The 144,179-nt window shown below is 41.6% G+C and overlaps 3 protein-coding genes across 6 annotated transcripts in view; 2 read left to right on the top strand and 1 right to left on the bottom strand.

Annotated features, from left to right (window-relative positions):
* LOC122554608 (procollagen galactosyltransferase 2-like) overlaps positions 1-42,907 on the top strand; it is a 181,985-nt gene extending 139,078 nt beyond the window's left edge. Inside the window, exons 6-12 of the mRNA XM_043699912.2 lie at positions 2,363-2,482; positions 10,987-11,063; positions 14,716-14,822; positions 19,135-19,267; positions 22,177-22,304; positions 31,058-31,264; positions 40,917-42,907. Of these exons, the coding sequence (XP_043555847.1) occupies positions 2,363-2,482; positions 10,987-11,063; positions 14,716-14,822; positions 19,135-19,267; positions 22,177-22,304; positions 31,058-31,264; positions 40,917-41,190 (1,046 nt within the window). The 3' untranslated portion in view covers positions 41,191-42,907. The remainder of the gene's footprint in view (positions 1-2,362; positions 2,483-10,986; positions 11,064-14,715; positions 14,823-19,134; positions 19,268-22,176; positions 22,305-31,057; positions 31,265-40,916) is intronic.
* A 25,339-nt stretch (positions 42,908-68,246) lies between these two features.
* Positions 68,247-123,470, top strand: LOC148149183 (uncharacterized). 4 transcript variants are annotated; one of them, XR_015758057.1, is made up of 7 exons: positions 91,306-92,214; positions 93,119-93,191; positions 97,223-97,270; positions 98,676-98,735; positions 99,484-99,550; positions 118,137-118,214; positions 122,747-123,470. XR_015758057.1 is itself a non-coding variant. In XM_087990284.1 (6 exons), the coding sequence occupies exons 2-6, from the start codon at positions 93,140-93,142 to the stop codon at positions 122,826-122,828; spliced, it is 339 nt and encodes a 112-aa protein (XP_087846410.1). In that variant the 5' UTR covers positions 91,306-92,214; positions 93,119-93,139; the 3' UTR covers positions 122,829-123,470. The 4 variants fall into 4 exon arrangements, 1 of the variants encoding a protein (XP_087846410.1); XR_015758059.1 differs by lacking the exons at positions 91,306-92,214; positions 93,119-93,191; positions 97,223-97,270; positions 98,676-98,735; positions 99,484-99,550 and adding exons at positions 68,247-68,428; positions 87,403-87,453; positions 88,303-88,353; positions 91,235-91,285; XM_087990284.1 differs by lacking the exon at positions 97,223-97,270.
* On the bottom strand, positions 106,606-111,316 carry LOC122554080 (putative deaminase APOBEC-4). The gene is made up of 2 exons (XM_043698533.2): positions 111,210-111,316; positions 106,606-110,088 (listed from the first exon to the last, which is right to left on the bottom strand). The coding sequence occupies exon 2, from the start codon at positions 110,063-110,065 to the stop codon at positions 108,914-108,916; it is 1,152 nt and encodes a 383-aa protein (XP_043554468.1). The 5' UTR covers positions 110,066-110,088; positions 111,210-111,316; the 3' UTR covers positions 106,606-108,913.
* Positions 123,471-144,179: the final 20,709 nt, after the last annotated feature.

Here is a 144,179-nt window from a genome sequence, read left to right as displayed (position 1 = left end):
AATTTCCTTTGCAAAATGACCCCACAATGCCTGAAATCATCTTTGTCACTTATTAACGAAGTGTCAGTAATGTCCTCCAACATTAAGTGTCCAAATTTACAAATGAACCCAAGCAAATTCATTTATCACAACAATTTAACCTCGATAAATTAATACTTTGGCAATTTTTTCTTGCTTATTAAGTTATTTGAGTGCTGCCAATCATTATCGAAGTATTTTCAGAGATTTATTCAGTAAAACCCTTACATCCTTTGTCCATTCAGCATGCTGTACCATGGAACTGATGGCAAGTTTTGTTAATGTCTCCTGATTATGTCTGGAAGTTACCAGGAATATATGAACAGTATTCACAATCTGTTTATTTACAAATAGCAGATCAGTCTAACTCTCTCATTCATTTCCAGGCAGGGTTACGCAGTTAAATTCACAGCTGTAAATAGTATTCTCTTTATTAGATCTTTTTCCAATGTGTCAAATTGGTTTTTAATATAAAAGGTATATTTATACATGTTCTGAGACTTCTGTTAAATATTTGTGTTCAGGGCACGCAACATTTGGCTTATACCTATGTGGGAACCTGGAACAAACAGCTGGTGATGAATAAAGCTCTTATTTGATCCTGGACAAAGGTATCTAAGTGAGCAAGACATTTTGCAAGCTATCTTTATATATCCCTCCAGAATATTGAAGACAGATATCTTCACATAAATGGGGAGGAAGCACTAAGACTTGGGGACAGCTCTCCATGCTGGAAGGCATTCCCATAAAACCAAGCATGAGAATATCGCCAGTGTGTTGATACATATCGTGGCAGTGTAGCAGAAAGACAAGCAGCAGCTACCAGATTGTTCCATATCCAACTGGTCAAACCATAATTTGATTGAATATAATGTATAGTAACGCCATGACAATAATGAATGCCCCTCCACCATCTTACTTGTGATGGACTTCTAATACTTGCTGTCCAGTCCAGGCGCGCACGTGCATGTTTTTCAATAAATAATCAATTGGACTGTGCTTCCTAGGGAAGGAGGAGATTAATAGGGACAAAATTTGTCCAAGATGATACTCCAGGTTAATGATTTGCACTCGGCTCTGTAATTGAATGTCAGACAGATGATGCAGCACGTCAAAGCTGTGTTACCTGAGCAGTTTTCTTAGCTCCTGAGTAGTGTTTGGAATGGAACCAATGTCATCGGCAGCTAGCACTAACTGATCGAAAGTAAAGAAGAAGTTTACACTTGTGCAGTATCTTTTACACCCTCAAGGCAACTGAAAGTTACTATCAGTCAACTGGTTACATTTTTCAGTGCACCTGTACAATTAGGAGTTCTTGGTATTTGCCAGTCAAAACTTTTTCAGAAAGCAGATCAGAGAAAACTCTGTCTGAGAGAAGTGCAAACTGATGTCAGGCTGACAATGAATGGAGATGTCTGTACGTAAATAAGAAATGTATTTGGTCGGCACTCCCACTCTTATGTCAGAAGACTGTGGTTCAATGGAAAAGCGCAGCAGGTCAGGCAGCATCAAAGGAACAGGAGAATCGACGTTTCGGGCATAAGCCTGAAGAATGGCTTATGCCCGAAACGTCGATTCTCCTGTTCCTTTGCTGCTGCCTGACCTGCTGCGCTTTTCCAGCAACACCTTTTTAAGCTCTGATCTCCAGCATCTGCAGTCTTCACTTTCTCCCACTGTGGTTCAATTCCCACTTTACAGAGACTTGAGCTGAAAATCCAAGATGTCACTTCAGGTGACATGTGAAAAAACGGTCTCATCTGCTCCTGCAAGTAGTGTTCAATACTCCAATGGCAATATTTTGAAGAAGAACATTGGAGATCACAATGGTGTCATGGTCAAATGTTATTCCTCACGCCACACTTCAAATCAAATTATCTGGAAATATTTCTCTTTGTGTAGGTTTTCTGTGCTCAACTGTGCTAACACTTTCCTTCCTTTCAAAATTAACTATACAGCATTGCTAAACTGCATAACATTCATTGTAAAGCACTCTGGGGCATTCTGAAGATGGAAAAGAAAGGATATCCATGAAAATCTTTGAATGTTTGTGTCAGAATTTCTGCATTGTAAGGATAGGCTTTGTAATTTTACAACATCAGGTCACTCCCATCAATTCTGTTTCAGTTACTTTAACAGATTAATGGAAATTCCAATCAGTTCAGTTCTACAATAGGGCCAAGAATGTCGGTCAGTCCTGTCATGAAAACCTTTTCTTTCTCGGATCGGACGATATTTGCAGCCTTGCTTTTGTGACCCACAGTCTGGGAGTAGTTTTGTTTGAAGACTGATCATTCTCCAAACAGAACAAATGCTTAACAACATTTTTGTCTTTTATTTTATTTAGAGATCCAGATGTACATTTGCAACAGAAAACGTTATGGCTACCTCCCAGTGCCCCTAAAGGCCCAGCAGTCCTTACAAGAGGATATTGAAACCTTTGTTCATGTTCTCATTGAAAGAATGAGTAAGTTTACTGACAAGGACAAAAACAAATTCTGCAATGGCCATGATATATTTTCAAACAAAATGCTGTTTAAATTGTCCAAATATTGAGCGATATTTCAGAGAAATAAATCACAAAAACACACACAGGGTGTCAAATGCTGACATTATTAGAGAAATAGAACGACATACTGTTTCATCATCTACTTTTCTTACTGAACAGAAAATCCATGAAGAATTTATTTTACTTCATGATTGCAAACTGGTTGAGTAGGAATCAATGGTTCATTAAGTTAAAAATGCAGACTTGTTTCTGTCTAGGTTCACTTAGAGTCGTAGGTTCACTTACAGCACAGAAACAGACCCTTTGGTCCAACTCGTCCAAGCCAACCAGATATCCTAAATTAATCTAGTCCCATTTTCCAGCACTTGGTCCATATCCTGCTAAACCCTTCCTATTCATATACCCATCGAGATGCTTTTTAAGTGCTGTAATTGTACCAGCCTCCACCACTTCCTCGGCCAGCTCGTTCCATACATGCACCACCCTCTGCGTGCAAAAGTTGTCCTTTATGTCCCTTTTAAATCTTTCTCCTCTCACCCTAAACCTCTGCCCTCTAGTTCTGGACTCCCCATCCCAGGGAAAAGCCCTGATGAAGGGCTTTTGCCCGAAACGTCGATTTTCCTGCTCCTTGGATGCTGCCTGAACTGCTGTGCTTTTCTAGCACCACTCTAATCTAGAATCTGGTTTCCAGCATCTACAGTCATTGTTTTTACCCAGGGAAAAGACCTTGTCTATTCACCCTATCCATGCCTGTCATGATTTTATAAACTTCTATAAGGTCACCCCTCAGCCTCCAACGCTCCAAGGAAAATAGACCCAGCCTCTTCAGCCTCTCCATACAGCTCAAACCCTCCAAACCTGGCAACATCCTTGTAAATCTTTACTGGACCTTTCAAGTTTCATAACATCCTTCCTAAACCAGGGAGACCAGAATTGCACGCAGTATTCCAAAAATGGTTTAACCAATATCCTGTACGGCCACAACATGACCTCCCAACTCCTGTAGTCAATGCACTGACCAATGAAGGCAAACATACCAAACTTGTGTTTGAAATCTCATTCAAAATTCCTATCTTTACAATGACATCACGTCTGTGGTTCCTTTGAACCTAAAATCTGATTGTTCATTTTTGAAAATAACAACACTTTAAAAGTGAGTAATCTTACATCGTGCAGTTTCATCCAGTTATCATCATACAATTATGAGTTAACAAAACAAATAAAGACAGCCTGGGTGCTCCATTCAAAATCACAGTGTGCTGAGGGAGTCCTGCACCACAGCAGGAGCTTCTGAACCAGAACCCTGCGTTTGTGCAGTGCAGCCACAGTTATGAAATGAGAATTACTCACCCAACATGTAATGCAGTGGAAGGGAATGCCTATGTTGTTTCTTCAAACTAGGTTAATGGAATTCAGAAACTATGGGGCTGTGTTAAACTTATGGGAGCTCATAGCAGACCACCTGAAGAGAACTAATGCAACGGTTTTCGTCTACTCATTACAAAGGGCATGTGGCAGCAATGTAGAAAGTGCCAAAAAGATTTACACAGGGTTTACCACAACTGGCAAGACTGAACAGGCCGGGGCTTTGTTCACTCAGTAAGGCTACACGAAGCAGTGATCTGACAAATGTCTCTAAAGTTATGTAAGCATTTGAAAGGTTTGATGCAGAGAACGTGTTTTAACTTGTGAGGGAATCCAAAATTAATGTGACAAATATTGGGCAGTTACTATTTTATTAGAAAGCGAGGATCAACTCTTTTTGTTTAATGAGTAGTTAAAATGTAGAAATAGCACTAGAGAGAGCATTGGAGGCAACTGCCATGGAGGCAGATATGACGGGTCGTGACAGGACATAGGTAAAATGACAGGACATTCTGATCAGGTGAAATGAAGTAGAGTGGGAGCAGATTAATGTGGAGCAGAGGGTCCACCAAAGATCCATTGGACTAAATATCCCTTTACAGATATTTAATGTCATGTATTTATTCAAACCCTAACATAAATTTGATTTGATTTGATTGTTATTCAAACCCATTGCCCCATTCAACCTGATCATGGGCTGATTTATACCTCAACACCTTGTAATTACATTGTCTTTGTGTCCTTTGATACTCTTAACTCACAATGTTTTATTAATCTCCCTCCCGAAGGCTTCAACTTTCCTGTTAATGTAGAGCTCGAATCCTTGGAATGTAAAACAGTGCATAATTTTAGAAGTTTTTTACATCATAAAGCCATCAATTGTGTCCAGAATCAGTTGTTAAATTTTGTTGCTCAGAATCTTTCCAAGTGAAGAATGTATTGCATTTTCTGAAGTTATTTTAATCCTATAATATCAGTGCAAAGTGGTTTGTCTTCACATCAATGATGTGCTTACATTATTAATATAGTCTGGCTGTGCAGTACATGATGATGAAAGCACCATAGTCTACGACAAGCGAACCAGGACAATGAAGAGAGACTGGGGAGAGGCAGCTCAGGATTTGTGAAAACAACACTTTTTTATTTTCGATGCTTGTTTCAGAGATCATACAGCATTATCCACTCTCACAGGTACAATTTACAGGTGTGGAAGAAGGATGGGTACTTTTGGACACTTGCTCAGAAAAACGGAAAAGCACTTTGCCCCTGTACAACAGCATGTAGTCTAACTGACCTGGTTGAACGTCATTTAGTTATAAGGAACGTGGCCAGGAAAATTAATGATTGTATTGTGAGAATTAAAATTCCACGTCTACCCTTTTGTCATATAAGTCATGCTGTGGTCATTCAATGGTAGTGTCAAAAAGTAGTTGACATGCATTTTATTTTGAAGTTAACGTGAGAAACCTCTCTAGATGGAAAGGTCTGAAAAATGTGGAAACTCCATTTGACCTCAAGTTCATTAACCCTGTCAGGTGGAGGTTTACGGATAGGCAAGAAAGTGCAGTAATGATGACAAACGGGCCTCTTCACCTGCTGGTAAGGCATTGAGGAGAAATATGCCCATAAAATTCAGTGAACCGATGGGAATAGAGCTGTGAGCAAAACACCTGGAAGCTCATGAAATCTCAATGCTGACAATCCCTCAGGCATCTTAACTTTTATGAATGATGAGAGAAACAGAAAGCAAGCGCTGAATGTGATTTGCATGGGGCTGGCATCTCAAAATAAATGCTCAGTACAGTTCACCAGAGTTAGTTCAGCATTAGCTTCCTGATGAAGATAATCCTGCACTGGCATCCACTTTCCCATTGCAAGGACACACAAATCACTCATTGTGCCTCATACTGTTGAAGAGTGACATTCAGAGTGAATTTTAACTCATGAAACACATATTAAAAGGCAGTAACAAACCTGAAAACAGGAGTCTTGGACAATTGAAACATAAACAGAAATTGCTGGAAAACCTCAGCAGATCTGGCAGTATTTGTGAAGGGAAAAACTCAGTTCTGAAAGAAAGGTCACTGGACCCGAAATGTTAACCCTGCTTTCTCTCTACAGATGCTGCCATACCTGCTGAGTTTTTCCTATAATTTCTGATTTTGTTCTTGATTTCCCGCAACTTCGGTTCTTAAGTTTTTTTTCTTGGATAATAGACTAATGTGATTGGTGTCAGAGCTAATTTCATTTCGATTGTCAACCTTTCTATCAGTGGTTACATTGTGCAGCAAGCATGGACATTGTCATTGTTCCACTCTATAATTTGGCTAATAATTTGCTGAGGCTAATTGAAGTGCTTGCATCCACTACAGCTAAGATCAGTTAACTCAGTAAAAAACACTGGAATCTAACCCAGGCATTTTTCCATCTGTATGGAGTAGCACCTTTTCAAGAGCAGTGAGGGACGAGCAATAAACGTTAGCTAAGCAGCAACGTCCACATCCCATGACTGAACCTGATAAAAATAGAACATTTTGCCGACTGAGCTCCAGGGGACAGGCTTATCAGTGATCAACTTTCCAGTTTATTGAGCACATGTTGACTCTTTGTTGTTAGCTTAATCATTAGGAATCCTTGAAGGAATTTCCTGAAGGCTTAAACCCATTATAGAGATTTAACAACTTCACCAAGTGATTGCTGGGTCTCTTGCTGAGATATTTGTATCATCAATAGTCACAGGTGAGGCGCCGGAAGACTGGAGGTTGGCTAACGTGGTGCCACTGTTTAAGAAGAGTGGTAAGGACAAGCCAGGGATCTGCAGACCAGTGAGCCTGACGTCAGTGGTGGGCAAGTTGTTGGAGGGAATCCTGAGGAAGAGAATGTACATGTATTTGGAAAGGCAGGACTGATTAGGGATACTCAACATGGCTTTGTGCGTGGGAAATCATGTCTCACAAACTTGATTGAGTTTTTTGAGGAAGTAACAAAGAGGATTGATGAGGGCAGAGTGGTAAATGTGATCTATATGGACTTCAGTAAGGTGTTTGACAAAATTCCCCATGGGAGACTGATTAGCAAGGTTAGATCTCACGGAATACAGGGAGAACTAGCCATTTGGATACAGAACTGGCTCAAAGGTAGTAGACAGAGAGTGGTGGTGGAGGGTTGTTTTTCAGACTGGAGGCCTGTGACCAATGGAGTGCCAGAAGGATCGGTGCTGGGTCCTCTACTTTTTGTCATTTACATAAATGCTTTGGATGCAAGCATAAGAGGTACAGTTAGTATGTTTGCAGATGACGCCAAAATTGGAGGTGTCGTGGACAGTGAAGAGGGTTACCTCAGTTTACAACAGGATCTGGACCAGATGGGCCAATGGGCTGAGAAGTGGCAGATGGAGTTAAATTCAGATAAATGCAAAGTGCTGCATTTTGGGAAAGCAAATCTTAGCAAGACTTATACACTTAATGGTACGGTCCTAGGGAGTGTTGCTGAACAAAGAGACCTTGGAGTGCAGGTTCATAGCTCCTTGAAAGTGGAGTCGCAGGTAGATAGGATAGTGAAGAAGGCGTTTGGTATGCTTTCCTTTATTGGTCAGAGTATTGAGTACAGGAGTTGGGAGGTCATGTTGCAGCTGTACAGTACATTGGTTAGGCCACTGTTGGAATATTACATGCGATTCTGGTCTCCTTCCTATCGGAAAGATGTTGTGAAACTTGAAAGGGTTCAGAAAAAGATTTACAAGGATGTTGCCAGGGTTGGAGGATCTGAGCTACAGGGAGAGGCTGAACAGGCAGTGGCTGTTTTCCCTGGAGCGTTGGAGGCTGAGGGGTAACCTTATAGAGGTTTACAAAATTATGGAGCATGGATAGAGTAAATAGACAATGTCTTTTCCCTGGGGTCGGGGAGTCCAGAACTAAAGGGCATAGGTTTAGGATGAGAGGGGAAAGATATAAAAGAGACCTAATGGGCAACGTTTTCACACAGAGGGTGGTACGGGTATGGAATGAGTTGCCAGAAGAAGTAGTGGAGGCTGGTACAATTGCAACATTTAAGAGGCATTTGGATGAGTATATGAATAGGAAGGGTTTGGGCCGGGTGTTGGCAGGTGGGACTAGATTGGGTTGGGATATCTGGTCGGCATGGACAGGTTGGACCGAAGGGTCGGTTTCCATGCTGTAAATCTCTATGATTCTATGACTCTATAACTCTATTTATGCTGCAAATAAGAGGTAGGGCGGCACGGTGGCTCAGTGGTTAGCACTGCTGCCTCACAGCACCAGGGCCCAGGGTTTGATTCCCGCCTCGGGTGACTGTCTGTGTGGAGTTTGCACCTTCTCCCTGTGTCTGTGTGGGTTTTCTCTGGGTGCTTTGGTTTCCTCCCACAATCCAAAGATGTGCAGGCCAGGTGAATTGGCCGTGTTAAATTGCCCTGTCATGTTAGGTGCATTAGTCAAGGGTAAATATAGGGTAGGGGAATGGGGCTGGGTGGGTTACTCTTTGGAGGGTTGGTGTGGACTTGTTGGGTTGAAGGACGTGTTTCCATACTGTGGGGAATCGAATCTAATCATGTAGCAAACTCATAACACCAGAGAAGCTCAAGTTTCAAATTTATTACAGCTTTTAGCACATCTTGATGATTAGTACAAACTACTGAGGTGGCAGTGTTTACAGTGCTAACAGTAAATTTGCATACATTCACATGATTCTTCAAGTTTAGATTTAATCATTTTCATATTAACTTTCTCTGCATCCCTCTAAACTTGAGGACACTGGTGCTTAGCAACAAAGGTCGCTAAGGGGCATAGCTACTAGGATTTCCCTCTGGTGCCTTGTTGAAGTTGTCTGTATTTTTGTGTTGGACTTGACAGTGGGTTTTACTAAGTTAGTGGACTTTGACAATAATGAAACATATGGGTAAGGCCACACAATGATTGGTAAATAAAATTCACTGACATACATTTGATTCTTTCTATTTGTTATGTATCCATCGAGGCTAGAAGTGGAAATGGGAATATCTCTGTGGAGCAAGAGCCATTCTGACATTGTAAAGTTCATCACCTTTTCCCTCAAGAAAATTTGTCTATAAACTAACGCTATCAAGCTCCCTGGTTAACTTGAAGCTTTCCCTGACCAGCCAATATTACACATCACTAATTGCTTCATTCTGCCAAATTTTCATTTCAAGATTTACCTGTGTAACGTTGTAATGGGCAGAAGTCATTTTCTTACAAGGAGTTGCCCTTCTCAACAAGATTGCAATAGGCTGCAGGTTGTTGAAGTGGAAAGGTGGAGACTTGTAGCTGGACTGGTGGCTATAAGTGCAATTCCATTTGTATTGGCATGAAATAGATAGAACACTGATCTCCTTAGGACTGGCTCTGGGATGTGGCATTGAAAGCTTGTATAAAACCAATACAGATTTACCTATATCTAGGAAGGGTTTGGAGGGATATGGGCCGGGTGCTGGCAGGTGGGACTAGATTGGGGTGGGATATCTGGTCGGGTTGGACCGAAGGGTCTGTTTCCATGCTGTACATCTCTATGACTCTATATCTGTCACAAAGAGCCACAGTGTAGTATATACATACAGCCATTTGAAATTGGATTACTTTTATGTTAAGTAATTATTTGAATTAAGCAAAGTAGGAACAGCATGGAATTTACAGCACAGTAAAAAAGCCATTCTATCCAAATGGTATGCCAATCTTGACTTGGACCAACTTAACTTCTTCATCGAACCCTCCTACTGTTTTCTCCTTCATGTACATCTCTAGCTTCCCCTTCAATCTCTCTGAACCCATTACCACTGTGACACCTTGTGGTCGAAAGTTCCACATTCCACCAAATCCAGAATTTTTTCTCAAATTCCCTACTGGATATATTTGTGACCATGATATAATTATGGCTTTTTGTTTCAGACTCTTTCCAATGTTAGAAAGAAGTGCAATTTTCAGACAATAGCGTAAACAACTTAGGGGTGTAAATGGGAAACAGGCAATTAAATGAAGTTGCTGATTACTTTTGTTTCCAGGATTTCTATCTCTTTATTCCCACATTTGTTACATTTCCCACTCCCATTCTCAGTGGAACACTGCAAAATTCCCAGCTAAAGAGTAAAGACCATTTCAACAAATTTCCCCAATTTAAAAGGAAGTTTGTTTTTTAACCATGTATTTTTCTGCGGTGTAACACAGAAGCCTTTTGCCCACAAAGATGCAAAGCACACATGCTGGCTTCATATATATAAGTATTCCAATGAATTATTTTTTTTAAATTGGCAATGGCAGTAAAAAAATACAATTTGAAAGCATTTCTGAATCAGACCTCTGAAGAAGATTATTATTTCAATGCAACTGTATGAATGAAATACCTTTTTAAATTGGAATGCAATGTACATGACATATCAAAAGTAGTAGTTACATTGGGAGTGCAGTCAGGTATGGGCTTGTTATTAGTATTTTTAAAGAGGGAACTGATCATGTGACATTTATCTCTGGATTTTTTTTGACAATTTGTTTGCATCAGATTTGTAACATGCTTCTACATGTTTTCAGGACAAGGAGCCTCATTTACTTTCCCCTCGCAGACTATATATTTGGCGACCTAACACAAAGGCTAGGTAAAGACCACAACAAAGGACCCAAAGTCAGAAATTGAACGAATGACCAGTTGCCTTGTCTTTGGTGGCTGGGATTGAAGGAGGATTTTCCCTGAGATTTTGCTTTCAAATCATTGTCATACCTGGTCAAGTCTGATTCCATTCCATAATGTCAACCTGTCCATCATTATTGCCTCAGGCATCCTCATGCACAAAAACAAAAGAGGCAATCTATCAATCAAGATATGTAGGTGTATGAAGCATTGACAGAGCTGCACCCAGGGTTGAGGCAGCTTTAATAAATATTGTCATTTGAATTCATATGCAGTTACTCTTATATTCTGCTCATTCCCTGATTTGTATTTTCTATGAATTACCACAATTATATTCAGTTTCAATCAAATCACAATGAATCCCCAATCATTTATAAAAAGGGGGGCACTAAATTTGCTTGGTAAACACAGGCATTCTACAACGTGATTTTTTTTTTGTTTTTCAGTTAATCATCCTCCCATAGAGCCTTCCAGTAATGTTTCCACACCTGTAAAACACCTGGACAAGATGGGATTTGACGAGGTGAGAGAAAGAGGCAATACGTTTCTTGGTGAACTCGTCAGGAACTACTATCAAAGTGCAAAACCTAAATACCATGAATAGTTAGAGTGAAGACTGCCAGTTTATTTAAGATTTTGATCTTTGCTGCAGCAAGTAAGAATTAAATTAGTAGGATGCATCCAAATCAGATTCAACATAATAGGCTTTTATTAAGAATTAAATTATGGGTTAACCTATCTGTTCCTCAGTTATAAGGATCTTCTAGGGTGTAATGGGATTGGAATTTTTACATTCCATTGTGTTGGTTTAACTTGATCATCCGAATTGATTTAGCAATAATAATACAGTGACGATAGTACCAAAGATAATGTTAACATAAGTGGAATGTTAATTTTGCATTTAATTGAAAATTGTGGTTATAGGAGGGGAAGGCTATCTGTAAAAGAATTGATTTTATAAATTAGCAAACATGCTGCTCTCCATTATCAGGTAATAAAGTTATGCTGGAACTGATTTAACTTTGAAATGTCCTAGAACCAATAGCAAAAAAAATAGTGGTAATTTATTGTACTAGCAAGACAGAAGTTTTCTATTGCATTATAAATGTCTACGATAACAAACCTTTTTGAAGGTTTGAGAATCACTATTAATGGATCTCTCTCTCAAAGTGGATCAGCTACTTGCTGGGGTGAAACTTTAAGATTGCTTCCAGTTATTCTGCTCTTCAGTTCAGCTGATTCTTTAATCTAGTCAATTTTTTCCATATGACATCCCTTCTGAAACACCCAAGATCACTACAGTGCATGCAATTAAAGGATAGCATTTTTATAAATCCTACTTTTACTTAGTCTGTCTCTTGGTGGTTGTACCAAATGGGTCCTGTTGATAGATGTTAAATCCCTGTTAGTTGAAGGTAACTAGGTAAGTAGATGTTGGGTGTTGATTAGCTGATTATATTTAGATGTGCCAAGAAAGTACTAGTCGGCAGTCAGGGTAGTTGGATATAAGTTCTTTGGCAAGAAATAAACATCCTCCAGAAAGGTATTCTAGCTTTTGCACATTGGCTCCATCATGACTGAGGAAGATTTGCTCCCGCTCCAGTTCAATGGATTCTAAAGATGGCTAATGAGTCAATTGCACAATGTGCAGATTTTGATGCATGCAGGACAGGGGTCACTTGAAGGGTTTAGTAGCTGGGATGTTTGCAGGGTTGTGTTCTCTCTCCGTTGCCTTGACTTCAGCTCTTGACAGTCTCTACATGTGTTCAGTAGTTTCCTGAATGAGATTTCTCTAAGCCTATGAATTGGACCACTTCAGAAATACTTTGAAGACCCCTGAAGCATTTCTGCTGTCTTCCTAGGAGTAAATGAGTTCCACGCAGTGTGGTTACTTTGGGAATCTGGTGGTGGGCTTATGAAAGACATGTCTTCCCCCAGCTGATTTAGTTTTGATTAATTATTATTTAATTAATTATTATTAATTATTGCTGGATTTGTTTGCTTGGGAGAGGATACTGCTTTTAGATTGTGTTTCCTATCACTCAATGTGGTATTATAAATAGAAAAGTGTGCAAAGAATTTAATTGGCTCCTGATAATTGTGCAAGTTGAAAATGAGTTTGATTGATTTTATAATCAGAATCAGTTCATTAATTTTAAGGGCCTAATTAATTAACTGGTTCATTTCTGAATCCAATCCAAGTTGTTTGCTTAACAGCAGTTCATTCAGATTGCATCTGGATCTGATCCTGAGCTCTTTTTAACTGTATTAACTGATGAAGCATTTTCTTTACATTGCCATCCAATCTCCCTCTAGTGAAACTGCCTTTATAAAATCAGAATGGGTGAAAGTCTATCATATTAGTCACAACTGAAAGTGTCACAAATGCAAATCATGCAAAACTCTCAAACTTAATTGCCTTGAACCTCAATGGCAACAAGTAATTGCTCAATGAGGAATGTGAGAAATAGCATCTTTAAAGTGTTTTAAAAAAAGTGCTACTAAGTTAGGCATTTTCTGCAGGATTCTCCTGATCTGGCTTCTCCCATCCTGGATTTTCTAAATATGTTGTTAACCTGCAATGATTCCGAAGTATAAACTGCTCTTGCCCCCAGGGCATGCCTTTTCACAACAGATAGCCTCTATGTCTTAAAATTACAATCTGGTTAAATCCTCTTTTTCCAACTATTGCCAAGTGGCATGAGTGTGACTCTGGGCAACTTGCTTTCTGACCTGCTGTTGTACCCTGGCAATAGCTCAGCACCTCCTACAACAACCATGATACTCAGAAAACTACAAATAAAATCCCATATCAGACTACTCTGTGGTACAGGGCCTTGGGTTTTCAACACACTGTACTGCCTTCCACTACCCTTCCTGTGGACTCTCATTCACTTGTCTGAACTAATTGAAACCTAATTGAAGTACTGTACATTCTAATCTTCACTGCATACTGTACGATGTACTGTACATTCTTTCCACTTGAATGGCCTTCCCCTGGTCACAATGTAGATGGTATTGGGATCAGAATTTAAACAGTCAGTTGCAGATCCATCGTTGCCACCCCATTCTACTCCAGAACCACACCATGCCAACATCAGTGCAGGGATAAAGCTTATCATAACTGATGACTCCTGGATGAGGATAAAATATTAGATGCCACCAGCAAATAGATGAATAACGTCAAATTAGTTTCTCAAGTTTTTGCATGATAAATTAATTTATGTTTGTCTGCATTCCATTGGAGATGGTGTGAGTGTCACTGGACTAGTAATTCAGAGACATAGATTCAAATCCCACATGGCAACTGTTGGAATTTTAAGTCCAATTAACACAACTGGAACTGAAAGGTTGTCTTAGTAATGGTGACCGTAAGGTTATCATTGGTTGCTGTAAAAATCCATCTGGTTTATTAATATTCTTTAGAAAAGGAGAGCTATCATCCCTACCTGGTCTGGCCTACGTGTGACCCCAGATCACAGTAATGTCCTTGACTCCCAACCACCCTCTGAAAAGGCTGAGCAAGCTATTCATTTTAAGGGAAAACGGCAAATGATGAATTTGACAGGAGCACAAGGATGATGAAAAGAAGGTGTACCCCATCCCATATTAGACAACTAAAAATTGCAGGGCTTAATTGGCAAGAATTGCATGATATATGCCTTAATTCATTAATTCATGCAGTATTACATTAATCCCATTTAGACAACCATTAATGGAGTATTGCAATACTTCCACCGACTCACCAATTGACAGACTATTGTGTTAATGCATTGGCACATTGATCGATGAGAATATGGATGCTGGGAAGAACCGCCCACCCTTTGAGCAGTACCTGCACCATGGAATACTTTATGTTCACCGAAAAGATGAAAATTTTATGATTCGGAATCATGATTACTTAAGCATTTGCCAGCAAGGGCTTAGTGCAAATGTGTTATGAGAACTGATGTCATTAAATGTTGACCCCCCAAATCTATTTCTGTAAGTTCGTTCTCAAAAGAAAAAGCAAAGCAGATATTGAATGTAGGTGGTTTACTTGTCTGTTTAGAAAAAACTCCAAATGTGCTTCACTGAAGAGACAAATAACCAGCAATATATAAAAGCCTTTAGACGAGCTAACAAGCAATGCCTGGTCATTGATAATAATCAAGCTAATGTGAACCTATGCTTAGATCTTCATGATAAATCTCAAGCGCAGAACGGACAGAAGACAACGAATGCTACACACACTTTATGAACAGGACATTGAAGTCAAAGTGGTGGATGCTGTGGATGGGAAGTAAGTACTGATCTTGAAGAAAATAATACATAATAACCCTGTACAGATTTTGTTTACCTATTAAAGTGTGAAATCCTATTGATTTTCTTCAGGATGCAGTTTTTTTTTGGGTAACATTTTATTTTGTGGTGAACATTGGGGTAGAAGATTCTGATGTCTGCTTCACTTGACTGGGATCCTACATTCATTTGGATGGATGTTAATGTGTCAAAGCTGTGAGCCAGCCTCCCAATGAAACCCGGGGCATGTGGGCCTGCATGCTGTGAGTTAAAGTTTCCAATACAGTCATCTAAACATGCAGAATCAACCCCGCCTTGTCGATATGCCATCCTAATTTTAAGGGCTGAACTCTCCAGCACAACCCTGTCAGAGTATTCTGAGCAGGTTTACATGAGAGGGCCCCCGAATTGGACATCTGTGTGCTCATATGGGAAGCCAGTGCGCACATCCATAGAATCCTTACAGTGTGGAAACAAGTCCACACCGACCCTCCGAACAGCATCACACCCAGATCCATCCCCCTATCTTTTTCCCTGTAACCTGCATTTCCTATGGCTAACACACCTAACTGATACACATCCCTGTATACTATGGGCAACTTAGCATCACCAATCCACCTAACGTGAAATGTGGGAGGAGACCAGGTCAACTGGCAGAAACCCACGGAGACACAGGGAGAATGTGCAAACTTCACACAGATGGTCGCCCAAGGTTGGAATCGAACCCAGGCCCTGGCACGTTGAGGAAATCAGTGCTAACCACTGAGTCACTATAGTGGGTGGCTGGATTGAGTGCAACCCCATAACCACCCTCCCCCTCCCCCCAACCCCCCCCCCACCCCCCCTCCCCTGGCAGTGGGGAACTCTAGCTGATTTCTATCCAGTGCAAAGGGAACAGCTGAACTAGGGGAAGCATGAGATCCCAGCCAGGAAGGGCATCAGCAAGGTCCAGTCTGACTCCAGCCCAACTGACAGAGGCAAGCGCTGCTGGAGAAGAGGGGAGATTTGAGGGCATCCCAAAATGGCGAGCGCTGAAAATGGCCTCCTTTTTCAGTGGTAAGGGGGATGACAAAGTGGGGACCCTGGGGTGGGAGGGTTGGAAGTTTGGCCCTCTGGGCTGGGCCTGAACTGGCCCCCTACCACCACCTCGTGGACGCCATGGTGGACGCACCCCCCCCCCCCCCTCCCTCACACTACCCCCATGCAGCCAGATACCACATTCTGGGCCCTGCTCCAATCAGACGTTGACCCCATAGAACCCGTGGTTCCCAATACAGCAGGGGGTCGCCCTCCCCCCACCCCCCACACGCTGTTTTGCAGAGTGGGGAAGAGTGGGGTTGCTTGGCTCCTCACTGGACTTCCCTTGCCTCCCATTGTGGAGCAGTTCGCATGCTGTTGCGGCACCCGGCTGCGGGCAAAGTAGTTTTTGCACTGGGGGCTCCTTTGACACGCAGTCCACGTGTTCCTGTGGCATCCGACTCAAGCGGAAAGTCATTTCAAGGAAGAAGGACAACAATCGGGGAGCAACCATTGGAGGTTTCCAACTGCCTTTCCTGTCCCCCACCTACAAACTCTGTACCATGGAGCCTGGAAAATTCTGCACCAAATCTCTGCCATGGCACGCAAAACAAAAAAAAACTTTAATGTGTAGCTTATACTCTGGTAATTCTTTGTCATGTTTATTTTCTGTGTTTATCAGGTTTCCTATGTTTATTTCCCCATTAATTTTGAAGGGTTCCAGTGATAAACAGAGAGAGGAAAAACAGGAAGTTCTGATTGGGAGGTAAAAAAGCAGGCTTTGACCAGTGAAGAACGCTGATGAAATAGTCATACAATGGTGACAACGGAGAAAGAGGCCATCAGGTCCATGCTATCTCTCTGCAGGAGCAACCTGTCTCATCCTACTCCCTACCAATATATCGTAGAATGCACTCTGTCTGTATACATTTCCTTTCCTCAGACACTTATTCATTTTTCATTTGAGAACCAAGATTAAATCCACATTGTCAGGCAATGTATTGCTGAGTCGAGAGTGGGGTGCTGGAAAAGCACAGCAGGTCACTCTGATATCAAGCATCTGCAGGCCTCACTTTCTCCTAATGTAATGCTGACCCTAAACACCTTCTTAAAACACTTCCTTTATCTGCCATCTTTTCTTTTGTCAGTCATTGTATATCAGAGTCCTATGGTCTTGACCCTTCAGCCAATGGGAACTGTTTCGCCCTATCTGGTTGACCCAGCCTTCCCCATGATTTTGAGCGAATCTTCTCTAAGAAGGACAGTCTCAGTTTCTCCACTCTATCCACCCCACTGATATTCTTCATCCCTGGAACCATTTCATTGATCTTATTTTTCTCCTCTGCGCTTTTTCTAATGCCTTCATATCACTTTAAAGTGCAGTTCCCAGAACTAGACACAGTACTTCCCTTGAAGCTGAAGCGATATTTAATACAGGTTCATCATAATTCCTTGCTCCAGATTTTCAGATGGCAAGACAATTGTTGTTCCCTGTGTAGTTGGGAATTGCACTTGGAGATCCTAATAAATCCCTAGGAATTGTTAAAGAAGATTTTGCTGAGCAATTCCCCTACCCCGAGAATCCTCTGAAACCATGCATTTAAATCAGAGAATTAAGGGCTGTTCGGAATAGTTACTCAGAAAACGTTAGTCTATTAAATACATTAGACTAACTCCTGAGTACCTGTTCACCAAATTCCCATACTTACTCAAACAACCACAAGCCTACTTTCCCCAGACCACATATAACCTTCAAACCTGACCTATCCCCCACTGACACCAAGGACCCAAACCCAACCCCCCAACTAACCAACCCATTAACTCCTCCCCCCTACTCCTCGTTCATGGTCTGACTCCTCTCAATGCCAGTGCCACCACTGCCATACTTGAAACCCATTGGACCTGAGTCTACCCAAGAATCCTGACCTATCCTAAACCCTTCATCACTTATAATGCTTGCCATCTTGTACCCTTGTATCTTGCCCAGCTGGCATACCCCCACACCATCAACCCATCTACTTGCCTTACCCCCACCCCCAGCACCCTAACATTACATTAACCTTATGTACTACCCACAGCAGCTGTCAAAATGGTCTTTAAGTTTTAGAATACATCAGCTGACTGCTTTGAAAAGGGGTTTGGTTTGTCTTTCTTTCAATATTTCCGTGCAGCGAGATGAAATAACTCCAGAGGCCAGTATCCCATCACCAAGTCACTCTTTATTCACACATGAACAGTCCTTGACTCTAGCCCTGCCTCTTCAGAGTGTCAGAATCTCTGTCCCTCCTGTTTATGTCTGTCAGTCAGTGCTCCCTAATTGGGGCTGTTAACTTGGTCCAATCAGGAAACTCATATTCTGCGATGTCCAGCTGGCTGACCTCATTGCAATCACAACACAAGAGAACTGTTGGAATAGAAGTATGATTATGCATTTCTAAAGGAGCCCAGAGCAGAATATCCTGTCAGAAAAGTGGAGCTCTCTTCTTGTCTAAACAAAAGAAGGGCTGGAAAACAATCCATGTAACATGCTAATTTCTTGGAAAATCCACTACTTCACTTTTGTGCTCTATGCTTGTAGTTAGCCCAAGATCTGTATACTTCAACTGATTTTGAAATATATTCTATCTTCAGTGACTCATGCACATGTGCCCTACTGCATGCATTATCAAGCTATGGTTTTGTCTTATTTGCTTCTCCTCTGTTTTCCTCCCAAGATGAATCTGTGCATCAAATTTCACCTTGTATGTCCACTGCCCTGTCTGTGTTCTCTTGGCATTTAACACTACCCTCCTGTCGGTTGACAGATAGTGCAAGTGTTGCATCATAGATAGGTTGTGCTCTGTACACAAGTCTAAATCATTAACATATGTCAGCAGAAGAAGTGGTCCTGACACTGACGCCCAGGGGCTCTACTGTGTACCATCCTCTGGTCTGAGATGGGAGAGATGATGCTAACCCGAGCATAGTAGCTTTGGTTCTGATGACTCCATATTGAACAAGCAGGGTTTATGCTGCAATGAATTGACAATGCTATCAACTCAGGACAAGGATTTTAAACAGTGGTCCATATGACTTCAAACCCTATATTGCAACGTAAGATTGATCAGATTAATGCCATACCTTCTGTGGAACATTATACAATGGAACTGGGACTTAATAATGAAAGGAAAACCGGCAGGCTCAGTAGTCATTCCAGGTTATTTCACACCATGAAGGGGTCATTCCACAACAGTTTTTAACCTCCCTCCAACTCAGAAATAGGACATAATAATGTGACAGATGTTTTGTATTGACAGAGCCCTCAACACAAGCCATCTGAAAGCTCTTAACATTGAAATGTTACCAGGGTATCATGACCCTTACTCAGGAAGAATACTGACACGGGGAGAGATAGGCTGCTTCCTGAGCCATTATTATATCTGGAAAGAGGTAAGAAAATTGATCCTAATGCACTTGTTCACCTATTTACAAGCGTTTGTAGGTGCATTGCTACTTGGAGTATGTTTGTCTTGCTACAACGATTTCATTACAGTTCTGAGAATGTTTCAACACTTGAGGGAAATGCAAACGGATGTCTTAGATGCAAAACACTACAGATGCTGGAAATTTAAAATTACAATTGAAACAAGGCCTGAAACTTTCAGCAGATTGGGCAGCATCTGAGGGGATAGAAACAGAGTTAGCATTTCCGATTAATGGCCCTTCAACAGATCAGAAGAGAAAGTGATGTTGAGTGTAAAATTTCTTAAATTTCTGTTTCTTTTTCATGTTGCCTGAAAGATTAACGCTGTTTCTCTCCAGTTGCCACCAGATCAGCTGATTTTTTTTCTCGCTGGTTTTTGGTCTTAATATTGGCATATTTTACACAGAACCATAATTTCAGAAATTAAATCCTTGCTTAGTATTTATTTAGTAGAGAGTGTTGCCCCTCTCCTTCGTTGTGCCTCTTGTGCCATCTCTGATGGAGAGAGGGAGTTGTCCTGCTCCAGTTATTCTGCTGTATTCAGTCACACAACAATCCACTATTCCTCCTAGAAGTAATTGGAATGATCAAAGATTAGCTATTCCCCATGGCAATCTTGTAGATTTTCTAAGGGAGTAATATCCGAGAGATGCTGGCAGAGGATTAGGCCTGGATGCTCAACCAGGCCCAGTCTGCCTCACATGGCTGTTGATATTACAGATCAGAGTGCCTCTTTTACTCATGCTTGCATTAGAAGGAAATTTCCATGAAAGGGAGCATTGCTATTGTGAATAACTTTATGCAAATAGTGATAGGGATATACCATGCCTCAAACCTACCAATTGATTATTTTTATGCTGGATTATCCTGGAATATAGTGCAGATCATTGTGTAACTGAATCCACCAGAATAAGGGGAGCAGTACAGCTCCCCATCTCTTTTATCAATCGATTAATCTGTTTCCTCTTCAGTAAAATTCTACCATCATTTTTTCCAGTCTTTTGAATAATAATTTTGCTCCCCATTGTGACAGATTGTAACTTTAAAGCTGTCGTGTGCATTGCAAGTGTTAAGTCTTTAAATCCCATCAATCAATTAACTATTAAACAGTCTTATCAGCAACCTGTCACTCCATTTGAGAGTACATCCTGGACCTCTCATAATTTTTCATAACTTCTTGGATTAATAGAAAATGAACATCAGTTGTTCACTATTTTATAAAGTGGCTACATGCATACCAATGTTTTCAATTTCAATCTGAATCGCTGAGCTAGCATCTAATGTATATTCATTTTAAATACTAGCACAATATAGTGACTAAATAAAAGCCAAAATGGAATAAGATATCATCTCTCCATATTAGAATAAAACCATTTCTTGTTTGCGATAATACGTGTCTATTAATCAGGAAATGTTGTACAGATTTACCAATCTCCCTAGCAATGACACTTGTGAGACCAGATAGTAACTCCTCGGTCATAATAACTTGCCTGATTTACAATAGTCAGTTGACAAAACACGACATGAGTTATATATCACCAGATGTGAGCAATCAGCAATTATTTTCCAGTGTCTGGTGTACAATTAGCTGTCTCTTTTGACAGTGTTGGACAAAGTATCCATCTTCACACACGTTCAAGCTTGATGTACTATGAATATCACGCTTTGCATTTTAAATAGCAGGTTTTGGCACCTAGACAAATCACCACTGATCTCGGGCATAAACATCACAGGGAATCTGTGGTGGAAAACACAAACTGTTTAACAAAGAAGATAGCGCCACCTATGCAGAGATCAACGAACTGCTTTTAACTCACAAATGTTTAGGTAGAATTTTAAATTTGATCTGCGCAAAGGTGAATTGCTCCTATAGAAAACTTAGATATATATCTGTGCTGTAACCACATTCCAGTTGACAGATGCTACTTCAGTTATTTAATTGGGAAATTAAGCATACGGTACTTTGCACATTGAAATGTTCTGGCTTTAGTAAAAATGCTTAGTTTACAGCTGATTTGCATCTCAATTTACACGTATCTTAAATCTAAGATCTTCTGCCCTTGCTATCACATGCTCAACAGCAGAGTACTGCATGTTAATAATGTGCCCATCACTAAACCAATCAATGTGTAAACCCTGTACACACACACACATTTATAAACATACTCAGATTTCTAGCACCTGAACCTGACCATTTCTGCCCCTCTCCTCTAAAAGGTGGGTGATTTTGACTGGCTAGCTACTGAGGTAGTTCTATTTCAAACCACGTCTGCCCTTATTCAATGCCCTCCTTCACTCACACTCTCCCCATCATGGACCCAGCTGCTTTTTCAACTGCAGGACAACATTGAACCCTTTTAGATCCCTCTGGAGTGGCCAAGACCTCTGAGCAGCTGCTCAATATTAATGGAGTCAGCAGCACCAGCCAGAGTGCAGTTGTGGTCTAATCCAAACATTCGTTGTTGAGGAGTCTCCACTGACTAAACTAGAATTCTGTCTAGCCACTGACAAAGGCTATTGCTTGACTCTGTAACTGGCTAACTAACTAAATAAATCAGATTTCGTTCATCCACCTTGGTTCTGTAATTCTTGTCAAGCATAAATCAGTCAATCATAATCTTGAGTTTTTTAAATGTCTCTCAGCATCAGTGGTTTTCTGAGAGAAAGTTCTAGATTTCAACAAGCTGTTGTATAAAGTAGCAATTCCTGATTTCATCACTGAGTAGCCTAGCATTGATTTTAAGGCTATGCTCCATGTTTTAGACTCTTCCACTAGCGAAAATAATTTATCTCGATCTACCCTAGAGATAAATATCTTAAACGCTTCAACTCAGTGCAACAGAACAGTTTTAAATGTTCTGTCCCTGTCATGCAGGTCATTGACCGAGGGTTGCAGACCGTCCTTGTCCTGGAGGATGACAATAGGTTTCAGCCACATTTTCGAAGAAGGATGACAAAGCTAATGGAAGATATTGAGGAGAACCAGCTGGACTGGGACCTGATGTGAGTCTGAATGTGCGACAAGTGATTAGAAGCTCAGGGTAGAATCCTATCCATCTGAGATATGGTGGGGAAGGTGGCAGAAAGGGGAGAGAAATCTGGTGTGATAGCATCGGAGAAATACCTGCCACATTCCACAGCAATTACAGAGTTGGTGGGAAGGCCCAAATTTCACCACTGGCTCACTGTCAATTGAGGATCTGAACTGGTTCAGTTCTGACCACTGCACTGCATTGCTATGGGTAATTCCATTCCCACTGAATGAGAACAGTATCAGCCTGTCCAAATGGCAAACAGTTTGGAGGGGTGTGGGAGCAATCCCTTGATCTGGCGCTATCTAGGGATAATCAGGGGTCATGGATGGGGAGCAAGGGTGTCATCGCTGTGAAACATCACATTGCCCTTGCGCCTTTGACCCCTACATTCTTTGACCCTCCTTTCAGCCCACATTCCATGATGCCCTGCTCTCATCTCCATCCCATTATTTCTTGTTTGCAGTGTGGCGGGGGATGGTGAGGAGAGGCACTTGGCATGTCACATGTATTGTGGCACCTGTCACCACACAAAAAAAAATGATATATTTCCAATCTTAAAATTGAACATTGCAGAATCCTTCTGTTTCCTGAATTAGATTTCCACAAGAACCTGCAATGTGAGAACTCGGACTCAATTTGCTGATTTAAACGGGGAATAGAACAATTTTCAACCTGCAGCTTCTGGGGTCGCTGTGAGGCAGCAAGCTGGACATTAGTCTCTCAGTCCTTAAAGCGCTGATCCCAATAGAGCCTTGACTGATAAGATTTTCTGGTGTCTGTAATGGTCTGGAAGGAAGTCAGTGCAAACTTTCAGTTTAGCTCAGAGGGAATAGCCTTACAATGGAAAATCTCTTTCTTAAATCACTGCTGGTTTCAGGATGACACGGCGGGTTAGACCATAGGATGGTGCAGCATATGTTGCCTTTCTTATTTGGGTCTGATGCACTTTAGGTCATTATTCTGCATCCAGCCATGTTCCTGGGAACAGTTGATGATAATACTGGCCTTCAGGACTAAGGCTAAATTAAGCCATCTCTGCAAAGTATTTGTATCTCTCTCACAATCTGCCTTTCTATCTATTTTAGTGTACAGTTGGTTCTGTAATACAATAGTCCCATTCTCGTGCAATCTCATATTATAAGAAAATTGTGCAATAGCAGTGCTATTTAAATAATGAAGCTGGAATCACATTATATTGGCTATAAAGAAAGTTCACATTCTACAAATAACGGTCTAAATTCTTCAATCATGTTAAAGCCCATTCGAGTTGAACTTTCAAAGAACGATGAACCTGCACTCCAAGGTCTCGTTGTTCAGCAACACTCCCTAGGACCTTACCATTAAGTGTGTAAGTCCTGCTAAGATTTGCTTTCCCAAAATACAGCACCTCGCATCTATCTAAATTAAACCCCATCTGCCACTCCTTAGCTGATTAAGAACTCATTGTAATCTGAGGTAACCTTCTTGGCTGTCCACCACACCTCCAATTTTGGTGTAATCAGCAAACTTAACTAACTATACCTCTTATGTTCACATCCAAATCATTTATATAAATGATGAAAAGTAGTGGACCTAGCACTGATCCTTGTGGCACTCCACTGGTCACAGGCCTCCAGTCTGAAAAACAACCCGCTGCCACCACCACCCTCTGTCAGTTCTGTTATAACACGTTACTTCAACGCGAATTGGCTTTAATGTGATTGAAAAATTTTGACCAGTATTTGTAGAACAAGAACTTTCCTTATAGCCAATTTAACGTGATTCCAGCCCCATTAGTGTAAATGGCGTTGCTCTTGCACAATTTTCTTATAATGCGAGGTCGCATGAGAATGGGACTATCGTGTTACATCAGAACCAACCTGTACACTAAAATAGATGGAAAGTCAGATTGTGAGAGGGATACAAATAGTTTGCAGAGATGTATTGATAAGCTAAGTAGGTGGACAAAAAAAATTCGCCATTGAGGTATAATGTGTGACAATGTGAAATTTTTCATTTTGGAAGAAAGAACAAATGAACAGAATGTTATTTAGCTGCAGAGAAATAACAGAAAACTACAACACAGGGACTTGGAGATACTTGTGTACGTAACACAAAAAGCTAGCACACAGGTCAGCAAAAAAATTAGGAAGACTAATAGAATGTTGATCCTTCAAGAGCTTTGGAATTTAAGAGTTTGGAAGTCTTGCTACAACTGCATAAGGTGCTGGTGAGACCCCATCTGGAGTATAAGAACAAAGAAAAGAATAAAGAACAATACAGTACAGGAACAGGCCCTTCAGCCCTCCAAGACAGTGCTGACACTTTTTTGCCCTTCTGTACTAAAACTGTCTTCACTTACAGGATCGTTATCCCTCTTTTCCCCTCCTATCTATTCCTTCATCCAGGTGCTTCTTGAATAGTTTTATTACATCTGCTTCCACCACCTCCTCTGGCAGTACGTTTCAGGCACTTACCACCCTTTGCATGGAAACACTTGCCTTGCACATCTCTTTTAAACCTCCCTAAGCTATGCATCTTGAACCTGTGTACCCTAGTAATTGACCCCTTCACTCTGGGTAAACATCCTGATAAACTTCTTATGTACCCTCTCCAATGCATCCACATCCTTCTGGTAGTATGGTGACCAGAACTGTATGCAAAATTCCAAATGTAGCCTAACTAAACTTCTGTAAAGCTGCAGCATAACTTGCCTAACCTTATGATCAATGCCCCTTCCAGTGAAGGTAAGCGTGCCATAGGCCTTTTTACTACATTATCTATCTGTGCTGCCACCTTTCATGATCCATCTACCTATCAATACTCCTCAATGGTTCTGCCATTCACTGTAAAGTTTCCACCCATACTTGACCTGCAAAATGCATCAACTCCATCTGCTATTTTTTCTGCCTGTGCCTCCAACTGATTTGTATCCTCTGACAATCCTCCTCGCTATCTGCAACTCTACCAATCTTAGTATCATCCACAAACTTACTAATTAGACCAGCCATGTTTTCCTTCAAATCATTTATGTGGACCACGAACAGCAAAGGTCCCCGCATTGATACCTGTGGAACACCAGTCGTCACAACCCTCCATTCCGAAAAGCATCCTTCCACCGTTTCCTTCTGTCTTCTATGACTAAGTCAATTCTGTATCCACCTTGCCAGCCCAGCCCGATACCACCCCTGGTACCTTTTGTACCAGTCTGTCATGAGGGACTTTGTCAAAGACTTTACTGAAGTCCATGTAGACAACGTCAACTGCTTTTCCCTCATCAGTCATCTTTGTCACCTTCTCAAAAAAACTTGACCGAGTTAGTGAGGCATGACCTCCCTACACAAAACCACGCTGTCCATCGCTAATTAGTCCATTTGCCTCTAAATGCTTATCAATGTTATCATTTTCTAATAATTCCCTACCATCAATATGAGGCTGACAGGCCTGTAATTTCCTGGATTATCCCTGCTACCCTTCTTAAACATTGGCTGTTCTCCAGTCCTCTGGCACATCACCTGTGGCCAAAGAGAAGACAAAGATGTCTGTAAGTGCTCCAGCAATTTGTTCTTTTGCCTCCCTCAGTATTCTGGGATAGATCCCATCATGACTCAGGGACTTATCTAACTTAATACTTTTTAAGATACACAACACCACTTTATTAATAGCAACTTGGCTTAGAAATTTGACACTCCCTTCTCTGAGATCATCCTCCATCAATTCCTTTTCTTTGGTGAATACTGACACAAAGTATTCATTGAGGACCTACCCTACCTCCCCTGGCTCCACACATAGATTCCATCCTTTGAGTGGGCCACCTCTTTTCATAGCTACCCTCTTGCTTTTTATATGTGTATAAAAAGTCTTAAGATTTTCCTTATTCCTGTTTGCTAATGACTTTTCATAGCTCCTTCTAATTCCTTGTTTAAATTCTTTCCTACTTATGTACTTTCAGGGCTTCATCAGTTCCCATCATCCTGGTCCTTGCATATGCTTCCTTTTTCCTTTTGACTAAGGTCATAACATCCCTGGTCATCCAAGGTTCATGTAACTTTCCATACCTATGCTTCATTCTCGCAGAAACATGCCGCTCCTGAACTCTTATCAACTGCCATTTGGAATCTGATGTGGATTTACCCTCAAACAGCAGCCTCTAATCAAAATTCTCCATTTCCTGCCTAATTTCATTGTAGTTCACCTAACCCCAATTTAACACCTCCACCCGAGGACTGCGTTATGTCCATCCATGGGTATCTTAAAACCCACGGTTTTATGGTCACTACTCCTGAAATGCTCTCCACTGAAACTTCACTAACCTGGATGAGCTCATTTCTCAAAGCCAGGTCCAGTATAACCCCTTCCCTGATTGGGCTATTTAAATACTGTGCCAAGAAACCCCCCTGAATGGTTCTTACAAATTCTGCCCCATCCAAGGCCCTTGCACAAAGTGAGTTCGAGTCAATGTAGGGGAAGTTAAAATCACCCACCACAACAACTCTGCTGTTTTTATGTCTTTCCAAAATCTATCTACTTATTCTCTCCTCTGTCCCTCTCTGGCTGTTGAGAGGCCTGTAGTATGTATCCCCAGCATTGTGATTTCATCTTTCCTATTCCTGAATTCTACCCATATTGTGTCTCTGCATCAGTCTGCTGACATATCGTCCCTCAGTACAGCTGTGAGATACTCCTTTACCAGGAATGCAACTCCCCCACCCCACTTACATCCCTATCACACCTGAAACATCTAAGAGCTAAGAAACGCCCTGTACCTCTTTGAGCCAAGTCTCTGCGATTGCAATAAAGTTATGGTTCTCTGTTCATCTATCTTGCCTATTAGACTTCTCGCATTGAAACGCGTGCATTTCTGATCACATCTCCTGCTCTTTTCAGCGGATTTCCCTGCCTGTTCTTGTTCTTAGTCCTGTTTGCCTTGGTTTCTACCTCTTCCTCAATTTCTACAGCTACTGCCCTCCTCCCCTTCTGCTTCCTCGCCTTGCCACACTAGTTCAAACCAAATCATCCGCCACCTCCAAACCGACCCCACCACCAGGGATATATTTCCCTCCCCACCCCTTTCTGCCTTCTGCAAAGACTGTTCCCTCCGTGATTACCTGGTCAAGTCCACGCCCCCCAACAACCCACCCTCCCATCCTGGCACCTTCCCCTGCCACCGCAGGAATTGTAAAACCTGCGCCCACACCTCCTCCCTCACCTCCATCCAAGCCCGTAAAGGAGCCTTACACATCCATCAAAGTTTTACCTGCACATCTACCAATATCATTTATTGTATCCGTTTCTCCTGATGCGGTCTCCTCTACATTGGGGAGACTGGACGCCTCCTAGCAGAGCGCTTTAGGGAACATCTCCAGGACACTCGCATCAATCAACCCCACCGCCCTGTGGCCCAACATTTCAACTCCCCCTCCCACTCTGCCGAGGACATGGAGGTCCTGGGCCTCCTTCACTGCCGCTCCCTCACCACCCGACGCCTGGAGGAAGAACGCCTCATCTTCCGCCTCGGAACACTTCAACCCCAGGGCATCAATGTGGACTTCAACAGTTTCCTCATTTCCCCTTCCCCCACCTCACCCCAGTTCCAAACTTCCAGCTCAGCACTGTCCCCATGACCTGTCCTACCTGCCTATCTTCCTTTCCACCTATCCACTCCACCTTCCTCTCTGACCTATCACCTTCATCCCACCCCCATCCTCCCATTGTACTCTTTGCTACCTTCCCCCACCCCCACTCACCAATTGTACTCTATGCTACTTTCTCCCCACCCCCACCCCTCTCTCATTTATCTCTCCACCCTTCAGGCACTCTGCCTGTATTCCTAATGAAGGGCTTTTGCCCGAAACGTCGATTTTACCGCTCCTCGGATGCTGCCTGAACTGCTGTGCTTTTCCAGCACCACTAATCCACACTAGTTTAAACCCTCCCTAACCACTCTACCAAGTTAACCCCTCCCTTCGCAAGGACATGAGTTCCAGTTCTGCCCAGGTGTAATCCGTCCAGTTTGTACAGGTCCCACCTCCCCCAGAAGTGGTCCCAAAGCCCCACACATCTGAAACCCTCCCCCTTATACCATCTTTTCAGCCACGACTTCATCCTATATATCCTGCTGTCTCCACCTGACTAACTCATGGCACTGGTAGTAATCCTGAGATAACTCCCATTGAAGTCCTACATTTTAACCTCCTTCCTCGTTCTCTATATTCTGCTTTTAGGACCTGATCCCTTTTTTTTAACCTATGACGTTAGTACCAATGTGTACCATGACCACTGGCTGTATGACCTCCCCTTCCAGAATGACCTACAACCACTCCAAGACAGCCAAAACACTACCAGGGAGGCAACACACCATCCTGGACACTCAATTGTGGTCACAGAAACACTTATCTATTCCCCTTACAATTGAACCCCCTGTGACTGACATTTTTATGAAGGAAGTGAGGATTGCAGATGCTGGAGATCAGAGTCGAGAGTGTGGTACTGGAAAAGCACAGCAGGTCAGGCTTGACTGTGACATTTCTTTGCCTATTTCTCCCTCCCTCTGCAGCAGAGCCAATGATGGTGCCATGAATTTGGCTGCTCTTGTTATCCCCTGAAAGGCCATTCCTCTCAACAGTATCTAAAATATTAAAGCAAGGGAATAGCCAAAGGAGATTCCTGCCCTCCCTGCGTACCCTTCTGCTCTGCCTGGTGGTCACCCATTCCCTTCCTGCCTGTAGAGTCTGAATCTGCAGTGTGACCACCTCTCCATCTGTGCTATCACGATATTGTCTGGTTTGCGAGTGCTCCACAGTGACCCAGACATCACTCAATCCCTGAATCCCAGGCTTCCAGGAGCTGCAACTGGAGACACTTGTTACATGCATGCAGTTCTCAGGCACTGGACATGTGCCCAGCTTCCCATATCGAGCGAGAGGAGCAGAGTACCATTTGGAGCTCTCCTGCTGTGACTTACCCCATTAACTTAATTAACCTTACAATGTCAAATGCTTTTAATACTGAATTGAAGCTGCTGATGATCTCTGCTCCGATAATAATTTCTCAAAGCTTACCTGCTGCTCACCAACAACCGTTTTGCATTCCTTTGCTGCTCCAACCTTCCTCTCACAATGTTCTGTCTCTTTTTGTCTGAACCTTGCCTCCTTTTTGTTTTGGTTAGAGGAGGAAGGGTGCTGACCGTTCCTTAACACCAAGTTCTTTCACGATGTCCTTCACACCCATACTGACTGCAAAATCCACTCCCAGACTGCTTTTATTAATTTCAAAAGTATACTTTATTCGTAATAAATCTCTATGTGTATATATACATTGTCACAAATGCAGTTCGGTTCAGAACAGTTACATATCAAATAAACAAACGAAATATTGGACTTTGCATCCAAACAAGCTAAAGACCTCTCTTGTGCATAACAATACTATTATTTACGTATACTTGAGACACTAATAGGGTTTGATAGCTGAAAGGACCCCCATTTACCTTCACTAGGATGACATCAGACAGTGGTCTTTCTCCTTGGCAGTAGCTGCCCCAGGCTTTAGTGCATCCCTTAGCACATAGTCCTGGACCTTGGACTGTGCCAGTCTGCAACTTTTTTATTTATTTCAAAATTATCCTTTATTCATAAAAAAGCTCTTAGTCACAAATTAAGATTGGTTCTGTAAAGTTGCATATCAGGTAAACAATCAGAACATTGGACTTTGGGGAAGGTCGTTGGTTTGATTTTGGATTGAATTAAAGTCCAAACTTTTGTTTGTTTATTTATTTATTTGACACACAACTGTACAGTCCACTCCCACACTGCAAGCAAGTGTTGTCTCAGCACCCTCTGGTTGGATGCTCTTCCTCCTGCTGGTGACCAGGGATGGTCTTCCACAGTGCCTTTCACATCCATGTTGACTGCAAAGTCCACTCCCAGAATGCAAACAAGCAATGTCCCTGCACCCTTGGATGTGAGTAGTTTTGGTTCCATTATTTAAGGAAAGGTATAATTTCATTGGACGCAGTCCAGAACATTAATTAGTCTGATCCATGATCTGGAGGAAAGGCTAACCAGGCTGGGACTCTATTCATTGGAGTTTAGAAGAAGGTGATATGATCTCCTTGAAACATATAGGGTTCTTAAGGGGCTTGACAGAGTAAATACCGAGAGGATGTTATCCCTCAGGGGAGAATCTAGGATCAGAGGGCATACTCTCACAATAAAGGGGTGCCAATTTAAGACTGAGATGAGGAGGAATGTGTTCCTAGGTTTGAGTGTCTTTGGAACGCCTTGTCACAGATAGCTGTGGGAGCAATGTCCTTGTGTATATTTAAGGCTGAGGTAGATTCTTGATCAGTGGGGGGAATTTAGGTAACTGGGAAAATGCAGGAAAGCAAATGGTAGAAATGTCGGTACAGCAATGATCGTATTGAACAGTGGAGCAGGCTCACGGGGCTGAATGGCCTGCTCCTGTTCCTATTTCTTATGGTTTAACACCTGGAGCTGTAGATAAGATTAGATTCCCTACAGTGCGGAAACAGGTCCTTCTGACCAACCAGTCCACACCGACCCTCTGAAGAGTAACCCACCCAGACCCATTTCCCTCTGAAGAATGCACCTCACACTATGGGCAATTTACCATGGCCAATTCACCTGACCTGCACATCTTTGGACTGTGGGAGGAATTAACCTGTGTCAGTTTTCTTCTTTCCCCTGAAGTCACTCATATTTTCATTTGCTGTTTTTAACTCAGCTACGTTGGTCGAAAGCGGATGCAAGTGGACCATCCAGAAAAGTCGGTGCCTGGCATTAGGAACCTTGTAGAAGCAGATTATTCCTACTGGACACTGGCCTACGTTTTATCTCAGCAGGGGGCCAAGAAGCTGGTGGCAGCTGAACCTTTTGGGAAGATGTTGCCGGTGGACGAATTTCTACCCATCATGTACAATAAACATCCGGTGTAAGTCACTCGTGCGTTCTGGGTGCTTGGGGTTGGAGAGTGAGGGAGGGCCCTGGTCCAACAATGAAGAGAATGGCAAAAGGCATCTTAGCCTCTTCCCCATAACTAGCATCTGTCAAGAAAAAATGCTAGAGATGGATTTGTCTGGCAGTTTACACAGTAGAGATGTTTCCTGATGGGTAGTTGTCTTGATACAATCTACAAAAATAGCAGGTAACTAGATTTTCATAGATAAGGTGTAAATGAACAACATTGGACCTATTAGTTACCCTTTATTGACTGATTTTCTGTCAATCTCACTAGATTTCCCTTCCCATCATGGACTTAAGTCAGGTCCCAGCAATGACTGTCTCTTTGAGGGGAATGTGGAACATTCTTTCTTCTACTCCTACTCAGATCCCCATCTATAATTCTTTCTCAGGTACCTCGACTATACCAGCTTACACACCAATTCACACAGGGATTCCACTTCATTCCCCAGTTTTTCTGTCTCCATCATATGTGTTCTGAAGATGCCAACTTCCACTGGACTGCCTGCAACATCACCTCCTTTTTGCCTCTAACATGGATCCATCCCTACACTTTTCAGTTGAGTTCGATCCATCTCCTACACTTCTGCCCTCTTCCTTTTCCGACCCTCCTAGAACAGCAATAGGATTCCCATTTCCTTGCTTTCCATCCTGCCAGTTTCCACATGCAAAGGATCATTCTCTGACATTTCCATCAATTGCAGCAGGATGCCACACTAAACACATCATCCCTTCGCTCCGTTGTCAAGTGTTCTGGAGGAAGCACTCCTTTATTGGAACCATGATCTACTCCTCCATCACTCCTTACATTTCGTCCTTCCCCCATGACACCTTCCTGTATAATCAGAGTGTTACACTTTCTATTCCCACCTTCTTCCTCACTGTACAAAAAACTAAGTCCATTTTACAGGTAAAGCAGATTTTCACTTGTGCTTCTTTCTAAGTAGGAGAAAGTGAGGATTGCAGATGCTGGAGATCAGTATCGAAATGTGTGCTACTGGAAAAACACAGCAGGTCAGGCAGCATCCGAGGAGCAGGAGAGTTGGCATTTCAGGCATGAGCCCTTTGACAGGAATGTTTATGCCCTAAACGTCGATTCTCCTGCTCCTCGGATGCTGCCTGACCTGCTGCGCTTTTCCAGCACCACAATTGACTCTGATCTCCAGCATCTGCAGTCTTCACTTTCACTCCTGCTGGGTGTCTCTACCATTTTCTTTGTTTTAGATTTCTGGCTTCATGGGACGGTGGCACAGTGGTTAACACTGCTGCCTCACAGCGCCAGAGACCCAGGTTCAATTCCCGCCTCAGGCAACTCTCTGTGTGGAGTTTGCACATTCTCCCCGTGTCTGTGTGGGTTTCCTCCGGGTGCTCCAGTTTCCTCCCACAATCCAAAAATGTGCAGGTTAGGTGAACTGGCCATGCTAAATTGCCCGTAGTGTTAGGTGAAGGGATAAATGTAGGGGAATAGGTCTGGGTGGGTTGCGCTTCGGCGGGTCGGTGTGGACTTGTTGGGCCGAAGGGCCTGTTTCCACACTGTAAGTAATCTAAACTACGATGCTGAAGACCTGAAACAAAAACAGAAATTACTGGAGAAACTCAGTAGGTCTGGCAGCATCTGTGGCAAGAAAGTAGAGTTAATGTTTTGAGTCCAGTGACTCAAAACTCTAATTCTGATGAAAGGTCATCAACTTCCCACAAATGCTGCCGACCTGCTGAGTTTCTCCAGTAACTTCTGATTGTGTTTCCAGCTCCATTATTTTGATCTATTTGAGAACATAAATTAAAGGAGATCATTCACAAGATCTTGTACCCCCCCCCCCCGTTACGATATCAATTTGGCCTGGATTAAGCCTCTGGTAGATGCTATCCCACCACCAGTAGATCTCTAGCAGTTCAAACATATAACTGATTATAGAACTTAACCCATGAACAGTAAGAGAGGATGTGCATTCAGGGCAAGAGGAAATTTGGAGGTATCTCCTTCCAAAAATTTAATGAAATTGAAGGAGAATTGAAATGCAGTTCTGTTCTCCGTTCAAGTGGGCCAACCTCAATGACTGAGTGAATAAATACCTCAATGTGACTGAAATAACCCGATAGAGGCTGGTATACCATCACCAGGTCACCCTTAATTTACACGTGCAAACACTGATCCAGCTCCCTCAGAACCAGCTCTCAGAGTGAACAGGATGTCTGACACTCCTGAGCTCAGGGCTCCTTGATTGGACCAGATTAACAGCCCCACTCAGGGAACTTGTAACTATAATGTACACCTGGCTGACCCTCTTACCGTCACTAAAGGTTTAGCCACTGGGTGAAGTTCCTCCAACTCTGCTTCTGGTACCAGTGGCATGTAATGGACAGTAGCTTGCCTTTTATGCTGAGCATCTCGGAAGAAATTCTCCTTTTCAGGCAGCAGCAGCATCGAAGTCTGCTATGTCCATCTCAGATTCTGAGGTATCTTAAACGGGGAAGGAAAGCCCACAGTTTCCGGAACAGTTGAAAAAACAGTCAAGGAGCCAGGCACGTTTTGCTACCGTTTGCAAGTTTGCAGCTTTCATATGTTGCTTGTTCAGGACTGTCACACTATATAACGTTGGATATTTGGACTTGACCTTGCGTCACACAGCCGTTCCCATGTTTCCTGCGTCAAACTTGGTCCCTGGAAGTAAATCATCTCTCTCATTCAGCAGAGTCTGTGTCAGGTATTGGCATTCTCGATGTCGTTTCACCTTCCACCCACCTAGCCCCAGGTCCAAGATGATCAGGTTTAACCTGGTGTGGAGTCTTCCCCCCATTAGCGACTCTGCTGGAGAAATTCTTGTAGTTACATGAAGAGTGGTTCTAGAATCAAATAGGAATGGAACAGTTCCTGCTGCGAAGCTGTTGGCTGTTTCTTTAAGCTTGCCTTCAAAATTTGGACTGCTCTTTCTGCTTGGCCATTGGAAGTTGAGTAGTATGGAGCTATCATTATATATGTATGTTTATTTATTTGTTTTGTGGGACGTGGGTGTTGCTGGCTGGCCAGCATTTATTGCCTGGCCCTAGTTACCTTTGAGAAGATGTTGGTGAGCTGCCTTCTTAAACTGCTGCAGTCCACGTGCTCTGGATTGACCCACGATGCCATTAAGGAGGGAATTCCAGGATTTAACCCAGCAACAGTGAAGGAATAGCGATATATTTCCAGTTCAGGATGGGAATTGGCTTGTTGTGGAACTTGAAGGTGGTGGTATTCCCATACTTCTGCTGCCCTTGGACTTCTGGGTGGAAGTGGTCATCAGTTTGGAAGGTGCTGTCTCAGGATCTTTGGTAAATTTCTGCAGTGAGTGTAGATGGTACTCACTGCTGCTACTGAACATCGGTAGTGGAGGCAGTGGATGCTTGTCCATCAAGCGGGCTACTTTGTCCTGGATGGTGTCAAGTTTCTTGCGAGTTGTTGGAGCTTCACTCATCCAGGCAGTTGAGGAGTATTCGAGGTGGTGAACAGTTTTGGGGAGTCAGGAGAGGAGTTACTCGCTGGAGTATTCCTAGCCTCTGACCTGTTCTTGTAGCCATTGTGTTTATATGGTGAGTCCAGTTGAATTTCTGATCAATGATGACGCTCAGGATGTTGATAGTGGGGAATTCAATGATGTTAACATTGTTGAATGTAAAGGGGCGGTATTGGATTGTCTCTTATTGGTGTTGGTCATAGCTTGGCATTTGCATGCCGTGAATTTTTCTTGCCACTTGTCAGCCCACGCATGGGTATTGTCCAGTTCTTGTTGCTTTTGGACACAGACTGCTTCAGTATCTGAGGAGTCGCAAATGGTGCTGAAAATTGTGCAATCATTGGCAAAAATCCCCATTTCTGATTTTATGATGGAGGCAAGGTCATTGATGAAGCAGCTGAAGATGTTTGGGCCTAGGACACTGCCCTGAGGAACTTCTGCAGAGTGTCCTGGAGCTGAGATGACTGACCTCCAACAACCACAACCATCTTCCTGTATGTCAGGTATGACTCTAACCACCAGAGAGTTTGCCCCCGATACCCATTGATTCCAGTTTTGCTCGGGATCCTTGATGTCACACTTGGTCAAATGCAGACTTGATGCTGACAGCTGTCATTCTCACCTCACCTCTGGAATTCAGCTCTTCTGTCCATGTTTGAACCAAGGCTGTAATGAAATCAGGAGCTGAGCGGCCCTGGCAGGACCTGAACTGGGCATTAGATTGTTACTGAGCAGGTGCTGCTGGTAATACTGTTAACACCTTCCAAGCCTTTGTTGATGATGATTACCATTTGACTTTTGGAAATGCTCAAATTCCCTGTTGGTAACTGATGGTGCATTATCTGTGCTGGAAATGTGTTGCTGGAAAAGCGCAGCAGGTCAGGCAGCATCCAGGGAACAGGAGAATCGACGTTTCGGGCATAAGCCCTTCTTCAGGAATGGGGAAAGTTTGTCCAGCAGGCTAAGATAAAAGGTAGGGAGGAGGGACTTGGGAGAGGGGCGTCGGAAATGTGATAGGTGGAAAGAGGTCAAGGTGAGGGTGATAGGTCAGACTGGGGTGGGGGCGGAGAGGTCGGGAAGAAGATCTCAGGTTAGGAAGGCGGTGCTGAATTTGATGGATTTGACTGAGACAGGGTGGGGGGAGGGGAAATGAGGAAACTGGTGAAATCCGAGTTCATCCCTTGTGGTTGGAGGGTTCCTAGCCGGATGATGAGGCGTTCTTCCTCCAACCGTCGTTTTGTTGTGGTCTGACGATGGAGGAGTCCAAAGACCTGCATATCCTTGGTGGAGTGGGAGGGGGAATTGAAATGTTGAGCTACAGGGTGGTTGGGTTGGTTGGTCCGGGTGTCCCAGAGGTGTTCTCTGAAACGCTCCGCAAGTAGCCGGCCTGTCTCCCCAATATAGAGGAGGCCACATCGGGTGCAGAGGATGCAATAGATGATATGTGTGGAGGTGCAGGTGAATCTGTGGCGGATATGGAAGTTTCCTTTGGGGCCTTGGAGGGAGGTGAGGGGGGAGGTGTGGGCGCAAGTCTTGCACCTCCTGCGGTTGCAGGGGAAGGTGCCGGGAGTGGAGGTTGGGTTGGTGGGGGGTGTGGATCTGACGAGGGAGTCACGGAGGGAGTGGTCTTTACGGAATGCTGATAGGGGAGGGGAGGGAAATATATCCTTGGTGGTGGGGTCCGTTTGGAGGTAGCGGAAATGACGGCGGATGATGCGCTGTACATGGAGATTGGTGGGGTGGTAGGTGAGGACCAGAGGGGTTCTGTCCTGGTGGCGGTTGGAGGGGCGGGGTTCAAGGGCGGAGGAGCGGGAAGTGGAAGAGATGCGGTGGAGGGCATCGTCGACCACGTCGGGGGGGAAATTGCGGTCCTTGAAGAAGGAGGCCATCTGGGTTGTGCGTTTTTGGAACTGGTCCTCCTGGGAGCAGATGCGGCGGAGTTGAAGGAATTGGGAGAATGGGATGGCGTTTTTACAGGGGGCAGGATGGGAGGAGGTGTAGTCCAGGTAGCTGTGGGAGTCGGTCGGTTTGTAGTAGATGTCCGTGTTGATTCGGTCGCCTGAGATGGAAATAGAAAGGTCGAGGAAGGGGAGGGAGGAATCTGAGACTGTCCAGGTGAATTTGAGGTCGGGGTGGAAGGTGTTGGTGAAGTGGATGAACTGTTCAACTTCCTCGTGGGAGCACGAGGCGGCGCCGATACAGTCATCGATGTAGCGGAGGAAAAGGTGGGGGGTGGGGCCAGTGTAGTTGCGGAAGATGGATTGTTCCACATATCCTACGAAGAGGCAGGCATAGCTGGGGCCCATGCGGGTGCCCATGGCTACTCCTTTCGTTTGGAGGAAGTGGGAGGATTGGAAGGAGAAGTTGTTCAGGGTGAGGACCAGTTCAGTCAGTCGAAGGAGGGTGTCAGTGGAAGGGTACTGGTCGGTACGGCGGGAAAGAAAGAAGCAGAGGGCTTTGAGTCCTTCATGATGGGGGATGGAGGTGTACAGGGACTGGATGTCCATGGTGACAATAAGGCGTTGGGGACCGGGGAAGTGAAAATCATGGAGCAGGTGGAGGGCATGGGTGGTGTCCCGAACGGAGGTGGGGAGTTCTTGGACTAAGGGGGACAGGACCGTGTCGAGGTATGCAGAGATGAGTTCGGTGGGGCAGGAGCAGGCGGAGACAATGGGTCGGCCGGGGCAGTCAGGTTTGTGGATTTTGGGCAGGAGGTAGAAGCGGGAGGTGCGGGGTTGTGGGACTATGAGGTTGGAGGCGGTGGATGGGAGATCACCCGAGGTGATGAGGTTATGGACGGTCTGGGAGATGATGGTTTGGTGGTGGGGGTTGGGGTCCTGGTCAAGGGGGCAGTAGGAGGAGGTATCTGCGAGCTGGCGTTTGGCCTCAGCGGTGTAGAGGTCGGTGCGCCAAACTACTACCGCGCCTCCCTGTGACAAACACTTCCAGGAGTCTGGGCATTGCCAAAGATGTGCACAGTTTTTCTATCGTTACCCCCATGTTTGACAAATGAACTCTATCCACACCCAGCCATTTTGGGTGTCTGCAGTGACTAAGAACATTGAACCCTTGAAAGGAAATGTGTAGTTAACGAGTAACTGAATCCAAGGTTTACCTGGCCATTCCCCTGAAAGTGGGAGAGCTGCTGGTGATAGTTTTCGACGTCGGCACTCTGTGCATTGCCCCATCAATGCAGCTATGTCTGCATCCAATCCTGCCATCAGACACAATGTCCCACCAACATCATCATTTTGGAAATTCCTGGATGACCCTGATAGAATTCACCCAGTACCTAGCGATGACCTTTACTCAGGAAACTCACTCTTGCTCCCTATAATATTGTGCTGTCCCCTACTGTCATCCAGTCTCTGAATCCAAAAGGGTTTCAATTCCGATTGTGATGGCCCTTTGGTTTTCCCCATCGCCACCAGCTGGTTTAGTTTTTCCCGGTCCAAATGTTTCTGTGCCCAAAGTCTGATATTGTTAGCTATGACTGGAAGTGTGTCCAGAAAATGTACAACCAATATGAATTCTTCCAGCGACTGTACCACCGGCAGTGTTTCTGACAGTGGGAGGGATCTCAACACGTTTGTTACATGGCCTCCCAGACAGTGTTCCAACTTGTAATTATGTGCACTTCGTATTCGAGCCCACTGCTGAATTTAGCCTGAAGCTGTGGGTGGCACTGCCTTGTGCTCTGTAAGTAGACCTAGCAGGGGCTTGTGGTCCATTTATTATTATAAATTATTACGTAAATGTATTGACAGAACTTCCTGACTCCAAATATGACCACTAAACCTTCCTTCTCAAAGTGTGTGTATTGACACTTTGCATTAGCCAAAGTCTGAGGTGCATACGCAATTATTTGTTATACTCCATTAGTCCAACAATGAGCTGATACTAAACTGATATTGTACAGGGAGGTATTGCATGTCAATATCTGATCTCGCTTGGAATCATAGTGTACCAACACCTTCAAGGATGATAACTGTTTATTCATTTCCCTGAAACTTATGGGTTGGCTACACAAATAGTCCCAAGGCTGACCCTTTTTTTAAGAGTTGATGCAAAGGAGCCAGGATGGAGGCCAAGTTATGTATGAACTTTCCGTAATTGTTCACTAACTCAAGGAAAGACCTCAGCTCAGGTACAGACGTAGGTTCTGGACCAGGCCAGACCCCCCTCAATATATTTTAAGAAGGTAGCTTAGACCATAAATTTTTCTTATTTTAAAAGTGGATGTACCAGGTGTGATGCAACTGGTCAAAGCACTCAGTAATTTATTTAAACACTATAGGAAAAAACACAAAAAAAAGAAAGCAGAATTTAGAATAACTTAACTGTTGGAAAACTTATCTGAATATTTGATATAGTAACTTAACTGTTCCAATACAGTAATATCCCCAAACACACCTCCTGGGCAAAGGTAAATTAAAACACAGATTCTTACAGGCAGAAAGGAACAACATCCAGAGAAGGTCAGTTAAAAATAATTTACTGAGGCTAGCAACCCTTCTGGACTCCAACATCTTGTGACTGCTACATCTAAAACCTAGAAAGCCTGAACTGGGAGAACTGGCCACTCCCTTCCATTGTACAACTGTTTTAAAAATAACCTAAAAGCCTCCTCTGATTGTTGACTTACAGTCTTTTGTAGCCATTTCAGCACCTCCGCCTTTACAACCTCTCCTCAAAAGAAAAAGTCCCAGGACCTCTTTAAAGTGACAGATCATCACAAATGTAAACGGGAGCACCTTTGATCGCCCTCACTTTATCTTCCAACATCACTCATATTGATAGCCACCTTGAATGGCTCAGCATAATTAGGTTTGGCTAACACTGGGGCAGTGGTTAAAACAGCTTTCAGGCTGCCAAGTGCCTTCTGACAATCCTCTGCTGAAATTTTCCGTATTTCAATATGTCAGTGGAGCACCACATTGAAAATTTGGTCTAAACTTCCAATAAAACATACTCAGTCCCAGGAATTGTAGTACTGCCCTGTTCATCGAGGGAATGGGAACTTACCAATAATTTTTGTTTTCACGTCCATGGGCCCATCTATCCATGCCAAATGATGTGGCCCAGGAATGTGATTTGAGCTTTCTTGTACTCTTAGTCAGGTTCATAATCAAGCCTGCCTCCCAAATTCAATTGAACAATGCCAAAAGATACTTCGAATGTACCTTCTTTGTGTGACTAAAAATCACCAGGTCGTCGATGTACACCATTCAACTGCATAATCCAGAAATGACTTTATTGGTTAGTCTTTGGAATGTGACTGGTGTATTTTTAAGACCAAATTAAACTAGTACAGTGACTGAGAGAAAGTGAGGACTGCAGATGATGGAGAGTGAGAGTCAATAAGTGTGGTGCTGGTCAGGCAGCATCCGAGGAGCAGGAGATTCGATGAAGAATGAAGAGAAGAGTCCAGCATGCACCAGTGATTAACATCAGGAAAACTGTTCTTCAGATTTAGTGTAGATGTGTCGTAGAATACACTAAAACGATGGAACTAGAGAAGCTGCTGTGGGATATTGTCATCTAAATGTTTTATAAGCTTATTAAAATCAGATAAGCTATGATCGTATTGAACGACAGAGCAGACTCGAAGAGCCAAGTGGCCTACTCTCATTCTTTGTTCATACCTCTAAACAATATTATTTACTTGTGCAGTGATATTCAACATACATTTTAAACTATTACATGCAGACACGCTAACATTTCTGTCTGTGATTCCCAGGCTTTGGTAGTATGTGGTTAACAGTGGCCCCAGGAGTTCTGCAGTTTTTCAGAGATCTTGAAATGGATGTTTAGAATACTCTAAGATTACATATAGATATTATATACATGCCCAACCTTTCTACTTGTCTTTCTGATAGGGGAGAGAGAGCTTTGCTCTCTATCAAACTTGTGCACCATTTGACTTCAATCTGCATTCCTTTGTTGCATTATTGTATGGAGTTTATTCTGTTAAGTCAATAGCCCAGCCAAGAGCTTTATCCATGGTTTAAGAGGGTTTTACTGACATTGGTGAGTTTGTATGTGTCAGGAGGTAGATTCATTGCACTCAGTAATGGAAAATATAGCAGATCAAATATAATTTTGTTAATTATTTATTACATCTTTTAACAGGGAAGATTATATGAAGTTCTATGAACCTCGGGATTTAAAAGCCTTTTCAGTGGAGCCATTGCTGATTTACCCGACGCATTACACTGGGGAACCAGGCTATGTTAGTGATACCGAAACCTCCATAATCTGGGACAATGATGAAATACAAACGGACTGGAACCGCAACTTATCCAGAAAAACTAGGGAACAGGGAGAGATTGGGGCCGAAGCTCAGAATACAGAGGCACTGCAACCCCAAACGCCCATTGGCACAGCTTCTCGAGATGAATTATGATGTGGTTCTGCACTATTCGGCTCTGATCTGTGATCAGAGCCAATGTTTCTCTGTCAAACCTATGTGGTTTGGGGAAAAGAATATCATGTCTGCTGGAAGGCAATTACAAAATCTCTTGGAATAATGTGACATAGAATCAAGTGAAAGCTGTAGTATCTCTTCATTGGGCTTCTTGCATCTTTTCAAAAGGTGACCACCGATTTTAGCAATCAGGTATCAATTACTATTGGATTAGTTGAAATCTTCAATGTGGTTCCTTTCTTTCTATTTCCTTATCTCTTGTATTGGCTTTCACCTGTTATATATCGCTCCACTATTTTAATAAAGAGCCAATGGGTGTGGGATCTCCTTAGTGCTGTCCAGAGGATAGCCCTTTTTCTGCTACTGTGCAACTTCATGCTGATATCTGCCTCTCAAAAGAATCTATGGTCACATACTGGTATAGGAACTGAGCAGGGCTCAAAATAGTATGACTAACTCTTCAACTGCTGCAAACCAATGAGGGCTAGATTTTCAAAACTGCTGTTATCACAAGGGTGCTTTTGGTGCCACATTCAATATTCAGAATAACACTTAGTATTTCTGCGAGTCCAGAATTTCTCTAAGTGGTACTAGTTTTACCAGCTTTGTTACTTTAAATAATTGTGTGTTGTATGTATGTGCATGTGGTTTGTTTCTATTTATTTCTGTTCCTCAGTGGCTTGCAATTCTTGCTGTATTGAATCAGAGGCAAAATAATGCCATTCTTCTCTCTCCAGAAGGACATTATCGTTGGTTTTCCTCCAAGATCAGTGCAAAACTCTACAAGTTAATTTTAGACCTTTACGTCATGGTTGAGTTTCACCCCTACGAGCTGGTACAACATGGAAATTTGAGTAATGATGAGAAATAAACATTTATTTGAAGTCTTTACTCATCACGACACTCTCAAAAGTACCAACATAAAGGGAGAAAACATTCAAACTGTATGGGCAGTGAGTGCTGATTGGTACAGGATTAGAGAATGGACCCGAACTGCCTAGCCTTGTGGCTTGTTTTGATTCAACAACATCGGAGATTGCCATTCCCTGATTCATTTAGCAGGGCAATGCCTTGACTAATCAGTCAACCTGCCAATTTAGAATTTAGCAAAGTTTAGCTGTCAACTGTCCATCATCATCTAACCAGTCCATTTTCTATTAGTAACGTCTCTATCAAGCATAATGCACTTTCCAACCCATCAAAACTCTTTTCTTGTGCAGTGTAAAGTGTTGTTTCCCTTTATGTCGATATTCTTGCAGCTATCCTGATGAATGTAAAACTTGAAAAATACATGTCCTATTTTACAGCAATACCCAAGTTCTGTATTTGAATATGGGAACTCTTTGCTAATGGAGGTATCCGACATACAGCTGATATGATTAAAATGGAATCTAGTTTTCGGACTTGAAATGATTTAACCCCCTGATGAGCCCATTCTGTTCTTGCAAATCGTTTTTGAATGTTGTATTAGTCTGGCTGTTGGAAGATAATTTTGGAAAATTGATCATTTCTGTTAACTGCTATTTAATAAATTGTTGAAAGTGTGGAAAATGCATTCTGTTCCATGCATAAAAATATATTTTGTGAAATCAGGAGATATGCACAGTACAAATAGAAATCTCATTTAATGCTGCCTGGACAAGACTAAAGTTAAAAATCACACCACACCAGGTCATAGTCCAACAGGTTTAATTGGAAGCACACTAGCTTTCGGAGCGTCGCTCCTTCATCAGGTGATAGTGGAGGACTCAATCCTAACACACAGAATTTATAGCAAATATTTACAGTGTGATGTAACTGAAATTATACATTGAAACATTGATTGTCTGTTAAGCCTTTCATCTGTTAGAATACCATGATAGTTTCACTTCTTGCATGTGTAAATCACAAAATCTTTTAAAAAGTTGCATTCTCAGGTTAGCTGTTAACAATGGTGATAGCTAGACAATATGTTGAAGGTGTTAGTCCCCTGTGTTCTCTTTCTGTGCCATGATGTTTAGATTGATTCTAATCCAAAAAGTGATATAATGGAGTTTTACATGAATTCATGCAGTTTTTGAACTCAGAGTTCTACATGAATGCATGCAGTTTTTCAGCAAAGTACAATGTAACCCTGCAAGTACAAATTCACCCCACAAAATATATGTGTGCATGATGCTCAACTCATCGACCACCAGTTCCAAAGTGCCACAGCAAGGAACCGTAATGACCTCCTCAGGAGACAGACACGTGCTGCAACCGACAGGGTACCCTTCGTTGTTCAGTACTTCCCAGGAGCTGAAAAACTACGCCATGTTCTTTGTGACCTGCAACACATTATCAATGAGAATGAGCACCTCACCAAGACCTTCCCCACACCTCCACTACTTGTCTTTAAACAACCACCAAACCAAACAGATCATTGTTCGTAGCAAGCTGCCCGGCTCTCAGGACAACTCCATACAACCCTGTCACGGTAGGCACTGCAAGACGTGTCAGAGTGTGGACATAGATACCACCATTACGCGTGGGGACACCTCCCACCGTGTACATGGCAGGTACTCACGTGACTCAGCCAACGTTGTCTATCTTATACGTTGCAGGCAGGGATGCCCTGAGGCATGGTACATTGGGGAAACCAAGCAAAGGCTACGACAATAGATAAATGGGCACCGCACAACACTCAACAGACAGGAGTGTTCCCTCCCAGTTGGGGAACACTTAGTGGTTCAGGATATTCGACCTCGGACCTTCGGGTGACCATCCTCCAAGGTGGACTTCGGGACAGGCAGCAGCGAAAAGTGGCTGAGCAGAGGTTGATAGCTAAGTTCGGTACCCATAGGGAGGGCCTTAACCGGGACCTTGGGTTCATGTCATATTACAGGTGACCACCATTGCACTATACACACACACACACACACACTCCTACACACACACTCATACACACACACACAGGCACTCCTATACACACATACACACAGACACACAGATACCCACACAGACACCCACACACACCCTTACAGACACACACTCACACATGCACCCCCTCACAGACTTAAGACACTCTGCACTCACTACACAAACATACATACGTTTTCTCACACTCACAACCCCCAACCCAGACAGACACACACACACAGACAGACAAAGACCCACATGCATACATATATTTTGTGGGGTGAATTTGTACTTGCAGGGTTACATTGTACTTTGCTCAAAAACTGGATGCATTCATGTTGAACTCTGAGCTGAAAAACTGCATGAATTCATGTAAAACTCCATTATATCACTTCTTAGATTAGAATCAATCTAAACAGCATGGCATAGACAGAGAACACAGGGGGCTAACACCTTGAACATATTGTCTAGCTATCACCATTGTTAACAGCTAACCTGAGAATGCAACTTTTTAAAAGAAGGTTTTGTGATTTACACATGAAAGAAGTGAAACTATCATGGTATTCTAACAGATGAAAGTCTTAACAGACAATCAATGTTTCAATGTATAATTTCAGTTACCTCACACTGTAAATTTTTGCTATAAATTCTGTGTTAGGATTGAGCCCTCCACTATCACCTGATGAAGGAGCGACGCTCCGAAAGCTAATGTGCTTCCAATTAACCTGTTGGACTATAACCTGGTTTTGTGTGATTTTTAACTTTGTACATCCCAGTCCAACACCGGCATCTCCAAATCATGGACAAGACTAGTAAACACAAATTTGTGTTTATAGGGAAAGAACTGAGATCTTAACTGGCTCACTGTCATCGAATATATTGAATTTAAACTTACGTCTTTCTTCAGATTCTTTGTGGCCTTGATCCATGCTTTCTTTTGTACCATGTTGATATGGATTCTGTTCTTTGGTTCTCTGATTGCTGTTTGTCTTCCTTTTGTCCATGTCTATGATCGAGCCACCTTAATTGGCTGTACTCTATTGATAAACGTGCTAAGATGCCCTCTGGCACTCATTCTGTCTCTTTGAAAGCTTGCTTAAAGTCCCGTTTCATGATTCTGGTCATCGTTCCTAACTCTTCTGATACATGCCAATAACTTTCTCCTGTTTGGCATTCAGTACATCCTTTCCAGTCAAAGCGCCTCATAACTATGAGTATTTAATGTCCACTTTGACAGATTTATTTGATGCTAATTGGAATGCATCTGCCAAACCTCGAGCAAAATTGAAGTAGGAAACAGCTTCAAACTGTGCGCATGTCTGACACAAAACATTGCTGCTTCTCATTAACTTTTCAAATGCACTGATGCATTCCAAATAGTGGACAATACGTTACCGTTCAGGGAAAATTGTTTCTGATGGATGAAAGTAGTTGGTTCTGTACTTCTGCCATTTTTATTGAACTCAGCCCAAGTCACAGTTCTGAATTTCAGTCAGGTCAATACTGTTTTTGATGAACTTTATCAGTTTTGACCAGTTTTCCATCCCTTCATGTCTTGAATATTGGAACCAGATTTACACTAATGGGACTGGGTTCAATCAGCTCTAGGGACAGGCTGTAAGGTTATTAGGTGGATAATAGGGTGTGAGATGACAGGGAAAAGTGCCTCTCATATTTCCACCTCCATGGTATTTTATTGATCTCAAAATAGGGAAAGAACGGCCACTCAGGTGGCCAATGTAGAGTCTGATCCCACCATAGCTGGAATTTTATTAGCAGTAGGTAGGTCCTCCATTATGTGGGAGACCACCTCCTGAATCCTAGAGGCACACCTGCAGACTCAGAATGTCCCTCCTAAGCAAGTATCATATGGCTCACTGCAGGATATCCCATCTCCATACTGGAACAGTCTGCTGTGCACGGTGGCAATCATTACTGGAACTGGAAATCAAAGTAAGTGAGTGGAAGAGATTGTGGAAAGTGGAGTGTACTCAATGTTGCCAGGCCCAGGTTGGCAGGTCCTACTGAGGCCATTAATGAGTCACTTAAGATTTCCCCAATTGGTGCATGACAATGGATTACTCCAAATCCCGGTAGGAGTATTATGAATACTGCTGTTTCAGTGCTATCAAACAAATATTGAAGAGTTTCCATTTGCTAAATAATTTAAATTCATTGCTATACATTTGAATTTTTTGTGAAAAACTTTACAGTTCCACTTGGTGTTGTCAATATTCCATTTGTTTCATACAATGGTGATTTTCTGCATAGGATTACAGAGGACATACAGAACAGATACAGACCATTTGGCACAATCAGTTCATGCCAGTGCTTATGTTTCACTCAAGCTGTTGCACATCTTCCCTCATCTAAATTGACCATTGTAATTCTCTATTCCCATCCCTTCCATATGCTTGCCTAGTTTCCTTGAAATATATCTAAATTATTCACTTCAACCATTCTGTGCGGTCACATGTTCCCTGTTCTCATCACTCATTCTTTAGATTAGATTCCCTACAGTATGGATACAGGCCCTTCAGCCCAACAAATCCACATTAACCCTCTGAAGAGTAACCCACCCAAATCCATTCCCCTACCCTATATTTACCCCAGACTAATGCGCCTAACACTAACACATATTCACCCGACCCGCACATCTTTGGATTGTGGGAGGAAACCGGAGCACCCAAGGGAAGCTCACACAGACACAGGGAGAATGAGCAAACTCCACATAGACAGTCACCCGAGGCTGAAATCAAACCTGGGTCCTTGGCACTGTGAGGCAGCAGTGCTAACCACTGAGCCACCACGCTGCCCATCAGCGAAGAGGTTTCTTCTGAATTCCCTTTTAGATTTCTTGGAGGCTGTCTTACATTGACAGCCCCTAATTACGTTCTACCCCATAGAGGATTGTTTCTCTGTACCTGCTCTTATCAAAACCTTTCATAATTTTAGATCCCTCAGCCTTCTTTTCTTTTCAAGACAGAAGTGAACAGCACGACGATTCTTCTCTGTTCTGCATACCCATGTATTTGTGAATCATTCTTGTAAATCTTCTCTTCATCCTCTCTTGTGCATTTATATCCTTTCTATAACATGGCAACAGGAACTGCTGGAAATACTCTTGATTATAGTCCAACTGAATTTTTATAGGGAGTTAACAAAATATCCCAACTTTGAAATCTATCCCTTTAGAGATAAAGTTTAGAGGTTTGTTTGCATTTTTATGGCTTACATACCCGGTGGCGAAATACTTAGTGACTGATGTAATTGTCTGAGATCCTTTTCATTTCTCCCACTTAGATGTGCATCTTCAAATAAGCAACCTGCATATATATCCTATCAAGATGTATCACCTTACATTTATCTGTGTCGAACTTCATTTGCCAATTATTTGACAATACTATAAATTTAATAATTACCTCATGCAACTTCTTGCAGTCCTCAAAGTTGACTATCTTAGCGCATTCCCCTTCCAATTTGATGTCATTGAAATACTGAATATTCTCCATTTTGTAATAATTAGAAATATTTGATTTTCAGTTTTATTTCATTTTGTTTTAAATTTTTGCTTAAGTACTTAAGTGCAGTAATCCACATGGTAACTCTAACAACTGAATGTAGAATGATAGATTGATGAAAACGATACAAACACAGGACTAATTAATAGGCTTTATTAATTGCAAGGTCAAAGCAGGAAGTTAATTTTTACATGAATCATATGGTGAGATTATTCTTAATGCAATTACTCTTGGCCATTTCTTCTTTGTTGCTGTTTATTTCTCCATGTCTTTCCATGCTACTGGTATCAAATTGAGAAGCGCCGCCCCTCCCCCCGCATCCTTGATTTTAAATCAACTGATATTTAAAAATGGCAACATTTATATAAAACACAGCGTGACTTATGAAGGCCTCCCTTTAGGGTTACAGCCATGTGCAGTATACTATTGTGTATATACTATTTATAAATTTAATAATTTATTCATCGTGCCAGCAATTATTTCACAGTTCAATACTTGAATAGTTTGACATTAAATGCAGAAGTGTAGCCCATGATTGGTCTCCAGTTAGGTGGTTTAACTAGGCACAATAAATAACCGAGCAGAAAGGTAATTTTTTAAAGTAATAAGCAATTTAAATAATAAAGCGAAATATCATGACAAAGTCACACTTTAGGGAAGTTAATCACTTGCATCATTTCAACAGAACATTAAAGACAGCAACATTAGCCTGTCTTAGTTAAAACATTCCTGATCTGTACCTCCATTTAACTACCTTCAATCCACATCCCATGATATCTTTACGGACCCAAAATCAATTTAAGCTTGAAGCTTTGAAAGTTCTCCTTGTCTCAGCGTCCACAGTTTTTTTGTGGGGGGCGGGGGAGGGTGGGTAGAGGATTCTGATTTCCATTACCTTGTATGGGAAATGTTCTTCCTGATATTGTTCATGCCTTTCTTTGCATTTAAGATTGTGTCCCACTGTTCTGGATGTTGCTGCCCCAGGAGATAGATGAAATCAAGATATCGAATTCCTCTCTCTGATCAGTTACATCTGAACAATAATTACAGCAACATTTGACTTATTGCGCACTCGACCAACTTGATTTCTCCAGTTCCCAGAATTTTTAACTTTTTCTTTTAAAAGCCACAAGTTTAAGTCTTTGGCCTTCAAATCACTCCAAACACAAATAGTAATTCTAACCCTAAGCAAAACACTAACGTCATTCCTGCTCACACCCTATTATTTATTAGTTTTCCCATGATGGGAAACTCCCATAACTCCCACCTGTACCCAGTCTGTGCCCAATAATACAAATTTCCTGAAACGTTTGCACTGCCAAATTACATACCATTTTAAAAGTGTAGCACACACTTTCTTCTCTAAACCTTAATTCTACAGGAGATAACTTTATTCTCTTTGAGGCAGTACTAAATATGCCAAAATGTGATAATTATACTACTTTGCACCGTGAAATCAAAGTCCACCATTCCTTCCTCAGTAATTTGTAAATGCACTCAGAAGGAGAAATTGAATTTTGTTTTGAATGTTCTGGAGCTGGATTTTCAAAGGTTTATGAGCTTGGGACTGGTATATTCAGGAATTAAAAATTGTGGTCCTGGACCCTGATATCTCCAGGATGGTTTTAAGTTTTCAAAGGGTAAATGCAGGGGTCTGTCGCTAGGCAGGCAGCTTCCACTTCATTGTGAAACTCAGCGATGCCATGCTTTGGGCACCAAGGCTGACCTGCCCTATTAGTCCATTTACATTTAAATGATGCATGTCTGGTGTGGGGATGAGATGTGAAGTGTATCTGGGTGTTGGACTGCATACAAACATAGCCCTGAATGTCTCAGTCAGTTACATAGCCCCTCAATTTCTACACTTTCAAATCCCTGTGCGTCATTCTGTAATGATTACATTGTCCATTTGGGATGTACACAATTTCTGCAATGATATGGGCGGCACGGTGGTTCAGTGGTTAGCACTGCTGCCTCACAGCGCCGGGTACCCGGATTTGATTCTAGCCTCGGGTGACTGTCAATGTGGAGTTTGCACGTTCTCCCCGTGTCTGCGTGGGTTTCCTCCAGGTGCTCCGGTTTCCTCCTACAATCCAAAGATGTTCAAGTTAGATGAATTGGCAATGTTAAGTTGCCCATAGTGTTCAGGGATGTGTAGGTTAGGAGTAAATGTAGAGTAATAGGGGAATGGATGAGGTGGGTTACTCTTTGGAGGGTCGGTGTGGACTTGTTGAGCCAAATGCCCTGTTTCCACACTGTAGGGATTCTATACAATGAAAGCAGGCAAACCTCCATTTCTGATACAAGAAATCATATTCATCGGGTCATTGTCGTTGCATATAGGCATTGGTCATTATGATCACCAGGTCCATCTTTGCAGGTGATCCATTATCCTAAAAACTAATCATATTTACTGAGCGAAAAAACAACTTTCAGTTCCATTCAGGAGAGGTAACTGTGTTCCTGTTGATTTGATGGGGTAACTGGGATGGTTATATTCGATGTGTGCTCTGACTGAGGCAGGTCCTTGGCTCATTGTTTGCTGACACTTTCTCCTGCACACTTTCCTTGGCAAATTTTGCTATTTGTTTTTCATTATCTCCCAATCTCAGGGGTAGCGCAAGGAAGCAAGCCTGCTCCAGCTGGAGACAGGAATTTGACCTGCTCTGTGAGCACTGTTCTGAACCACATGCTAACTGACTGAGCCATCCAGTTCCTCACCATATTAATATTAGTCTATCTAAAATATTAACTGACATTTATAAAGTACCATTGACATGATATGCAACAAAATTTGACACTACATCACATAAAACATGTTCAATAAAGTAGACCTTGTGGTAAATTTGGCTCTCAAACTTATCAAATGTACGGAAGATAAAAGAAACTGAAAGTATTGGCAGCTGTTTTACATCTCTCCAATTTCTATTTCAGGTGAAAAAAAATAAGAGATGAGATATAAGATAGGCTGCCCATTTTACTCTATCACACAAAGTCAAAGTTATCCCCACACAGACTGCAAGGGGTTTGTTAAGTGAAAGTGAGGAAGGGGTGGACTTTTAATAGTGTCTGATCCAGTCATTTGTGCTTGGTGCTTTGAAGACGTAACTGTTGGGAGAATAATAGGCTCTGCAGTAGCTCTGCGAATTGTAGTATCATCTTTTCTGGAATGAAATAACTGCACAAACAATACTTGGTGGTACTGGCTTACCAAACCCTGAACAGTTTACAATTTTGTATGAGCACAAAATGCTGAATTGTACTGAACTAGTTTCCAGGATTTCATCATGTTTCACAGAAAACTGAGTTGATCATGCTACCCATTAGATGTGAAGTAAGAAAATGTTATTGTAAAATACTGTTCAGGGGTATCAAAATACAAGGTATTAAGAAAATGATGTCAAGCAATTTAAAGCAGCTTGATGTCAAACACTGAAATCTATAGACTTTTTTCAATTGTGAAAGTAAGAGCATTCCAAAGGAACGTGCATCAGAGTTGGTGAAATCAAACAGCTTTGGTCATTGTTTAGCATAATTGAAATAATTTTACCATTTCTGTCTGCAATTGGTAATGTGTCAACCTGGGAAGATACCAGAATATGGGAGAAAATATTCAAATACTGATATTTCAGGCAGCCCTGAGTTAATTGCTGTTTTAGTTTTCTGTATCTCAGTATTTTAGCTGAGTTTTATCTTTAAAATTTCAAATGCTATTTAAGTGAGTTTTCTCAGAATCTTTGTGTCACAGGAAAATATTATCTACCTCTTCCATTCCCAATCTGCAATCTTCTCAATCTTGCTTAGATTGTGCACTGTTTAGCAGTGAAATGAATGCATTTTTAGTATTAAACTATTAATATATTGTGCTACTTTTTCATTGATTAATTTATAAAAGCAGCACATTTACCTGTATGAAAAAGCAATTTTAAGTTATTTTAGGTGAAGATGTAAATACGAAAAATTGTCCATGTAATGTCAAAGGGTTGTTAGTTCCTTTGTTCTGAACGCTGGGATGCTCTTACTTCTGTGTGCCATCTTTTAACTGTTTCTGAAAGATAAACAGGCTTTCACTTTCTGTCTGATATGATTAAGACATTTATTAAGGATAAAATTTTAAAAACTATTGTTCTCATGCTCAGCTAAAATGCTATCTCAAGTTTTTGAAATCTTGTCGAGATTTTTAAAATCCTGCTTAACACGTTCAGTGGAAATGGAATGTTCATTCTTTTTACAGTGCATTTTCTGTGTAGTCTTATTTTTCTGTATTAACTTTCTTTGAAACCTGTGTTTCTTAAAATACAAAAATACACACACACACAAACTGCAATCTATATCAAGACTGTCAGCAAAGTAAACAAAAGAGCAAGCCATTTCACTTCTCTTTAAGTATGTACGGAAATTCTCAAAGCTCAAACCTCAGGTCTCGACTATGACATTGTTTCCAGTGAGTGACAGGATCATTCAGACTGGTTCTGCTTCAAATCTGCAATTCTTTCTGTCTGTGATTGTTCCTAAAAGAAAAATAAAATTTATTCAGAATTAAGGCCTCGCTGTGTTATTGGAAATGAGAATTTACTCTGAATAATTTGATGCATGTTGAAAGCATTCTTTTCAATCCATCGTCCGTAACTCTCATACGGTATTAGTTGTACAATCCCTTAGTCCTTTAAAAGTGTCTGAAAAATATCCATTTGATCGTGCCTTCTGTTCCATTTCTTCCCATTCATTTTCATCTTTTCTTCAGGGCTATTGTCTTCCCTTGTAAATTGTTTGTGGTATGACTTTTGAATGCAAGTTATTGTTTGACTGTGCTAGGTTCTTCAATAAATAGTTATGGCCATCTTTTTAGTCATATCATAAAATTGTTTGTGGCATTCTTCCAACCTATATTCAAATATACAATTTTTGATCCCTGAAGTAGTTCATCTTACCTATTCATATTAGCAATGCAAAACCAATGCTTATAGGTGAACCATACTGTGTAAGGAAAAAACAGAGAATGCTTGAAGTACAGAGGAAGTCAATCAGCACCTGAAAGAAGGCTATAAGTTCTTGCAATAGCTTTGTAACTCATTTTAGAATAGAGTGAAGTTGCATTCAAAAATCTCAAAAATTATTTCCGTTGCAATTTGATTACATATTTCCATTAAATTTTCTGTTTTTGCTTCCAATTTCTGAGACTTACTCTTCCCCAAAATAAAACAAACTATTGTGAATGCTGGAGATCTGAAACAAAAACAATGTGCTGGAGAAACTCAGCAGGTCTGATATCTTCGAGAGAGAAACAGAGTTTACATTTTGAGTCCAGTGACCCTACATCAGAACTTTGTCAATTCTTCTCTAGTCAGGTAGGATTTGCTCAGAGTGAACCAGCAGCACCATACCCTATTTGCTTTCTCAATGTAGTCAGTGTAAAATGGGTTGCCATGAGTGTAGTTGCCAGTGTTGGACTGGGGTGGACCAAGTTAAAAATCACACAACACAAGGTTATAGTCCAACAGGTTTATTTGAAAGTACTAGCTTTTGGAGCACTGTTCCTTCATCAGGTAGCTGTGGAGCAGGATCATAAGACACAGAATTTACAGCAAAAGATCACAGTGTCATGCATGCAACTGATAAGATATCTTGAACAAACCTAGATTGTTATGTCTTTCTCTGGAGTGCATTTGCATTTGCAGAATTGTAACTGCAGATACATTCTATTTTGTTCAAAAAGCACACAATCTGCAGGCATTCAATGCAGCCAATCAATCCATGTAACATTTTATAAATTCCTACTTTGGAAACAGAACCAGTCTTACTGAAGATTGTGATACAGACAGACTCTAACCTCACATCTTTAATGCATTGTCTGAGCTGAGATGTCACTTCTTTCTATAAAACCTCAAGTCATCTCGAGAATGTGATTTGAAAGAGGTTCTGGGCTTTACATTTTAATGAACTGAAACCCGCAACCCATTCTAAAAGATGAAAGACTTAACAGCAATCTAGATTTGTACAATATATTGTTTTAATTGCATGACAATGTAATCTTTGCTATAAATTCTGCGTCTTATGATCTTGCTTCGCAGTTACCTGATGAAGGAGGTAGCTCCGAAAGCTAGTACTTCCAAATGAAAATAAACCTGTTGGACTATAACTTGGTGTGGTGTGATTTTTAAAATGGTGAAGACCAATTTAGTCCCTTACCAGTACATGTGACATGACCTTCTCCCTCCCTCTCACCCCATTGTTATGACCACCCTGTAGACAAGGTTCTCCAAGTCATTATGGGTTCCAAACATGAAGGTCAAAACTTTTAAGTTCCTCGGTGATGAGGAATGAAGTGGCTCCACTTGAGTCTCAAACCTCCTTGAGTGGTTGCAGCAAAATTAATTTTAAAAGAATCACTGCCCTTATGAATACTTTTCTCCCAGATCCAAATGTACCAATATTTTATAAGGAGTCAATTTAACTAAGCTTTCTTTAATTAACAAAATGAGCACATTAATTGCTACATATAAGTAGAAATGGCAATGCAACACATATACACAGATGATAAAAATAAATGGTGAGTCCACAAAGATACAAGTTGAAAAAGTAGATAAACAGACCAATCTCTGGATCGTGACTGCATAAGTTTTTGAAATTTTTGGTTTGGTAGGCTGATTGATGTTCCTTTGTCCTGATTGTTTTTTAAATGGTTTGCCTAATTTGTATTGAGAAAGACCCCTCCTTTACCTGCAACACAGTGATTTGTAGGAGGTAGTTCTTTGGCTGTGATCTTCACAGCATGCCAGTTCTCAAGCCCAGGATGATAGAAATGGGAGCATTCAGTCCCACTAGACCACTCCAGTAGAGTTGAAACTCTGTCCTTAGGTATTATTAAAAGAGAAAAATATGAAATATATCTGCAGGTTGGAACATGATCCAAAGAGGATGGCTTGCTGTTGAGCAAGGGATCATTGGCTCTTCATTATCTTTGTAGTCACAAGAGATCACAGTCCAGTCTGAAGTGTTTTGATACCTTTAGGTATTACATCACTCCCACACATTTTTGTTTTCACACCTACAGTTACATTTTCTCTACAGCAGAACTCCTTTCAGCCCTTAATTCCAAAATGTATTTTTTATAAGCACACATGATATTTTGGGGTTCAGACTCATCATCAAAATGCTGTCCCACCGCCAGGCAGTCTGCACCTTATTTCTTTCATGTCGCCAGTATATCTCATTGGAGCAATAGGAGTGAAGAAGGAAAGAGCTATCTCAGTCAGACTTGATGGATTGACTCGCAAGGGACCTTATGACGCCGCCTGATGATTTTTTTTACATCTTTTTTACAGTTGACTACAGTATATTCAATTTGAAGCAACTGTTGTTTTCTTTTCAATTAATGAAGAAAAGCAGTCTTCATGAATTTCCTTTCATTACCTCAACAGAATAATTGCAGTAATTTCATTCATACAAACGTAAGTAGTGAGAACTGTTGGAGACATCTCTGTCGGTCATTTTTTTAAAAACTGGTGGATCTTTCAGCTCAGCTACTTCTTCCTGCAACATTTTCATTTGGCTTGGGGTTTCCTTGGTTTCCAAAAATCATCTTAACCCTGTCCTAAATATTTAATAATTGAGACAAAAACCAAAATCACTGGAAAAACCCAGCAGGCCTGACAGCACCTGTGAAGAGAAAGCAGAGTTAATATTTCAAATCCAGTGACTCTTCTTCATAATTGGTTCTTTCTGCCTTCCATTTTCTGGTTAAGAGTTCTTTTGGGAAGGTGATGGGCGATGTTCCTTGTCTCATCTATGTCGTCAATCTGTTTGTCTCCTTATTTTCCATTATTAATTACCAGACTCACTTTATAGGGTCAATGGAAACCTTTTTGGGTCTGTTCCTTTTTAAGTATTGAAAGAAACCTAATATCTGTTTTGTACTTACAGATAACTTTCATGCTTTATTTTTCCCTCCTCATTATCTTTTAGTCCATCTTTGCTGTTTTAATAATTCTGTATAATGTTCTGAGCTGCTATTCAACATTTTGCAATTAAATGCCTTTTCTTTAAGTTTAATTTCATCTTTAATCTTTTTAGTTAACCATCAATGGTGAGTCTTCAACCAAAAGAGAAAATGCTGGAAAATCTGTAAGGAGAGAAAAGGGCTGACGTTTCGAGTCTAACTGACCCTTTGTCTTCCCCTTGTTAATTGTCTTTCTTATTGAAGTGTACCTATTCTGTGTAATCTAAAATATGCTCTTAATTGTCTGACACTGCATCTCTATTGATCTACCCCGTAACCTAATTTGTCAGTTCACTTTAATGAACTCTGTTTTCTTCCCTTTATTACTACACTTATTTAAGTTTATAATACTAGACTTGCCCCTGCTACTCCCTCCTTCAAACTGAAGATCTACGACCCCTCAAGAGGGTCCTCTTGGTTCGAGATCGGTCAAAAGAATCGACAAATGCGGTCTATTCAAAAAGCAAGGGTCATTAGTTAATTGAGTTAAGGTCCCTTGGTGCAATTCTATCCAGCACCACAGAGATTGAAGCTTCTGCGTTCCGTGGTGAAGTTGCGCAATTACATTTGAAAATTACACATTATTTATATGTTTTTTAAGAAATAGTACAGCCTTAATTACAAGAAAGACCAATCATATATAATAAGGTGACATGATTTACAGAAAGTTAATCCAATGATATTTCCTGGGAAAGGGTTCTTAATTACAAGAAAAGTCCAATCAACCATAGTAAGGTGACATGATTGAAAACAGGTTAATCTAATGGTATTGTATGCTAAAAGATATCTTATTTACGTAAATTGTCATGCCATGTACTGGTTCAAGGTTAGTTCAAATGGTCAATTAATGTGTCAGTATTCAGCTTTTGAAAATTCTATTGTCCTCTTATCTTTGAATTTCAGCTTAGTTCTGCAAATCAGCAGTGCAGGTTCACAGGCCATTTTATAGTATTCTTTTAAATCGAGAAACCATTTTGAGTAAATAAAAATCTACATATAACTGTTGCCTAAATTCAAATTTTAGATCCTCATTCCCCCATTTGGTCATTCTATGACCACACCATAAAGGCACGCATCAAATTAATCCAATTCAATGACAGCAAAAGACGGCCATACTTCCTCTTCCTCTGAAGGGAACCAAGGGCAGCCAATGATGTTTCCTCATCATGATTTAAGTAAAGAAGAAGCAATTTCTGGATGGAACCAATATTGTCAATAGAAGTTAATATTTTAGCAATAATACGCTTAACTATAGCAATACTAACAAAAAGACCAATTAAAACAATAGCACCAAAGACATATTAATTAATCAGTTGTACCATGAGCCAAAACCCCAATCTTCCCATCCCGCACCTTCGCTCATTTGGTTGACAAAAGTGCAAATATTATCAATATGTCTAGTAATGTTTCAAAAAGATCAGTGACTCTCAGAATGCATTTTCCTTTAACTATAGCGCAAAATCCACCTTCCTTCGCAAGTTTGTAATCAGTTTTGTTGGGCAAATAGGCGAAATTCTGAAAGCATGTCCCTAATTTCTATTAAGGCAGCAGTTGTCTCATTTCCCAAAATTGTGAGTCCACAAATGAGATAATTATGGTTTTGATGACTAATAATTCTTAAGGACTCTCCTAATGAAAGAACACTAGGAGCTGCTTATGCCAATGAGTGTGTTTTACTTCTTGATGTGATCTTTGGATTCTTCCATTCTGCACAGGAGTCAGGAGAAACTGTATGTTTAAAAGGGGAATTATGATTTTATTGCCAGGTAATTGGACAGGGAACAGAAGTTGGAAATAGTGTTCCTAGAGCTATGGCATGCAGACTACTTGCACTATTCAGGACAGGGTAGTTAGCTGCCTTATTATAACTGAAAAAAAATAATATCCAGGTTTAGCATAGGCAATAGAGGGACCTTTCCAGTAAGATGTGACTTCCTAGGGTATGTGGATATCCCATGATTACATAATTTGGCCCTGGGTGCTGAGGGTGAAAATCATCCAGTACTAATGAGGTGAGTTTCTTGATAAGAAACATGGTCAACATCCCAAAATGGTTCTTCCCCTCCAATAACTGGGAAAGTATTAGTGCCGTTAGGGGTATCATAATGAAGGTGGGTGTTGTTACCGTCTCCACATAGAGTTTGAATTCCAGTGATAATAGGGATACATTTTTCGTGAAGGCATACAAATGAGATATGAGGTCCTTCAAAAAAGCAGTGGCGACCAATACATTTAATCATAGCACAGGAAAAAAAAATTAGGCACTCTTACCCTTGTAGTAATTTAGATAGGATATTGTGGATTTATTGGAGGAAGTCCATAAACAAATAGCAGGTGGGGATAGGTAATAACTAAAAAGGTATTACATCCTGTAAATACTTTAGTACTATTCCATACCCCCATGTTAGGATTTGGAAGGATAAAAGGGGTCAGGGAGTCTGTTACTGAAGTAAGGGCATAACAAATCGCTTCATCCTCTCCAAAAATTTTATTATGGGTTTCTCAAAACATCCCCCCTTTGTCTCTTTTACTATGTGATCTATCTGAAAGGTGATAAGGCTTATCAAGGATGCCCATAGTACAACAGTTTGACATGGTAAAGATCATTTAGACTTGTTCTTAAATGAACTGTTAATTTTTTATTCAGTTGACTACTGCAAAAGATATTTTTGGCAACGTTCAGTCTTTCAGCACACAAGGACATCTTCCCTGCGTAGTTGGTACACAGTCTCTGTTTACTCAGGATCGCACAGGTAAACTGTCCCTTCTTGTGCACCAATGCTGGCAATGGCAAGTCCACACAGCAGGTAAAGTTCGATCTTTGTCATCTCCCCCCTTGCAAGGTTGGAAACCACCAAGTGTCCATTGTAATAAAGTATAAACCATTTCCTCCTTGTATATACATATAATCGATTAAAATAGGCACCAGCAAAAAGAATAACGCCAACTAATCTTGTAGGGGTCACCCATATTCTGGTTTGAGTATTGTGGGAGTACCTTATTTGAGGCCATAATTTATGCTCTTCAGCAGGCTACAAGCCCTAAGAGCAATTTTGAAGTAAATAATTCTCAAATTAGTCAAACTCAAATAGCCCACTGGAGTTAATATATTGCCCATACTGGCAAAAAGCTCGTTCATTTTAAACTATGCACTATAGATTCCCTTCCTACTCATTATTTTCTTATTTTATATGGAAAAGCCCAGGATGGACGAATTAAACAAACCTATTCTTATAAATCCAGCGTTGTTAGGATGTAATCCTTCTTGAAGTTTTCCTACTAAAAACATCCATATTATCTAACATTTAGATTAGTTCTGCAATATATTGTATTCTCTTTCTAAAAAAAAATTAACCTTGTGCCCAATTAAATGTCCTGATCTACAGATTTAGTTAACAGTAATTAGAATTAAGTGTAGTAACCTGATGGTGATTTTGAGCAGAAAAGTTGGTGATGAATATTGGCTAGAGGGCAATGCTGTCCCAAATTATGGTAACATGACACAAAGTTTTCAAACCACACTGAAATTTTTCTAACATTGAGCTCACCCTAGATATTAGATATTGGTACAATCTTAAAATTATAAACCATCACTGTTCAGTATTAAATATCTGAGTGAAAATAATAACTCAGCCAGACACTCCTTCTTAGATCTAACAGCCCAATCCAAAAATAAATCAAATCAACCAGTGTGTATTCTTACAAGCTCTATACACAAAGCAAAGATATTTAGGCTTTGCGTCCATGTATGAAATCAAATCACTTGATAATTCAGTCAGTTGTATATTGTAGTATAAAGTGCCTGTAAATATTTCAGAAATGGAAATTTGCAAATTACTTCCAAATTTCAAAACAATATTGAAAACAATCCAAACACTAAACCTGTATGATTACAATCAGTAAGCAATAGAGAAATCAACCTCTACATTGTGAATTGGCATTGAACAGATAGTATCATTCGCCCGTGATTTTTGTACCTTACCCAGGTCTGGCATACCCGTCCTTATACTGTGTCTAAATGAGTTTTGCTGGGGGCCCAATGGGATCAGAAGTTTGGGGTGTAAGGCTGCCTGCTTGGCAGCTGCATATACTTCGAGGAGAAAGTGAGGTCTGCAGATGCTGGAGATCAAAGTTGAAACTTTATTGCTGGAACAGCACAGCAGGTCAGGCAGCATCCAGGGAACAGGAGATTCGACGTTTCGGGCACAGCCCTTCTTCAGGAATGAGCAGAGAGTGTTCAGCAGGAGAAGATAAAAGGTAGGGAGGAGGGACTTGGAGGAGGGGCGTTGGAAATGTGATAGGTGGAAAGAGGTCAAGGTGAGGGTGATAGGTCGGAGTAGGATGGAGGCGGAGAGGTCAAGAAGAAGACTGCAGGTCTGGAAGGCGGTGCCGGGCTGGAGGGATTCGGCTGAGACAAGGTGGGGGGAGGGGGGCTGAAGAAACTGGTGAAGTCCAAGTTCATCCCCTGTGGTTGGAGGGTTCCCAGTCGGAAGATAAGACGCTCCTCCTCCGACCGTCGCGTTGTTGTGGTTTGGCGGTGGATGAGTCCAATGACCTGCATATCCTCGGTGGAGTGGGAGGGGGAGTTGAAATGCTGTGCTACAGGGTGGTTGGGTTGGTTCGTCCGGGTGGCCCAGAGGTGCTCTCTGAATCGCTCCGCAAGTAGGCGGCCTGTCTCCCCAATATAGAGGAGGCCACACCGGCTGCAGCGGATGCAGTAGATGATGTGGGTGGAGGTGCAGGTGAATCTGTGGCGGATATGGAAGTTTCCTTTGGGGCCTTGGAGAGAAGTGAGGGGGGAGGTGTGGGCGCAAGTGTTGCACCTCCTGCCGTTGCAAGGGAAGGTGCCGGGAGTGGAGGTTGGGTCGGTGGGGGGTGTGGATCTGACAAGGGAGTCGCGGAGGGAGTGGTCTCTACGGAAAGCTGATAGGGGAGGGGAGGGAAATATATCCTTGGTGCTGGGGTCTGTTTGGAGGTGGCGGAAGTGACGGCGGATGATGCACTGTACATGGAGATTGGTGGGGTGGTAGGTGAGGACCAGTGGGGTTCTGGGTGGTAGGTGAGGACCAGTGGGGTTCACCTGGACAGTCTCGGACTCCTCCCTCCCCTTCCTAGACCTTTCTGTTTCTATCTCAGGCGACCGAATCAACACGGACATCTACTACAAACCAACCGACTCCCACAGCTACCTGGACTACACTTCCTCCCATCCTGCCCCCTGTAAAAACGCCATCCCATTCTCCCAATTCCTTCGTCTCCGCCGCATCTGCTCCCAGGAGGACCAGTTCAAAATACGTACAACACAGATGGCCTCCTTCTTCAAGGACCGCAATTTCCCCCCCGACGTGGTCGACGGTGCCCTCCACCGCATCTCCTCCACTTCCCGCTCCTCCGCCCTTGAGCCCCGCCCCTCCAACCGCCACCAGGACAGAACCCCACTGGTCCTCACCTACCACCCCACCAATCTCCATGTACAGCGCATCATCCGCCGTCACTTCCGCCACCTCCAAACAGACCCCAGCACCAAGGATATATTTCCCTTCCCTCCCCTATCAGCTTTCCGTAGAGACCACTCCCTCCGCAACTCCCTTGTCAGATCCACACCCCCCACCGACCCAACCTCCACTCCCGGCACCTTCCCTTGCAACGGCAGGAGGTGCAACACTTGCGCCCACACCTCCCCCCTCACTTCTCTCCAAGGCCCCAAAGGAAACTTCCATATCCGCCACAGATTCACCTGCACCTCCACCCACATCATCTACTGCATCCGCTGCAGCCGGTGTGGCCTCCTCTATATTGGGGAGACAGGCCGCCTACTTGCGGAGCGATTCAGAGAGCACCTCTGGGCCACCCGGACGAACCAACCCAACCACCCTGTAGCACAGCATTTCAACTCCCCCTCCCACTCCACCGAGGATATGCAGGTCATTGGACTCATCCACCGCCAAACCACAACAACGCGACGGTCGGAGGAGGAGCGTCTTATCTTCCGACTGGGAACCCTCCAACCACAGGGGATGAACTTGGACTTCACCAGTTTCTTCATCCCCCCTCCCCCCACCTTGTCTCAGCCGAATCCCTCCAGCCCGGCACCGCCTTCCTGACCTGCAGTCTTCTTCTTGACCTCTCCGCCTCCATCCTACTCCGACCTATCACCCTCACCTTGACCTCTTTCCACCTATCACATTTCCAACGCCCCTCCTCCAAGTCCCTCCTCCCTACCTTTTATCTTCTCCTGCTGAACACTCTCTGCTCATTCCTGAAGAAGGGCCTGTGCCCGAAACGTCGAATCTCCTGTTCCCTGGATGCTGCCTGACCTGCTGTGCTGTTCCAGCAATAAAGTTTCAGCTGCATATACTTGGCCACTACTTTAGAAACAGTAACAGTTTCATCAGCATGAGCCAGATATTTTGATAACTGTCAGATTGATTGGACAAAATAGCATTACTATAACGCTGCCCCCTTTGGGAGTTAAAAGTCTTCAATGTTCCCATAAGGCTCCAAAATCGTGGATCATATTAAAAGCACAATGAAGAGTGACTGCATATTAGTAGATTTTCCTTTTGATAGGATGAAAGTCTGTTGATTCCCAACGTCAGCTCTGAGTTAACATTAAAGACACATTACTCCCCATTGGCCACATTTCAACAGTTAAAGCAAGGGCCAGTCATTTGCCCCTGGGTTTTTTTTTGATGTCTTGTTGCCAGTCTCAAAGGTGAAATGCTGGGGCCTGTCTGTCCCCATTTTCAGGATCCCCCCGGGAAAAGATTGTCCAGCAGTGGTCATCGGGTAGGTACAGGAGGTAGGTTCCACCCCCAGTTGGTATCCTGGTTCCAGTCAATCCTATCAGGACTGGCATACGGCACTTGGGATCACGAGGGCGCTGAATATAATTTGTTTTATCTGTAACTTGCGTCATGGTTCAGTCTGGTTCTGGCCATCCCAATAGAAAACCACCGCTCACCTCATTTGCAACTGGAAATTCCTGAACTGGTTTGTACTGTTGGTCTGGATCATGTCAGTGACTCCAACCAGAAAACATTGCAAAAGCATAGGGTTAAATAAAGGTAATTGAGCTTCTTGATTATTGTTCAATTGTTTGTCACTTCCATCAGACAGATAGGCGCATCTTTCAGTTTTGTAACACAAGTCATTCGTATTCAGGCTACTCCTAGAATTTTACTGCATTTGCATCCGTATCACACTTGGACTACTGAGCAAGTTTGGCTGGTTTGGTTTTGCAGTCAGGGGCATGCTTCATTAACATTACTCTAGTCCCCAGGTTTAGGATGGCGCAAGTCACTCAACCCCATGATATTGACTATGAAGAGTGAATGTTTCATTTTCAAAAGAAGGAAAAGTTTCAACAAGTGGATGCTTTAAATTAAGGCTGGGGACAATCAGGAGATGATTCAATTCCCTGCAGTATGGAAACAGGCCCAACAAGTCCACACTGATCCTACGAAGAATAAACCACCTAGACCCATTTCCCTTTGACTAATGCACCTAACACTATGGGCAGTTTAGCATGGCCAATTCACCTGACATGCACATCTTTGGACTGTGGGAAGAAACCGGAGCACCCGGAGGAAACCCACACAGACACGGGGAGAATGTGCAAACTCCACATAGACAGCCATCCAAGGCTGGCATTAAACCTGGGACCCTGGCACCACGAGGCAGCAGTGCCAACCACATAGCCACAGGGCACAGCATGTATACAGGAACAAAATCCTAATTCTCAAAAAGGGTCGGTATGCCAGACATAAGCTTGGGATTCCAAGTATAATCTAAGTTATTTTAATTTTACAGTATTGTTGCTTTAACCTTGTTTATATATTCCTCAACCTTAGTGGCCTTACATTGTTTTCTCATGTTATTTCTATTTTTTATATACATATATATAAAACCATTCACAGTCACCTCCCCAACTTTTGGGAGTTTCATCTGCCATATATATATATCTATCCCTATCCCCCAATCATATGCAAAATTTCTTCAACTGGCCAGTAATGTAGCTTTCCATTGTTTAATTAACAATGAATTAATGTAGTCATGTTTTAAATTAGCCATGAATCAATATGACAGGTCACTGAGAATGTGTGAAGGAATCCTGCCAATTAATATTGATTCAGGCTAATACAATTGATTTATTATAAATATTAATAATATAAATAATAATATATAATTAATAATAAATATTTATAATAATAAATAAAATAATCATTATCTGTAATTCAGGGTGGAAATTCAACAAGTGAATAAAACATTTAAAAAACTGTACTCTGCTGCTTTATCCTTCTTATTACATCATTCTCTTCCTTTCTGTAGTTGATCTCCTTGCCTCTGTTTTCATTTTAACCTAATTTTAGGATTTGAATTTTCAGCTAATCAAAAATTGCAAAAGGAGAATAACTAAATAGGTGATTTGTCTTATTCACTTGTCCTAGTCATTGTATCACATAGCTGTGACATTATGGAGCTTGCCAACTCCATGAAATGGGGCAGTGATGCTACAAAAGAAATAAAAGAACATAGAACATAGAACAATACAGCACAGAACAGGCCCTTCGGCCCACGATGTTGTGCCGAACTTCTAACCTAGATTAAGTACCCATCCATGTACCTATCCAAATGCCGCTTAAAGGTCGCCAATGATTCCGACTCCACCACTCCCACGGGCAGCGCATTCCATGCCCCCACCACTCTCTGGGTAAAGAACCCACCCCTGACATCTCCCCTATACCTTCCACCCTTCACCTTAAATTTATGTCCCCTTGTAACACTCTGTTGTACCTGGGGAAAAAGTTTCTGACTGTCTACTCTATCTATTCCTCTGATCATCTTATAAACCTCTATCAAGTCACCCCTCATCCTTCGCCGTTCCAACGAGAAAAGGCCGAGAACTCTCAACCTATCCTCGTACGACTTCCTCTCCATTCCAGGCAACATCCTGGTAAATCTTCTCTGCACCCTCTCCAAAGCTTCCACATCTTTCCTATAGTGAGGCGACCAGAAACTGCACACAGTACTCCAACTGTGGCCTAACCAAAGTCCTGTACAGCTGCAACATCACTTCACGACTCTTGAATTCAATCCCTCTGCTAATGAACGATAATACTCCATAGGCCTTCTTACAAACTCTATCCACCTGAGTGGCAACCTTCAAAGATCTATGTACATAGACCCCAAGATCCCTCTGTTCCTCCACCTGACTAAGAACCCTACCATTAACCCTGTATTCCGCATTCTTATTTGTTCTTCCAAAATGGACAACCTCACACTTGGCAGGGTTGAACTCCATCTGCCACTCCTCAGCCCAGCTCTGCATCATATCTAAGTCCCTCTGCAGCCGACAACAGCCCTCCTCACTGTCCACAACTCCACCTATCTTCGTATCATCTGCAAATTTACTGACCCACCCTTCGACTCCCTCATCTAAGTCATTAATAAAAATTACAAACAGCAGAGGACCCAGAACTGATCCCTGCGGAACTCCACTTGTAACTGGGCTCCAGGCTGAGTATTTACCATCTACCACCACTCTCTGCCTTCGACCGGTTAGCCAGTTTTCTATCCAATTGGCCAAATTTCCCTCTATCCCATGCCTCCTGACTTTCCGCATAAGCCTACCATGGGGAACCTTATCAAATGCCTTACTAAAATCCATGTACACTACATCCACTGCTCTTCCCTCATCCACATGCTTGGTCACCTCCTCGAAGAATTCAATAAGACTTGTAAGGCAAGACCTACCCTTCACAAATCCGTGCTGGCTGTCCCTAATCAAGCAGTGTCTTTCCAGATACTCATAAATCCTATCCCTCAGTACCCTTTCCATTACTTTGCCTACCACAGAAGTAAGACTAACAGGCCTGTAATTCCCGGGGTTATCCCTATTCCCTTTTTTGAACAGGGGCACAACATTCGCTACTCTCCAGTCCCCTGGTACCACCCCCTTTGCCAGTGAAGACGAGAAGATCATTGCCAACGGTACTGCAATTTCCTCTCTTGCTTCCCACATAATCCTAGGATATATCCCGTCAGGCCCGGGGGACTTGTCTATCCTCAAGTTGTTCAAAATGTCCAACACATCTTCCTTTCTAACAGGTATCTCTTCTAGCTTACCAGTCCATTTCACACTCTCCTCTTCTACAATACGGTCCCTCTCGTTCGTAAATACTGAAGAGAAGTACTTGTTCAAGACCTCTCCTATCTCTTCCGACTCAATACACAGTCTCCCACTACTGTCCTTGATCGGACCTACCCTCGTTCTCGTCATTCTCTGGTTTCTCACATACGCATAAAATGCCTTGGGGTTATCCTTGATCCTATCCGCCAACAATTTTTCATGCCCTCTCTTAGCTCTCCTAATCCCTTTCTTCAGGTCCCTTCTGGCTATCCTGTATCCCTCCACTGCTCTGTCTGAATCCTGTTTCCTCAACCTTATGTAAGCCTCCTTCTTCCTCTTTACCAGACATTCAACCTCTCTCGTCAACCAAGGCTCCTTCACACGACCATTTCTTTCCTGCCTGATAGGTACATACATATCATGGACACGTCGTATCTGCTCTTTGAAAAAGTTCCACATTTCCACCACATCCTTCCCTGACAGCCTATGCTCCCAACGTATGCTCCTCAAATCCTGCCTTACAGCATCGTAATTTCCCTTCCCCCAATTATAAAATCTACCTTGTTGTGCGCACCTATCTCTCTCCATAACCAAGGTGAAAGTCACAGAATTGTGGTCACCATCACCAAAATGTTCACCCACAAACAAGCCCACCACTTGTCCCGGTTCATTACCGAGTACCAAATCTAATATGGCCTCCCCTCTGGTTGGACAATCTACATACTGCGTTAGAAAAGCTTCCTGGACACACTGCACAAACACTGCCCCATCCAATCTACTTGATCTAAAGAGCTTCCAATCAATATTTGGGAAGTTGAAGTCGCCCATGACTACGACCCTGTGGCTTCTGCACCTTTCCAAAATCTGTTTCCCAATCTGTTTCTCCACATCTCTGCTGCTATTGGGGGGCCTATAGTAAACACCCAACAAGGTGACTGCACCTTTCCTATTTCTGACTTCAGCCCATACTACCTCCAGAGGCAGATCCCCCTCAAACTTCCTTTCTGCAGCCGTTATACCATTTCTAATTAGCAATGCCACCCCCCCTCCTTTTTTCCCACCCTCCCTAATCTTACTGAAACACCTGTAACCAGGAACCTCCAACAGCCATTCCTGTCCCACATCTATCCACGTTTCCGTGATGGCCACAACATCGTAGTCCCAGGTACCGATCCACGCCTTAAGTTCACCCACCTTATTTCTGATACTCCTTGCGTTGATGTATACGCACTTGAGCCCATCAATAATGATTGATATACCACCCCATTTCTCGATATGTTTGGTTGTCCCTATTTTCCAAAGGTTGGAATGCTGGGTGACAGCAGTGCCTGCTTAAGTCAGGCAGTAGTCCTTTTTCATTGTCAGGGACACCTAATGATATGGATAGAATTCAGCTTGAATTTTGGAGAGAGCACTGAGTGGAGTAGTACCAAGCGTACTTTATGCATTACTGAGTGTGGATACATATGAAGAAGATTATAGAAAATAAGTAAGTTTTCAATTATTCTTGTGGACATTGGAGGATCAACAGAGCTTAGTTCTCATTGTTTTGTTTTGAGAGCAGATCTCCTCTGTGGTAATATCTCAATGGTCTTTTTTTTACAAAATATCTGAGTAACATACAACATTTTATTTTCTTATATAATTTGTAAATATATATTTATATATTATATATAAATTGGAAATTCATTTATTCAGTATTTAATATTTAAAATGTAAAATGCATACAGTTCCCAACTTTGAAATCCATTATAATTACCCGGTTTTACTCCCTTAATTTAAATCCAAAATTAATTTTCTTAAGTAGTCCTGACCAGTCATTGCTCAATTACAATGCTATAGGTTGTGAAATAACTGGAGCTACCTTAAAAGGATTTGTCTATTCAAGTTAAAAAAAACCTACTAACGCATGAATAATGGCCAAATTCAAGGTCACAGATGTTAACCATAGGATTTTTTTTGACTTAACTGAAACATCAACTGTCATTGAGGGAGGGGACTTTCTGAATAAAGCTACAGCTGGCACATCATAATCACCAATGAAACACATCAATCTTAAAATTAAGTGGAAACAAATGAGTCTAAAACACAAAAAAAAGTTATGATGTTGTTTTCCTCCGTATTAAGCTGATTTGAAATTGAATAAGGTTGGCTTTTATGTAAGGATAAAAGAGATTAGTTAGAAACTGATAGTAAGGCAGTCATGACCTGTAAAAAGAACAGGAGTTAATATTTTGTTTCATAATCACTGTAAAATCCTTAACCTTAAAAGAAATCATGTTAAATTTCCATAATAGAAATCAGATTCAAAACAGTCCTGGATCTCAAGCTCCACAGAACAAAGCACAAACATTCAATCATCAACAAACAAATGTGCATTCAAACCAAATCACAAAGGGTTAAACTTTCTATTAGCTGTACAGCTCTTTTTTCTTTCTCTCTCTCTCTCTCACACACACACACACACCATATCTCAGTTTTTAGCTTGAGAGTTTAGACTGATAAATCCTGGCTGTGGCATCATCGCTTAACCAAGTGTGGAAGAATTGTTACCACTGGCCAGCCTTATCTTTTAACACCCCAAGAAAGAATAACGGCCAACCTCCATATTCCATAAACAAAGAACAATGACCAAAATGAACAAAAAAGCAACAAAGCAAGACAAGAAAAGCTGAACAGATGCAACAGGTACGATAATAATAATAGTGGGAGGCATGATGGTACAGTAGTTAGCACTGCTGCCTCATAGTGTCAGAGACTTGGGTTCAATTCCCACCTCAGGTTACTGACTGTGTGGAGTTTGTACATTCTCCCTGTGTCTGTGTGGGTTTGCTCCAGTTTCCTCCCACAGTCCAAAAATGTGCAGTTTAGGTGAATTGGAAATGCTAACTTGCCAATAGTGTTAGGTGGAGGGGTAATACAGGGGAATGAGTCTGGGTGGGTTGTGCTTTGGCGGCCCAAAGGGCCTGTTTCCACATGGTAAGTAAGTAATCTGATACATCAGTGAGATTGTTATCTTGTCAATGTTGTTCCTGGACTACAGCAGTAAAGTTATTGAGAGTTAAGTGAAACAGCTGTACATTCCAAAGACTGATCAGCCTGTAAGGAAGAGTCTGAAATGCGAGCTGCAAAAAAATTATATAATAATATGAAAAACAGAGCACCACTCATCTAAATCCGAATTATCATTGTCCTACTCATTAAAACTAAGGCCAACCATTGAATTGCGCAGTTCTGTTTGTTTACCAGTCACTTGTGACTTCTCCTTTTGTTTCTGTAATTGTTTTGCTTGAGCACATTCACTTTCAAGAACCTCAACAGACTTCATAGCACCATTTGTAGTTAATTCAATCCCCAATTTGGTGGCAGTATCCTGCCATGAACGCAAAACTGATTCTTTGTGCCTCTCATCACAAAACTGTTGGCCCACAGTCCAATTAACTCTTTCATTTCTGCTCCCATGTTACGTTGCCAAATCAATTGCTGAGCTGATTTGACCAATTGAACAGATTTAGGGACACCGAATGATAACCTTCATTACCCAATGTTTTGTTTAGACCTCCATACAAATTTCTAAAGGCCTCAGTCCTTTCGGGAAAATTTTCACATAATTTCACTAACGTTGATGATGAATCAAAAGTTCTCTCTGTGTAATTACCCATTTTAAAATTACTTTAGTTTTATAGCAACTACTTTACAAAGAAAATGACTCACTGATCAAACTTCCACAAACGTTAATCAATTTCACAAACATTTTTAATGAAAAAAAGGTTTTATTATAAAATGTCACGATATTTCTTTACTTTTTTGAAAAAAATCAATCTAAGTGTTGATTTTTATTTTTAATTTATTATTATTAGTTATTAACTTATTAAATATACTTCATTATGTTAATAACAACCTATAATTAAATGCCAGGGGCCTCTTGCTCCTTATAACTTTAAATACCAGGGGCCTCTTGCTCCCTATAACATCAAATACCAGGAGTCTCTTGCTCCCTTTAACTTCAAATACCAGGAGCCTCTTGCTCCCTATAACTTCAAATATCAGGAGCCTCTTGCTCCCTATAAACTTAAAATACCGGGAGCCTCTAGCTCCCTATAACTTCAAATACCAGGGGCCTCTTGCACCCTATAACTTCAAATACCAGGAGCCTCTAGCTCCCTATAACTTCAAGTACCAGGAGCCTCTTGCTCCCTATAACTTCAAATACCAGGGGCCTCTTGCACCCTATAACTTCAAATACCAGGGGCCTCTTGCACCCTATAACTTCAAATACCAGGGGCCTCTTGCACCCTATAACTTCAAATACCAGGGGCCTCTTGCACCCTATAACTTCAAATACCAGGGGCCTCTTGCACCCTATAACTTCAAATACCAGGAGCCTCTAGCTCCCTATAACTTCAAGTACCAGGAGCCTCTTGCACCCTATAACTTCAAATACCAGGGGCCTCTTGCACCCTATAACTTCAAATACCAGGAGCCTCTAGCTCCCTATAACTTCAAGTACCAGGAGCCTCTTGCACCCTATAACTTCAAATACCAGGAGCCTCTAGCTCCCTATAACTTCAAATACCAGGAGCCTCTTGCACCCTATAACTTCAAATACCAGGAGCCTCTAGCTCCCTATAACTTCAAATACCAGGGGCCTCTTGCACCCTATAACTTCAAATACCAGGGGCCTCTTGCACCCTATAACTTCAAATACCAGGGGCCTCTTGCACCCTATAACTTCAAATACCAGGGGCCTCTTGCACCCTATAACTTCAAATACCAGGGGCCTCTTGCACCCTATAACTTCAAATACCAGGAGCCTCTAGCTCCCTATAACTTCAAGTACCAGGAGCCTCTTGCACCCTATAACTTCAAATACCAGGGGCCTCTTGCACCCTATAACTTCAAATACCAGGAGCCTCTAGCTCCCTATAACTTCAAGTACCAGGAGCCTCTTGCACCCTATAACTTCAAATACCAGGGGCCTCTTGCACCCTATAACTTCAAATACCAGGAGCCTCTAGCTCCCTATAACTTCAAGTACCAGGAGCCTCTTGCACCCTATAACTTCAAATACCAGGAGCCTCTAGCTCCCTATAACTTCAAATACCAGGAGCCTCTTGCACCCTATAACTTCAAATACCAGGAGCCTCTAGCTCCCTATAACTTCAAATACCAGGGGCCTCTTGCACCCTATAACTTCAAATACCAGGGGCCTCTTGCACCCTATAACTTCAAATACCAGGGGCCTCTTGCACCCTATAACTTCAAATACCAGGAGCCTCTAGCTCCCTATAACTTCAAATACCAGGGGCCTCTTGCACCCTATAACTTCAAATACCAGGAGCCTCTTGCACCCTATAACTTCAAGTACCAGGAGCCTCTTGCACCCTATAACTTCAAATACCAGGGGCCTCTTGCACCCTATAACTTCAAATACCAGGGGCCTCTTGCACCCTATAACTTCAAATACCAGGAGCCTCTAGCTCCCTATAACTTCAAGTACCAGGAGCCTCTTGCACCCTATAACTTCAAATACCAGGGGCCTCTTGCTACCTATAACTTCAAATACCAGAAGACTCTTGTTCCCAATAAATTTCAAATACCAGGAGTCTCTTGCTCCCTATAACTTCAAATACCAGGAGCCTCTTGTTCCCTATAACTTCAAATACCAGAAGACTCTTGTTCCCAATAAATTTCAAATACCAGGAGTCTCTTGCTCCCTATAACTTCAAATACCAGGAGCCTCTTGCTCGCTATAACTTCAAATACCAGGATACCCGTGCTCCCTATAACTTCAAATACCAAGAACCTCTTGCTCCCTATAAACTTCAAATACAAGGAGCCTTTTGCTCTATATAAACTTCAAATACCAGGGGCCTCTAGCTCCCTATAAACTTCAAATACCAGGAGCCTCTTGCTCCCTATAACTTCAAATACCTGGAGCCTCTTGCTACCTATAACTTCAAATACCTGGAGCATCATGGAGCCTTTGTTCCCTATAACTAGAAATACCAGGAGCTTCATGCTCCCTATAACCTTCAAATACCGGGAGCCTCTTGCTCCCTATAACTGCAAATACCAGGAGCTTCATGCTCCCTATAACATCAAGTACCAGGAGCCTCTTGCTCCCTATAAACTTCAAATACCAGGAGCCTCTTGTCCCTATAACTTCAAATACCAGGAGCCTCTTGCTCCCTATAACTTCAAATATCATGAGCCTCCTGCTTCCTATCACTTCAAATACCAGGGGCATCTTGCTCCCTATAAACTTCAAATACCAGGAGCCTCCTGCTTCCTATCACTTCAAATACCTGGAGCCTCTTGCTCCCTATAACCTCAAATACCAGGAGCCTCTTGTTCCCTATAACATCAAATACCAGGAGCCTCTTGCTCCCTATGAACTTCAAATACCAGGGGCCTCTTGCTCCCTATAACTTCAAATACCCAGCAAATTTGATCATACAATGATTGTTGCTACCTCAGGGCACATTTACTATTAATCCCATCTCGTTGCACGATACCAAGAATAGAGCTGTCTGCACTCTGATTAGCTCCAGAGTGTGCTGTCCTAAGAAATCGTCCTAAAAAACATTCCATATACTCCACCCAGGCTACCCCAACCCATCTGATTTTCCAGTCTATGTTTGCATTAAAATCCCCTATGATTACCAATTTAGCTTTTTGATGAGCTCTGATTATTTTCTAAAATAAAACAACAAACTGCAGTGTTGAAAATCTTAAACAAAAACAAAAGTTATGGGTGAAACTCAACAGGTCTGGCAGCATCTGTAGAGAGATTAGACCCAAAATGTTAACTGCTTTCTTTCCACTGATGATGACAGGCCTGCTGAGCTTCTCCAGCGATTTCTGTTTTTGTTTCTAATTATTTCTTCCTTTATACTTCATTCTACAGCTTTCAGGCCAGTATAATACTCTAACAAGTGATTTCCTATCTTTATAATTTCCAAGCTGTATCAAATTGTTTCTTCATCTTGTTTCCTGAACTTGTATCATCCTCCCTGCTGTGCTAATAGCATCACTAGCAGAGCCACTGCTCCACCTTTTCCCAGCTTCCCGTCATTACTAAACTCCCCTTACTTTTCAATATTCATACACAGCTATCTCTGAAGTCTTGGCAGACACAGCTTGCTCAGGACCAACTTTGAGAAATTTCTGCGATTACTTTTTCAGAACAAGTTTCACTCTGAACTCACATATACAGCTATTTTCATAAATGGGAGAGATTAGCTGGACAGACTTACTACATAACTTCTTGTCCCCAACTCCTTCCAAAATACCAAAGTACTCACCACTCACTGTCTAAACAGCAGAATTTACAGCAGAACACGTTGTTATCACTGATAGTGTGGCTTTTAGGAAATCTTATTAAAATACTTCAATAAAATCCCTACAATGTGGAAACAGGCCATTTGACCCAACAAGTCCACACTGACCTCCTGAAGAATAACCCACCCAGACCCATTCTCCTACCTTATTAATCAACATTTACCCCTGACTAAGGCATCTAACTTACACATCCATGAATACTGTGGGCAATTTAGCATGGCCAGCAGTTCACCTAACCTGCACCACCAATGTCCATAGCCACCTTTCAATGGCCTCTTTAAAAAAACACGATGTATATTTCCAAAAAAATTGAAATAAAGCAATTTTTCCACAGTTCTTCAAAATCCAATTCCTCCGAGGAATATTAAATGTAAAGCCTCCTTGTAATGCTACACATCAGGGAGCTCAGGTTTGCTGCTACAATAAATAGTATTCATTACTCCCACAATCAGGCATCATTAAATTTTAATGAAACCCCAATCATTAAAAGTCAGTGTCAGACTTTAGGGGTACCAACAACATGATCATTCAACAGACATGAATAAAATGCTGAAATCTATAAATTTGTATAAAAACCTACCACCTCACAGAATGTTTGAATAACTAAGCCACCAGATGGTTTTCAGTTTACTTTTCTTAACACTACATCTTCGTGTAATCTCAACATCTGCAGCCAAAGTGCAGGGACACTGCTAATTGCAACGACTTAGCCTGAGGACTTAGTTTGACATAATGTACAACTCTATTTCAGAGCACAGTGTCACATGTCTCTGTTAGATCATTCTTGTCATCTGATTGGAGTCACTCACTGTCTCTTTACGTACCAGCCTTACTGTTTACAACTCTATTTTTGCCCTGCTGTCTGATCAGTTCAACCATATCCTCCTCTTCAAAAGTCAATATTAATACAGCACCAATTATTTAATTCACTCAAAATTCACTGACTTCCACATCATAAAACCTGGTCCCTTAAAATCTGATTAGGTTTCAGGTAGAGGATTAATTATAATTTTTAATTAATAGGAGGTTAATAATCCACTACACCACCAACCACATCCAAACCCATCACATTTAAAATTGGAAGTTGACCTCCTCATGGGTCTGCTCCTGAGCCTGGCCAAACTGGCCATAAACAGGTCCAGGCAGCGGGCCGTGGAGGGGGTCATTAGGGCCGACTGCCTGCCTCTTTTCCGTGGTTATGTTAGAACCCGGGTGTCTCTGGAGAAGGAGCACGCGGTGTCCACCAACACCCTTGAGCTGTTCAGGGAGAGGTGGGCACCGCAGGAAGTGGAGTGTGTTAATTCCCCCTCCAGTTTGATTTAATCCCTGCCCTCCCCTTCACTGTTTGATCACGCAGTGCTGCCCTTTGATGTGAAGGGCACTGCTTGTCACTGGCCACTTGGATGTTTCTTTTCTTCCTGGTGGTGGAAATTGAATAAGGATTTGTACACCTTGTGTCTTTCACTATGTCTTGCAATATAAAAAGAAAAAAAGAAAAAAAAAAGAAATAAACAGGAGTGTCAGAGGTTCTGTTTACTCTAACAAAGAAAATAAAATATGAACAGGGGAATCACGCAGCATTGCCCATTGATTTAAAAAAATGTTGGAAGTTGAAGCATTCAGGGTGAATTGGGTCAGGATTGGATTTTTCTTTGCACATCCTATCACCCCTCTTCTATCATTATGGGTGGGGGATAAGGAGGTATCATGACTCCCTTCCCACTGATATTAACTTTGATCCATTGCAATGAACTCAGGTTAAGTACAAGTCATTCTGCTATAATACACATTTTGTTATCGCAAATACACTGTAACGCAATTGACAAATTGGGGACACTGTTTCTAAAATGCAAACTTTAAGGAATGTGTTGATTGTAATGCAATTACATCGGCAACACTTTAAGCGCTGTTTCTAAAGTGTGATTTTTCTATAATGCAGAGTTGCGCATGCCCGCAACCACTGCATTATAGAAGAACTACCTGTATAGCAAAGGTGCAGTGTCTGGTCACACAGAACTGCTGTTACTTTTGATTCAGTCAGTTTATGATTCCATTTTTAACAAAATCATTTCTGACATGATCACTCATGGCAAAAAGCAGCACTTAGTAGCCTTATCTAATTGCTCTGAAGAAGATGGTGGTAATTTGCCTTTCTGAATTGCTGAAGTCCATGTTGCGATAGTACCATCAAAATGCTCTTAACTAGGGAGTCCCAGGACTTGGATGATGAACTTTGTACCATATGATATTTAATTTACCTCTATCCCTCATCCTTCTTTTCCTCTGGGAACGTATTCTTTTAAAAAAATTTTACACTTCACAAATCTTCCCTTACCTGCCTGACCTCTTCCCTCAGGGGCGAAATATTTTCTGCAGATGTATTCCCTTATGCTTGCACAGGAACTGTTTTGTGTTTTCTTACTCAGTAGGCCTGAAGAGTGAATGAAGAGTTAAGTTGATTGATAAGTTCCCTCCTTATCCCACTGTGAGTGAAAGAATTTTGAGTGAACTCTCTTCATTTGCCATGTATGAAAACTAAAGTCCTTAGAGTTCTGGATAAACAATATAACAGCATTCAGAGTCAGATTTGAGGTCATTCTGCATAATGATTGACAGATTGTTGGACTAATTTGATGTGTGGTTGATTGCAAGAAATCCCATATAATTCCTAATTGTATGTTGTAAAAGAAAATTAAGCAAAGCTGCACAAAGATTTCGAAGTGTAGATCATTACCCATATATCTTCAGAATTCCTCATACAACTGCTTCTATATCAATGTGTTTAGTAATGGATATAGGTTAATCATTTGGTTACATTACAAATGGGCATTTCATTATTCTGCTAAATTTCAGTGAACAGTATGTGTATTCTTGTGATGATTAACAAAGGATTCCCTTAGGATATCCCAACCACCTCACGGTGGATTGAAGTACTTTTGAAATGAAGTCAGCCTAGAGACATTTGGAAGTCCATGAGTAACATCTGGCCATCTAGCCCCTTGGTGTTGTCAATCATTTATTCTATTCTGAATAGTCTTTTGAAACTAGGAGTGCACTTTTGGCAAGTGGTTGGAGATCCACTCCAAATGGGGTTTGGGTAGCCAAAACACCAAGGACAGAAGTGGCACCTCCCTGGGATATTGCCAGGAGGGCTTTGGTGGCCAATTGAGGACAGTGAGTTGGCATTCCACAGCGCTAACCCTGTCAGAGGGCCAGCAGCTACAGAGTCTCAATGGTGCCACTGCTGAGGCAGCAAGGAGTACATGAGGGCCTAGCAGACAAGATCTCAAGAACAGAGCTGGGAATGGTGGGAGAGGGAGTATTCCCCCGTTGAGTGGCAATGTTGAGCTGCCGAGTATGTAATTTTCTGTTCACAACCTCCTCTCTGCACCATGGAGCCCTTAGAGTAGCTAGAGGCCTCCCCACATGGCATTAGGGTAGAGTGTTTTTTTTTCCACTGCTTGCTAAATGACATGGGAAAATTGCCCTTAAATTATTCACTATTCACCATTGTTATTGCTTGATCATTTTTGTTGGTATGAGTAGCACTTATATCACTGCAATCTTAAATCTATTGGATGTTTTATGTCATTTTCTAACACAGTGCTAGCTGAGGGAAAGGTGTTTTGCGATATATCTGTCTATAGATTATGAATAACTAAAACTGTTGTTATGACTGTACTGCTATTCATTTGTTAATTTTAATAACCTTGTACTTTTACATTTGTTAATAGCTGATTAGTTTAAAAGTGTTCTTTGTTTCTACAAAGAGAAATGCTATAATTTCAGAATGACTAATTGTGTGTGTGTTTTTGAGTAAGTGAGTGAGAAAAGAAGGTTAAGGTTGAACCTCATACTCACTCTACCAGCTGAGGGTCTTTTTAATTGTTTGAAAGATTTTATCTGATTTACAAACATGAGAGGGCAAAGAACAAAGGGGAAGATATGGCAGGGATGCTGTGAGTATCCAGGTAATCTCAGAGTGACCGAGTGCGCTGACAGTGAGTGAACATCCCAGAGATTCCTGAAGAAGGGCTCATACCCGAAACGTCGATTCTCCTGCTCCTTGGATGCTGCCTGACCTGCTGCGCTTTTCCAGCAACACATTTTCATCCCAGAGATTCAGCCTGGTCCAGTCCCTGAGCTGGGTGTGTCCCCATGAGTGCACAGTGCCGTCACTGCAGTGTTACAGTGATACTTGCTGGTATAACCCGAGGTGCAGCAATGTATTATGGACCAGGCCAGAACCCTCAAAACATTTCAAAAAGGTAGCCCAGAACCTAACTTTACTAGTTGATTTAAGCAAGTGTAAGGCGAATGTTCCCGAAGTGGTGCAACTGGTCAGCCCACCTAGTTTTAAACAAAACAGAATTTATTTACAAGATTACCAAATGAAACACAAACAAAAGAGAACAGAATACCGACTAATGTAACCTGCCCGAAAACCCAACAAACTATCCCAACTTAACGATGCTGTTCCAAATACTTGCAACAATCCCCATAAACACCCCATGGCACAAAAGGTAAAATCAAACATAGGTTCTTACAAGATAGAAGGCAGAGAGAGTGTACCAGCCTGGACCTGCATCTTTGAGTCCAACAGCTTTTTTCCACACTACTGCCAAACCAGTGAAAAGCTGAGCTGGGAGAACTGGCCACTCCCCTTTCATTGTACAAGTGCTTTTCTTTTAAAACTTGAAAGCCCTCTGCCTGAGGCAGTGTCTGTTAGCTATTATTAAATTGGCCCTAAAACCCCTTAACCCCAGACTTTTCAGAGTCTGTGTTGTTTACGATCTCTGAAGAAAAAGCCAAGAACAGCAAAACCTTGTTAAAGGAGCAGCTTCATCACAAATGAAATGCAAATATGTCCTGTAATTAGATGGAAGATAGGTCATGAAGATTCTTCAAGGCTGGCACATATTGGATGTGCATGGGTAAGGGGTGCATGTGGCTGATGCCCATGGAGTTTGTCTTGAGATGTTAGTGCTAGTGACCAACATGGGCATTGATTTGAGCAAGCAATGAGCTGAATTTGTCAGATTCATATCGTTTTTGCTCAACATTTGCCTTGTTTGGCGAATTTGGTAAGATAGGAAGCGAAATATTAATGAGGCAAGTTGAGGTATTAATAAGACATTTCATAAATGATCAACTATTTAAATGGCAACTGAGTGCTGTTTAGTCAGAAACTAGCTGGGCCACTTGTCAAAAGCATAACCCACATCACTCAGATTCCAATGAGATCTGCCCCTTGTATTGATATAGATATTTCTGTGAAAACAACTCTGAAGCCTACATAAATTATTTTCAAGTGGAATGACTGTTACATCGCCAGACTCAAAAGTTATTTTACAGTAGCCTCAACTCACAAATATCAGTGTGATGATGACCATCTGTTGCATGTTCACCCGACTACAGAAAACGCCAAATGGTGCCATTTTAACATTCAGTTGAGGCTTAATGTCATGTGCAAATGAAAGTGCCTCTATCAAAGCAGTATTCATTCAGTACTATCAGACGCTTCTGATGAAGAATCACTGGATACTGAGTGCTAATATTTGAGCCCTATCACCATGGCAATGCTGTAGAATTAAACTACCCCCTCTGTAACTTTTCAATGTTAAACATATTGCCATATCTCTGACAATATAATGAACGCACAGCATATTTACAGTGTCCACCGACTTTCCCACTCTCCTGTGATTTGTCAGAGTCAGGCAGTCAAAAGGTGGAGGTGAGCAATATGAGTGACTCCGTCTCCACAAGAAATAGGTCAATGAGTGGAAAGTGTATGGGAAAAGAAAATAATTAACTTTAAAAAGTTGCGTCACCCAGCAGGGGAGGCAGCATCTGTACAAAGTGCAGGGTCACCAATACTCCGGGATTACCCTGAAATCTCCAAAAACTGAAGATTAATCTCTTAGAAGCACTCCAGCGAAATTATCGGAGAATGAGGAGATGGCAAAGACATTGAACAAACACCTTATGCCTGTCTTTATGGTTGAAAATGCTGCATACCAAAAAGAGAGGGTAACTTAGGCATCAAAAGGAATAAAGAATATCAGTGGAGAAAAGAACAGAAATAACTTAAAGGGTTAGAATCTGACAAATCGCAAAGGTCTCATGGTCTCTGCACGATGGTTGTAAAAGAGATGGCAGGTGGAATTTTGCCAGAAATCAATTCAGTCATTTTCCCCCCTCTGTGGAATGATAACTGATTTGCTTTGTCCCATCTCTATGCAGATTGAAGTCACCTGATTCTTGAAGTCAGTGACTCTTGATCATAATTAGGGCTGTCTCGAATTGCCTGTTTAGTGCCTTCCCCTAAAATTCCCATTACCGTTTAGTCGGGTCTGTACACATGGACTGTCAATTTCTGTCCCTTGGTTTTCCTAAACTCTACCCAAATAGACTCCACTTCACCAGAACTAATATCTGTTTTCATTATCATATTAACTTTTCTCTGTAACCAGCAATGCTAATCCACCTCCTTCTTCTTATTGTCTATCCTTCCAGGAAACTGAATATCCCTGGAGCCCAGCTTCAAACAGAATGGATGTGTTGGTTTCTAATTTACCAAAATACCCTGGATTCTGGAAAGGTCTGAGTGGAGTGGAAGTAGCAATGTAACGCTGCTAGTCAGGGAAGAAGGGAGAGTGAAAATAAGGAACTGAGGCCAGTTATCATGACATCAATTAATTGGGAAAGAGATCAATAAAGTTCCTTAATTAAGTATGTTTCAACAATGTGCTTTAAAAAAAAAACCCCATGGTTTCATCCAATATAATCAACATGGTTTTAGAAAAGGGAAATCATGTTTGACAAATTTACTCCTTTATGAGGGTCAAATGAGTGAGGTAGTTAAGAGGGAACTAATAGCTGCATTATATCTGGATTCCCAAAAGGCATTCTGTATGGTGCTACACTGATGGCTAATAGGTAAGGTAAGGGCTGTGCAACTGAAGGTAATGTATGAGCATGAATAAAGGATTGGCTAACATACAGGAGATAATAACTAAGTACTGTTGTGACTGTGACTAGAGGAGTGCACTGATAATCAAGCCCCACTATTCTACCAGTTACACTGCTAATATAATATTAATTTGCTAATTCAATTACCATGATGATCAATTGCTTTTCTATGATCATATTATCCAGCATAAAATAAATATTCATCAGGCTTCCTTAATGAAGTCAAAGGAATTCATTTATTGGGAACAGACATGTTTAAAGCTCTGAAGAAGGGCCACTGGACTTGAAACGTTAACTCTCCTTTTGCTCCAGCGATGCTGCCAGATCTGTTAAGTATCTCCAGTAATTTCTGTGTATTATCAGATTTCTTTTTGTCATAGTCCTTTTTGATTTTTGTTTTAAGGCAAGTAGCAAACATTGATTAACAGTAAAGATATGATATAGAATTAAAACTATATTCATCTGATAGACACATGCACACACTACAAAAAGATACATCTCAACAGAGTTTATTTTCCAAATGACAAATTAGTAAATACAATTGTTTGGAAACAAAGGATAACATGAGCTCACAAACTCATTCGATATTCTAATTTAAATGTACTATGTTAATAGGTTTTGGTTCCACTCACCCACTTAATCTGGCATTTGGAATTGTGTCAAAAATATTAGGAGTATGGTATATCATATCTAGTAAAACATGGGACTAGATTTTTAGGGATGGGGTAAGTTGTACCGATCTTTGGGCAGCTTGCCCTCCACAGCTGAATATCTACAAGGACATAAGGCACTCTTTTGCACCATTAGGGAGAAAAACTAGTCTTCTACATGTGCCAGTCAGTCTAATAGCTGGCCAATACCTGGTCCCGGCAGTGCTACCAGGAAAGGTAGCCATGCCTGGTGCTGCAGTCAATCCAGAAGAAGATATTCCATGATGGAAGCAGGACAGCTGTGGGTAAGTCCAAGGTCGCCCTGGCCTCAGGCTGGCAGAACCCAGCAAGGGAAGAGTGAGGGGAGATGAGGTTGGACAGGATTCAGAATGGGTGGGGAAATACAAAATTGGTGGCGGCGAGATGGCAGGGGTTCTAATGGACAGAAGGGGTGATAGCTGACCAGCCTGCCCAACCACAAAAACAATTAATGGGCATTTTGATCACGTATGGACAGACCTCCAGGCACCTTCATTCTCATTGGCAAGATTGAAAGGAATGGTGTTGGGGAAAGTGCAAATCTGCGTCCATGTTACCAATAGACCCTCCCCACAGGGCGACCATGTAAACAGTGATGAAGTGGAACGCAACAGGTAACTGCTTGAGCAAACTTTGTGTCCAGTCTCTCAAGGTTTACATTTAACAACAATAAAGTCCAATAATCTCATAATGGTCTATGACCGTATGAATCAGTAACCATGGAAACTGTTTTGACAATATTGACAACCAGAAAGGATAGCTGCTGTGTCCCATTTCATATTGATACAACGTGAAGTAAACTTTTAGTTCTGCATTTTCAAGTGTTTTTTTCAAGAGTTTTTTTTTCTCTCCCTTGCTGGTGTAAGTAGAACTAACACCAATTGAAGCAGAGAGAAAGGAGCTATACCTTTGTGGTAACACCCTCGGTTGTGAGAAGAGTTTTGAGATAATTTCACATCAGTTTGTAGAATTTGTAAAGAAATGGGATTTTAGTCCACATTTCAAGAGGCAGGAGAATTGGAAATATGGGGATAACCTTATTGAATTGATGTCTGTATACAGCACTTGGCAATGATGCCAACTCTTGCCCCAGCCAAAATGAAGTTGACCAATTTTTATGTGTCTACTCTTTAAACTAAAAGGAAGCTGAAAGTTAGTAAGTTTGCAGATGGCACCAAAATTAGAGGTACAGAGAGCGAAGAAGGTAACCTCAGAGTACGAACAGGATTTTGATCAGACGGGCCAATGGGCCGAAGAGTGGCAAATGGATTTTAATTTTGGTAAGGCAAATCAGGGGAGGACTTAGACACTTAATGGTAAGGTCCTGGGGAGTGTTACTGAACGAAGAGACCTTGGAGTGCGAGTTCATAGTTCCTAGAAACTGGAGTCGCAGATAGATAGGATGGTGAAGAAGGCGTTTTGTATGCTTTCCTTCTTTGGTCAGAACATTGAGTATAGATGTTTGGGCGGTCATGTGGTGGCTGTACAGGATGATGGTTGGGCCACTTTTGGAATATTGTGTGCAATTCTGGTTTCCCTCTTACAGGAAGCATGTTGTGAAATTTGAAAGGGTTCAGAAAAGATTTACAAAGATTTGCCAGGATTGGAGGATTTGAGCTATAGGGAGAGGTTGAATAGGCTGGGGTTGTTTTCCCTGGAGCTTCTGAGGCTGAGGGGTGACCTTATAAAGGTTTATAAAATCATGAGGGGCACGGATAGGGTAAATAGACAAAGTCTTTTCCCTGGGGTCGGGGAGTCCAGAACTAGAGGGTATAGGTTTAGGGTGAGAGGGGAAAGATATAAAAGAGACCTAAGGGACAACCTTTTCACACTGTGTGTAGTGTATGTATGGAATGGGCTGCCAAAGGAAGTTGTGGAGCTGGTAAAATTACATTTAAAATGTATCTGGATGGGTATATGAATAGGAAGGGTTTAGAGGGATATGGGCCAAGTGCTGGCAAATGGGACTAGATTAATTTAGAATATCTGGTTTTCCAAGAAAGGGCAAGGAGATATTGAAGGGGCAAAAAGATAATGGAAGGATGTAATTACACTGCAGTCTTTCTTTTTTTGTGTTTAAGTTTGACATGAATGCTATTTTCATTTATCTTTTAGGTTTTTTGGGTATATTGTCATAGCCATCTTGAAGAAACAACTCAATGTCTGTAGTGCAGTTTTGAGGCAGAAAGATATATGTATCCTCAGTTTCTTTCCACAGAGCAAACTCCAATCAGTTGATAACTTGTTCCCCAAATCTCTACATCCAATCACCCATTTATTCTTTAACTCACAGAGAGATTTTGCCAGGACCTTCATTCCATTTGGGGAGAAAGTGAGGTCTGCAGATGCTGGAGATCAGAGCTGGAAATGTGTTGCTGGAAAAGCGCAGCAGGTCAGGCAGCCTCCAGGGAACAGGAGAATCGATGTTTCGGGCATAAGCCCTTCTTCAGGAATGAGGAAAGTTTGTCCAGCAGGCTAAGATAAAAGGTAGGGAGGAGGGACTTGGGGGAGGGGCGTCGGAAATGTGATAGGTGGAAAGAGGTCAAGGTGAGGGTGATAGGTCAGACTGGGGTGGGGGCGGAGAGGTCGGGAAGAAGATTGCAGGTTAGGAAGGCGGTGCTGAATTTGATGGATTTGACTGAGACAGGGTGGGGGGAGGGGAAATGAGGAAACTGGTGAAATCCGAGTTCATCCCTTGTGGTTGGAGCGTTCCTAGCCGGAAGATGAGGCGTTCTTCCTCCAATCGTTTTGTTGTGGTCTGACGATGGAGGAGTCCAAAGACCTGCATATCCTTGGTGGAGTGGGAGGGGGAATTGAAATGTTGAGCTACAGGGTGGTTGGGTTGGTTGGTCCGGGTGTCCCAGAGGTGTTCTCTGAAACGCTCCGCAAGTAGCCGGCCTGTCTCCCCAATATAGAGGAGGCCACATCGGGTGCAGAGGATGCAATAGATGATATGTGTGGAGGTGCAGGTGAATCTGTGGTGGATATGGAAGTTTCCTTTGGGGCCTTGGAGAGAGGTGAGGGGGGAGGTGTGGGCGCAAGTCTTGCACCTCCTGCGGTTGCAGGGGAAGGTGCCGGGAGTGGAGGTTGGGTTGGTGGGGGGTGTGGATCTGACGAGGGAGTCACGGAGGGAGTGGTCTTTACGGAATGCTGATAGGGGAGGGGAGGGAAATATATCCTTGGTGGTGGGGTCCGTTTGGAGGTAGAGGAAATGACGGCGGATGATGCGCTGTACATGGAGATTGGTGGGGTGGTAGGTGAGGACCAGTGGGGTTCTGTCCTGGTGCCGGTTGGAGGGGCGGGGTTCAAGGGCGGAGGAGCGGGAAGTGGAAGAGATGCTGTGGAGGGCATCGTCGACCACGTCGGGGGGGAAATTGCGGTCCTTGAAGAAGGAGGCCATCTGGGTTGTGCGTTTTTGGAACTGGTCCTCCTGGGAGCAGATGCAGCAGAGTCGAAGGAATTGGGAGAATGGGATGGCGTTTTTACAGGGGGCAGGATGGGAGGAGGTGTAGTCCAGGTAGCTGTGGGAGTCGGTCGGTTTGTAGTAGATGTCCGTGTTGATTCTGTCGCCATGAAGAATGATTCTTCATTCCATTTGGTCACATATACATCTGATATAATCTATGAGGTGGTAGCAGCATTGTTACATTCCAGCAGTGAAAAGTAGTTACTGTCAAGTTTGCACCAATGGCAGCAGTCTCACCTGAGAGTCAGACATTTATCAGTTGTAATGATACTGAGAATGGCTGGCAAATATTGTCCAGTATTGAGCAGGTATTGCACTGTCAGAGCTGTCAGCTGTCAGAGGATGCCAAACTGAGCTCCTGGTTTGCCTACTCTACTTAGATGTTGTGGCCTTCTGTAAAGAGGAATGGTGGATGTCTGCCTAGCTCCTAGCTAAAACATGCAAGTCCAAAAAAAATTCATGATAACAGTGAACAATATCTGGTCATTATCATTCAGCAGTTTGTTGAAGTTTGCTGTGTGAAAATGGTCAGCCATATTTCTTATAATGCAGCTGCTAAAGATTCTTTAGAAAGAGGTTCTTTGAGCAGTCTCCTCAGTTGCGAAAGGTGCAATTTAAGTCAACGTTTCCTTGTGTTCCACTTGGTGTGGCCTACTGAGGTTTCTGAAGGATTAGTTCTATTGCACACTGATTTGGTATGCTTTCCTTTCTTGTGACATTTTAATTACTATTTCAAATCACAAAGGAATGGCACAAAGATAGGATTATCACACAGTCTATACTAAATGGTTCAGTGAAAAACTGCAAGGAAAGAGAAAGAAGTTGTCTTATATTATCACCAATGAAAAGAGCTTCGTCCCAGATCTCCTTTTCACAACCAATTACATTACAATTACCTCCACACAGATCAGACACCATAGAATGAATGACAAAGATTGTGAACACCAACCCCAGAGTCAGTTGTCTACTTTTGTTCTCAGCATATAAACCAGTGTTGGTGGAGTCTTTTGAGACTCCAAAGGTCAGTGTCTGTGCTGAGTTAAATGGTAGAGGGTTGTAGATTTATCTGTTTTTAAAGGAGTTTGAGGACTGATGTGGCCACCCATCCACTTGACAGCTGACCAGCCAGCCCAACCTCAAAACCAATTCATCAAGTTTTTATTCAGATGTGGGTGTGCCTCCTGGTACTTTCAAGATTGCAGGGAGGGTGTTGGTGGAGATGGGGAACTGTACCCAAGACATGGTGCCCAATTTTACCAACAGACCCACACCACATGACAACCATGTAAAAAGTCATGAAGTGGAAAACAATAGATAACTGCCGAAGCAGTCTTTGTGTTCCCTCATGGAAAGTTTTCTTTTGAAAAGGGTGGGTTCGGTGACTTCATGATGGTTTGACTATGATGTCATAAATCAGTAACCATGGAAATGTTTGTCAACAAAAAACAATAAACAATAACTGCTATGTGTCCCCATTTCATGTTGAGACAACGTGAAGTGAACACTGCCAGAGTTTTAGTTCTGCATTTTCAGGTGGGTATTTTGTTTCCCTCTCCCTCGTTGTCTGATTAGAACTAACACTGGTTGAAAGAGAGGGAAATGTTACTATTGTGGTATTACTTTCAGTTCTGAGAAATGTTTTGATGTAATTTGAAATCATTTCTATTGGGCAGAATTTGTACCGAAATTGGATTTTAATTCATGTTTCACAGAAAGGAAAATTGGAAACATGAATGCAAATATGGGGATAACTCTATTGAATTCATGTGTGAATGTTACAGTTGGCAATGGCTCCCATCCTTGCCACAATAAAAATTAAATTGGCCGCTTTTTATGTGTCTACTGTTTGAAAGTAAATTTCCATTGACATTGACTCCAGCAAAACATTTCTGTGTTAGGGACAGCTAAATGTTCAATCATTCGAGGCACAGTGCATTCACCATTGCACCACTCTGCTGTGGCATTACTGTGTTTAAACTAAACTAATTTTAAGAGATTAGTGTCAGACATCCTTTTCAGAATCACATGGGAGCAATGGAGCACTGCTACATAGAGGAAATTGGATTGAGTTTGGGTGGAGAGATTGGAGTTATTGATTATGAAAATATGCATGGATAAGCAATAATGGTTTAGTGGACATTGAGTAGGCAGATGAATAGTGGCAGAAGAGAAAGAAATGTTTGATATTTATTGATCTAGTATTAAAATTTGACTGCAGTATTCCACCTTTTGGGTTTAACTGGGGTTTGACTCAAATTATCTCCTCACTTGTATTACAAATTTGACTGCACCTTATATTAGAAGACAACTTGTGGCAGAAAGTTGATTACCTATCCCCATTGTTGCCTCACAGTTTTGTCATAGATAAAAAACACCTGTAGATCATGTTGAACTGGAACAAGGTGACGCCATGTTTTAATCTGCGAAATGTGTTTCTGCTTGTATACTTTATGGATAAGCCAACGCCCCCATGCAGCAAAGGCATTCTGTACTCACATTAGTAGTCAGCCAATATTTCTGATCCCACAAATGGAGTTTTGCTTAATTTTACCTAATGAGTGAGTACAAGAGACCAAGCCAGAAATACAGTATGAGCTATGTTGTAATGTTTTGTGGGCTTTTAAGAAACATTCACACAGATCAGACATCACAGGATGATTGACAAAGATTGTGAGCACTATACCCAGAGCTAGTCACCCACTTTTATTCTCATGTACAAATCAAACAGTGTTAATGTTGTCTTTTGAGGCATCAAAGGTCAATGTATGAGCTGACCTCAACAGTAAAGATTTATCTGGTTTTTGATGGACTTTGAGGACAGATGTGACCATCCATCCTCTTGAGAGCTAACCAGCCAGCCCAACCACAATACAATACCAATGATTTGATATTTTAGTCACGTGTGGCAGGGAATCCTGGTGCCTTCACCCAACTGGCAAAGGCAGGGTGGGGGCACTGTATCCATGGCATGATGGCCAATTTTACCAACAGACCCTCCCTCTCCACATGACCATGTAAACGGAGATGAAGTAGAAAACAACAGATAACTGCTCAAGCAGACTTTGTGTTCATTTTTGAAAATAATGAGTCCAGTGACTTCACAATGTTTTGACTGTGATGTCATAAATGAGTAACCATGGAAACATTTGAAAACACAATAAAAAATAACTGCTGTGTTGTCCCCATTTCAGGTTGAGACAACGTGGAGTGAACACTGTAGAGTTTTAGTTCTGCATTTTCAGGTGCGTATTGTTTTTTATTCCCCTCTCCCTCATTATTTTGGTTAGAAATAACACTAGTTGAAGCAGAGAGAAAGGATCCTTTTGTGGAATTACTCTCGGTTGTGAGAAATGTTTTGATGTAATTTGAAATCATTTGTCCTGGGCAGAATTTAGAACAAACTTGGATTTTAATCCATGTTTCACAGAAAGGAAAATTGGAAACATGAATGTGAATATGGGGATAACTCTATTGAATTCATGTGTGAATGTTACAGTTGGCAATGGCTCCCATCCTTGCCAAAATAAAAATTAAATTGGCCGCTTTTTATGTGTCTACTGTTTGAAAGAAAAGGAAACTGAAAGCAAAGTTCTGTTGACATTGTCCCCAGCAAAACAATCCAGGGACAGGGACAGTTAAACTTTAAATCCTTTGAGGCATTGAAGATTTATCTGGTTTTTAAGGGACTTTGGGGACTGATGTGACCAACCCATCCCTTTGAGAGCTAACCAGCCAGCCTAAACCACAATACCAATAACTTGATGTTTTAGTCACATGTGGCAGGGCATCCTGGTGATTTCAACCTGACTGGCAAGGTGAAGGTGGGGGGTACTGTTATCCATGACATGATGGCCAAATTTATCAACATCGACCCTCCCTCTCAACATGACCATGTAAACGGCGATGAAGTAGAAAACAACAGATAACTGCTCAAGCAGACTTTGTGTTCCTTTTTAGAAGGTTTTCTTTTGAAAATAATGAATCCAGTGACTTCACAATGTTTTTACTATGATGTCATAAATCAGTAACCATGGAAACATTTGAAAACACAATAAACAATGAACAATAACTGCTCTGCCTCCCCATTTCAGGTTGAGACAACGTGGAGTGAACACTCGAGAGGTTTAGTTCTGCGTTTTCAGGTGCGTATTGTTTATTTTCCCTCTCCCTCAATAGCCTGATTAGAAATAACACTACTTGAAGCAGAGAGAAAGGATACTTATGTGGAATTACTCTCAGTTGTGAGAAATGTTTTGATGTAATTTGAAATCATTTGTACTAGGTAGAATTTATAATAAAATTGAAATTAAATTGGCCACTTTTTATATTTCTTATAATGCAGCTGCTAAAGATTCTTTAGTATGAGGTTTTTTGAGCAGTCTCCTCAGTTGCGAAAGGTGCAATTTAAGTCAACGTTTCCTTGTGTTCCACTTGGTGCGGCCTGCTGAGGTTTCTGAAGGATTAGTTCTGATGCACGCTGAGTTGGTATGCTTTCCTTTCTTGTGACATTTTAATTACTATTTCAAATCACAAAGGATTGGCACAAAGATAAGATTATCACACAGTCTATACTAAATGGTTCAGTGAAAAACTGCAAGAAAAGAGAAAGAAGTTGTCTTATATTATCACCAATGAAAAGAGATTCGTCCCAGATCTCCTTTTCGCAACCAATTACATTACAATTACCTCCACACAGATCAGACACCATAGAATGAATGACAAAGATTGTGAACACCAACCCCAGAGTCAGTTGTCTACTTTTGTTCTCAGCATATAAACCAGTGTTGTTGGAGTCTTTTGAGACTCCAAAGGTCAGTGTCTGTGCTGAGTTAAATGGTAGAGGGTTGTAGATTTATCTGTTTTTAAAGGAGTTTGAGGACTGATGTGGCCACCCATCCACTTGACAGCTGACCAGCCAGCCCAACCTCAAAACCAATTCATCAAGTTTTTATTTAGATGTGGGTGTGCCTCCTGGTACTTTCAAGATTGCAGGGAGAGGGTGTTGGTGGAGATGGGGAACTGTACCCAGGGCATGGTGCCCAATTTTACCAACAGACCCACACCACATGACAACCATGTAAAAAGTCATGAAGTGGAAAACAATAGATAACTGCCGAAGCAGTCTTTGTGTTCCCTCATGGAAAGTTTTCTTTTGAAAAGGGTGGGTTCGGTGACTTCATGATGGTTTGACTATGATGTCATAAATCAGTAACCACGGAAATGTTTGACAACAAAAAACATAAACAATAACTGCTATCTGTCCCCATTTCATGTTGAGACAACGTGAAGTGAACACTGCCAGAGTTTTAATTCTGCATTTTCAGGTGTGTATTGATTTTTTTTCCCTCTCCCTCGTTAGTCTAATTAGAACTAACACTAGTTGAAACAAAGGGAAAGGATACCTTTGTGGTATTACTCTTGGTTGTGAGAAATGTTTTGATGTAATTTGAAATCATTTCTATTGGGCAGAATTTGTAACGAAATTGGATTTTGACTCATGTTTCAGAGAAAGGAAATTTGGAAACATGAATGCAAATATGGGGATAACTCTATTGAATTCATGAGTGAATGTTACAGTTGGCAATGGTCTCATCCTTGCCACAATAAAAATTAAATTAGCCACTTTTTATGTGTCTACTGTTTGAAAGAAAAGGAAACTGAAAGCAAAGTTCTATTGACATTGTCCCCAGCAAAACAATCCAGGGACAGGGACAGTTAAACTTTAAATCCTTCGAGGCACAGTGCATTCACCATAGCACCACTCTGCTGTGCCATTACTGTGTTTAAACTAGACTAATTTTAAGAGATTAGTGTCAGACACATTTTCAGAATCACATGGGAGCAATGGAGCACTGCTACATAGAGGAAATTGGATTGAGTTTGGGTGGAGAGATTGGAGTTATTGATTACGAAAATATGCATGGATAAGCATTAATGGTTTAGAGGACATTGAGTAGGTAAGATGAATAGTGGCAGAAGAAAAAGAAATGTTTGATATTTATTGATCTAATATTAAAATTTGACTGCAGTATTCCACCTTTTGGGTTTAACTGGGGTTTGACTCAAATTATCTCCTCACTTGTATTACAAATTTGACTGCACCTCATATTAGAAGACAACTTGTGGCAGAAAGTTGATTACCTATCCCCATTGTTGGCTCACTATTTTGTCATAGATAAAAAACACCTGTAGATCATGTTGAACTGGAACAAGGTGACGCCATGTTTTAATCTGCGAAATCGTGTTTCTGCTTGTATACTTTATGGATAAGCCAATGCCCCCATGCAGCAAAGGCATTCTGTACTCACATTAGTAGTCAGCCAATATTTCTGATCCCACAAATAGAGTATTGCTTAATTTTACCTAATGAGTGAGCACAAGAGACCAAGCCAGAAATACAGTCTGGGCTATGTGGTGATGTTTTATGGGCTTTTAAGAAACTTCCACACAGATCAGACATCACAGGATGATTGACAAAGATTGTGAACACCATCCCCAGAGCCAGTCGCCCACTTTTATCCTCACGTACAAATCAAACAGTGTTAACGGTGTCTTTTGAGGCATCAAAGGTCAATGTATGAGCTGACCTCAACAGTAAAGTTTTATCTGGTTTTTGAGGGACTTTGAGGACTGATGTGACCACCTATCCTCTTGCGAGCTAACCAGCAAGCCCAACCACAATGCCAATAACTTGATGTTTTTAGTCATGTGTGGCAGGGCATCCTGGTGATTTCAACCTGACTGGCAAGGTGGAGGTGTGGGGGTATTGTATCCATGACATGATGGCCAAATTTACCAACAGACCCTCCCTCTCCACATGACCATGTAAACAGCGATGAAGTAGAAAACAACAGATAACTGCTCAAGCAGACTTTGTGTTCCTTTTTAGAGGGTTTTCTTTTGAAAATAATGAGTCCAGTGACTTCACAATGTTTGGACTATGATGTCATAAATCAGTAACCATGGAAACATTTGAAAACACAATAAACAATGAACAATAACTGCTCTGCCTCCCCATTTCAGGTTGAGACAACGTGGAGTGAACACTCGAGAGGTTTAGTTCTGTATTTTCAGGTGCGTATTGTTTTCTTCCCCCTCCCTCTTATTAGTGTGATTAGAAATAACACTAGTTGAAGCAGAGAGAAAGGAGGAATACCTTCATGGTATCATTCGATACCATGATGTAATTTGAAATCATTTGTACAAAGAAATTAGATTTTAGTCCACATTTCACAGAAAGGAAAACTGGAAATGTGAACGCAAATATGGGGGTAACCCTACTGAATTCATGTGTGTATGTTGCAGTTGACAATGGCTTCAACTCTTGTCAGTACTAAAATTAAATTGGCCACATTATTGGGTCAGCTTTTTGACTGGATGGAAATGTTTGTTCTTGTCTTTGCTGGAGGGAATATCATCATTCAAAAATGTTAATCTCGGATGACCATAAGATCCCATTATCTCAAGAATTTGAAGAAAATCAGTGGAACTCTCCCTTGCACATTGTCGAATATTTGTCCCTCAATCTTAAATAGAGGAACTAGTTATTAATACCTGGTTATTCATGAAACATTACTGTGTGCGCACTATTCAGTGCCTTTCCTACTTTACAGCACAGTCAAGAACAACTGGATATAGAAAGCCTTAAGGAAATCCTTCCAGATGTGGAAGGTGGTCTATTAGAGTGAAGCTTTATTGAGTTTCATTTTGACCTGAAGTATCTGAAGGATAATGCCCTAGGCTGGTCAGTTGACAAATTAAACTTTTAATTTTTCTAAGGAATGGCAGGTAGATATTGAAGGGGCAAATGAATAATAGACAGATGTAATTGCACTGATGTCAGCATATCATATGTTTTGGTCTGATATTTAAGTTTGATGCCAGTCTTTGTATTTTTGTGTTGAATTTCGTTTTGACTCATGATGTTTTCACTTTTCTTTTCGAACTCACTACATTTCAATGAGTGATCTCGCAGCGTCGCACTTATATTTTGATTCGGAAAGGTAAGAACTATCCTTCATGCACATCAAACTCCAATCCAGTGGTATCTTGTTCACCGTGTCCAGACATTCTTTAACATATTCATTTTAAAATGATTTTAATTTACATATTACTTTGCATGCTACTTTGAGCCATTTTCTGACACTCATCTCTGCCATATCCGACTGGATAATAACATCAATGTTGCAAGACACCTGTGAAAAGGAATAGTTGTCGGCCTTGCATCACTGGCAGCAGTGCGTCCACAGTGTCAGACATTTCTCAGTTGTAACAATGAGGACTGATATGGCCACCCCTTTGAACAATCTATACAGACAGGGTGAACAATGAATGACCGGGCATCCAACTGTTGTCTCTACAGTTTCCCAGCTGTGTTCTCCCAACTCCCCAGGCTGGTTTCAGTCATCAACTTGACTGACCATGACCCAGTAAACGGTCCTGCAGAGGTATGGATTCCAAGAACCTGACTGCCTCTGATGGCCAAATGTCAGTGCAACCCCGCCCCTGAATTACTGCTCTTGACTAACCTATCCTGAATGTACGTTGTCTCCCTACTTCACCTGTAGGTTACCCTCTTTAGAAGTTGGGATAGTGCTTCCAGGATGTGCAAGATTTATATATTTATTCACAAATATGTCAAAGTGAAAGCTTTGTGAATTTTAATTTTGAATGACCTGAAATATCTCAATGCTGAAGTCATAGTTTGCTTAGTTAGCATTTTAAAGTTTTAGACATTTTTAAGGAAGAGCAAAATGATATTGAAAGACCAATATAATCATGGATACATGTAATTACTTTGAAGTTAGCAGTTGATAATTATTGGTCCAGTATTCCAGTTTAATGGCGTTTTCTCTTTTCATGTTGAATTTTGTTTTGACTGTCATGATGTTTTCATTTTACTTGTAGAACTCACTTTCGATCATCTGAATGATCTCACTGAGTCACTCTGATTTCTATACTTCTATTTTGATTCGGAAAGGTAAGAGTTATCCTTAGTTCTTCACATACCACAAACTCCAATCCATTGATATCTTGTTCCTCATATCCCTCATTTGGTCACACACTTAGGCAATTATATTTTAATTCACATATAACTTTTGCCTGCTCTTTTGATCTATTTGCTGACACTCATCTCTGCCATATCCGACTAGAAATTACACTAGTGTTGCATGACATCTGTGAAAAGGAGTAGTTGTTGGACTTGCAGCAGTGGCAGAACTTTGCCCCTCCCCAGAGTCAGACATTTCTTAGTTGTAATAATGCTGAGCACAATGAGGACTGATAATGAAAGGTTTGTTGAGTTTCATTTTGAGGGACCTCAAGTGTCTGAGGTTCTGGTCTGCTCAGTTGGCCTGTTACACTTTCCATTTTTCTCAGCAAGAGCAAGTTGATATTGAAAGTGTAAGCAAACATTTGTGTTTACCACGGACGATTGTCCTTCTCAATCTCTGCCCTCGCCTGACCCTCAGGTTAAACAACCACCAGTTGGCGACATTGGCGAATTTATATTTGAGAAATGTTGGTCATTTTGGCATAGACACGCTGGATTTTTTTTGATAATAACTTTAGATCAGGAAATAGCTGTAGCTGAATGTTTCAAATTCGAGCTATGTCAGTTAGGTGAAATCCCATGATAGATATTTTAGCAAAACTTTTGTCAACTGCAACTTCTAAAGACTATCATTCAAAATTTCAAAACTGCCATTTTAGTTGTGTCAGTGTATTAATGGTAAATGAATAAAAGATGAGTAATTGGAGTTGAGATAGAAATGGGTCATGATATGATTCAATGGAACAGTCTCAAGTGGCCTTATTCGTATGAATTCAAAAAATAGTTTGTGTGCTAAGATTTTAGCAAGCAAAATATAAGACATACTGAGTAACAAATGTATACCATGTACTAGGGTAGAGATCCATTAAAATGTTCCCATTTAGTATTAATTAAATAACTGGTGTATGTATTGTTTTATTTTTGATTGAAGACTGATATAGAATAATGATCTAATTTTTATCCACGATGAATGCAAAACGGCTATATAATCATCAAAAGGAATTGGGTCCCTTGATGTAACATAGTGGATGTGGTGAAGATAACTGTCAGGTCTTTAGTAAATTTTTAATAATCACCATGACTGGGAACGAGCTTGTAACCACAAAGTGCAATGTTTTAATCAGGTTTAACAGTGGACCTTAGATGGTGTTTCATTCACTAGCCAAATTTTGCTGCTCTCCCACATGCAATGCCTGACAACCTTCAGTCAACAAAATCCAAATTTGAATCAGATTTGCAAACCAATTCCTAAACTCAAAACAAGAAAAGAACCTGTCATCTGTCAGGCAATCCTTCTGTTCACTGCCAGCATGTTGTAGTATTATGACTACTAAAGGAAAACCAAACAAGTTCATGTGGAACTCTACTTAATTTTTGAAACCTGAATGTGTACACTTTAATTGATTTTCTCCACTGTGTAATTAACTTTAGCACCTCCATTCTGCTTTATTTGAAATATTAATATCACCTTGAAATATTTCCTCCATCCCTGTTGATTGCTTACTTATTCCAACTGTTTAATATGGTGGAAAGCACATGAGTTTTGATTTATCACCACACATGCTGTGCATTGAGCGACTATGATTTATTGCGTTTGATTATGTGTTTTTCATTTTTCTGGCATTGTAACAACTTAGAAATACTGGAGGGCAGATCCTTCCATAGCCTATCCTTCCCTGTCCTCTGTTGCACCATGCAATGCATGGGAAGGAAAGGCTTGGGAAGAAGTCTAGAGGAATGAGGGGAAGAGTATGATGAAGCTCAGGGAGGGAAGACATCCAGAATGTCCATTGTGTGACCCTTAGATATACAGCACAGCACTAGATTTCTGAACAGCTCTTTTGAGAACCTAGGATCGTTAAGGTGGAAGGCTACTATGTTAAGTTACCTGGAAAGCTAAAAATTTATACGACACAAATTGACTTGATGGAATTAAGGGAGTGAGTATGACAAGTCAGGGATTCAACAGCCTAGTTCTTCCATGGCAGAACAGATGGAAAGAACCATAAATAGTGTGAGAGAGGAAGGAACAGAGATTTCATGCATTCAAAGCAATGTATTCACAGCTGGTTGCCTTTATTTTAGTAATGTAATAGTTTTACTTTAATAGTTTTACTTTTTTATTGTTTAAGCATGGACATTACATAATTTTTCTTACTGAGCTTGTCAATATGGTTGTAAAATATCAATTTATTTTTATGTTATTTGTCTTATTAGAATAAAATGTGATATATATATACACAAGTAGAGCATTAGTGCTTTTACTGAACAAGGAAGTGAGTGAAAACTGGGGACAGGATTGAGGTGGTAAAGCAATACAGCACAGACAAAAGTTAAAGGCAATAATTATGGATTTAAGTCACCATGATAACATTATGTTTGGAGGCTGACTTAGGATAGGATGCCAGAAAGAACATGGCCTAATTTCTGCTGAAACCAATTAAAATACAAGCACATAGTTTGTGGTTTTCTGTGACATGCAATTGTGCCATATCTGGACACTCATTGAGATTTAAATTGATCATGGGCATTTATTTAATCTTAGGTACAGTATGAATTAAATACATTAGTACACATAATTTTGGGAGTTCAGTTTCTCCAACAGAGAAATAATTCTTTACTTGCCTCTTAAAATCATGCATCAGAAAACTGTCTCAGAACATTCTACTGGCACAATGTATGGCAGATTTTCCAAATGCATTAAAGGTTTAAAAGTGATGATATTTTAAATCTGGTCAATATTGATTCATAAAGATGAGAAAAACACAAAGGTCTGCACATACAATTGAATAAAACAAAATAAAGAAATGCAATTAAAGAATTACTATTTCAGAAGTCAGGAATACTTAACTCCTGATTATTCGGGTAAAAAATTATTACCAGACTGAGAGTTTAAGTGAATTTTGTTTTTAGCAATCCACCAGACACAAACACACTGAGGAATGCCAACTTGCTTTTACAGCACTGGGTGGTGGTACTAGTGAATCATTTGAGTGTATGAATTGCGGGCAAGTTGCCATGCTAGTGACCGCATCAAACCAACAATGAGTAGATTGTAGATTGGTGCATTCATTGAAAGCAGGGAGATGTCTTTAGTATAAAGTACACAAATAAAGTACATCAAGTCATGCACTTATTGCATGCTTACTAGGAGACTCAAATTCTCATTATTACAGTACTGGCCCAACTATAAAGAATCTGGCCGTTGAGTCAGTGGGAGATGAATCCATTTTATTGTTGTAAATGACTTCTTCCCACAATGTTCCTCCAAGGAAGTCTGTTGCCTGTAGTTAGTGTCCAGCCATTTGATAGACTGCACTGATATTGCCTTTCAGCCAGATTCTCTTCTGGGAATAGATGGGCATAAGCTGGCTGCCACTTTCTTAAATATTATGACTACACATCAAAATGCACATCATTGGCTGTGAAAAACATTGTAATGTCCGCATGTTACAAATGACAATTTTACAAATACTGGAACCTTTCTCAATTTAAAAGGCAATGTTAGAGGGTTTCCACTGCCGTTTAAGGGTTATCCAGTGACCTGCAAAATGTATTAACAACTTTTTAATGCAGCAACATGTCCCAAATGTTTCAGAGTTGTAAAGTAAGGTGAGGGTGAGAAGTTGTTCAGACTAAAAAGGCTTATATCTGCTGAGTTAACTGCTGTCTACACAAATGACAATAAAATATTAGAATTTCCCTTGGTGTCTCTACATAAGGGAGCAGGATATTGGTCAGGAAACACACTCATTTGACATTCCATAGACCACCTGCTTGACTTACTAACGTCTTCTGTTCAAGGTAATCCAGGCAATTTGATTGATATTAATGGCTGTTCCCAGAAGACCCGTGTTACACAAAAGAAAAATGATATGGGATTTAGATATTTCACTTGAATATATTACCTCATTGACTAAGTTACATACCTAATTTTCAATCTTAATTTTCCTTTATAGACAATGCAAAACATGTGTAAATTGGATGCTAAAGTTAAATCAAATCAGGTATTTTGTTACACTTATCATGAAGCTTTCTGATTTAACAATTAAGTGTAGTTCAATTTGTCTTTGTTGCTGTAATAGCAGACTCTTATTAAATTACTATAGTCATCTGAACTGTCTATTTGAGGAGACATGGGAGCCTTTGTGATGTGAATTATTCATGACAAGTGACCAAATTGTCAAAGACACTCCCAAAACAATTTTTAATCTAAATGCTTGCTTAGGGAGCAACCATCACTGCTGCTTTGATCAAACTCCAGAAAAATTCATTATTTTTGATTCAGCATTTCAGTTGTGAAGTGTCATGTGTTTGCCTGCCATTGTCTCCTCAATAATTTTCAATGTGTTTCATTGTCAATCATGCTAGGTAAATAGATGGCATTCTACCAACCTTGTTGCACAAGGGCACAGATACGTGCCAATGTAACTACTGTAGATGAGTAATCTAGACATATGAGCCTATTGTTTGAGTGACACAAATTCAAATCCCAGAACAGCAGCTAAGGGTATTTAAATTCAATTAATTAGTATATTCAGAATAAAAAATGGTCCCAATAATAGTGGCTACAAGCTACTCAATTGCTGTGAAAACCTAGGAGAAAAGCTATCTATTGCACAAATGTCCTTCAAAGTAAGAAATATACTATCCTCTCATTTTGTTGAATCTGCAGTGGTCCAGAATCACGACAATATGGTTAGCTCTTAACTGCCCACTGAAATAACTGAGAACCACATAAATGTTAATAGGAGTAAAATTGGATTGACCACCTGGTATGTATCTGGGCATCAGATACCACAATGGCACATCATGACAATTCCGTCCTTTCAGTTCTGACTTCCTGTTATCCTGGATTTACATCAACATTAGAGGAGCAATAGTCCGATATAGTCATGTTCACTGAATCATATCTTACAGATTCCAGACTCCCACCTCACTACCCTGCTTATGTTCCTCCCCACCAGCAGGACAGTTCCACCAGAGGTGGTGGCACGTGGATGTGCAGTCACAAAAGAATGGTCCAATAGTTCGCAGCACTAACTCTGACCTCGAATCAGTCTCATGGTATCAGGTCAAATATGGAAAAGGAAACATTCTACCAATTTCTCTCAACTGGTAGCTCCAAAGTTCAGTGAATCTTTAAGAAATATACAATTACAAATTAGGAACAAAAAGAAGATATTCACCTCTTTGAATCTACTCCAACATTCAATAAGATCATGGCTGAACTATTTGTGTTCTGACTTGTAACTTGCCCTCACCCTCTACCCCTAATAGCCATTGATTCCATTGACCAACAGGAATCTACTTATCTCCATCTTAACAAGAGTCAAGTAATTATTAATCACAATTTATTACTCCGGTCATGTTATACAATGCCAATTCTAATACAAACTATTCTCTGGTTAGTTCCAGAATGTGCTGTTCTGAACAACTATTTTGAAAATATTTTATTTGTTCGCCATCAAGGTAAGTAACTCCTGTTACCAATCCAATGTTTTCAGTTTATGTGTAGGTTAAAATTATCCATGCTTATTCCTGTCCCTTTATCATAAGCGTTGAATATTTTATTGCATATATGTCCCCCTACATCATGGATATTGTTCAGGGACCTGTAGATCATTCCCATGTGAGTTCTGTAGGTCTGCCAAACTGAACAGGTAGTGATGATAACAAGGGTAGCAGGTGCATGGGAACACCACTGTCTGCTTATTCACCTCCAAGATACCACTGCCCTGTCTATGAAGTACATTTTCATCCTTTCACTCTGTCAAAATTCTGGAACTCTATCTCTCCCAGCTCCGTGAGTGCACCTCTACCACAAAATTAACTTCTGGCATGCTCCAATGTACCCCTCACTTAAGCTGCAGGATGGGGGTTACAGGCTGTTGTTGAATTCAGTTCCACATATGCTGATGGCCCACTGGGCCTTATCAGTCCCCAACTTTTATACTATTGAGCTACTTGATGAGGGACATTGAAGATCCCATCCAAAGTACCTTTAACCCTGAATGCTTCATCTATGTGGTATTCAACATAGAGATAAACTGACTTCTCAGTTGAAAACAGGGTAGGAGGAGGAAAGGTGGTAATCAGCAGGAGGTTTCCATGCTCATGTTTGACCTGATGCCGTGAAACATCAGATTGTTCAAAGTCAAAGTAGAGGAATCTCAGGACTCTCACAACCTCCTGACTGTATACCTTTGATCCTCCTCAGCTCTGTTGTGTCTACTCGCCAGTGAGACAGGGATGTTGATGGAGGAGGCTGAAGCATTGGCTGTCAGGTATGATTTATGATATGACTAAGCCAGGCAGTTTCTTGAGTTGTTTGTTGGACAGCTCTGCCAATTTTGGCACAATTCCCAGTTGATGTTTAGGAGGATATTGCAGGGTCAACTGAGCAAGATATACTTTTGTTATTTCCATTTCCTGATTTGATTTTGGATGGTCCATCAACTTTATTCTTTATCTTTTTATAACAATGACATACCGGCCATTACAGAAGGTAGTTAATAAAGAATTCATAACATTGCTGTGGATCTGGAGCCATATTTAGGCCACAGTAAGTAATGATGTCAGATTCCCTCCCCTGAAGGCCATATGGGGATGAAATGGTTTTCCATTTGTCCAACTCTTTGTCCTGCTTGTTCCATTATGAATATTAGCGTCTAAAATTCTAGTCCAAATTTATTAGTTAATTACATTGAAATTCCTTTAGCATTGTGATGGTATTTGAAATAATGCTTCCAGAGCTTCAATTCTGAACTTCAGAATTTCATTTGCTGGTACCATTAGCACAATGTCACCATTCACAATTTTACCAGAAAACAATAGTGTGACATGAATAATTTAGGATGGTAATGAAAACAAATAATGCAGTTGGAAGTGTGACTAGTATGAGTGAAGAGTTCTGAAAAAGAGCCATGCAGGACTCGAAACATTCACTCCATTCACAGATGCTGCCAAACCCAGCACTTTCTGTTGGTTTAATTTGTGGGGGAGGGGTAAAGTATTGGGGGAATAACCAGCAGTAGAGTCATAGAGTCATAGAGATGTACAGCACAGAAACAGATCCTTCGCGCAGACTCATCCACGCAGACCAGATATCCCAACCCAATCTAGTCCCACCTGCCAGCATCCAGCTCATATCCCTCCAAACCTTTCCTATTCGTATACCCATCCAGATGTCTGCTAAACGTTGCAATTGTACCAGCCTCCACCACATCCTCTGGCAGCTCATTCCATACACGTACCACCCTCTGCGTGAAAAAGTTCCCCTTAGGTCTCTTTTATAACTTTCCCTTCTCACCTAAACCTATGCCCTCTAGTTCTGGACTCCCCGACCCCAGGGAAGAGACTTTGTCTATTTATCCTATCCATGCACTTAAAGAATGCATTCAGGTTTTGTTTGTGTTTGGAAACCAGTTTGGTTTTCAAATATGTAACTTAAAATGCTGGTAAGAAGTGGTGAGAATTTCATACAAGTGCAATGTGTAGACTAATTCTTATAGAAGACTAACCTGGACCTAAATTGCCATGGTGATGAAATTCCCTTTCAAGTGAAGTCTTCATTCCTTTGTGGACTTCATTATACTTGCTGTCTATATCTTAGTTAAATGTTACATAATACAAATAAACACATTTTCTTCTTTTTAGCCAAATGCACATATCTTTTGAGGGATGGGCATTCATACTTAACACGGGCAAATGCTGTGCAAAAATGCACTTTTTAATATAATATGTTTATATAAGATAAAAGAATGGCTGTTGAAGTTTGTAGATAGGCAAATTGTTCAACTTGAGGCAATTTATTTGCGGTCTGCAGTCTGGTGATTTTTTATGGTGGGAAATCCACTTCTGTCTGTTAGGTTTCCTTACTGCTGTCAAGGAATTGGTGTGAGCTAACCATGTTCTCTTGCATTAACATCATACACAGTGAACATAGTGTATCACTAGGAGGTGTGAGGGCTGCTTATTTTATCAACTGCAACCCCCTTTTCCACTGTAAAAAGCTGGGGCTCTGTAAGACTGATCCAGTGTAGTGTGGAGAGACACCCAATCTGTAGCAAGTGGGATTCTGTGTCCTCGGAAACTGAAACATCCTGATCTCAGCAGAAAGCTCACAACAGGAGAGAAGACCAAATATATAGTCAAATCTGCAGCCAAGTGCCCACATATAGTCATAGAGTCATAGAGATGTACAGCATGGAAACAGATCCTTCGGTCCAACTCGTCCATGCTGACCAGATATCCTAACCCAATCTAGTCCCATTTGCCAGCACTTAACCACATCCCTCTCAACCCTTCCTATTCATATACCCATCCACATGCCTTTTAAATGTGGTAATTGCACCAGCCTCCACCATTTCCTCTGGCAGCACATTCCATACACACACCACCCTCTGTATGAAAAAGTTGCCTTTTAGGTCCCTTTTAATTATTTTCCATCTCACCCTAAATCTATGCCCTCTAGTTCTGAACTCCCCCACCCAGGGAGGAAAACACCTTGTCTATTTACCCTATCTGTGCCTCTCATGATTTTACGAATCTCTGTAAGGTCACCCCTCAGCCGCCAACGCTGCAGGGAAAACAGCCCCAGCCTGTTCAGCCTCTCCCTATAGCTCAAACCCTCCAACCCTGGCAACATCCTTGTAAATCTTTACTGAACCCTTTCAAGTTTCACAACATCTTTCCAATAGGATTGAGACCAGAATTCAACACAATATTCCAAAAGTGGCCGAAACAATGTCCAGTACAGCTGCAACATGACCTCCCAACTCCTATACTGAATGCTCTGTCCAATAAAGGAAAGCATACCAAACGCTTTCTTCACTATCCTTTCTACCTGTGACTCTACTTTCAAGGAACTATGAACCTGTACTACAAGGTCTCTTTGTTCAGCAACACTCCTCAAGACCTTACCATTAAGTGTATAAGTCCTGCTCTGATGTGCTTTTCCAAAATGCAGCACCTCACATTTATCTAAATTAAACTCCATCTGACATTCCTCAGCCCATTGGCCCAACTGATCAAGATCCCATTGTACTCTGAGGTACTTTTCTTCGCTGTCCACTACACCTCCAATTTTGGTGTCATATGCAAATTTACCTCATATGTTCACATCCAAATCATTTTATATGAAGGATTAAAAGCAGTGGACTCAGCACCAACCCTTGTGGCACACCACTGGTCACAGGTCCAGTCTGAAAAGCAACCCTCCACCACCACCCTTTGTCTTCCACCTTCACACCAGTTCTGTATCCTCCATCAATATTCATTTACATTTTTACCCAAAATGTTTGTTTCCTGATTTCCCTTTTTCATCCATGATTCAGATATTTTCTACTCAAATTGTTCAGCAATGGTATTACACATATATTTGGAGCAGGTGGGCATTGAAACCAGGTCTATTGGCACAGAGCTAGGGATACTACCATTGCAACTCGAGAGCACTCTTTCGTTTATGTTTTTAATCTATTAAAACTAAGAGCCACCAGCTGCTGCTTTGTGGTTGGTAAAACATTTGAACATTGATCTGTGCAAATATTATTTCAGCTCAGTGAGGTTTTATAGTTTCTCCTAGTATCCATGCAGAAGAGGGCAAAAGCAGCACAAAATAGTCACAAAAATTCCCATGTTAAAATGATGGTAGCAGCAACTTTCTTTTCACTTGAATTCCTGCATGCATTTGCTCTGTTATATTTTTGTGCTGCTCATAATATACTGTCAACAGGGCTAAATGAATGTGGAAACACCAGGCCTGGTGTGCCACATTGAATAAAACAGCATATGCTCTGATTTGCAATTTGTAACTGCATGAGTAATCCTTGTGTGTTCATTGGAATAAAACTTTTTTTTAAAGTGATATCCTAAGGACAACTAGTTAGAGTCATGGAGCCATATGGCGTGGAAACAGACCCTTCGGTCCAACCGGACCATGCTGAACATAATCCCAAACTGAACTAGTCCCACTTGCCTCCTCCTGGCCCATATCCTTCCAAACCTTTCCTAGTCCTGTATCTGTCCAAGTGTCATTTAAATATTGTAATTGTACCCGCAGCCACCACTTCCTCAGGAAGTTCATTCCACAGGTGAACAACCCTCCTTAAAAAAAATGGCCTCTTATTCAAAAGGAAATTCTGAGATAAAAGATTTGCAGTTGTAGGATTGAAAATACTTTTGATCCTTCGTGGAAACATTTCTCAGCTATTCTTAGGGAACTGATCCATTTAAGTGAAAATTGACAACATTTCAAGGTTTCTTTTATGAAAGGAAACAATCCACATTTTCATGCCCATCTTTCCCACAATATTTAAGACCCACAATTAGATTTCCAGCCCCTACACAGCACTGAAATAGCCCATAGTGATAAGTCACAAACAACATCCTTTGACCTGAGCCCTGCTGTATTATCCAGCTCTTTCCAATACTCCAACACACCATCCTCTTCTCTGTGGTCCAGTTCGGTGGAATGATCATTTACTTGTTCTTGGAACAGCAGCATAACTATAAAGATTACAATTTTTAAAAAACTGCTTAAACAAGAGCTGAATGGCTATTCCACAAGATTATGCCCATAGCTAAACTGAAATCTAGGGATTGAATAATTTCTCTGAGTAACTAGTTACATTGCTCAAGCCAGTCTTATAGACAGTGGAATAAATCAAAAATGTTGGACTGTTAGACCTGCCAAATGTACTGAAACAGTCATTTCCTTGTAGGTTTAAATGTTGGCTGTGTTTGTTGTATGCCAGTCTTAAATTTAACGGGTCCAAAGTCACTCATGCACAACAAACGTGTCAGGTTTTAGCATTTGTCAAAGGGACAACACTACTGTTATTACAATGATCAACTTCAACACCTTCCTCTCTGTTACCAATGAAATTAATGTCTCAAGGGATTACTCTACAGAGCAGAAATTTACACACTACAAGAAATGAGGCAGCAAAAATTCATATCAACAGTTCGACGGAATAAAATTAGCCCCAACAGGTCAAGCCACTAAATTTGTTCCTGAGTGTTCCTTTGTAATATAAACAGAGGACACCAGTGATGGTCGCTGAAACCAAGTCCTCAAACTGAATTATTGTCTAGGCCTCATGAATTCTAATCCAGTTGCTTAATCGCAACGTAACGCCTTGTCATGTTTTGAGCAGTTTAAAATGCTTCACAAAGAACTGCATTGGTTAAAGTGTAGTCAACATTACTTTTTACACAAGACCACAGCCAATTTGGTTGTAGTTGGTAAAACATTTGAACATTGATCTGTGCAAGAATTATTTCAGCTCAGTGAGGTTTTTTAGTTTTTCCTAGTATCCGTGCAGAAGAGGGCAAAAGCGGCACAAAATAGTCACAGATATTCCAATGTTAAAATGATGGTGGCAGCAACTTTTTTTTTCACTTGAATTCCTGCATTCATTTGCTCTGTTATATTTTTGTGCTGCTCATAACATACCATCAACAGAGCCAAACTAGTGCAGAAACACCAGGCCTGATGTGCCACATTGAATAAAACAGTGTATGCTCTGATTTTTGCAATAGGTATCTGCATGCTTAATCCTTGTGTGTTCATCGGAATAAAACCTTTCTGAAAGTGATATCCAAAATACGACTAATTAGATTCATAGTCATACGGCGTGAGCAGTTTAAAATGCTTTACAAAGAACTACTGTACATTGGTTAAAGTGTAGTCAACATTACCTTTTACATAATACCACAGTCAATTTGTTTGTAACCTTTTTTATTATTATCTTTATTGGATTTCTTTGAGGGATAGATGTTGGCCGCAGAAAGAGCAGAGTTTCTTCATTTTTATTCAAAAGTGCCATTGAATCTGATGTCCAACTATGCAGGCAGTTTAAAGTCTTGTGCAATGCAAATTTTGTAACTGTAATTGGGTAGTTTGGGTGAAAGTTTGAACCAAGGCTCAATCTGATTTTGAGATGTGTGTACAAAGGATCCCATGGTACTATTTCAACTGTCCTTGACATATTACCTTTGGCAAAGAGCATTATTCAAAGGAAATAATAGATTATCCGGTAACTATCACATAGTTTTGCATTTCAACAGTAAATACACTGAATTAATTAGAAAGTGCATTGGAATTTCTTGAGTTTGAACGTGCTATCTAATGGCAGGTGTGGTGTGTCTCTGTTGTTGTAAAAGACAACACCTGAAAGAATTTGCTGATCTTAGGAAATAAGCTCTACCTATCAATATCTAAAGGAGTGCTCCTGGTCGTTGTGAACCAGTGAGTTGAAGTTGCTCAGTTGTCTCTAAGTTGCATACTAGAATGTTGCAGTAGGAAAAATGTGTAATTATTCATAAATAAAGCCTGAAGTCTTACAAAAAACAAAGTCGAAAAAGGTAGCGCTGTAAAAGCACAGCAGGTCAGGCAGCATCAGGAATACGATGAAGGGCTTATGCCCAAAACGTCGACTCTCCTGCTCCTCGGATGCTGCCTGACCTGCTGTACTTTTCCAGCGCCACCCATTTCGACTAGAATTGTGTAAGACAGTTAATGAAACTAAATATTGTTCTTCCACTTTAGAATCCAAGCTTTCGAACACTAAAAAAAACTATGAGTCTTAATCACAGAATGAAGCAAGTCTCCTCTTTTTAAATAAATAATTTGGGCTGCAGCAAATATTTTGAATTTTTTTAGTCTTTAGCTAGTCCTACCCCAATAACAATAACATGTACTAGTTAAACAGGATGGAACATGGTACCAATTATAAGCAAGTGTCTTTCACTTTAGGCTTTTATTAAACTCTATTTATTACATAATTTCAAACCATACATAATAATCTGAGATTGACTAGGTTCTGAATTTATTGTTACAATGTTAAGAGACAGTCGTCTATATGTCCATCTGTCTTCAATTGGTCTGTTTAGTTCCACCCATGCTTTGCTATTTATGCCATGTGGGAAGTTGCTCAGTGATGTCATAAAAAGGTTACTCCAAGGTCATAAAGCCCTCGTTCAGTAAGGTGCTCTTTTGAGATTGAATTTAAAGTGGTTTCTCTGCAACTAGCCATACTCAAAGTGATCAGAGCAGATTCGGGCTTCACTTCACAGCAAGTTATCATCTACTTTTAATGGAAATATAAAGTCATCTTAAAGCCAAGGAAATAATTCTGACATTAAATAGATATTTCCAATAACTTAAATAATCTAATAAATAATAGATATCTTTCACAATTTTAAGTGGAACTCTCAAGCTAAGACTATTATAAAGTTGTTTAAAACACAGGGAATTGCAATTACATTAATATGGGAACTGCAATTACATTAACATGACTAAAAAATGTCCAAATTGGAGGAGGAAGGGGGCTGAGAGATAAATAGAGGGGTGGGATGGGGTGCTGGTGGGGAGAAAGTGGGTGGGAAAGCGATAAGTGCATGCTGGTGGGAGGTAATTGTGATTGTTCAGTGGGGAGGGTAGAGTGGATAGGTGCAAATGGAGACAGACAGGTAGGACAGGTCATGAGAGTGGTGCAGAGTTGGAGGGTTGGATCTGAGATGAGGTGGGGGAGGGGAAATTTGAAAATGAGTGAAGTTGATATTGATGCCGTGTGGTTGACGGGTTCCAAGGCAGAAGTCAGCGTTCTTCCTCTAGGTGGTGGTGGCTTTGATTTGGCAGTAGAAGAGGCTCAGGACTTGCATGTCCCTGGGAGAATGGGAAGAGAAGTTGAAGTTATCGAGCACAGTTTGGTACGTGTGTCCTAGAGATATTCCCTGAAATACTCTGCGAGTTGGCGTTCTGACTCCCCGATGTAGAGGAGACCACATCGAGTGCAATGAACGCAGTAGGGGTGAGGTGGGTGGATGTCCAGAAAAATCTCTGTTGGATGTGAAATTATCCTTTAGGACTTTGGACAGAGGTGAGTGGGGGAGGTGTGGGAGCAGGTTTTATCACTGACCTATCACAATGCACTTTTTAAAAAAAATGTACTGTTTATTTCTTGTCTAGTATCTCTGTTGCAGTCCAGTGCTTAGATCATTGAACCAACTGTATAATGTTGTTTGGTACTTAAGATATGATTTCTGTTGTTTATTTGTAAATTTCCTCTGCTATCCAGGAAAGTAGTGTAGTGCTGGCCATAGGCCAAGATAGAACCTTTAATAATTTCCTCAAATGTATTCAAATGGAATTATTTGCATATAGCTAGAGGAAAGAAGGGATGGAAGATAAACTAGACAGAGCTGGGTTCAGCAGCAGGGCAATGGGATCTGCAGAGAGGTTTGACTTGATGGGTGAGGAGAAGGCAAGGGGAGTAGCTGAAAAGATATGAACTGGAAGGTTCTCAGACTTTATTAAGGACTGTTTTATGTTAGTAACAGCGCACTAATGTCAATTTTATTTGTTCAATGCAGACCATTGGTATAATTGATATTAGTAGAGAAGATTTAATTCCACTACTGAAAATGATAGTTAAAACTCCAAAGAATTAGGTATATAAAAATGAAAGCTTTTTTTATTCTGCCTATCAATCTTTAAACTATCTATTCAGTAGTCTCATGGCTACAGACCTTCAGATTAGTGCTACCGTTCTGCATAGGTAAGGTACAATCATTTCCAAATATCTCCTCCTGGTATGGTAGAGTGTGTACTTCATGACTGCTTGTCTCTCTTGAGTCCACAAGACACAATGTAGTGGAAAAGATATCACATTGCTGAGGCATGTTAGTGCAGGATAAAGAGAGCAACAACTTGAACAGCAAACACTATTGTACTGTGCTTGGTGTGAGTTCAAACCATTATGGTTGTTCTCCTAAAAACTGATCATAAATTATAGAATTTTGCTGCATCACACCAAGAATGTGTAACCTTAAAAAAAACACAATATAGGCAATATAATGAAGCATGAAAAATGAAGTCAGTAATGTGAAATAGATTTGTGTGAGGAATAGAGGTGTGTGCATTTGGAAAAAGGAGTAGGTAACAACCTGTATTGACAGGTGCTGAAACAAAGTGATAACTCATTGCAATACCTCTAACCTTAATAAGCTTACTTTGTTGACATGATATTTCAATTATTGTCAGAAGCTGTGATAAACTGCACGTAGCTGAATGAGATTGAACAAATAAAACAATGATCACATTGAATATGACTAACAACTGAATTCTAAATGTTGTGAGCACAAATTGATTGCACTAGTATATTGCCTGCAGCAAGTCTAGTAAACCAATCAGTCTGGATTAGCTATCCTCCATCTATCTCCCGAATAACTAACTACACTCAAATAATCAAGACCTTGCAGCTTGAGTGTTTGCTGACTTCATGAGCAGATTAAGGTTAGATTTGGCAAGAGTTCAGGTTAAAGCTACTATCTGGAATCAGAGACAATGGGACTGCACCAAAAAACAATTCAGACCTTTTTTCGCCGTTGCCATGTTAATGTAATTGCAATTTCCCTGTCTTTTAAACAACTTTATAATAGTCTTAATTTGACAGTTCCACTAAAAATAGTTGAACAAGGTTGACAAATTTTATCATACATTCCATTGTACTTCCTGCGCAGAGCTTATGAAAAAGCAATGACAGTGGAATTTATTGAAACAATTAGTAGACCTTACTCCTGTTTAAAAGGGATTTCATTTTCATTCAGAAACTCAACCAGTTTGGAAGAGCTGTTTTTGTCAGCTATTTCCTTCTTGTACGTTTTGTTCTCTTCCCTGTCTTCCTCTGTTGCTTTGATTTGCTCGTTCTTTTACCCATTGGAGATTCCAAAATTTTAACTGTTTCGGTTACTTGAATGTCACGTGGTGTTGATCTTGTTGATGTTTCCCCTTTGGATATGTTAGGCATGTTGAGATGTCTCACAACATTCTTTGGTTTAGTGTCCTGTTGTTGATGTGTCTGTACATACAAAGGTGATGGTAGCTTATTAGTAAGATTCATGTATGGCTGAAATAGTTGGTATGGAGCCATTAATGTCATTTGATTCACAGCTGGAGATGGTACTTGTGAAATAGGATACACGTCCATCTCTGGTGGCTTAAGATGTTGCATTCGATATTGCTTTGCTTGGGGTACTGCATCTATGTAAGAAGGATGAACACCAGTAATGGCAGCTATCTGATGGGCATTGCTGAGGTCTGCAAAAGCTCTTTCAGGCAAAATTGTGTTGTAAAGAGTTAGCCGTGGCACACCATTCACAAACCTGTGAAGAATTGTCAGCCATGTTTCACTGCTGATGGGATTGAGGGTCACTCTTGGCCAAAGTGAAGCCAAGTTATGGAGAGCTTCTCTATTCCACCCAGATTCAGAAAAGTGATCATCCGTATGGTAGAGTGCAGAGAAATATATGTCCAACCTTGTGCTGGGAAAATCGAACAAGAAATCATTTATTTTGGTTATGCAGCAGTGAGCTCTTTCATTACACGGGGTGTAGTTGGAATAAATGGTAATGTAAGCAATGTCTTCATAGGAGTACAACAGTGCATCCAGGTAGCCATCCATGTCAAAGAAGATAGATTCTGGATGAAGTTGATATAAAGTGCAGTTGGTTACTTGTCCTTTTTGCACTATAGTACCAGATGATAATTTCAGTTCATAGAAGATCAGATGCCTGTCAGACTGTGGTTGAGCATAGGGAAATCCAAATGTTTCATAAAACTCAATATAGGAAACTCGTGCTTCTTCTCCAGTTTTGATGTGATAGGGACATTTTGGGCATCTTTCAGTGGAATACAGCCAGTAGTAAGGTTTCACCAGTGTTCCTTGAGGAGCAATATATTCTTCATAAGTCATTGTTATGATGGTTGCTTCACTTTGATTTTGTTGCAAAATCATAATCACTTAAGGATAATATATTCCTGAAAGAGAAAATAAAATGGGTGTTGACTATAAGCAGAAGAGGAGTCTCTGTATGAAGGAAAAACTATACATTTTCCAAATTTGGGGTATGAACAGATCAGATCTTCTTTCAGCATATCTTTATTTCATTATTTCAGATTTTTTTATATATCAGATTTCCAGCATCATTTTATATTGACTATAAATAGAAGATAGAGATAATTGCAGTGGGGAACTTAGAAATTGCTTTCGTGGTTAGAATCTGAAAAATATTTCTGCAGTAAGTGTAAATAGCTTGGATGCTTTCAAAATGAAAGCAGCAAATTGGAAAAGAATACGGAGTATACTGGTAAAAAGGGATGAGGGCAATGGAATTAGAGGGGGCATACCAGACAGAAAGATTACAACTGGTTGTGCTGAATGGCCTGCTATGATACTGGAACAGGGGGCAAAGCACCAGAAACAAACCTATAATTGCACAAAGTTTCTGAAGTAAAAACAACACAAAATGGCATGAGTACAGTTAATAAACTCATAATATTCTTTGCACTTTGTACATGATTAGATTGGGATAGTTGTGCTTGTGTCGTTCCTCAGTATGAACTTTTCCAGACATTTTCAGGGCAGTGAAGAGGTTGAGAAGCTGTTTGATGGTTGAAAGTAGGCATTTCTGTGGTGAAATCTTCCTGAATATATGCATACAGAGTTGGCAAACCTTTATCTTCATCCCCATTGAGAAGCGAATTAAGTGATCAGTGGCTATGCCGTTTTTAAATGCAAGACTTGCACTCTCAGCTACATAAATTTTTACATGCAGCTGCAAGAGGAAGTATTTTATTCAACTGGAATTTCTGATACAAGGTTCCAACATTGAACTACAAAATTCACTAAACAAATATTGGAAGCAAACTATTATAATTACATTGTTGCTAGAATTCAGATCAGTTGTGCTCCATAAATATTACTCAATGTGCTCAAACTCATGTATAATTATAAAGCCTAGAGTCATAATAAGCACATTCCTATGAAAACATTGTGATTGAATATAAAACTATTGGATACGGAGTAAGAATAATAAGATTAGGCATTCAGGTGTAAATGTACATTCTCCACACATGTAGTATATATTGTAAGTGTTTACCTGTAACCAGGAGGCCCGGCTAAGGTGGTTCATCATTGTTTTTCCAGCATTTGTTGTATTTTTGATTAATCTGAACTATGGAATTTATTCCAAATGTTGGTGCAAATCTACAGTAGATCACACAAACATATTTTTCTTCCACTGCTGATTCTGGTCATGTGCTTGATAACTTGTTTGTTGCAGAGGGTGGGGCAGTTTTGTTTATAGGCAAAGTGAATGGATACAGACTCCATGGCAATAGTGTTGAGACTTTGTGCTGGGCTACTGTTCCTCACTAGACTATAGGTATTCCCCATACTTCTGGCAAGTTTTCTGAATGTAATTTAATCATCATCATAAAACCATAGTGCTGCATTTACTATATAATCACTGAGTTTTTCAAAGCCAGAATGGCAACATTGTATTCAACAAAGATCATGGAATAATGTGTGTTAGATATTGTCAGGCTGATCCGTCAGTTACAAAAGACTGACAGGCAAGTGAAAGGATATTGAGAAATAGTGAGGACAAATGATTGAGTGGGTTACATCTATTACTGAATATGAAGATTCGGATTCATCCTTTCTTTTTCTGCTGAAGGTTTTGTCTTCTGCCTTAAAAGATCCGAAGTTACATGATACCAGGTCATAGTCCTACAATTTTATTTGAAATCACAAGCTTTCAGTGCATAACCCCTTCGTCAGCTGAAGTGAAGAGAGAAGCACACAGACACAGAAATTTATAGGCAGAGAGATCAAATGATCATACAAATAGTGTGAGTAGAGTGTTGAATAATAAAACTCTGCAGGTGATCAAAAGTATCAAGTGAAGAGATGATCTATAATATGATTAAATGAGGCAGAGAGAGGTTTACAAAAAATTAAAAATAAAGTTGTGCTGGAGACAACCCAAATGACTGGAATAACAAGATAGGTATAAGAGTAATAAATTCGTAAGTAATCCAAAATTGTACAAATTAACTAAGGTAGAGAGATCATAACAATTTAGATTAGATTAGATTAGATTAGATTAGATTACAGTGTGGAAACAGGCCCTTCGGCCCAACAAGTCCACACCGACCCGCCGAAGCGAAACCCACCCATACCCCTACATTTACCCCTTACCTAACACTATGGGCAATTTAGTATGGCCAATTCACCTGACCCTGCACATCTTTGGACTGTGGGAGGAAACCGGAGCACCCGGAGGAAACCCATGCAGACACGGGGAGAACGTGCAAACTCCACACAGTCAGTCGCCTGAGGCGGGAATTGAACCCGGGTCTCTGGCGCTGTGAGGCAGCAGTGCTAACCACTGTGCCACCGTGCCGCCCACAAATTTAACAAGGTGATGGTGTCAAAACAGGACAGTAAGGAAGATTTTCCAGACCAGAACTGTGTGGTAGGGTCACATGTAGTGCGACATGAACCCAAGAGCATCTTAAAAGGTGGCAACACTCACGCTGAGTCAAAGGATTTAATAAAGTGTGATAGGAAGTGAAGTACTTATAAGAACTATGTGCCTTCTGCGGAAAGGTTATTTCAGATACATTACTATCATTTCTGTTTTTGAATTGGCTACTGTAAAAGCTGTCGCTTTTTGGACGGCATTGTTCAATCACTTGTAATTAGTGCAATGCTGAATCTGAATGATTGGTATTGGGCAAAGATAAATCCAATAATCTTACTAAGCTTTAGTAAATTATGGGGTAGTATTGGCATAGTATATGAAGGTACAGATATTCAATTTTATTTCAACTTATAATCTACATTGACTCTTGAAAGTAGAGTTGTAGGAAATGTAATAGCCAATCGTCCATGGTCCCATCAACTGAAATGAGCAGATAGTCTTTGAGGTTGGGATAATTATTCATCTGCAGAACTACCCTTCTCTTTTCAATCAGAGACAGGGACTTTATTTAATGCATTGTTTGAAATATTGCACACTTGATAGTGCAGTACAGGTTGGCACAGTAATGTCAGCTGAGATTATGTGCTGAAGTCTCTGAAGTAGGACTGCAAATTTGAAAGTCAGGCAAAAATGTTATCCACTAAGCCAAATCTTGTAACAGACAGATGTTTGCATGACTTTTGATGAATTCAATATTGTGCAAATGTTATAAAGGTCACCAGTGGTGGAATGTTAAAATTAGCTGCTTTTCACTCAGAAAATTTGTATGCCTTGGTCACAACACTAAGTAAACATGCAAAATGTTTGAATTGGGATGGCAAAGGTGTTTCAGCATTTTTGCCTTCAGTAGTTCTTTGATACTCATTGGCTGTGGGGGTGCTGCTCAATTGTAAACTGATTTAATTCATGTGCTGGCTTTTGGCCTTTTGGAGATTTCAGTTGGAGCACAGCTATGTTAATACACAGTTTATCAGCCTGCTGCTTTGATAATTTATCTGAACTCAACATTAATTTTAAATCCCGGCATTGATCTGTGACAAAGTGGTGAGATACAAGTGGAGCACAGTGACCTTTTGCATAAACAAATACTGGGAAATTGGCCAACTAATGTAAAAAAAGACTCACTGGTTTCCCCTATCAATAAGAGTGACGTTCTATTTGTTACAAATCACACAACACCAGGTTATAGTCCAACAGGTTTAATTGAAAGCACACTAGCTTTCGGAGCGACGCACCTTCATTGGGTGATACCAATTCACCACCTGATGAAGGAGTGTCGCTCCAAAAGCTAGTGTGCTTCCAATTAAACCTGTTGGACTATAACCTGGTGTTGTGTGATTTGTAACTTTGTACACCCCAGTTCTATTTGTTGGATACCATTCAGAAAAGTGTGTGTGTCATTCACATTTCATATTCTAGATGCTTGCAAAATTAAAAGTTAAAACCAGCTCACTTTAATAATGGACCTTACTGGTTTCTAAGGAATTGGATCGCCTTCAATCATGTGCAAGACAGAGAACTAAGTGTTCCAGCTGGTATTTATTAGAGACAGAATCTTTTACAGCAATCTATAAGTTAATTAGGCTGGTATATGATTGTGAGTAACAGAAGAAAAATGCAGTTCTGTAATCTTATTCCGTCAACAATTTGTGATCTGCAGGATTAAAATATTAACATTTACAGGAATCAAAGCTGAGATGAAATAGTAAGGATATTTGAGGGTTAGTAAGTTCAATTTCAGATGATACAGCAGAAGAAATATTTTCATGCCTAGAGCAAACCTAAGAAATATTTAATGCTATTTAGAAGCAACAAGCTAACTGCCATTTAGAAAATTAATGCATGTAAGTATTCTGCTCTGTGGATGTCACATTTTGATGTGGGGCCTTCGACTGGCGCAAATAATAATTATTTAGCTTTCTCTCTTTTTTTTGACTTTGGCTGGTGAAACTGCTACCCTGTCAGAAGAGGTGGATAATATTTATTATTTGACTATCCAGGTTGATTTTATATGGTAGATTTGATGTTTTTTGGAAGCAATGTTAAGTGTTAGTGTGTTGCCTTACCAGATTGACTATTAATGGGTTTTTCTCACTGTAATGTTGCTCATTTCTTGAATGAAGTTGGGTCAATGTGTTGCAGTTGTTCCTCTCCCTTCCCCTGCTGTTCTAACCTTTTCCTTCAGTCACTAACTGTGGCAATATCGGAAGCCTCAGGCCTTTCCAAACATCGTGCTTTGTTTTTGCACAAGATCCCTGCTGCATCCCCATGGCACTGCCCTGACTATTTAGAGTCATCTTGACTGGTATGAATGTAATCAGTTAACTGGGAGTCAACCCATCCTGCTGCATCTTCATACCAAACAGTCCTTCAAAAATACAGGCACATGGTGGACAAATTCACTGCAGGAAATGATATTATTGATCCCTGAAGATTGCAGGGCAGTTATATGGTAGGTGTTTGGGATACTTACCTTTATTAGCAGAGGCATAGAGTACAAGAGCAAGATGGTTATACTGAGGTTGTATAAAATGCTGGTTAGATACCAACTGGAAAACTTGGTGCAATTCTGGTCACCACATTATACAAAGGATGTATTTGTACTAGAGAGGGTGCACAAGAGATTTACAAGAATGCTATCTGGTCTGCAGGGTCTGAGCTATGAAACTTTGGAGAGGTTGGATCTGTTTTTCTATAAGCAGCAAATTTTGAGAGGGGTATTAATAGAGGTGGAAAAGGTTTTGAGCGGCATAGATAGGGTGGGTAGGAAGGGACCTTATCCATTAATAGAGGGGTCAACTATGAGGGACAATGGCTTAAAGTGAGAGGGAGAAAGCTGAGAGGAGAGTTGAAGAGAAATGCTTTAACTCAAGAGGGTGATGCAAGTCTGGAAGTCACTGCCTGAAAAGGTGATTGAGACACAAAGGCTCATCCCAGTTGTGCAGCACTTGTATATTCACTTGAATTGCCATAATTTACAGGGCTAAAAATAGAAAATGGGATTAGTGCAAACAGATCATTGATGACGAGTGTGACACAACTGGTACCCTTCTGTGTTGTAATGTCTTTGAGTCTATGAGTCAAAATAGTGGTGAAGGAGTTGACACAATTCTTCATCCTGTATCATCTGCCAACATAGATCCAGTCAGATGACGATGCAAGTTTCAAGTCCAGCATGTTTCAGGAAGTCATTATTAAGATGGGTGTTCACAATATTCCCACTAAGTTCCTTTTTTTGGTGTGACCAAGTTTTTGATCGTCAGACCTAATATTTCTGATTGTGTCTCAGTGTCATGTCTTGCTTCTAATTCTCCTAGGAAGTGCCTTGGGATTTTTGTTTGTCACTTTAAGGCATTACATCACAATAGTTGTTGATTATTTAGACTGGGTGGCATGGTGGCTCAGCGGTTAGCACGGCTGCCTCATAGTGCTAGGAACCTGAGTTCGATTCCAGTCTTGGGCAACTGTTTGTGTGGAGTTTGCATATTCTCCCTGTGTCTGCATGGGTCTCCTCTGAGTGCTCTCGTTTCCTCCCACAATCCAAAGATGTGCAGGTTAAGTGAATTGGTCATGCTAAATTGCCCACAGTGTTAGGTGCATTAGTTAGGGGAATGGATCTGGGTGGGTTACTCTTAAGAGGGTTGGTGTGGACTTGTTGGGCCAAATGGCCTGTTTCCATACTGTAGGGGATCTAAACTAGTACAGATCATATTACTAAGTTATAAGTGGAGAGCAACTGAGCAGAACTTTACAGCGTGGAGTTTTATAGCACAGAAGAAAAACTTTAGCCGATTATGTCTGTGGCAGTCATCAAGTACCTATCAACATCGAAACCCATTTTCCAGCACTTGGTCTTGTATGCTAAGCCATTTCAATTGTTCATCTAAATGTTCCCAGCTCAATTACTCTGAGGCAGTGAGCCCCCTCTGAGTGAAAAAACAACTTATTCCTCTAAAACTCCTGTCTCTTTCCTTAAATCTACAGTCCCTGGTGATTTACCCTGGTTATTGAAATTGCAAAGTCTAAACTGTTGGGAACTTGAAAGCTCAAGTCCCAGTGGTGTTGATGAGGCTGTATCTGGAGTATGGTGTACTGTTTTGGTGCCCATGTTTAAGAAAGGATGTACAGTACTGGCATTGGGGGCAGTTCAAAAGAGATCCACTAGGCTGATTCCAGGGACAAAGGGGTTGGTTTATCAAGGACAGCTAAACAGCTTAGACTATTTGCTGTCAATTCACTTCCTGATTTTTGGTCACTTCTATGAAACCTATGCCCCGCCTGGTCTGCGTTCAGTTTTGTAAACTTCCATTCTGTTGCCTGCACTTTGAAAAGCATGAACCCATTGCAACTGTGTGGTAGATACAGACTAAACCATAGAAATAAAAAATCTTGTCCATTTTCATCTTGGTATCTTTTCTAAGGGTATACCAGGAAGGATACCTGCGTGGGCCGAAGGGCCTGTTCTGTGCTGTATTGTTCTATGTTCTCACAAGAACTCCCAGGGGTGTCATGATTGTCGTGGTCACTTTAAGAAAGCCAAGTTCCAGTCGCCCATTTGAAATCTCCATCCAGTTTTTTTTGTGTGGAGCTGGATATTGGGGACGGGATGTGTGTATACCTTGAATATGTGGGTAGATGTTGTGGGGAGTAGGCACAGTGTGGAAGTGAGGGTGAGGCAGGGAGGGAAGTAAGGTGCGGATCCAGGAGCCGGTGGCTGAGGAGCAGAGTAGGAAGCGAGGAAGGTGGTGGCAGCAAGGGAGAAGGATAACCTAGCAGTATCTGGCCAGCAGCTGCTGCTCCTTGGTGATCCGAGGCTACCAGGCAATGAGAGACAACTGGAGAGCTGGGCGAAAGTCGCTGCAGGAGTTCACTTGTTATTTAAAAAAAAGTTTTGTGATTTACATATGAAAGAACTGATACATGGTCATTCTAAAAGATGAGAGATGTAACAAACAATCGGGTCTTTTTTCAATATATCATTTCAGTTACTTCACACTGGAAACTTTTGCTGTAAATTCTGAGTCTTGCAATCTTATACTCCACAACCACCTGATGAAGGAGCAGTGCTCTAAAAGCTAGTGCTTCCAAATAAACCTGTTGGACTATAACCGGGTGTTGTGTGATTTTTAACTTTTTAAGTGAAAGCACTGGACCATGATTAAGTAAAGCTCGTGGATTATTTCTCTCTCCTCTATCTGCCCACACCTCCTTTCTTCCCTCAGATTCTTTTTTCTCTCTCCTTCCTCTTTTGGCAGCTTCTCCCCTTCCCCCACACCTCCCATTGATATCTCTGGACTATGCTGCAAAGAAAAATCCTCCTTTTCTCCACTACGTTCTCGGCCCCTTCTCCTAACAGTGCTCTGCTTTCTTGAAAACCAACTGTGTTAGTTTGACAAACAAAAACATCTATTGCAGTCTGAACATGAGCTGCAATACCGAATCCAAAGCCTTCGGCCATTTAGACAGCTGGCACACAATTGCAGATGGAGGCAAATACAAGTATGAATGACTAAATTTATCTTGTCTGATCAATTACAGGCCTGGAAAACTTGATTGTCCAGACTGCGAAGGAGATCGAGAACTCTGCGCTGCAAAATCTGAGGTGGCCATGAAAAAGTAAGTTTGACACGATGTGACTATCTATGATTTTGTTTCATTCAGTGTATGAGAAAACCAAAGGAAATTGTTCATGAGCTGGCAGTTATTGTATGATAACCTAGGGACCCTATCATGCAAGGGTGTAGTGAATAGCATTCCAGACCACAGTAGTTTCCTTTTCACCTTTTCGCCCTTATCACCAGGTATAGTGACCTTCAAACCGATGAGAGGTTTTTAAGAAACAAAAATCACTATCTATTTTTCAAATGTTTGCAAGTTGTTTGTGGATGGAAGTGCTTCATTTAATTTGTGCTCCATGACCATTTGCCAGTGCAGACATTTAGGCAGTCCACATTGACAGGAGGATGGGAATCAAAGTTTGCCACACATGAGTGCAACCATTAGGAAGCACTGTGATGTGATTTTGATGTGGTTTAATGCCGCATTCCAAAGGAATCATAAACATGAAAATGAAATGTTGGAGAACCATTGATTCCTTCAATTTTTTTTTTGTGCAATGCAACAAATACCACTCCAGACTCCAGCATTCCCATTAAAGAGGCTGCTGGACTACCTCCCTCAAATTAGAGAGAGTTGACTTAAATAATAGTCTAAATATTGAAGCATCCAAAACACTTCAAATGTAAAGAAGGCGTTTGGTATGCTTTCCTTTATTGGTCAGAGTACTGAGTACAGGAGTTGGGGAGGTCATGTTGCGGCTGCACAAGACATCGGTTAGGCTACTGTTGGAATATTGCGTGCAATTCTGGTCTCCTTCCTATTGGAAAGATGTTGTGAAACTTGAAAGGGTTCAGAAAAGATTTACAAGGATGTTGCCAGGGTTGGAGGATCTGAGCTATAGGGAGAGGCTGAACAGGCTGGGGCTGTTTTCCTTGGAGCGTCGGAGGCTGAGGGGTGACCTTATAGAGGTTTACAAAATTATGAGGTGCATGGATAGGGTAAATAGACAAAGTCTTTTCCTTGGGGCAGGGGAGTCCAGAACTAGAGGGCATAGGTTTAGGGTGAGAGGGGGAAGACTTAAAAGTGACCTACAGGGCAACTTTTTCATGTAGAGGGTGGTACGTGTATGGAATGAACTGCCAGAGGAAGTGGTGGAGGTTGGTACAATTGCAACATTTAAAAGGCATTTAGATGGGTATATGAATAGGAAGAGTTTGGAGGGATATGGGCCGGGCGCTGGCAGGTGGGACTAGATTGGGTTGGGATGTCTGGTCGGCATGGACAGGTTGGACTGAAGTGTCTGTTTCCGTGCTGTGCATCTCTATGACTTTGATGGGAAATTGCTTGCTGATCAATTTATATTTCTGAACAATGTGGCTATAACGAAAATACTAAAGAAATGGGTTCCTCTCCTCCACCCCACCTAATCGCTTCTCTTCCTCTTTCCTGCTTGTGTGCATCTTCTCCACATCCCTCCCTCTGGAACCACCACTACCACCCAAACTTCCTCCAAGTTTATTGCTGTGTCATAGAGTCCGACAGCATGAAGATAGACCCTTTGGCCCAAACTGGTCCATGCCGACTAAAATGTCCATCCATGCTAACCCCATTTCCCTGCACTTGGCCCATATCTTTCTAATTTTTTTCCTATCCATGTATTTGTTAAAATGCCTTTTAAATGTTGTTAATGTACCCGCCTCAACCACTTCCGGAGGCAGCTCATTTCATACGTGTACCGTACCATCTGTGTAAAAAAAGTTGCCATTCAGGTTCCCTTTTATTCTTTCCCCTCTAACTTTAAACTGATGTCCTCTAGTCCTCAATTCCCCAACCCTGGTAAAAAGACTTGAGTGTATTCAACCCTATCCATACCTCTCATGATCTTATATACACTTCTATAAGATTCCCTCTCAGTCTTCCAAGCTCTAAAGTAAAAAGTCCTAGCTTGTCGAACATCTCCCTATAACTCAGACTATTGAAGTCCAGGCAACATCCTTGTAAATTTCTTCTGCACTCTTTCTAGTTTAATAACATTCTTCCTATAGCAAGGTGACCAAAAGTGAACACAATACTAAAATGCGGCATCACCAATGTCCCGTACAACTGCAACATAACTTCCCAACTTCTCAATACTCAATACCCTGACTGATGAAGGCTACTGTGCCAAAAGCCTTCTTCAATCCTCTGTCTACCTGTGACTCCACTTTCAGAGAATTGTGAACCTGAACTCCAAGGTCCCTCTGTTCCACTACATTCCTTTAAGGTTCTTACCATTCACCATGAAACTCCTACCTTGGTTTGACTTTCCAAATGCAGCACCTCACATTTATCTATATTAAACTTCATTTCTTTGCCCACTTTCCCAGCTGATCAAGATCCTGCTACAATTTCTGAGAACCTTCCTCACTGTCCACGATACCTCCTATTTTAGTGTCATCTGCAAATGTACTAATCATGCCTTGTACATCTCATCCTAATCATTGATGTAGATAACAAACAGTAATGGGCCCAGCACCGACCCCTGAGGCACTCCACTTGTTACAGGCCTCCAGTCTTACAAGTATCCTTCCACTATTACCCTCATCCTCTTACCATTAAGCCAAATGTGTATCCAATTTGCCAGCTCTCCCGGATTCTATGTCCTCCAAATATCTGTGACGTTTGAAGAAATATGACTACAATTAAAACCTGATCCTGGTGTCCTAACCTTGGTATATCTCGCATACAGTGTTGCCATTGAATGCTTTGCATTTTTAAAAAGAATTTTACAGAATGTTCTGGCTCTCCAGCAATTCTGCTCACATTGTTAAATTCCAAGTTAAAAATGCAATTTAACCAGACGTCAGACCAAACTTACTTCTGTATCATTGCTGTCTTTTCTAAATGATCGACACTACCGTTGCTGCGAATGTTCGATCTTTTAAAGTGCATGTTTCTGCAAAATTGATCATAAACCACAAAATTAAAATGGTTTTTGGGTCTATAATTTGTTATCAGACATTTAAAAAATAACTTGAGTCTCAAAATTCAGCATTTCAGGCCCCAATCGGCTAATTTTATGAAATAAGGTCCTACTCCAAATGTAAAATTGTACAAGAGGATAAACCAAACAGTCACTGCAAATAGAGAGGCAGGAAACAGCCCCCGTGGGGGTCTACCCAGATGTGAAGGGACTGGGTAGACCCCTACCCTACAGAAATGAAGAGGCTACGAAGCAGTGTCCTGTGACAAAGGGAACAGTAGAGACAGAGATACAGTTAAAATGGGAAAGGACTGAAGAAGACGAGATTAAACAGAGGGAAAAAAGAGACAAAGAAAGAAAGGGAAGGCTGGAGGAAATAGAAGCTATACAATGTGAGCAGGAGGAGCTGAAGCATGCTGAATTCACTAAGAGGAATACCGGGAGTACAGGAAGAGGATTGAGCAGGAAAAAAGTGGGAGTAGGAAAGGTAGATAAATGAGGAAAAAGAGAAGCCCCGGGGGGGGGTTAGTGGGCATGGGATGGAAATAGAAACAGAATCAGAGTCCGATGGGGAATTATTGAGTGGTGGCCTCAGTAGGGAAAAAGATCCCAACAGGACAAGATGTTACCATTACTCATAAAAGGGGGGGGGGAGGCACCCATAATATGTTCCTTGGGGAAGTCAGGCTCTGAAAGGGCTGAGAAATGCGCTGCCCAGCTTACATGAGGAAGCGGGAAAGTGGATCAGGAAGTTTGAAGATGGAACCACAGGATGATTGTTGGCTATGAGAGACTTGAAGGCACTGCTGGTGAGGCTGATAGGGCTCCCAAAGTTAGGGGAAATAATGGACCAAGCTGGTTTGAAAAATGTGATGGACAATCCGATGAATGATGGGGCCGGGTTTGATCAAGTGAGACAGGCAGGCCCTTAAACGACTGTTATCCAAACGAGATGGACCACAAATTCTGAGAGGGGACCCATTGGGAGACAACAAGAACCTGACCGCCTATTTTGAAAGACAGTTAAAAAAGTGGATGCTGGAAACAGGGCAAGGCAATCAGTTGCTGACCACAATGTTCCGAAATACTATCATTGCGGCAATGTCCTCCCAAGTCAGGTCATCAAGACTGGAGGAGGTGGTAGGACTGACATCATCAATGAGCCACTAGGAATTTAGAGACCACGTAGCTCATGCAGTCAAAAGTTCCGAAAAGAGAAATTGTCTGAAAACAGGAGGAGGTGCAAAGGAAACTGATCGGCTTTCATTCAAAAAGTTGTTAAGTTGGTGTTGCAGACGTTGAGAATCAGGGGTTTGGGTGTATGTATCATCCCCAATCGCAAGGTATGGTGGAAAGGATCAATGGGACATTGAAGGTCAAATTAAGTAAAATCTGTGTGAGCACCAACCCTGATTGGGTTGATGTGCTGCTGCTAGCACTAATGAGTTGTTACATGCAGACTAACCACATGACCAATTTAACACCACATGAGATCCTCACAGGCAGACCCATGCCAGTGCCCAAGTGGAGGGGCCCATACGAAGGGCCCAGTTTGGAGCAATTAAGCTTAGAGCTTAAGCAATAGATGTGGCAGCCAACCATGATACATGACACTATCCACATGCAGGAAACACAAAGGGAACCAGAACCTGACAACGAGGAAGGACCTATTACAACTGGGGATTGTGCGGGTCTTCCAAAGACGCTGAGATGAGCCGAGGAGGGAGGGATCTTTCATAATGACCAAGCCATCACCTACCGCCATCCAAGTGGAAGGACGACACGTATGGTACCACCTTAATCATTGTACTAAAGCTTTCCCACTGGCACAAACTGACTCTGAAGCTGAGGTAAGTGGAGCTGAGGCCGAGGAACTTGGATATGGGCAGGACATGCAGGAAGCTAGTACCCCACAACAGGGTTCCGAAAAAGGTATAGGTGCAGCTCTTGGGGACACTGATCATTCTGGAAGTGATAGTGATGGAGATGTGGAGGATAGCCCTTTTCCTGGCAACAGGGCTAGGGGAGGAGTGAGGGAAGCCCCTGATGCCCCCCCCCCCCCACCGATGCCCAGCCTGTATACTCTTACTTTGAAACCATTAACCTGGCAGACCAGGCCTGGGGATGCCAGGGCTACTCAGGCTGGGAGACGTAGAAGTGTCAGGAGTGCAGCTTTGACTTGGATATGCACCCATAACAATCACTGGTACCAATGGGCAAATTATACAGCCGTAATGATGGCTAGACAAGACTGCTTCTTGTTCACAAAGACGACCCACTCATACTACATTGTCCCTATGCCCTATAAGGAGAAAGTGAGGACTGCAGATGCTGGAGATCAGAAAATGTGTTGCTGGAAAAGTGCAGCAGGTCAGGCAGCATCCAGGGAACAGGAGAATTCTAAAGGCAGCCACGGGGAACATATAATTAGTCTTGCTGGTGAACCATGGGGTACTAAAGCTGCAAGACCACTGGAGTTGCTGCCTTCCCACGCCATCCTGCTGATAAAACATGGAGCCTGGAGAAGTAGGCACCAGGAGGAGCAGTGGGATTGCGTATAAGTTAATGAATCATTCGGATCAAGGGTTCGGCTACAGTGTCGCAAATGCCATTGAGTACAAGTAGTTGAGTTATAGGGCATAGGTGAAAATATATTGCTGGAAAAGCGCAGCAGGTCAGGCAGCATCCAGGGAACAGGAGAATCGACGTTTCGGGCATAAGCCCTTCTTCGGGCATAAGCCCGATTCCTGAAGAAGGACTTATGCCCGAAATGTCGATTCTCCTGTTCCCTGGATGCTGCCTGACCTGCTGCGCTTTTCCAGCAACACATTTTCACCTATGCCCTATAACTCAACTACTTGTACTCAATGGCATTTGCGACACTCTAGCTGAACCCTTGATCCGAATGATTCATTAACTTATACGCAATCCCACTGCTCCTCCTGGTGCATACTTCTCCAGGCTGCATGTTCTATCAGCAGGATGGCGTGGGAAGGCAGCAACTCCAGTAGTCTTGCAGCTTTAGTACCCCATGGTCCACCAGCAAGACTAATTATATGTTCCCCGTGGCTGCCTTTAGAATATGGGAGGAATTGAGTTTTGAGTGGTTTAAACAAAATGGTTCCAAGCCAGTGGGCTATGTTAAGGGTCTCTGTGGGAACATGACTGAACTTGAGGTGGACACCACGTTTGGAACTATCCTGAACTCTCATCGCATCCCACTGGCGGACACTTGGTGGCACCCGAGTCTGCCCACTGACTGGAGTGACAGCTGTGCCCGTGTTGTAATGCTCCTGCATGAGGTCGTTATATAGTCACACGCGCAGCTTGGTGCTCCGTCACAGTCAGCTATGCGCCGCACTAAGCGACGGTATGAGACAGCCGAGAGATATCCCTAATGAGTTTAAGGCCCGCAACAAAATTGCCGCGGACTGGAAAGCTCTCTTACCACTGACAGGGGTTAGCAACAAATGTTGTATGGATCAATTACATCTGCTACAACCAGCAGAGATTTATCAACTATACTGATGGTGCCCTTGAGGCTTTAGGAGAACAATCGGACGCTACCACCAAAATGACATGGCAAAACAGACAGGCCTTAGACTGGATACTGGCAGAGAAAGGCGGAGTTTGCATGATGTTTAGGGGGGATCTTTGCTGCACCTTCATACACAACAACACTAGCCCTGGGGGATCTTTTACTAATGTCCTGAATGGGAGATTTGCTCGTTTGATTCTAGAGGGTTTAAACTAGTTTGGCAGGGGGGTGGGAATCAAAGCCATATATCTGAGAGGGGGGCAGTTGCAGATGGGGCAGTGACAGGATGTATTGAATCTATCGGGAAGGTTTCTCATGCATTGAAACAAAGGGATCAGTTAAAATGTGTCTGCTTTAACACAAGGAGTGTCAGAAATAAGAGTGACGAACTTAGAGCATGGATCAGTACTTGGGGCTATGATGTTGTGGCCATAACGGAGACCTGAGTTTCACAGGGGCAGGAACGGTTGCTTGATGTTCCAGGGTTTAGAACGTTTGAGAAAAACAGGGAGGGTGGAAAAAGAGGAGGGGCTGTAGCATTGTTAATCAGAGAGTGCATCACAGCTACAGAAATGAAGGTCGTTGAGGAAGGTTTGTCTACTGAGTCAGTTTGAGTGGAAGTTAGGAACAGCAAGGGAACAGCCACCTCATTGTGGGGGGGCTCATAGGCCAAAATGCAGATGTACCAGGATTGTTGCTATGGGTGATTTCAACTTTCCCAATAGCAACTGGAACCTTCTAAGTGCAGATGGTTTGGATGGAGCCATTTTTGTCAGATGTGTTCAGGAGGGTTTCCTTACTCAGTATGTAGATAGTGTGTTGCTGGAAAAGCGCAGCAGGTCAGGCAGCATCCAGGGAACAGGAGAATCGACGTTTCAGGCATAAGCCCTTCTTCAGGAATTCTTGAAGAAGGGCTTATGCCCGAAACGTCAATTCTCCTGTTCCCTGGATGCTGCCTGACCTGCTGCGCTTTTCCAGCAACACATTTTCAGCTCTGATCTCCAGAATCTGCAGACCTCACTTTCTCCTCAGTATGTAGATAGACTGACAAGAGGAGAGGCCATTTTGGATTTGGTGCTCGGCAATGAGCCAGGACAGGTGTCAGATCTCGCGGTGGGAAAACACTTTGGTGATAGGGATCACAACTGCCTCACATTTACCATAGCCTTGGAGAGGGTAAGGAGCAGTTACTGAGGGAAGATATTTAATGGGGGAAAGGGAAATTATGACGCTATCAGACAGGAGTTGGGAAGTACAGACTGGGAGCAATTGTTCCACAGAAAGGGCACAACAGACATGTGGAGACTATTTAAGGAGCAGTTGTTGAGACAGGTAAGAAGGGGTATGATTAAGGAATCTTGGATGATGTGAACAAAAGAGCTTCTCATCAAAAGGAAGAAGGCAGCTTGTGTAAGGTGGAAGAAGCAAGGATTTAGCACAGCTTTGGAGGATTACAGGCTTACTAGAAAAGAGCTCAGAAATGGACTGAGGAGAGAGCCAGGAGGGAGCACAATAAAGGCTTGGCAGGAAGGATTACGGCGAACCCAAAGGCATTTTACTCATATGTGAGGAATAAGAGAATGATCAGGGAGAAGTTAGGGCCGATCAGGGATAGTGTAGGAAACTTGTGTGTGGAGTCTGAGCAAATAGGGGAAGCCCTAAATGAATTTTTTGCTTCGGTTTCTACCAAGGAAAGGGACCTTGTTGTGAATGAGAATTTTGAGGAGCTGGGATACAGGCTTGACCAGATCAAGATTGAGGAAGATGATGTGCTGGAAAGTTTGGCAAACATTAAGATTGCTAAGTCCCCAGGGCCAGACCAGATTTATCCTAGGCTGCTCCAGGAAGCAAGAAAGGAGGTTGCTAAGCAAGCCCCTGGCGAAAATCTTTGCCTCCTCACTCTCCACGGGAGTTGTACCGGAGGATTGGAAGGAGGCGAATGTTGTTCCACTTTTCAATAAGGAGAATAGGGAAATCCCTGGCAATTACAGACCAGTCAGTTTTACGTTTGTGGTCGGCAAAGTTTTGGAAAGAATTCTGAGGGATAGGATTTATGAGTATTTGGCAAAGCATAGCATGATTATAGGCAGTCAGCATGGCTTTGTGAGGGGCAGGTCATACCTCACAAATCTTACTGAGTTCTTTGAGGAGGTGACAAGACAGGTTGACTAAGGTTGAGCAGTGGATGTGGTGTATATGGACTTCAGCAAGGCATTTGATAAGGTTCCCCATGGTAGACTCATTCATAAAGTCAGGAGGAATGGGATACAGGGAGATTTGGCTATCTAGATTCAGAATTGGTTGGCTGTCAGAAGGCAGAGAGTTGTTGTAGATGGAAAGTATTCTGCCTGGAGGTCAGTGTTGAGTGGGGTCCCACTGGGCTTTGTTCATGAGTCTCTGCTCTTTGTAGTTTTTGTAAATGGCTTTGATGAGGAGCTTGAGGGGTGGGTTAGTAAATTTGCAGATGACACAAAGGTTGGAGGTGCCGTTGATAATATCGAGGGCTATTGCAGGCTGCAATGCGACATAGATAGGATGCAGAGCTGGGCTGAGAAATGGCAGATGGAGTTCAATCTGGATAAATGCAAAGTGATGCATTTTGGAAGGTTGAACTCGAAAACTGAATTGAATATAGGATTAAAGACAGGATTCTTGGCAGTATGATGAGGAGAGGGATCTTGGTGTTCAAGTGTATAGATCCCTCAAAGTTGCCTCCCAAGTTGATAGGGTTGTTAAGAAAGCATATGGTGTTTTGGCTTTCATTAACAGGGGGATCGAGTTTAAGAGCCGCAAGGTTCTTCTACAGCTCTACAAGTTCCTGGTGAGACTACACTTGGAATGTTGTGTCCTGTCCTGGTCACCCTACTATAGGAAAGATACAGAGGTTTTAAAGAGGCTTGCAAGGAAGGTTTACCAGGATGCTGCCTGGATTGGAGGGCTTGCCTTATGTGGAGAGGCTGAATAAGCTTGGACTTTTCTCTCTGGAGAGAAGGAGGAAGAGAGGTGACCTGATCTGATCGAGAGGTATACAAGATAATGAGAGGAATAGATAGAGTCAATAGCCAGAGGCTTTTCCCCAGGGCAGGATTGACTGGTACGAGGGGTCATAGTTTTAAGACATTGGGAGAAAGATATAGAGGAGACATCAGAGGTAGGTTCTTTACATAGAGAGTTGTGAATGCATGGAATACGTTGCCAGTGGTGGTGGTGGTGGAAGCAGAGACATAATGGACATTTAGGCACCTGCTGGACATGCACATGGACAGCAGTGAGTTGAGGGGTGCATAGGTAAAGTTGTTTTATTTTATGTTAGGATTAACCCTCGGCACAACATCATAGGCCAAAGGGTCTGTTCTGTGCTGTACTTTTCTATGTTCTATGTTCTAAAGCAATGGAAAAACTAAAGGATCTGAGGCAGGAATTAAAGGACAATGCAGGATTTGGACATCAGGCTTTTGATTGGTTGAATAATATGTTGGGGTCTTGCGGAGCATGATTCATCAAGGTTGGTCTTATTATCGGTGCTGTGTTACTTGTCATTGCCTTTGTCTTTTGTTGTGCCTTACCTTTTTTTAAGTCTTTTCTAGTTTGCATCACTACACGGCCACTTGTAGTCGCTTCAACAACCCCCAGACGTACTTACTCTTCTGATGGAGCCTCACCGCTCTATTGTTACAATCTGACAACCGCCTCGGTGCAAGGAACATGTCCACATGAGAACATCGATGTTACTTCTGAAGAACGCGCGTGCTCTAGATTGTGAGGGACCTTGGGTCTTTTTTCCCTGTTCTGGTTACTGGAGGACAGGTTTTTGGCCCAAGGGATCCCAGGAATGGAGGAAGAACCCTTTAAGAATCAGACCCCGAAATTCTTTGTGTCTGTTTTGGGACCTACAATGTTTTTATTGGGCATCAGGAGGTCTGCACTTATTGTCTTCTTTCTCTAAAGTGAGACCAGTAGGTCTCAAAGGGGGAAATATGGAAAACAAAGAGCATAAGGGCATATGTGACAGGTTAAAGCATACAGAGACCACTGGTGGAATGTTTCAAGAGGTCTGTGAAATGTTACATTAATCAAAATACTACATTGAAGGATTGATGGAATGCCACATTGAAGTGCTACATCAATTAGTAGAGTCAGCCTGGGGTTGAAGACCATTGTGACAGCAGATGTGATAGTAAGGGGAACCTCGATTATCCAAATACCATTATACGAAAATCGGATTATCCGAAGGAGATCTTGAGGTCCTGACAGAAACAGTACATCAAAGACATGTGACCAACACTGATCGCATCTTTTGTTTACAATGATTACAAGTGCTGCCGAGAACAGTCCTGGACTGATGGGAGCGCAGGCATCGTCCCTAAATGACTGACCTCCCCACCCCCTCCCTCTCTCTCTTCCCACATTTTCCCTGGAATTCTACACATGCTTGTGCCCTAGAAACCCCCCCCCCCCGACACCCCCCCCCCCCCCCCCCCCACTCCGATAATCTCTCTAACATTGTCCTGTACAGGGCAAAAGTGGAACCTGTCAAAACGTTGCAGTAAAACATTGTGTGTCTGGCTTGTGTGTGTGTGTGTGCGCTGTTTAGAGGCTCACCCCTCAAAGGCAGCAGCAATCTTGTTGCTGGTGTCCAGTCCAGCTGCCCCATACAGTGGGCGGGGATGGACGGGGTTGGGGGGGGGGGGGGGGGGAGGGGAGGCGGGAAACACAGGGGTTGCGCGGAGGGTGAGGGTGGACGGGGTGGGGTGGCAGTGTTGGACAGGGTTTGGGGGGGTGGGTGCGTGGGGGGCGGGGTTGGACAAGTTTTGGGGGCGCGCGCGGTGGGGGCGGGGCGCCAAAGTTGGACAGGGTTTGGGGGGCGTGTGGGTCGTGGTGTTTAATAGAGTTTGGGGTCGGGTGGAGGGCAGGGTTTGGGAGGCAGGCGGGAAGCGATGTTTGATGGGGTTGGGGCAGGTGGGGGGAGCGGAGCGATGCTTGACGGAGTTAGGGGCAGGTGGGGGGAGGGGGTGGGTGGTGGCAAGGGCTCAAGCGCGGTGTGCTGCTGCCTCGTCTCCTGAATGAGGGGCAGACTTAACAGAAAACTCCGAGCCCCAGAGGAAAGGCATTGAATCGATTAACCGAATAATCAATTAGCTGAACGAACTAGTCCCCACCCATCTCGTTCAGATAATCAAGGCTTCTCTGTAGTAGAGTAAAAAAGTTCGATGTAGGAAATACCATAGTGGCAGAAGTAGAGAGATAACATGAACTAATATCATTCGCTTGTGACATGCCTGTAGTAAGGTAGTCTTCACTAACACAGTCAGACATATTGATAAGCCTGAAGAATGCATGATAACAAAAAGGTATAAAAAACAATGGACCCTGAGGTTCGGGGGCAGCCAGGAATTTGTATACTGATTGTCATGGTTTTTGTTTGCAAATAAAAGATCATTTTCTTGAAGAACTCTCTGCGTCTCCTAGTAATTCTCTACAACACTGTCAGACTGAAATCCTTAATTTGAACGCAGCTCCACCAAGCATTCTCATAATTGGCCACTGCCAGCAATTTTCTAAACCAGGTCCCAGTTTTGTCCAAAGTTGGGTTACTTCCTTTCAGAACGAAGGCCAAGAAAGTTGCCATTCCCAACAAAACTCAACCCTGGTGTAGGTGACTGAAGCATCTGATTCCAGGAAAAATATTATTCACTCATGGAGTTAAAACTGACTCTTTTTTGAGCAATGCAAGTTTGCCTTATTTTGATGAGATATTTTATATAACTTTTTTTAAAAAGTACAAAGGAAGCTATGCATTTGATTTTTTTTAAAGATCATTGCACTCATAACCAAAATATTTTATCTTTAATTTCTAACAACATTTTAATTACAACATGGTAACTTTTAGTGCATGAGGCATGTCTGTAGCAGCTTGAAATGCACAGTCCACAAAAACAGCACTTTGGAGTATTCTATGTTAGCTTGATCTTGATCTAGCAACCTGAAACATCGACTCTCCTGCTCCTCGGATGCTGCCTGACCTGCTGTACTTTTTCCAGTGCCACACTCTGACTCTCCAGCATTTTGCAGTCCTCACTATCTCTTTGATAAATATTTATGTAAGCATGTTCAAATACAGCAAACTAAAATCCCAAAAGGTTTGTCTGACAAACTTAGAACTGTGAAGCACCGGTTTAAATAGTCAAGTGAAATGACCACAATTCTTTTGTTCTTAAAGAAACTAGCTTAGACATTTATGCACATTCTAAGTCAGCTTAATGACTAATAAACACGAACGGGAGCATAATTCCTCAGAAGTGATCTTTAGTGGCCGAGGAAGGAGCTACAAGTAAAAGATTTCAGAAGAGAACAACCATCAAGAAATGATGCATCACTTCCCGTTCACGCAACTGAGCTGTTGTGTGCACAATGCCTTCACCTTTGAGGGCAGCGGGACAGCACATTTTGTGGATTAATAGGTATAACTGGGAAGAGGGAACCATCTAATATGTAACAATTAGCAAGTCGTTTTAAACAAAACAATTATTGCACAGCCATTAAAATCCATTGACACCACCTCCAACAGTAGGACAACATCTTAAACTTCTTACTACGTGCCAAAATCTTGTAGGCGAATTTACTCAGGCAGCTAATATGGAAAATAGATAGCATGAAAGCATGGGAAGGGTTAAAGCATGAAGACCACTGGCAATCTGTGATCTGTGGAAGGCAAGATGGGATAACAATAGTGGAATGCTCTTACACCAATTAGCAGAGTAAGGTTAAGGCTGAAAGGTCACTATAGTGAGATGAGATAACAGTTAGTAGAGCTAGTTTCCCTGTTAAGTGCCATTATGACAGGATTGGAACCATAAATATTTGGGACATGACATTAAAATATCTAATTAATTGTTAGTAGAGACTATGGTAATAGATGGAACAGCTAAATATCTATCATGACAAGTTAGTCTGGAATGGAAGATCACTGCAGCAGAGGTGATAATAAATTTCTAACCGTGACATTAGAATAACATTAAGTAGAATGTACAACTAAAGAGATAATGGGAACTAACATCACTGGTTTATTGTGTAGCTAGAGTGAGGTATTTTGATTAATATAGCTGGACATGCTGATAAGCTAACAGAAACATGGTAAAAAAAGATATTAAAAACCACGGACCCTGAGGTTCGGGGGCATTTGAGAATCTGCTTTCTCAATGTCACAGGTTTTGTTTGCAAATAAAAGACCTACTTCTTGAAGAGCTCTGTGTGTCTCCTGGTGATTCTCTACATTTTCTCCATAACAAATTTGGTGCTGCGAGCAGGGTTGTACAGAGACCCACCTGGACAAAGGGCGCCAGTAACAGGACGCTTCTCGGTCCACCGGGGGCACTCCTGAGACTGACAGAATTAGGGTACTCAACAAAAAAAGTTAGCATTTTTGCTGTGAATTCAGACTATATTCTGCTGGCTTGGAGTAGTCCTTGGGACTTGGAGGTGTGGGAACCTGCCGGAGGGTCTCTCTGATCCAATATCCAAAGGCGAGGGGTAAATTGCAGCTGAAGGAGACGTGGAGAATTGGTCAAGAAAACTACGCAGTGGGGTAAAGGGTGAGTAAGAATAGAATGTAGCAATTGTCTGAGTAAAATTCCATGTGGTGAATATAAGACCCGATAGATAGATACGGCAGAATAAATAAGGGGAAATTGTTCTACAGAAAGCGCTGATTGACCTGTTTAGAAAGCCGGCAGATTGGTAGTAGATGATTAAAAGTAAAATAGCAGAGAATAGACATAGCTTTATAGTGTTACTAGACTGTTAAATGTTTTAGATAAGGCCTGTAGGATAATTAGACTTTTGGAAATGAACAAAGGGTCTGTTTATGTAAGGCTCTGCCAGAGAGGGAGGGAGGGGGAGAGGGGGAGAGGGGGGGAGAGGGAGGGGGAGAGGGAGGGGGAGTGAGAGGGAGAGGGGGAGGGGGAGGGGGAGGGGGAGGGGGAGGGGGAGGGGGAGAGGGAGAGGGAGAGACTGAGACTGTGTGTGTGTGTGTGAGTGACTTTATAGTTTAATCATTGTGTGGTGGTCAAATGTTTGTGTTTTGTTTCCCTGGAGCTCGATCCAGGGGTAGTTTGATTTTATTTTGCACTGTAAGAATTTAAGATTTCTTTTGAGAGAGAAATTTTTCAAGAAACTGTTAGTGATTGGTGCATTTTGAAGCTGCAGTGTTAGATTGGTTTAGGCTGAATGAATGAGAATAGCTTGTTTGTATTAACTAGCTGCAATTGAGGACGTTTAGGAATTGGTAGATTGGTAAGAGGCAATTGCAAGTTATAAAGTTAGGGATTGCTTATACTGTTGACAAAGCCCTACCAGACTTGAATGGTATGAGGAAGTGATTTATGAGAGCAAAAATAATACATTAGCTGAACTGGAATATATGTTAGGATGGATAAAGGGACTGCAGTTGAGATACTGAGTAAGAAATTTCCAGTGGCAAGAAATGATATTGTAAAAATTTCTGAGAAATGGGAAACAAGAACTCAGGATTTATTGACGAAATGGCCATATATGCAATGAGATGGAAGGATTATTAAGAACGATAAGCCGAAAGATAAATCTGAAAATAGAAACCAAAAGAGAGATCAGGAGATGGAAGTATTAAAACTTTTCAGGGAAGAGGGTGAGGAACTGAAGATAGCTTGTCAGGCACCTGTGGTGACTAGGAAAGCTACAAAAGAACAAGCTGAGCAGTTACGGGAAACAGAAAAGCAGGAATCAGCCTCCCCTCTATACCCAGATGTGGAGGAGTTGAATAGACCTCCTCCCTACTCGAATCAAGAGGCATTGAAGCAGTGTCCAGTAATAAAGGGAACAGTAGAAATAGAGGGACAGTTCGAATGGGGTGAAAGTGCGAAGACAAAAATGAACTGAGGGAAAGAAGAGAAAGAGAGAAAAGGGACAGGCAAGAGCAAATAGAAACTATACAACGAGAGCAAGAAAAGCTGAAACATGAGATTAGTGTGCTGCGTGGGCTAAGGGAATAAAAAGCAATTGAGGAATACTCATTGCGATACAAAAGAAGGGCTGAAGAGAAAAGCAGTGAAGGTGACGCAGAGCAAGCAGAAAGGGATGATGAGAGACCAGGAAAGAAAATGGCCCCAATACCTAAAGAATGGGAGGATTTAGAAATTGCATCGGACTCAGAGCCCGAGGGGGAATTATTGAGAAGTAGTGTCAGTAAAGGGAAAAAGGGCTAACAGGGAAGGATGCTACCGCTCCTTATAAAAGAGGGAAGAAACCCACAATACATTCCTTGGGGAACTCAGGATCTGGAAGGGCTGAAGAATGCACTCCCAGTTTACATGAGGAAGTGGGAAAGTGGATCAGGGCTTTTGAAGATGAAACCACAGGGCAATTGCTGGCTATAGGAGACTTGAAGGCACTGCTGGTGAGGTTGGTAGGGCTCCTGGGGTTAAAGGAAATAATGGTCCGAGCCTGTTTGAAAAATGCGGCAGACAATCCAATGATTGATGGGGTCGGGTTTGATCGAGTGAGACTGAATGTACGGCAGGCCTTAAGAGACTGTTATCCACCCAAAATGGACCCCCAGGCTCTGAGAGGGGATCCACTGGGAGAAGGTGAAAACCTGGCTGCCTACTTGGAGAAACAGTTTAAAAAGTGGAGGCTAGAAACAGAGCAAGACATAGACACTAATCAGTTGCTGACCACAATGTTCTGAAATTCCATTATTGAGGCAATACCCTCCCAAGTCAGGTCAAGACTGGAGGAAGTGGTGGGTCTGAAATCATCAATGAGCCATTTAGAGAATTTAGAGATCATGTAGCTCATGCAGTTGAAAGGTTCCGAAAAGACAAAGAGAAACTGTCTGAACAGCAGGAGGAGGTGCAAAGGAAGCTGGCGCAAATGCAGCTCGAAGAGCTTAAAAAGAAAGAAAAGGAGAAGGCTAAAAAGGTGTTGCCAGTAAGAACCGACACAGTAATCAACACTGGCGTGGACCAAGTGCCCGCGCAAGGGGGTCCTATCAGGTAGCCAGACAGGGGCCAGAAAGTCCCATGCCAGCAATGGAGGATTTTAGAGAAGCTTTCCCGCGGGTGATGTATCTGGGCAGGGCAGATTTAAACAACAGCCGAAACAGAACCAGGGTCCCCAAGGACTGGGATGTAGGAATGGGGGATTAAGGTACATAATAAATAATCAGGCTCAAGGGGGATCAGAAATGATGTGCTGGGGATGCCATCAACCAGGCCATTTTAGGAGGAATTGCCTTTATTGAACCAGGCCCTCTCTGCCCTACAGCGGGCCTAGACGGCGGGAATCCCCAGTGACCACTTCCCGACACCTACACTGTATGCGATGTGTTAGGGATGCCCTGTGAACCTGGGTGGGAAGGCCCTGTGAACCTGGGTGGGAAGCTAATGTATTATTTTTGCTTTCATAAATCTCTTCCTCATACCATTCAAGTCTGGTAGGGCTTTGTCAACAGTATAAGCAATCCCTAACTTTATAACTTGCAATTGCCCCTTACCAATCTACCAATTCCTAGCATGGAAGGCTGATCAAGAACCAGTATTACAAGTTAATATAGAAGGGTGGCAGACACCGGTGATGATAGACATATACACTTGTGTACAGCCGCGGTATGCCTCTCACCTTCCCATGTCAAGTAAATTTGTTAAAACTGTAGGGTCCTCAGGGAAATCACTGTTAACTCAATTTACAGCTCCGGTAAGATTAGCAATGGAAGGTAGGGAGATATTTCTGTCAATATTAGTGTCTAAAGAGATGTCAATTAACTTGTTAGGTAGGGATGCTTTATTACAGTTAGAGGTAAGATTGGACTGTACACAGCAGGGATTGGTCGTAGAAAAGGCCAATACAAAATTAGTGATGCAAGAAATTAAAAATGTTAATGTTTATTGGATAGGGGATATAGCAAGTGATAATCAAGACATTTGGGGGATGTGGGAAGCAGAAGTGTTGACGATGTTGACTAAAACAAGACCACCTAAGTCTGAGCTGCACTGTACAGTGATATTTGATGAGTCTCAGGATGAGGTGTTAGAGAGGTAGTGGCAGAAGGAAGTCACTGCTCCACAACATTTGAGAAGGGGAACGATAGTATTAGGGGAGCAGGGAGTGATCCTGCAAATAGAGAGAAATGTGTTCCTGGAAAAGTGGTATAGTGTATCAGGCACCACACCACATGTAACTTTACTGGTAAATATGGGATATCAATCTATGGCCAGGCATGTAGAAACAGTTAGGGAATGACATATGCTCACGACAGGGGTTTGGGAATCCAGGGATAGCAGCTATATTAAAATCCTAGCCTGCTGCAACTTGACAGGGAATCCAAAGGAAGTCAGGGTAACACCCCAGCAAAGCATGTCACTGACAGTGGAGGAAGATGATCAATATAGTAATGAGCAATTGGATGCATTACCACCACTTTGGGGTCACAGCATGATGCAGATGTGGGGAGAGTGAAATCAGCTCGCCCAGTGGAAATATGGTTGAAACCAGGAGCTATTCTGCCTAGGAGACTACAGTATCCTTTAAAACCAGAGGCAGTAGAGGGAATAGCAGCAACAATACAGGGATTGCTGAGGGCAGGGGTACTTAAAGAAACTTGTAGTCCCTGTAACTCTCCTTTGTTACCAGTCTTAAAGGCAGACGGGTCAAAATGGAGACTTGTATATGATTTAAGAGCAGTAATTGAGGTAGTGGAGTATTGGCCAGCAGTTGTTCCTAATCCGCACATACTCCTAACTAATGTGCCCCCACAGGCAGCTTGGTTTTCGTTGGTAGATTTATGTTCAGCATTTTTTAGCATTCCCCTAGCAGAGCACTGCCAGTATCTGTTTACTTTTACATATAAAGGTCAGCTATACACTTATACACAAATGCCCCAAGGGTTTAAGCATTCATGCATGTATTCAACCAAGTATTAAAATCAGAACTGGAGAGTCTGTCTTTAGAAAGTACACTGATACAGTACGTTGATGATTTGCTTGTCTGTTCAGATAGTCAGAAACAGTGTGAACGAGATGCCGTTTTCCTCTTTAAAAAACTGGCAAACGGGGGGCATAAGGTCTCCAGGAAAAAGCTGCAGTTTTGCAAACAGGTTGAGTATTTAGGTAGGGTGGATACTAAGGTCATGAAGGAAATTGCACCAAGTCAGATTGAAGCAATTGTTAAAATTCCTAGGCCAGAGACAGTAGGGCAAATGATGACATTTTTGGGCATGACAGGATTTAGCACAGGTTGGATTGAGGAGTACACTGAGATTACGGCACCCTTAAGGAAGATGATGAAGGATGTCGGACATTCATGTTTAAGGGACGCTTTGCAGTGGAATGAAGAGGCTATGACAGCTTTCAATACCCTTAAACGAGCCCTGCTGTCAGCCTCAGCATTGGCCTTGCCTGATTATGACAAACCTTTTCACCTTTATGTGTCAAACAGGCAGAGAGAATACTCAGCTGTAGTACTAATGCAGGAGGCGAGTGTAGGGAGACCCATGCAGCCAATTGCTTACTCTAGCACTCGACTAGATGAAGTAGCTCAGGGCTATCCACCATGCTATCAGGGATTGGTGGCTGCCTATTTTGCATATGAAAAAGCATCCTCAGTAACAATGGGTTACCCCATCATCCTATATACTAATCATAAGGTGACAGAATTATTGGAGAAAGGGAAATTTGTCCTGACACCAGTTGGAATACTAGCATATCGGATGCTGCTGACATTTCCTGACATAAAAATACAGAGGTGCACTACAAGGAACATAGTGGACTATGTCTCACTTGAGTATGAGGGAGAGCCCCATGATTATATAAGGGAAGTGACTGCATTTGCCAAACTGAGGGCCGATTTACAGTCCGAGCCACTGCCTGATGCAGATAAGGAGGTTCTATTTGTGGACGGTTCTTGTTATAGGGATTATGATGGGAATCATGCAGGGTACTCGGTTATAATGCAGGACCAGTCCCAGTATATGGCAATCAAACTGGAAACTTGCCCACAGCCATGTTCACCTCACTTGGTGGAACTAAAGGCATTGATAGTGGCCTGTGAAATGATGGACGGTAAAAATGTTGACATTTATATTGATTCAGCTTATGCACATAGTGTATGGCACCTATTTGGGGCAGTGTGGAAGCAAAGAGGTTTTAAGAAGAGTAATGGGATTCCATACAACACTGCCAGCAGATTGTAGAGTTGACAACTGCAATGATGAAGCCAAATGCACTAGCAATTATAAAGTGCCAAGAACACAGAAAAGGCAGTGATATGGTGATAAGGGGTAATCAGGCAGTGGATGAAGTGGCTAAGATGGCTTTGGCTTGTTCTTCATCTGTTATTGCACCTCAGGTGCAGATAGATCCAGAACCAATGATAGAGGATCTCATTGATATACAGGGGAGGGCTACCCTGGCTGAGCAAACCCTATGGAAGCAGAGGGATGCTAGGGCAGAATCAAGAAGGTTTATGGACCACAGAGGAAGGTTTATGGGTAGCACCCACCCCGTTGTTGACAATTCTTATTTCAGAGGCGCATGGATTGGATCACTGTGCACGAGGGGAAGTGCTGAGGGAGGTAAAGCGGGATGGTTTCTGGTCACCATACTTGCAGGCTTCAGTGGACTATTTATTGTCACAATGTGTGCACAGTACAATATTAGGAAGGGGATAACGACCCCTATAGGACACATACCAGTGCCTGAAGGGCCATTTAAGTATTTAGTAATTGACTACGTGGATATGATAATAAAGGTGAGAGGGAAAAGGTGTTATGTTAGTGGTGATTGATAGGTTTAGCCGATGGATAGAAGCTGTCGCTTCCAAAGATGCAGGAGCTGGGACAGTAGTGAAATTTCTGACGAATGAAGTTATCCCAAGGTTTGGTATACCGTTGGAAATCAGTTCAGACAATGGGTCTACCTTCATTCAGAAAATAGTTAAGTTGGTGCTGCAGTCTTTGAGAATCAAACAGAGGTTTGAGTGTGTGTATCGTCTCCAGTCACAGGGTATGGTGGAATGGATTAATGGGATATTGAAAGCCAAATTAAACAAGATCTGCACAAGCACCGACCTTAATTGGGTTGATGTGTTGCTGCTGGCATTAATGAGTTATCACATGCAGACTAATCACATGACCAATCTTACACCGCATGAGATGCTCACAGGTAGACCTATGCCAGTGGAGAGGCCCATACAAAGGGCCTAGCTTGGAGCGGTTAAGCTTAGAACTTAAACAATATATGCAGCAGCTAACTATGATACATGAGACTATCCACCCACAGGAAACACAAAGGGAACTGACACCTGTCAACGAGGAAGGACCTATTAAACCCAGGGGATTGAGTGTACGTGCGGGTTTTTCAAAGACACTGGAATGAGCAGAGGAGAAAGGGACCTTTCGTAGTGACTAAGGCATCATCTACCACCATCCAAGTGGAAGGACGACCCATATGGTACCATCTTAATCACTGTACTATAGCTCTCCCACCAGCACAAACTAACTCAAATACTGAGGTAATTGGAGCTGAGGCTGAGGAACTTGGACATGGGCAGGCCACACAGGAGGCTAGTACCCCTCAGCAAGATTCCGCACAAGGTAAGGTGAAGTTCTTGGGGATACTGATCATTCCAGAAATGATTATGATGGAGATGTGGAGCATAGTTCTCCTGCCAGTGGGGATGGGGAAGACATGGAGAATGCCCTTGATACCCCCCTCTCTGATGCCAGTTTTGAAAGCTTTAAGCGAAATGGCTCCACACCCGTCGGCTATTTTAAGGGTCTTTGCGGGAATACGATTGAACTTGAGGTGGACACCACATTTGGGGCAATTTTAAATTCTGAACGCGTCCCACTGGCAGATACTTGGTGGCTGTGTGGTAAGAAAGGAGGATTGCTCCTGGCACTGCCTGCTGACTAGAGTGGCAGATGTGCCCGTGTAATGATCCTACACAAGGTAGTTATATCGCCATAGGTGCAGCTTGATGCTACGTCACAGTCAGCTTTGCACTGAACTAAGCGACGCTATGTCCCTGATCCGATGATTCGGATTGATAACATAAGACAGCCAAGAGGTATTCCTAATGAGATTAAGGCGCGCAATGAGATTGCTGCCGGCTGAGAGGCTCTCATCCCAGTGATAGGGGTTAGTAAGAATGCTGAATGGATTATTTACATTTATTACAACCAGCAGAAATTTATCAAATATACTGATGATGACCTTGTGGCCTTGGGAGAACAATTGGATGCTACTACCAAAATGATATGGCAAAACAGACAGGCCTCAGACTGGATACTGGCAGAAAAAGGCAGAATTTGTGTGAAGTTTGGGGAGCATTGCTGTACCTTTATACCTAACAACACTAGTCTGGGGGATCTTTTAATAAAGCAATGGAAAAATTAAAGAATATAAGACAGGAGCTAAAAGACAATGTGGGGTTTGGTCATCAGGCCTTTGATTGGCTGAACAATAATAGGGACTTGGGGAGGATGGTTTGTCAAGATTGGCCTTATTATAGGTTGGTTTTACTTGTTGTCGTCTTCGTCTTTTGTTGTGCCTTATCTTTTATTAAGTCCTTTTTAGTTCGCATCACTACACGGCAACTTGTGGCCATTTCAGCTACCCCAGGAAGTACTTACTCCTCTGACGGAACCACACTGCTCGCCTATTATGATCTGACAACCGCCACAGTGCAAGGAATATGTCCATGTGGGGACATCAATGATACTTCTGAAGAACGCGTGGGTCCTAGATTGTGAGGGAACTTGGGTCTTTTTTCCTGTTCTGGTTATTGGAGAACAGGTTTTTGGCCCAAGGGATCACAGGAATGGAGGAAGAACCCTTTAGGTCTAAGACTCTGAAAATTATTTAGTCAGTGTTGGGACCTATATTGTTTGTATTAGGCACAAGAGGGGCTGATCTTATTGTCTTCTTTCTCTAGATGAGACCAGTAGGTCTCAAAGTGGGGAATATGGAAAATAAAGAGCATGAAAGCATGGGAAGGGTTAAAGCATGAAGATCATGGGCAATTTGTGATCTGTGGAAGGCAAGATGGGGTAACAATAGTGGAATGCTCTTACACCAATTAGCAGAGTAAGGTTTAGGTTGAAAGGTCACTATGGTGAGATGAGATAACAGTTAGTTGAGCTAGTTTCCCTGTTAAGTGTCATTATGACAGGATTGGGACCATGGGTATTTGGGACATGACATTAAAATATCTAATTAACAGTTAGTAGAGTCAGCTTGAGACAGGAGACTATTGTAATCGATGGAATAGCTAAATATCTATCGTGACAGGTTAGTCTGGAATGGAAGATCACTGCAGCAGAGGTGATAATAAATATCTAACCGTGACATTAGAATAACATTAAGTAGAATGTACAACTAAAGAGATAATGGGAACTAACATAACTTGTTTATTGTGTAGCTAGAGTGAGGTACTTTGATTACTTTAGTTGAACATGCTGATAAGCTAACAGAAATGTGGTAAAAAAAGTATAAAAAACCACAGACCCTGAGGTTCGGGGGAATTTGAGAATCTGCTTTCTCAATTTCACGGTTTTTTGTTTGCAAGCAAAAGACCTACTTGTTGAAGAACTCTCTGCCTGTCCTGCTGATTCTCTACATTTTCCCTACAACACCACTGGAATTCGGATCAGCTTCAGGACAACCAGCAGAATGTGGAAAACTGCATCATCAAAGTCCGACGAGAGGACTACAAACCTCACGAATTCAAAACCATTTTGGTAAGTACCTGGGTCGTTTTTGTCTTGTCATGCTCGTCCTAGATAATTGTCATTGCTTTCTGTCAGTATCAACATAAAATGCAGGGGGATTATTTTTAATCCAAATTATGCGGTCACATTCATTGTCTATTTCCCACATTACTGAAGCCTTTTCTGTGTCTCTGGGAGTGTTTTGACCATCATTTTGACACTGTTTTGCAAGGCTCTAGCAATGTTTAGATTTTAGGCCTGAATGCATTTTCCTTGCATTTCTCACTTAAAATAAACATTAGTAAACACTCTGGTACTCTATTTTGGGATGAGCTGATAATTAGTGATGGGGAAATATCACAAATTAATGCACACCACTATCAGTACAATAAATCAGCAAGGAGATATCAGATCTTCAATTAGCTGACCACAGGCACCTTGATTCATCTGTCAAGTATTTCAATAATATTAGCAGAGACAATGAGCATTTCTTCTCTGGCTTTGGTTCAGGAGAATTTTAAAAGCTGGAGCATCGAAGAAAGCAAATCAAAAATTGGGGTTGGAGAAGAGTACAGTCCAAAATAGAATAACTACCTACTAATTAGTTCAGGAAAGCCTAAAACGTATTGGCCAAATTGGATAGCACATAGACTGTTTGGCTTGATCATTTATTTTCCTTGAAGGGATTAATCATATTCTTTGATTATGGCTTCCACAGAGCTCAGTGTGTCATGTTGAAAATTGCTTCTAGCATTTAAATATTATTATTGAATACTGCTTCTTTACTCTAGTAAAGAAAATATTTAGGAGTTAAAAACAATGACTGCAGATGCTGGAAACCAGATTCTGGATTAGTGGTGCTGGAAGAGCACAACAGTTCAGGCAGCATCCGAGGAGCAGCTGCTCCTCGGATGCTGCCTGAACTGCTGTGCTCTTCCAGCACCACTAATCCAGAATAAAGAAAATATTTGTTAGTTTGTCATTGAGTTGGAGGTGGGGCAGAACAAATCTAGGACTTGAGGAAGCATTTGGATAAGCAAATAGCAAACAGTCTATTTAGGTTGGAATATGGATGAAGTACCAAAAAAGATTCACAACTAAAATGAGACCACTGATTGAAATGGGATATATTCTTGCCGACGAGCAGCGTCAATCGAGAGAATCATGGGAAGTTATTACAAAGCAACAAACTGTTTGACTCATTGCGTCTATGCTAAATCTCAGTAAGAAGTATCCAATTTGTCCCTCCCCATTGCCCTTCTTACTAGCCTGCAAATTTTGTTCTGAATAGTTATTCAGTCCTTTCATGAAAGCAATTTAGTCTGTTTTAACCTCACATTTCAAATACTGTAGTTTGGAAAAGCAGAATTTTCCTTTTTTTTTGCCTTTTCTCCCCACCAATGACCTTGGATTTTACACTTGGCACATAATGTCAGAAGGGCCAGTAAACAGTTTACTTCATTTGCTCTATTTAGCCTGAACAAACTTCTTCATGATTCTGCATTCTCTTTCTTAGTCAATTTTGTGTCTATACAGCCACTGCCCATTCCACAGGCTTCCACTTTGTTTGCACACTTGTGCACTACTTTAACAAACACATTTTAGAAAATCTTGTGTATCACCAATTAATCACTAAAATCAGTGATTAATCTTTTTCAATATGGTCATACAGAGTGAAAAAAGTATCAATTATTGGGAAAAGATCAATATAGGTGTTGTTAGTTAATGAAACCTCTAATTGTAGAGATTTGGCTGCAACACTTAAAGAGTGATAGAATCATACAGTGCAAAAAGAGACCCTTCAATCCAACAAGACCTTGCCAAACATATTTCCAAACTAAACTCATCCCACCTGCCTGCTCCTGGCCCATATCCCTCTGAACCTTTCCTATTTATGTACTTCCTGAAATGTCTTTTAAATGTTGTAATTGTGTCCAGGAAGTTCATTCCTGAGAGTGTTTTGACCATCATTTTGACACTCTTACAATGCTCTAGCAATGTTTAGGTTTTAGGCCTGAATGCATTTTCCTTGCATATCTCACTTAAAAGCTGACAATTTCCCCCAAAAATGGTCTTTTTAATAACCTGCCTATCTGATATTATTCCCATACAATTAATCAACTATTCAATATTTGCACTGTCCTCAAATCACAAACTGCTAAATATCTCAAACTGTTAAAGCAGTTTTATAAAACATTTTAGTCAAATAAGCACACCTTCAGAAACTTCAGACTTTATAAATATCATTAAGCCATTTGATGTATTGACATTAAATGTTAAAAGCCTGCCAAGAGATATCTGGGTTTTGAAGGGGAGAGGGGATGGCAGTGGTTTATTTAAATTATTAACTTCATAACCATTTATTTGCTTCAAACTAAGTATGTTGGCAAACTTTAGCCCTGGACTCTCTTTCCATAGTACATTCAAATTCTAGCCTTTTCATTTGTCAATGTATGTGTGATGGAGCATCTAACGCAAGTTTTACAATAACAGTTCTCCCAGTTATTGTTTTAATAATGTAACCTGTAAGGTGTTTAGTAATGTCCCAATTAGTCTTCTGGATGAAAACAGTTATGCTTATCAGCCCTTTGGAAACTGAGGGTTTTAAGCTTTTCATTTGTTTTTTGCATTAATGAAAAGTGAATATGGTTTTATTTAGGTAACCAATCAGGATAAGGTGTCTGCAGTATTCCAGAAAGCTATGGCTGAGTTAAACTTTAAACCAGAGCACCCAGAGGATTTTGATCTCGCTCAGATCATCCAACCAAATAAAGGTTAGCT

This window comes from Chiloscyllium plagiosum, unplaced genomic scaffold (genome assembly GCF_037043375.1).
Source record: "Chiloscyllium plagiosum isolate Xiang-an unplaced genomic scaffold, Cpla_swu_hap1 HiC_scaffold_9, whole genome shotgun sequence".
In the NCBI taxonomy this organism is placed as follows: domain Eukaryota; kingdom Metazoa; phylum Chordata; class Chondrichthyes; order Orectolobiformes; family Hemiscylliidae; genus Chiloscyllium; species Chiloscyllium plagiosum.
This window is presented reverse-complemented; position numbering and strand designations above follow the sequence as displayed.

What these genes read in the sequence shown, in the direction of transcription:
- LOC148149183 (XM_087990284.1), top strand. Translation starts at nt 93,140, where the DNA reads ATGATCTCACTGAGTCACTCTGATTTCTATACTTCTATTTTGATTCGG. An exon ending in TTCTATTTTGATTCGGAAAG is followed by an intron (nt 93,192 to 98,675) that starts GTAAGAGTTATC and finishes TTCTCTGGTTAG; the next exon opens with TTCCAGAATGTGCTGTTCTG. An exon ending in GCTGAAGCATTGGCTGTCAG is followed by an intron (nt 99,551 to 118,136) that starts GTATGATTTATG and finishes GATCAATTACAG; the next exon opens with GCCTGGAAAACTTGATTGTC.
- LOC122554080 (XM_043698533.2), bottom strand. Translation starts at nt 110,065, where the DNA reads ATGATTTTGCAACAAAATCAAAGTGAAGCAACCATCATAACAATGACT.